The 117,034-nt window shown below is 40.6% G+C and overlaps 28 protein-coding genes across 28 annotated transcripts; 16 read left to right on the top strand and 12 right to left on the bottom strand.

The window, feature by feature from the left end:
* Positions 1-380: 380 nt before the first annotated feature.
* On the top strand, positions 381-2,770 carry BDB00DRAFT_806146 (uncharacterized protein). Its single transcript, XM_053122245.1, has 8 exons — positions 381-793; positions 896-1,056; positions 1,138-1,180; positions 1,256-1,311; positions 1,519-1,719; positions 1,918-2,067; positions 2,176-2,549; positions 2,718-2,770. The coding sequence occupies exons 1-7, from the start codon at positions 739-741 to the stop codon at positions 2,335-2,337; spliced, it is 828 nt and encodes a 275-aa protein (XP_052983215.1). The 5' UTR covers positions 381-738; the 3' UTR covers positions 2,338-2,549; positions 2,718-2,770.
* Positions 2,771-4,334: 1,564 nt separating this feature from the next.
* On the top strand, positions 4,335-6,720 carry BDB00DRAFT_868795 (uncharacterized protein; the record flags this gene model as incomplete). Its single annotated transcript, XM_053126509.1, has 3 exons — positions 4,335-4,670; positions 4,771-5,575; positions 5,651-6,720. 3 exons carry the CDS (start codon positions 4,335-4,337, stop codon positions 6,718-6,720), a joined length of 2,211 nt encoding a protein of 736 aa, XP_052983214.1.
* A 269-nt stretch (positions 6,721-6,989) lies between these two features.
* Positions 6,990-9,244, bottom strand: BDB00DRAFT_806133 (uncharacterized protein). The gene is made up of 6 exons (XM_053122244.1): positions 8,865-9,244; positions 8,684-8,755; positions 8,481-8,538; positions 7,863-7,936; positions 7,693-7,786; positions 6,990-7,617 (listed from the first exon to the last, which is right to left on the bottom strand). Exons 1-6 carry the CDS (start codon positions 9,056-9,058, stop codon positions 7,303-7,305), a joined length of 807 nt encoding a protein of 268 aa, XP_052983213.1. The 5' UTR covers positions 9,059-9,244; the 3' UTR covers positions 6,990-7,302.
* On the bottom strand, positions 9,233-17,235 carry BDB00DRAFT_806130 (uncharacterized protein). The gene is made up of 21 exons (XM_053122243.1): positions 16,944-17,235; positions 16,521-16,658; positions 16,297-16,410; positions 15,654-16,185; positions 15,315-15,522; positions 15,067-15,225; positions 14,915-14,985; positions 14,450-14,839; positions 14,287-14,364; positions 13,669-14,170; positions 13,282-13,597; positions 12,887-13,215; positions 12,677-12,809; positions 12,479-12,582; positions 12,241-12,386; positions 11,538-12,154; positions 10,934-11,441; positions 10,362-10,827; positions 9,905-10,266; positions 9,520-9,822; positions 9,233-9,424 (listed from the first exon to the last, which is right to left on the bottom strand). Exons 1-21 carry the CDS (start codon positions 17,147-17,149, stop codon positions 9,290-9,292), a joined length of 5,817 nt encoding a protein of 1,938 aa, XP_052983212.1. The 5' UTR covers positions 17,150-17,235; the 3' UTR covers positions 9,233-9,289.
* Positions 17,236-18,479: 1,244 nt separating this feature from the next.
* BDB00DRAFT_952064 (Sec63 Brl domain-containing protein) lies at positions 18,480-21,899 on the top strand. Its single transcript, XM_053129598.1, has 10 exons — positions 18,480-18,750; positions 18,890-18,998; positions 19,140-19,254; positions 19,380-19,510; positions 19,628-19,799; positions 19,860-19,962; positions 20,078-20,335; positions 20,421-20,777; positions 20,856-21,079; positions 21,200-21,899. The coding sequence occupies exons 1-10, from the start codon at positions 18,630-18,632 to the stop codon at positions 21,602-21,604; spliced, it is 1,995 nt and encodes a 664-aa protein (XP_052983211.1). The 5' UTR covers positions 18,480-18,629; the 3' UTR covers positions 21,605-21,899.
* A 1,017-nt stretch (positions 21,900-22,916) lies between these two features.
* Positions 22,917-25,253, top strand: BDB00DRAFT_806121 (kinase-like domain-containing protein). The gene is made up of 3 exons (XM_053122242.1): positions 22,917-23,331; positions 23,412-23,918; positions 24,041-25,253. Exons 1-3 carry the CDS (start codon positions 23,104-23,106, stop codon positions 24,863-24,865), a joined length of 1,560 nt encoding a protein of 519 aa, XP_052983210.1. The 5' UTR covers positions 22,917-23,103; the 3' UTR covers positions 24,866-25,253.
* BDB00DRAFT_806117 (uncharacterized protein) lies at positions 25,254-30,174 on the bottom strand. Its single transcript, XM_053122241.1, has 15 exons — positions 29,865-30,174; positions 29,415-29,779; positions 28,723-29,350; positions 28,545-28,635; positions 27,978-28,448; positions 27,721-27,878; positions 27,504-27,634; positions 27,046-27,392; positions 26,788-26,890; positions 26,571-26,665; positions 26,340-26,465; positions 26,147-26,257; positions 25,847-26,040; positions 25,415-25,743; positions 25,254-25,325 (listed from the first exon to the last, which is right to left on the bottom strand). Exons 1-15 carry the CDS (start codon positions 30,024-30,026, stop codon positions 25,277-25,279), a joined length of 3,360 nt encoding a protein of 1,119 aa, XP_052983209.1. The 5' UTR covers positions 30,027-30,174; the 3' UTR covers positions 25,254-25,276.
* An 840-nt stretch (positions 30,175-31,014) lies between these two features.
* BDB00DRAFT_46162 (Spc98 family-domain-containing protein) lies at positions 31,015-34,854 on the top strand. The gene is made up of 14 exons (XM_053117465.1): positions 31,015-31,075; positions 31,166-31,565; positions 31,642-31,775; positions 31,854-31,969; positions 32,061-32,194; positions 32,303-32,410; positions 32,519-32,747; positions 32,841-33,036; positions 33,133-33,630; positions 33,735-33,890; positions 33,993-34,202; positions 34,266-34,391; positions 34,478-34,676; positions 34,750-34,854. Exons 2-14 carry the CDS (start codon positions 31,190-31,192, stop codon positions 34,788-34,790), a joined length of 2,523 nt encoding a protein of 840 aa, XP_052983208.1. The 5' UTR covers positions 31,015-31,075; positions 31,166-31,189; the 3' UTR covers positions 34,791-34,854.
* On the bottom strand, positions 34,670-35,654 carry BDB00DRAFT_46141 (acyl-CoA N-acyltransferase). The gene is made up of 2 exons (XM_053117464.1): positions 35,000-35,654; positions 34,670-34,879 (listed from the first exon to the last, which is right to left on the bottom strand). The coding sequence occupies exons 1-2, from the start codon at positions 35,459-35,461 to the stop codon at positions 34,874-34,876; spliced, it is 468 nt and encodes a 155-aa protein (XP_052983207.1). The 5' UTR covers positions 35,462-35,654; the 3' UTR covers positions 34,670-34,873.
* A 736-nt stretch (positions 35,655-36,390) lies between these two features.
* On the bottom strand, positions 36,391-38,092 carry BDB00DRAFT_868787 (major facilitator superfamily domain-containing protein; the record flags this gene model as incomplete). The annotated part of the gene is made up of 3 exons (XM_053126508.1): positions 36,391-37,552; positions 37,641-37,912; positions 37,991-38,092. 3 exons carry the CDS (start codon positions 38,090-38,092, stop codon positions 36,391-36,393), a joined length of 1,536 nt encoding a protein of 511 aa, XP_052983206.1.
* Positions 38,093-40,318: 2,226 nt separating this feature from the next.
* Positions 40,319-42,649, bottom strand: BDB00DRAFT_806109 (major facilitator superfamily domain-containing protein). The gene is made up of 3 exons (XM_053122240.1): positions 42,296-42,649; positions 41,935-42,206; positions 40,319-41,816 (listed from the first exon to the last, which is right to left on the bottom strand). Exons 1-3 carry the CDS (start codon positions 42,398-42,400, stop codon positions 40,646-40,648), a joined length of 1,548 nt encoding a protein of 515 aa, XP_052983205.1. The 5' UTR covers positions 42,401-42,649; the 3' UTR covers positions 40,319-40,645.
* Positions 42,650-43,948: 1,299 nt separating this feature from the next.
* On the top strand, positions 43,949-46,962 carry BDB00DRAFT_757493 (uncharacterized protein; the record flags this gene model as incomplete). The annotated part of the gene is made up of 5 exons (XM_053118992.1): positions 43,949-44,096; positions 44,234-44,497; positions 44,744-44,862; positions 44,929-46,041; positions 46,108-46,962. The coding sequence occupies 5 exons, from the start codon at positions 43,949-43,951 to the stop codon at positions 46,960-46,962; spliced, it is 2,499 nt and encodes an 832-aa protein (XP_052983204.1).
* A 1,505-nt stretch (positions 46,963-48,467) lies between these two features.
* Positions 48,468-52,613, top strand: BDB00DRAFT_970630 (uncharacterized protein). The gene is made up of 6 exons (XM_053129845.1): positions 48,468-49,013; positions 49,118-49,889; positions 49,964-50,913; positions 51,011-51,074; positions 51,162-51,261; positions 51,353-52,613. Exons 1-6 carry the CDS (start codon positions 48,803-48,805, stop codon positions 52,397-52,399), a joined length of 3,144 nt encoding a protein of 1,047 aa, XP_052983203.1. The 5' UTR covers positions 48,468-48,802; the 3' UTR covers positions 52,400-52,613.
* Positions 52,614-53,109: 496 nt separating this feature from the next.
* On the top strand, positions 53,110-54,534 carry BDB00DRAFT_970624 (3-oxo-5-alpha-steroid 4-dehydrogenase-domain-containing protein). Its single transcript, XM_053129844.1, has 4 exons — positions 53,110-53,393; positions 53,484-53,848; positions 53,927-54,101; positions 54,187-54,534. Exons 1-4 carry the CDS (start codon positions 53,150-53,152, stop codon positions 54,312-54,314), a joined length of 912 nt encoding a protein of 303 aa, XP_052983202.1. The 5' UTR covers positions 53,110-53,149; the 3' UTR covers positions 54,315-54,534.
* Positions 54,535-54,536: 2 nt separating this feature from the next.
* BDB00DRAFT_970623 (C2 domain-containing protein) lies at positions 54,537-56,646 on the bottom strand. Its single transcript, XM_053129843.1, has 7 exons — positions 56,506-56,646; positions 56,386-56,406; positions 56,200-56,304; positions 55,986-56,118; positions 55,801-55,871; positions 55,198-55,696; positions 54,537-55,115 (listed from the first exon to the last, which is right to left on the bottom strand). Exons 1-7 carry the CDS (start codon positions 56,560-56,562, stop codon positions 54,835-54,837), a joined length of 1,167 nt encoding a protein of 388 aa, XP_052983201.1. The 5' UTR covers positions 56,563-56,646; the 3' UTR covers positions 54,537-54,834.
* A 7,182-nt stretch (positions 56,647-63,828) lies between these two features.
* Positions 63,829-64,390, top strand: BDB00DRAFT_806090 (uncharacterized protein; the record flags this gene model as incomplete). The annotated part of the gene is made up of 3 exons (XM_053122239.1): positions 63,829-64,085; positions 64,164-64,244; positions 64,315-64,390. A coding segment is annotated over one exon (256 nt), but the record flags the coding sequence as incomplete, so codon positions are not given.
* On the bottom strand, positions 64,386-66,730 carry BDB00DRAFT_806084 (uncharacterized protein). The gene is made up of 3 exons (XM_053122238.1): positions 65,635-66,730; positions 64,988-65,595; positions 64,386-64,597 (listed from the first exon to the last, which is right to left on the bottom strand). The coding sequence occupies exons 1-3, from the start codon at positions 66,713-66,715 to the stop codon at positions 64,586-64,588; spliced, it is 1,701 nt and encodes a 566-aa protein (XP_052983199.1). The 5' UTR covers positions 66,716-66,730; the 3' UTR covers positions 64,386-64,585.
* A 983-nt stretch (positions 66,731-67,713) lies between these two features.
* On the top strand, positions 67,714-69,510 carry BDB00DRAFT_806072 (3-hydroxyisobutyrate dehydrogenase). The gene is made up of 3 exons (XM_053122237.1): positions 67,714-68,153; positions 68,293-68,626; positions 68,721-69,510. Exons 1-3 carry the CDS (start codon positions 68,151-68,153, stop codon positions 69,299-69,301), a joined length of 918 nt encoding a protein of 305 aa, XP_052983198.1. The 5' UTR covers positions 67,714-68,150; the 3' UTR covers positions 69,302-69,510.
* On the bottom strand, positions 69,511-71,169 carry BDB00DRAFT_806070 (mitochondrial carrier domain-containing protein). Its single transcript, XM_053122236.1, has 3 exons — positions 70,793-71,169; positions 70,378-70,651; positions 69,511-70,264 (listed from the first exon to the last, which is right to left on the bottom strand). The coding sequence occupies exons 1-3, from the start codon at positions 70,913-70,915 to the stop codon at positions 69,732-69,734; spliced, it is 930 nt and encodes a 309-aa protein (XP_052983197.1). The 5' UTR covers positions 70,916-71,169; the 3' UTR covers positions 69,511-69,731.
* Positions 71,170-71,783: 614 nt separating this feature from the next.
* BDB00DRAFT_952033 (uncharacterized protein) lies at positions 71,784-73,398 on the bottom strand (the record flags this gene model as incomplete). The annotated part of the gene is made up of 5 exons (XM_053129597.1): positions 71,784-72,210; positions 72,310-72,348; positions 72,610-72,711; positions 72,862-73,075; positions 73,162-73,398. The coding sequence occupies 5 exons, from the start codon at positions 73,396-73,398 to the stop codon at positions 71,900-71,902; spliced, it is 903 nt and encodes a 300-aa protein (XP_052983196.1). The 3' UTR covers positions 71,784-71,899.
* Positions 73,399-74,157: 759 nt separating this feature from the next.
* Positions 74,158-74,832, top strand: BDB00DRAFT_868776 (uncharacterized protein; the record flags this gene model as incomplete). The annotated part of the gene is made up of 2 exons (XM_053126507.1): positions 74,158-74,368; positions 74,537-74,832. The coding sequence occupies 2 exons, from the start codon at positions 74,158-74,160 to the stop codon at positions 74,830-74,832; spliced, it is 507 nt and encodes a 168-aa protein (XP_052983195.1).
* Positions 74,833-75,003: 171 nt separating this feature from the next.
* On the top strand, positions 75,004-77,624 carry BDB00DRAFT_45721 (kinase-like domain-containing protein). The gene is made up of 8 exons (XM_053117454.1): positions 75,004-75,642; positions 75,891-76,064; positions 76,150-76,275; positions 76,338-76,447; positions 76,520-76,586; positions 76,662-76,750; positions 76,822-77,275; positions 77,350-77,624. Exons 1-8 carry the CDS (start codon positions 75,174-75,176, stop codon positions 77,373-77,375), a joined length of 1,515 nt encoding a protein of 504 aa, XP_052983194.1. The 5' UTR covers positions 75,004-75,173; the 3' UTR covers positions 77,376-77,624.
* Positions 77,625-79,894: 2,270 nt separating this feature from the next.
* Positions 79,895-82,289, top strand: BDB00DRAFT_757219 (ATPase V1 complex subunit H; the record flags this gene model as incomplete). The annotated part of the gene is made up of 10 exons (XM_053118968.1): positions 79,895-80,095; positions 80,192-80,290; positions 80,358-80,460; positions 80,557-80,632; positions 80,969-81,139; positions 81,246-81,356; positions 81,447-81,534; positions 81,607-81,770; positions 81,858-81,983; positions 82,070-82,289. The coding sequence occupies 10 exons, from the start codon at positions 79,895-79,897 to the stop codon at positions 82,287-82,289; spliced, it is 1,359 nt and encodes a 452-aa protein (XP_052983193.1).
* A 2,996-nt stretch (positions 82,290-85,285) lies between these two features.
* Positions 85,286-87,268, top strand: BDB00DRAFT_806050 (Sds3-like-domain-containing protein). Its single transcript, XM_053122235.1, has 8 exons — positions 85,286-85,871; positions 85,942-86,044; positions 86,244-86,299; positions 86,396-86,547; positions 86,640-86,736; positions 86,817-86,918; positions 87,033-87,097; positions 87,180-87,268. Exons 1-8 carry the CDS (start codon positions 85,367-85,369, stop codon positions 87,240-87,242), a joined length of 1,143 nt encoding a protein of 380 aa, XP_052983192.1. The 5' UTR covers positions 85,286-85,366; the 3' UTR covers positions 87,243-87,268.
* Positions 87,269-88,069: 801 nt separating this feature from the next.
* Positions 88,070-88,806, top strand: BDB00DRAFT_881788 (HAD-like domain-containing protein; the record flags this gene model as incomplete). The annotated part of the gene is made up of 4 exons (XM_053128103.1): positions 88,070-88,096; positions 88,230-88,272; positions 88,337-88,495; positions 88,598-88,806. The coding sequence occupies 4 exons, from the start codon at positions 88,070-88,072 to the stop codon at positions 88,804-88,806; spliced, it is 438 nt and encodes a 145-aa protein (XP_052983191.1).
* Positions 88,807-88,815: 9 nt separating this feature from the next.
* BDB00DRAFT_887878 (uncharacterized protein) lies at positions 88,816-91,007 on the bottom strand (the record flags this gene model as incomplete). Its single annotated transcript, XM_053128444.1, has 9 exons — positions 88,816-89,467; positions 89,545-89,631; positions 89,727-89,873; positions 89,946-90,020; positions 90,092-90,254; positions 90,362-90,495; positions 90,574-90,645; positions 90,724-90,755; positions 90,866-91,007. The coding sequence occupies 9 exons, from the start codon at positions 91,005-91,007 to the stop codon at positions 89,288-89,290; spliced, it is 1,032 nt and encodes a 343-aa protein (XP_052983190.1). The 3' UTR covers positions 88,816-89,287.
* Positions 91,008-97,060: 6,053 nt separating this feature from the next.
* On the bottom strand, positions 97,061-98,401 carry BDB00DRAFT_785041 (uncharacterized protein; the record flags this gene model as incomplete). The annotated part of the gene is made up of 6 exons (XM_053120514.1): positions 97,061-97,075; positions 97,243-97,281; positions 97,349-97,511; positions 97,590-97,801; positions 97,944-98,014; positions 98,374-98,401. The coding sequence occupies 6 exons, from the start codon at positions 98,399-98,401 to the stop codon at positions 97,061-97,063; spliced, it is 528 nt and encodes a 175-aa protein (XP_052983189.1).
* A 2,308-nt stretch (positions 98,402-100,709) lies between these two features.
* BDB00DRAFT_806019 (uncharacterized protein) lies at positions 100,710-102,103 on the top strand. Its single transcript, XM_053122234.1, has 2 exons — positions 100,710-100,943; positions 101,977-102,103. The coding sequence occupies exons 1-2, from the start codon at positions 100,799-100,801 to the stop codon at positions 102,009-102,011; spliced, it is 180 nt and encodes a 59-aa protein (XP_052983188.1). The 5' UTR covers positions 100,710-100,798; the 3' UTR covers positions 102,012-102,103.
* The last annotated feature ends 14,931 nt before the right edge of the window (positions 102,104-117,034 follow it).

The following is a 117,034-nucleotide window of genomic DNA, read 5'->3' as shown; positions in this document are numbered from 1 at the left end:
GACCGACATTTGCACGCCGCGGGGATCTAACCCACTCATAGGGTTCAGCTGCTAAAAACAAGTGGGATCGACAAGGTTTCGCCTCTTACCGGGTGTATGTGTGTCCTGCCCATGACGTTGATAATCTGATATGCATGCTCTCTCTCTCTTTCTCTCTCTTCTATGTCCTGTGTATGCATTAAACACAGATGCAAGTGGACACCGCAAAAAATAATTTACCTATAGTAACCCCCTTTCCAGAGCATTAAAAAGAAAAAGCAAAAAGGCGGGTAAAAACCTTGACAACAGCCCTCTATATTTTGTTGTTATGGCATCACCATGGTTACTTTTACATTTCACAGAGACTGCTCAAAACAACCTATTCGTTGACTAAGTTCGATTTGATATCATAACTCCAAGATATAAATCAGTCTATTATGAGCTTTTCCAATTGAGTCAGGTGGGTTTTTAGTGAGGATTTTACTGTGTTTTTTTTTTGCCAAGCAAAATAGGTTCCACCTTTTCTCAGTTTGTGTTTCGGCATATCCTTTAATGGCTCTCACTTTCTCTCTCGTCAGGGCCTATTCCAAGAGATATGATTGGCTCGTTTGCAAGCAATGCATATTGAGAGGCTCTGTATTGCGGGGGAAAGAGAGAGAGATACAGACGTTCTTCCTCTCTATCAAAAACCTTTTCTTTTTCCCTTTTCCAACCTTCAACTCCTTTCATTCGCGAAATTACACTCTTTGAACAAAAAGAATGAAAAGTATTTTCTCAAAGAAACTCACGCCTACGACAATTACAACCAATGTCGGCAAGTGTTTTTTTGTTCTCGACTTTCGAGGAGGAGGAGGAGGAGGAGGAGAAGCAAAAGAAAGAGAGAATAACTTATATGCACAACAATTGTAAACAATAGAAAAAGCTACAAGTCCTTCATCGCAAGAGCTTGATTGGTCATTGGTGTTCCAGGTTTGCGATGTCGTAAACAATACCGAGCTCGGGGCCAAAGAAGCACGGAAACTCTTACAGAAAAAGATGCTTGCCAACGAACCACAGACACAAGTGCTTGCACTCGAGGTAAGAGATGATTATTATTGAGCGTGTTTGTTCTTGTTTCTTTTGTTGCTTACTTGGATACTTACATGCATATTTATCCAGATGTTGGATGCACTATCAGAAAACTGCCATCAAAAATTCGCACGTAAGTGTGGGGGTCTAGCAGAGCAACAATGACAAGCACCTAAAACACACACACACATGATCTATCATTATTTAGCACAACTTGCTGCCAAGTCGTTTGCTGAAGATTTGGACACTTTAGCAGTTTCCAAGGTAACAGAGAACAGCAACACAGATGTTGGACAATTATGTTTCGAAGGAGAGGAGGGACGTTGCAGGATGTAAATGGAGGGATTTAGGAGGATTCGAGGAGTTGTCGGAGGAGAGGAGTGGAGTGGAGTTATTCTGTATTCTATTACGTGATGTCGATCAGGGCCACTAAAAAACGAAAAAAAAAAACCGCATAATCTTTTTCTTTAGTCGTCCGATGATCGGGTTCATGGCAAGCTCGTGCACTGCTTGCAAAGCTGGGTCAGCCGGTTTGGCTCAGACGGGTCGTTAGTAGGCGTGCAGCGTGTATACGATAAGATGATGAACGGCCAACCTGGAGGAGGAGGAGCGCGATTAGGCCGTGGCACAGGATCTCGGCTCTATAGGCCCGTGGGGAATGCACAACCAAGGGTAAGTTGATGCTGTATCTCTCTTGATGTCTGTGTGTATTACGCGTCGTATACTATGTGAGACATATAAAACGGGCTGGGTGTGTCTGTATTATTATTATACGACAAGCCTTTTCCGGAAAGAATAAGCCCGCAAGAAACTTCATAACACAACATAAATAAATGATGAATAACAAATATACAAATTTCGACTCTTTAGCAACTACAACAGCCGCCCGAATTGTTACATCAACCCGTGGATGCGATGAACGATGTGCTACTGGCCAAGAATAATGCGCAACTGTTTTCACAAACACTATCGTTCACGGACCCGACTCAGGAAGATATCAGCAAGAATGAGCTTATACAGGTAATGAATCGCTACATGCATGCATTACATCACTTTTTTTTTTTAAAAAGGAGAGACAGAGCGTGTGTGGCTAATATTAGAGTTATCGTTGCTACGACTGTGCTGTAGGAATTCTACGGCAAATGCAAAATGTTCCAAAGAATCATATCAGGCCATCTGCAAACGTGCAGTGACTCGGATGTCATATGTGAGCAGCCAGAGCACAAGAGGGGGGTGGGGGTGGTGGAAGCGGGTTGTGATACAGAGTCGGGGAGTGTATATATACTATGACGAGAGGGTGCCGCAAATAATATATCACAATGTGTAACACTGAACCTTAACTGCAAGCCTCGCTATTGGAGGCAAACAGCGAACTTGTCAGTAGTTTCAAGGCCTACGATGATATGCTGGAGCGACGTGCCGTGAACGAGGCAACTACGAATTCCGAGACATTGCACAACCGTAGCACTCGGCGGCAGCAGCAGCAGCAGCAGCAGCACCAGGTGCGTCTTACTTGAAGCACTTTAAACATTGAGAAAAATGAAAGAATTAGAGTTAGCGAGAAGTGTGTGTGTGTGTGTGTGTGTGAATGGGGTCCCTGTTAGTGTGCGCGTTGCTAAAGTAAGGTGCGGAGAGAAATGAAAATGACCCGAACTTTACCATGTATCCAGGAGGATGAAAACGCAGGAGCAACGACTGCTACTACGAGTACGGCAGCAGCAGCAACAGCAACAGCCAGCAGTAGTGGGAGTGGCCATCATCAAACCAACAACTTCTTTGATAGGCAGGTGGAACAACAACAACAACAACAACAACAACAACAACCAGTGGCAGCAGCAAGCCCAGCACCTGTCAGTACAACAACAAGATCCGAGGACCCGTTCGATCCGTTTTCTGACACGAACCAAGTGCCTGAAGGACACTCATCGTCGGATGCAGGGTATGAATACAAAAAGCATGAAAAGAAAAAGAAGGTTTACCTAAAACGAACGAGAGTTGTTTACATTGTACCCGTACTAACAGAGGGCTTTTGCTTTATCGGTGCAGCAGCCACAACAAGAACAACAACAACAACAACAACAGCGTTAACCTGCCCCCGCCGCTCACTCCTCAGAAAATGCATCAGTAGAAGCGTCAGTAGAAGCGTCAGTAGAAGCGTCAGTTTGAAGACGTCAATGAAGCTTAAAGTGAAGAAGAAGAAAGAAGCATTTTGCGTATGATATAGTACTACTACTACTACCACCAACTATTACCACTGTCCAATTACATATACTGCACTACCGTAATTACCCATCTCTATATCGTCAAAACCACTCGCTCCTTTTATGCTAAGCTGAATGCTGAATGATGGAATTGGGTGGATGGTGATGTGGATGGGGTTGGGATGGTTCTATCCGAGTGTAACCTGGGAAGCGCATATGTCCCCAAATACACACGACGACGACGACGACGACGCTTGTCAACAGCCCAAAAATAAGTTCCACCGAACTGCTACGCTGCCCTCGTCGTTTTCTTTTTTAAAATTTATATTTTATTTATTTCCACTCTCTTTTTTTCTCTCTTTTGCGCTCTTTCCCCCCCCCCCTTTTTTTTTTGTGTTTTCGTCATTACCACCCACCGACACCACCACCACCACCCGTCTCATCCTCACCTTCCTCTTCTCATTTTTTAGCATTTTGGCTGCTTTGGCTGCCCCCTTTTCTCTTTCGCAACCACGTCTTTTCTACCTTTTCCACCTGGTGCCCCCCGTTTGTTGCTGTCGCCACACGCCCACACCCGTCCCATCCATCCTCACACCTGTACTGTACATACGACCCAAACCAGAGCCCAAGAAAGAAGCAAAAGTCCCGTTTTCCAAGAGCCTGTTCGCTCCTCCTCTTCTTCTTCTTCTTCTCTTATACCCGCTTGGCTGGATCATCATCATCATCCTCTCTTGTATTCCCTCTGTCTACACTCGCCCTCAACGAACACCAACCACAGCAAGTCGTCGCTCCACTCTTCTTCTTCTTCTTCTTTTCTACCTACACCACACTCCACTCTCCCCCCCCTTATTTTTTTAGTTGTGCGTCTGCGAGTGCGTGTGTGCGTTTGTGTGTGCGTGTGTGTGTAGCGTCTGTGTGCAAGTGCGTGTCGGGGTTCTTTACTGTTTGCCCTATTTATTTTTTATTGCTGGCCGGCCCTGAGACAACAATCCGCCAGTTCTCAAGTGTAACCCGCACAACGTGAATAACAAAACCAGCAGCAGCAGCAGCAGCAGCAGAAATAATCACAATCATAATATGCACAAGATGCATGAAGTGGCCCGCGGTAAAAGGAGAGACCATAGCCAACAACAGCAGCAACCACCAAATCGACAACAACAACATCAACAAAAGGAACAGCAGCAGCAGCAGAAGCGCACGGGCCTCGTCGATGAAGAACAACAACGACGGATTGCTGCGAGGGCTGCCAAGGCCATGGAGAAACAAGTCCGTCGACGACGCGATCGAAGGTCTCAATTCGTATGGGGCGATCGCAAAAAGGTATCCTCCTCAACAACACCGCTACCACCACTACCTCCATCCATCCATACTTCTTCTTCATCGTCAAATTCATCATCTACTTCTTCTTCTTCCATCCCACTCGTTCGCTACCTTATAGACAATCTGCGAACCATCATGAAAGGATTTGTGATATAAACTTTGTTGTCTTTCTTCCTCGTCTATGCATCTTTGACAAACTTAGGCAATCATCAAGCGATATCCTGACGGAACACAAGAAATCCTTGTGCCACAAAACCTGACACCTGAGCAAGAGCAATATGAGTTCCCTCCACGCTCTCGTTTGCTAAAGAAGCTGGCCAGTGCGAATGCTGAGCGACGACGCATGTCGTCCATGACGATGACGACCTTACCTCTTGACGACAACGACGAAAACCAGCAACCACCCATCTCATCCTCGTCATCACCGCCACCACCACCTTACGACGCTTTACCCAATCCTCTATTGCCGCCACCCACCATCCAACCTTCTGTTCCGCTCTCTCCACCCAAACCCGACCAGAACGCCATGGCCGAATGGTTCTCCAGCCGCAAGCCTGAACATTCACATCACCAGCAGCAACAGAAAGAGCGCCAGGTCATTGAATGGATCAGGGATATAGAAAACAGTAAGACGCCAAAGAAAAAGCCAGTTATTACGTCGTCGTCGTCACCATCCTCAAACAACAACAACGCCTCCTCATTTACCTCCTCATCCTCCGCAGCTGTTGTCCCTGCTGTCGTTGCCACCTCCTCCGCAGCTCTTTCTTCCTCCTCTCCCCGCGCCGCCGCTCGCAAAAAGATCAAGAAGAATACGAGTGTTACTACTACTACTACAACCACCACGCCACTTATTACTACTCGTCCTACTACTACTACTACTACTACCACCACCACCTCCTCTACTGCCAGTAGCAAAATGATCTCCGCTTCAACAACCATTCCCAAAAGGCCGCATTCGCCGTTCTTCCTCTACGAAGCAACCCCCATCCAGTTCCGCAGCAAAGCAGGTAATCATGTCGTTATATGGAGTTTTAAGTTTATAAGGGTGTTAATTTGTTATGGCTAATATGCGCGTTAAAAAGGAAAACGATGGGCCCATGCATCGGGATACGCACAGTCACCCTCCTCGACATCATCACCCCTTGCCCCTCCACCTGAAGAAGATTCGGCCCGACGACATTATGTTCCACGAACCTTGCTGCGACGCGCTGGCTCGCGCCTCAGAGACCATCATCATCACCAACAAAACGACGACAACGACAGCGACTTGTTATTATCACAACACAACAACAGTAACAGCCATCACGACGAACTCAACGATGATAATGATCTTCATGCAGCTGCAACACACATCCAGGCCACATGGCGGGGCTACAACTGTCGCCATCACCAATCCAACATTTCCGGCATGGTCAAACTCGTCGGCATGTTTCACCAGGCTCTGGAAAAGCAGCAGCGTCTGGCCCAGGAGCGTCTGGTGCAGCTCGAGACGCTCCTGAAACAAGAACGACAGCAGCGCGAGCGATCGGAGCAGGAACATCGGTCGTCCTGGGCACGCCTTGAAGAAATCCAGGCTCGGTTTGAAAAACACAACGACATGCGTCACATCCTTGAACGGGTCTCTGCATTGGAACATTCGGTCAGCAAAGAAAGTTTGGCTCGTGCACAGTTGGAAAACTCAGTCTCTGCGGCCATGAAATACATGGACACGTTTGAAAAGAAATCAGCAGCGCGCAGTCATGGTGGCGGCGGCAGTAGCACTAAAGCTACTACTACTACTACTACCACTACTACGAGTATTAGCAGCAGTACAAGCTGTTCTACGAACGGGGCAATCAGCAGTCGTGCCAGTAACCGGAAAAACATCAAGACGCAACCTGTCGTGCAGCAGTCAAAGAAAAGTGACAGGAAACCTGCCATGCAGCAGCAACAACAAAGGGACAGTGCAAGGGCAGATCTTGTTGTCCGTCAATCCCTCAAACGACGTCCAAAATCTGGTTCGGTAGCTTCTTCTGTTGCCAGCACTGCAACTGCAGCATCGTCCCGACGACGGGTAGTTGCTGCTGCTGCTGCTGCTGATACAAGCAAAACTTTGACTGCCGGATCCAGGCAACAACAACAACAGCAGAAGCAAAAACAATTACCAAAATAAACCCCCCTCCCCCCCCCATTTACCGACAAGAGTATATTGTTTCCTTCCATGTAGGAGAGTTGGTCTCCCAATAACCCCGATATCCGATATATAGTGCACACTTCCCGCAAATACTCACTTTTCTGTACATACTGGATCCTTCCTCCCAAAAACAGCAGCACCAACAACTCACATATACACCATCCCCTAGTAAATAGCACCCGCTCACCCCCACAAACATTTACACAGTACCAAGAGCAAATACATACATATATTGCATATACACACTCATGTATATTGTTTTTCTTATTCTGATCCATCTGTTATGTTTATTTTTCTCCTCTTGCCTGTGTTTACGTTGTTTCACAAAGAAGAACAGGATTTGCAGGTACGTGATAATAACATACCCCCTTAAAAAAGTACGAATACTAGACGAGGACGGAAAAAAAGAAAGGACAAGAAAACCTGCATCCCACCAAATCTGCTCTCTTCTTTAGTCGCGGCCATCAGCACTAAACGAACACAGATTTGTTATTATTTGTCAATATACAATCAGATATGTATAGAATGCTACTGTTGTTTCCAAATTCCTGTTATGTTTGTTTACCTGGCTTGGCTGCGAGCGGGAGAGCGAGAAGGGCTGCGCGAATACGAACGGCTGCGCTCGGCTCTCTTTTCAGGGGTACGTTCTCTGGAGCGCTCGGGCTCAGGTGATCGCACGTCTGCATCTTCATCATCAGAACGGCGACGGCTGCTGCGACGGCCTCCTCCAGAGGATCTACGCGGCGAGCGCGAGCGCGAACGCGAGCGGGATGGGGTCAAGGAGCGCGAACGGGAGCGACGCGAGGATCGGCGACGCGGGGAACGGCTGCGTGAGTCAGAACGGCTACGTCGGCGAGACGAACGACGGCCAGTATCCTACATTGGTTGGTTTTGTAAGCTTTTGCCATCTTCTGCTCTATAATGCTCTTTTGCGTATATGAGATTTCTTACCTCGTAAAGACTGACTCGTGCACCATTCAGTTCACTATCGTTCAGCGATTTGAGAGCATACTTCATATCCGAACTGTGAGCAAACTCAACAACACTGTAATTTAAAAGATGACATTTAGCCTTTCCACATATTTACATATAGCACACGCTCAAGTTGGCTGGAAACTTACCCTTCACCAGGACGGCTTCGAATCACATCGGCAAAAGTCACCTCACCGGCCTTGCGCATCATATCCTTGAGATCCTATTTAGGTAGAGACAGCCACAAAAGAGAGCCACCAACAGACAGAGAGAGAGAGAGAAAAAGTTTGGAAATCAATATCGGAGAGGAGTCTGATGCCAGGTCATACGTAGAGAGAAAGCCCGTAAGGTAGTAGCAGTAGTAGTAGTAGTAGTGGTAGTAGAGCCATATGGTTTTGCCAAAGTATGGAGAGAAAAGAGATAGAATAGCCGGTCCTCCCAGAGTCCATGGGTTATAGTCTCATCATCAGGGCTTGCTTGGTTTTCTTCTTTATACCACCAACACCACCCTCCTTTTTCTTTTTTCTTTTTTTTTTTTGCTTCCAGAGTGCCTCTTTTTTTTTCAAAAGAAGTTGTTTCTGTGATGGCCGCACAGATGGTTTTCCCAATTTACGCAGCAGTACACCACCATAGAAAGAAAGAGAGAGATAGGAGGAATAGCCACAAGAATAAAGGACCGGCCAAAAGGATTCTCACGAAAGGGGGATACACACACAGGCAGGGCTCATAAATTGGAGGAGACGAGAGGACGCGGAAAAGTTTCGTACCTGCCAGCTGGTTCCGGAGGGAATGTTCTCGACAATAAGGCGGTAAGACGAGCGCTTGCTAGTAGTTGATTTACCCCCACGATAATTGACGGCACACAGGCGTGTACACGTAATAGAAAGCATATATAGCAATATCAGTATTTCTGCTAGGAGTCATATCCACTGATAAAAACTGTTCTTTTTTTTTTTTCATTTCTTCTTACCGGTCATTATGACCACGGCCACCACCACCGTCTCTACCACGGCGAGTGCCACGGGCAAGTTCCACAATAATTCTATCAAAACCAACATGTTTTCTTTGTGTTAGTAATCCAATCCAATCCAAACCAAGCAAGCACACCAGTCTGTATAGAGCACGGCAAAGCCGTCTTGAATTGTTTTTACCTTTCACCCAAAAACTCTTTGCCATGGAAATCATACACCACATCTTCGGCATCTCTGGAATCCCTGAATTCAACGAAACCGTAACCGGTCTTGATGTTGATTTCACGAATGTCACCATAGCTTTTGAAAAGGCGTTCCAAGTCGCGTTCTCTTGCATCGCGTGCAAGACGACCAATATAAACTCTAGTTGACATTATTACTGTGTGTATTTTTTTTTTGACTGTAGAAAAAAAGAGGATGGGTATGATGCTCCAAAGAAAAAGAGGAAAACGGCGGCGCTACGCAACCACTGTAATCTCTTATTTTGTTTGGTGCGAAATCGAAGCTCAGCCACTCTGATGGAGAATGCATGTAAGGGGCCGCTGATATATTAAAAATAGTGTGGTTTATTCTCTCTTTTTATAAAAAGATGTAGTATATTATTTCTACGCATAGTAGGATGGAGATATTAACATGTCGCTAAGAATGGACAGTTGGTCTTCTGTGAATTTACTCATATCTTCATGCCATGTATCAGAGTGGGTTCGTCGGAAATCTGAAAATGTTTTGCGAATAGTAGACTGCAAAAATAAAAGGGAAATTAGATGCTACACCATTGTAGTTGTCATACACACTACAAAAAAACATCTCATTGTGTAAATAGAGAAACATTTACCTGTATCTCAGCAGGATCTGACATGCAGTTAGCAAGCTGACATAGTACGTCAGGCATCCATTTGGGCACTTCGTATGGGAAGGCGCTGACAAGACAAGACAATCCAAGCACACCTGCATGTTTCTTCAACAAAGCATCCGCAAAGCCAGGCATCTCGATGATCTTGCCCGTGTCACGGTCTCGACGGCGTTTAGGTAATCTAATTTCGAGCAAAGTGGAGTACTGTTCTTGAACTTTGGTGATGGCTTCACGTTGGGAGCATCGTACCAGACCACCAAGCGTCACTGCAGCCATTTGACGAACCTACAGATTTGGAAGAGTGAGACTCTCTGATTTTTCTTTTTCGACATGATATCTATAGAACAAGTTGCGTTTTCGCTCTTACCTCAATTTGTGAATCGAGCATCATGTCACTGACAGAGTTCATAACTTGCAGCACATGATCGCTTTCCATCAAGAACAAGTTCTTGAAAAAGAAAATCTGTAAGAGAGGCAGGGCGCGCGTTCGGATACGCCAGCTTTCTGATCGCGTCAAAATACCGACGAATTCATGGACCATTTGCACCACAATTGAGGGAGGGTACGAATATTGCGCCACCATGCCTAATACTCGCGTCGCCATATGTTGCAGGTCTTGATCATCGTGGAATTCTTGCATAGCAAACAAGCGTGACCACAATGCAATAATATAAGGCAAAGTGCCTGCTACGCGGAATCGTCCCAACGATTGCAGTAACCAACAAAGCGCTTAAAAAAACACACAGACGGTTTTCGGTTTAGCATTTTCTTTTAACGAGTCACTATAATAATCAGGAGTTAAAAAGAAGATGAAGACCACTTACTAGTTTTGCTAGCATTTGTGTACGTCTTGGTATCTTCAACTTCGGTCGCACCCTTTGCTTCAGTTTGCCATTGATCCAACTTGCTGAGCAGTTGCTCAACATGCGGCGCCACCTTGTCATTCATTTGCGTGGGGATATTACCAATACCGCCACGTTCGGCCTCTGCATTGCTGCTGAGCACCGTCCGAACATCAGGTAGTGACGGGATCCACTGACGCTGTAGAATACCGCTAATGTTTCCACCCAACACTTCACGTACTTGTTTGTACGGATGGTCAATATGGCTCATGTACTCGGCCAAAAGACGATCTACCAGGGGGTTCGCTCGCCAGTGAAGTGCAGAAATCAATACATTTGCCAAGATCAGTTTTCTTGCTTCGGCAAAGGCTGCGTCAGAGGTTGGATCCACGCGGGCCTCTAGGATCAAGTTGATCAATGGTCGAACTCTTCTTGGATCTCGGTTGCTCTGTAGATATCGACAGCCCCCACATTCAATATATGTATATATTTAGAGACTCTTACTTATCACTCGCACCGCCTCATATATATCAAAAGGACAAGATAGTACTTACACTGACGGATCTAACAAATGATTCCCAATATATCAGCGTATCCGGTGTGATGTTCGAAAAGGTGGTCTCAAGTAACGGTATCATCCAAGACCACATGGCATCCGTCTTGGCTACAGACCAATTGACGGATCCACGAATGATACCAGCAGCCATCTCAGCAGCTGCACGCTGATGAGCCTTTTGATCAGAGGCCTGGCACAGTGATACAAGATTATCCTTCATGACATCAATGGGCTCATCTTCATAGAGTCGAAAAACGCTCATGTACAAGAAAACATTGGCCTGGTTGAACATATCTTCTTGCACTCGCGTCACTTCTTGAGCCATATACTTTTGCAACTTGTCCCAAAATTCTTTAGATGTGAATGACTTGTGGAATTCTTTGTACGCGTCCGAATCACTTTGATGGATTTCAGGAATGGCCGTAGCAGTACCAGATGGAAGGACATAGGCTTCGTATTTTTTGGGCCAAGTATACCATCCCATCCGTTCAGAGTCGAGCAGTGGCCTATGTAAATAAATCACCATTTGTTGGACGTGTGTAGAAACATGAATATCATTGTAAGTATCAAAGTAGTGCCTTTGCTGGGATTAGTTTCGTTACCATTGTTGGAGGTTCGCATCAGTTAAAGGTTGATCATAAACACGCAGATACTCTTCTTCTGAGAGATTCGGGTTGTTGTTGGCAACGAGATACTCTTGCTTCAGAGGATGCTTGACTGTGCGGGTAATGATTGTATCTTGATCGCCTTGGGCAAAACTTCGGTGCTCCACGTGGTGCATCATGTTCGTTGTAAGGCCGACGCCGATACGACGCATGGTAGGAAGTTCAGAAAGCATGCATTGAGTTGCAAATGCAGCGACACCAGCATCTTGTGGCATGTCAGCTCGAATACACAGCTCAATAAAGTTAGCGGCCATCGTCAAGTAGCGCCAATGGACCTTGGGATCGTTCACAAACTCTAGCAAAGATTGCATCAATTGCTGATAGGCTTCCAAGTGGGTTTTTTGTCGCTTCTGAACTTTTTCTTGCAAGTGATTGATGCGCGTTTGTACTTCATTATCCTTGCTGTCGCGACTGCCGACGACGATAGGAGAAGCAGGGTACACTGCTTGGGCCTTGATGTCGAAATCTTCAGGCGCAATCACACGGAAAGTACGTGTATTGTATTGCGAGACATAGTCCACAAACACCTTTCGGATCATATCTTGAATTGATGGCTTTATAAAAGAAAACCGCGTAGTATTAATCGCTGATCTCTATCTTAAACCTCGTCAATCCGCCAGCGCAAATCTGTTATACAAACCTTATCTTCATGCTCTGTTCCAACCAAGGATAAAATAAAGGTTGGAATATAACGCCAGTCGCGGAGGCACGGCATGAGAATAGATCGATGTCGCAAAAGATACAATGAGCCCTTGACTCGGTTGGCATGCTGTTCCTTGTCATCACCTATTCTCGGGAAAACACAGCGTAATATTACGAGTGAGATATTTATAATGACCTTAGAATGTAAAAGCCAATGATAACGCTGTTCTTCTTACCATTTTCAGATTTCGATTTCAGGATCTCGAGAATAGTTGGGATGATCAATGACTTGGAGCCGATAAAGTTCTTTGCTGTGGCGCTGAGCGTATGTTGACTCAGTCTTATATATATTGAAGGGAGAAAGATAGTTAACAAAAGCGTGATAAACTTTCTAATGAGTCATCTCTTCTGTCTTCCTTTTTCCCTGGACTTACTTTCTAATTTCTGCATATGAGCTGAGAGACAAGCCCAAAAGTTTTTGAAATATTGCTTCGTGGATAGCGCCACGCGTTCTAGCTTGGGCATTGTATCTTAGTCGCTGGAAATGGTGTATTTCAGCTCTACGGACTAGGTACAGCGATAAAACAAGATGGGATTATCAATATTCACTTCTTCTGCTGACTCAGTTTTCCTTGATCATTTACCTAAGAGGCCACGAGGATATTGCTTAGGTGCCTTGGGAACCTTAATCACAGCCTTGGCGTAGAGATATTGGCCCTTTTCTGCACTAGCAAACTTTTTGCCAACACCGGCATCATCCATGTAAGCGCGTGCAATATCAATGACAAGCTTCAGGCTTTCTAAATCATCTTCGCGTTTGACAAGGAAGAACTCTAAAGAATCTCGGATCAATTCACCAATGTCTTTGCGAATCTTTTGTGCTTTGATATAGTTTGGATCTGAAGGGTCGTTAAAGGCATATCCAGCGTAAATGCGACGTATTGGAGGAACAGAGTCTGACCCTTCTTCGTCACTGTATCAAAAAGATGAAAAAAGGTAAATATGATTGGCTTTGAAAGAAGTGTATGAGGTCACTTACTCAGCACCATCGGATTCTGTCGTTGATTTGGCCTTGTTTTCCTCGTCCAGGCACATGCATGTACTGCCACGCAGAGCGTAGTAGATGACAGCCAAGTGCCGGCAGAAATCGTTGGCTTCTTCATAGGCGTTCCCTGACTGACTCTGGTCAGCAGTCTCTATTTTTTGTCGAACATGATCCATAGCAGGTTCCAAAAATGTCTCTAATAGCTCAATAGCAAAAGCCTTTTCTTGTTCCGACGGTACATGCCAGTCGATCTTGAGGTTTTTAGGATCAGCGGGTTTGCCCCAGAGCATATGAGAATTACCCATGATTTCTAATATCAAAACATAGGTTTATCAAGAACATGATTTATACATTGCTAGGATATAATGTGAATTTCTTTACCTTCGTTATGCCAATCCTCAGGGTTCAAGCTTCGCCTGTCACGAGCATAGGTTTTCAACAAGGTACCCAAGCAATTCTTCAACAGTGCCGCAGCCCAAATGAATCCACGTCGGCTTTTACATTTAGTGATCATTTCATGCAAGATGTTCATGATATCGGCCTTGTAGTGCACAAGGTCGGGGCCCAGTTTGATGACAACGTGAAACAAGATACACTGATACCAATGGAGTGTCGAATCGGATTGAATGGGCGTTGACGTTTCAGTATTAATCATGGTCGATGCGGCGCCATGTTCAAGTTCACTGGAGATATTGTTGATGCAAAGCGGGATTAGGCGTTTGGCGGCCTTTGCTGGGTTCGCACATGCTATCGAGCCGCATAACAAGCCAGCTGCATGAATTGCGTTGGGTAACACTTGTTGGCTGATGAAATCAATCACCATCCGCAATGCCATGTCGTACAGATCATCTGATAGCTGTTCAAATAGAGTATCGCACGAATACTGTGTGTTTTTTCAACCCACCGAAAAAGTAAATGGCAGTAAGTGAGATTGTAGTTTCCTGATTATAATAGCACACTCTCACATCACTTTGAAATATAGACATATTGGTTGTTTACCTCGAGCATGGATGTCAACCCTGTTTCGGTGCTTCCGTTTTGCTTCTTTTGCTGGTGGATTTGTGGAAGGTTCTCAAACTTTAAAACAAACGATCGTATTTAATATTACATAGCAAAAGAACGGGCTTATTCATGAGATTTGTATTAACCTGAACCAACTTACGATCGTAAACACACGTCGAAGAAATTTGGCAACCCATTCTTCCAATTCGCCAGTGGTAGCTTTGCATAAACTATCCTCTTCCTCACGAGGAAGCTCGTTTTCTTCGTTCACATTATCCATGTCCATGCCATCATATCGGGAATCGGTATAGCCACCCAAATAAGTTCCAGAACCGCTCATTGTGAGATCGCGGATCGGGACAGTCGATAAAGCACTTGTAATAAACATAAGCGACGTGATGGCTTTGAGCGGATCATTCATATCGACACCAGGTGTTGCAAGATGCAGCAAAGGCATAAGATGTTTTCCACCGGCTGGATAATGGTCTCGAGAGAAGAGAGGTAATGCAACATCTGCCAGAATACCAAGCGCACTTGTCGTTCGATGTGTCTGAATACAATTACTTTAAATCAATAGCAAGCCAGCGAATTCGAATTAAGAAAAAGTATTGACCTATTGACTTACCTCAGTCAAGGTTTCCAAGGATGGATAGATACGCTCCAGCAAACCAGGGAAGATCAGACCTGGTTCAAGCCCTAGATAGTTGGATAATAATTCAGTAACATTGCTTCCTCCGTTACCCGACATTAAACTTTATGTAGAAGATTGACGCTTACACGCCAATGCCTTGAGCGTTGCTTCAGTAGCACCAATGACAAAATGATCCTTGCCAAACATGCTGAGATAAGTCAATGGTCGAAGTGTCAGCACAAATTGCTTCCGAAGTTCAGGTGTCAGTCTACGTTCCTGGGGTGTAGGACAATCCTCTTCCGCCTCTATGTACAATACGGTGGCACATCGAAAAAGGTTAAATGACTATTGAAACTCTCTTTATCCGCCAAACTTAAATAAATTTCACACGAACCAGTTCTCCAGCGTTTCAAAAACTCAACAGCCAAATGCTGAATAAAAGTGGTCAAACAGTACGTCCAGGTTCCATGGTTCGATGGATGATAATATAGCTCGGTGGCCTGGATCATCTCGGACAATAACGTCATTACGTAGCTTTCGCCATTTGATCCTTCAGGCATCATAGTGTACACCATAAACGTTGCCAATGACCTGAATCGTTCCTATTATATATGCGGTATAGCAAATCCCTCAACTTGTCAGTTCGGTATCCTTCCACCCTGGATCATCCCCCAAACCAATGTTTCTCAGTGCAAAAATCCCAGAACAACTTTAAAATAACGACTTTACTCACTGGTTTTCTGCGCAGCACTAACGCATTTCCTGCTCTCAGATCCACCTTTTGTCCAGCGCTACCATAACCGGTGCTACCGCTAGGACGACTATTGCCATTCTCACGACTTCCTACAGGCAAGCTCATCATTCGCATTCCAACAGTAAATATGTACTTCACTTGTTGCTTGTTGAACATGCCGATTTCGTTCGTATAGGAATCCATAATATTTTGCTCTGCCACGCGTGCTATCAAATCGACAAACTGTGCGTCGCATGTAGGGGAGTTGGTGATCATGGACCAGATCGAGAAGAAGGTTGGCACGTATTCCTTGGGATGCATAGCTGTATCATCGAGTATGGCGTGTGTTTGCGAGTTTCTCGGAACGTGGGTCGGGAGCATAAGCACCAAATACCCTATAACTCTGAGTGCGTTACCTATGTTTGAAGTTGTAAACTGTGGTAAAAGCTCTTCCAGGATCTCTTGTGTTGCTGATGCTGGGAAGAATCGTTGCGCGCACTCGAGAAGTCGAATAAGTGAACTGACGTGCTTTCTGAATGAATTGTAAAAAGAATATCATGCACTTGTATGTTAATACTCCTCCCTTTTTGATGCTAAGCACATTGAAAATCATCCTCCTTTTCTATCGTATCATTATCATTACGTGTCAGCAAGTAATATTTTTTGTCGATCCTCGGGAAACAGATACCACTCAATAGCATCGTAAAGAGGGCGCCAAGGTAAGACAAGATCTTCTGGACCCAAATGCTTTGCTTTCCTATATATAGGTTGACATTATCAATAAACAGACTAGAATCTAAGTGCGAGGTTCCACAATGGATGGTAGTTCAAAATGGAAAGTAAAAAGAAGCCAAAATAGGATTATACCTAATCAGTCGGCAACAGGTTGATGCCCACGTATCCATCAATGCAGTGTCCATGCCAGGCATTAACGTCATCGAGTACAGCAATTCTGCAAGTTTTGCCCGAGTTTCACGAGGTATAGCATGTTTCATATTGATATAACTAAATACAATACACATTCACACACACATACACGCAAAACAACCAAATCGCAAGCAGCACACAGCGTTCACGTAACAAAGGAAAAAATGTAGATAGAGAGAGTGATATATATATATATAGCAATCGAGATAATATAAATACAATAAGTACATGATACGAAAAATAGGTTTTATGTAGAGATAACCTTCGTTTCGCTTTGCGAGAACAAGGATATTAACCAATGCCGCCACCACTCCCCATTACCACATTACCAACAACAATAACTAAATTAATTATAGTTCTAACCTGTATAGTCTTTTCACCCAAGATGCTGCACCGGGCGCAAAGTCCCGAGCTTGGATACAAATGGCCAAGTTGGTGCAAATCTCGTTGAGCCATGTTTCTGCTTCGCCGTCTAATAGGTGTGCATAAGGTAGTGCCTGATAATAACCCATCGTGTGCTGATCGTCATTGAGGACCGAATCTGGAATAGACCCTTTGTCTACCTCCATGCTTGTTAAAATCTGATTTCAGGGGTAAAAGAAAAGAGAAGGAGTAAGGAAGAGAAAGAAATAATAATGTACGCGCACGCAAACACACAGACACGCAAGTTAAGTTCTAATCAGCTTGGGCGCAGCTTTAAAAATAGCCGCACCGGTTCTCTTAAGAATAACAAACCCTGAGGGGGGGTTACGCGTTGCGACCAAATGCGTCAATAAGTTGTGTTGCGTAAGCATAGTACAAAGCTCGTGATATCATTGTCTCATCCTAACTCAATGGTAGTATTGATGGCGATGATGACGTCTGAAATCGTGCCGCAGCAACAACGATAACCATTGCTGTCAAACAATTTATCTCCTTATCATTAAGCAAAGACACATTAGACATTAATGCAAAGCCATGAAAGCCCTCTGCCTCCATCTTTACTGAATCCATATAGTCGCCGCCTTTTGTTTCATAAAAACATGTTTTTAGTAAACATCCGTTGATACTAGAGGATCATTAGTATGCACAAATCCGGCCTCAAAGCGCCACCATCCATTTTTCCATCTCGGATACGAACAGTATCTACTCCCGGACGTTCATGGTCCGTTCGACTATGAGGATGAAGTCAGAGTCATATCATACATAGTAGATTTAACCCAAGATAACATTGCGAATAAGAATCTTTGGATACATACAAAAATGGTTCATGTCAGCAAAAGGTATGCCTATAAAAGATATCATAATACACATCACGCATAAACCCTGTAAGCATGTATGCGCAAAAGATATAACCAGCTAGCAGGTATCACTTGTAGATTTGTCACTGGTGCTCCCTCACAGGCAAACTTTGGTATTGCTGCCCTTGAGGTGTAAGTATAACTAATGATGGAGTAATTTCCATTTCTTTTTAAATAAACCCATGTGATCTGGCTTGGTTCTAGTGAGCCGAATAATATCTAATCAACTCATGTGGATGTTGTGTAGTCCGGTAGTGTCTCACTTACAAAGATCGCTTTAAACGATGCAGGTACAGTCAGTAAGTAGCGGCTACTTGGTAGCTATGACTACTACATTTAGTCTGCTGTTTCTGTGACATCATTTTGCTCTAGGACCTGAAGCAGTGCAGCAGAGAGCAACAATTTTATTTATCAATTGAGTATATCACGCCATGCTGATCTATCATGGACTAGTTCCTCTCTCCATTCATAGTATAAGCCATTTTTGGAAAGGCTGTTTGTATCAGTAATGCAACCAATGCTGCTGCTTTCAAATGTCCACAATTGAGCACTTTCAGCTGCCGAAGCACACGCTACTCTTTTCTAATGTTCGAATCCATCAAAGCCAATCAAATTATGACATGAAAATTCCGCTTGGGAGGGAGCAGAAAAGGGGAGGTGTTCTAAAAAGCGAGCTCTTGATTAACCCTTTCTCTTTGTTTGCTTCGACTACTACCCAACCACCCCTCCGTCTCAAGCGAAGAAAAGCTACAAAGCTCCCTATTACACAATGGCCGAATACGCCTACGATGAGGAGGGTTATAACTTTTTATACTTTGTAATCTCTGTCCTGTCTATATGTCTGGTTCCAGTCACCTTACAGTCAATCTATTCGGGATGGAAATCAGCAAGTACGTGTCTACCACCCACCGTCTCCACTCACAGACGCAAACATCCTCTCCATTTTCTAGCTTCTTGTGAAAGAAACACTTGTTATACGCGTGAACGAATCAACTTTTAACGTCATTATTTGTTTTCTAATCAATACAGAAGAGGACAAGGAAGAGAATTTCTGCCAGTGTGACACATGTCAAATAGAACGAAAGAAACTTCGTAAAGCACAGTCAAATCGCGTCGTTAGCCAGCTTTTCAAGCCAAAGTAAGCTACTTATAACCCTTATTAAGGGTGAGGGAGACACAAAGTTGTCAAAGTACTGAAGGGAGAAGCGTACTGGTTGGTGATGACGATGGTTTAAAAGTACATTTACAAAGTACTAACTGTGTGCGGCAAATTATATAGGTTCTTGTTCTTGATTGCAGGCTGGGTCGCTGTTGCATTGTTGGCATACCAGGTTTCATTTGCAGAAGCACCAAAGCAACACTGGGATCCTTATGAGATTTTAGGCATCAGCGAAGTAAGTCTTTTTTTTTAAGATTTAAAGAGGTCAATGGAGGGAACTCAAGTGAACCGCTGGTTATACTACCCAACCACTCCTCCCCCAACAAAGCACAATCCCACTGATAATTGTTGCTATTAAAGGGCGCCACGGTTCCAGAAATCAAGAAAGTATACAAAAAGCTGTCATTGGTATACCATCCCGACAAGGCACAGCCAGGCACAGAAAGAGAATCCGAAGAGCGCTTTATTCAAATCAGCAAGGCTTATCAAGTGTAAAGACCACCTCAAATTTGTATTGCTATGCAGCGAACGGTCTGCTAGGAAGGAGAGTAGTAAATACTAATGTGGTGTACGTATATGCGCAACAATATGTGTTATATCAATTATAGTTTGACGGATGACGATGTGCGCGAAAACTACGAAAAGTATGGTCATCCAGACGGGAAGCAATCCTACTCGGTTGGCGTTGCCTTGCCAAAGAAATTGGTTGAAGGTGGTAACAGCAAGTTTGTCTTGGCCATCTATGCTTGTATCTTCGGTCTTGGTTTGCCTTATTACATTGTACGTTGCTGTTTTCAATTACTTTGCCCGAACAACCTAACTCATTTACTCTAATTTAAGGCTCGATGGTGGTATAATTCTCGACGTCACACCAAGGATCGTATTTTGAACGGTTCCATGAGAGTCTTTGTTAAAGAACTGAAAGAGAATGCCGACTTCAAGGGTAAGGGAAAGAAAGGACGGGCTGAGAGAGTGTCTCCATAGCGCGTTTGGTGCTTTGAGGATACAGGTTGAATGGTTTATGCATGAGGAGCGAAACTAATACTTGTATTTGGCAGCTTTAATCCGCATTCTCTCAGGCGCACATGAATTCTTAGAAAACGCAGCCCCTCGGCCCGGTGATGAAAAGGTGATCAAAGCCGTCAACAGCGCCATTGCTGAGGAGTTGGAGAATCGATTCGGTGAAAAGTACGATAATGGAAACGAGAGTGTTCCTGCATACCGTCGCAAGGCTAGCAGCCTCTTGTACGCTTACTTTCTGCGTCAAGATCTCAATAGCAAGGGCTCGGGTGCTGAGGCCAAGGCTCTTTTGCAAGGTAAAAGAAAACAGGTTCTACAATCGCGCGTTTTTGCATGCAAAAATGCTAAAATGCCAATATATTACGCGCATTCTATGAACAGACCAACGTTTTATTGTCGAAAAGTCTGTCCACCTTCTCCAAGGCTTGTTGCAAATTGCTATTGTTAAGCAATGGTTAGGCGTCGCCTCTAATGTTATGGATCTGCAACAGCATTTACTTCAAGCTACATATCCTGGTGAACAATCTGTGAAACAGCTTCCTCATATTAACACACAAATCCTGCGCCGTTACTACCGCAACAAAAAGAAGCATATCCACTCCGTGCAACAAACTTTGGCATTGTCTGAATCCGAGCGCAAGGAGCTGTTGAAGCCTCTTGATGATCAGCAATATCTTGACGTGACTGAAGTGGCTACTCGTATTCCACAGCTCAAGGTTAACAAGGCCGTCTTTAAGGGTGAGTTTGGATAACCATCCTCTATCTTTGAGACTATATGTAATTTGCTAATGAAATATATCTTTCAAATTTGTACAGTTGTCGGTGACAAGATTATTACTCCCGGTGCCATTGTTACGTTCGTTCTTAAACTGCAGAACACCAATGAAGCAGCTGTAGAAGATTCCAAGAAACCAGCAGCAGCCGCAGCAAGCGACGACAGCGATGATGAAGAACTGTTAGATGACGTTACTGGCAAGGCCAAGGAAGAGGACAAGCCAAACGGAACTCTTCCGTGTGCACACACGCCTTATTACCCTGGAGTAAGTAATCTTCTAATGAACAGATGATGGGCGAGGAAACGTGCTCGAGGAGTATAAAAATGGATCTACACGTGTTATGGGATTACTTATAACAAACCCACTGGTATACGAAATTTATAGGAGAAGAAACCATATTGGTGGGTATTCTTGGGTGATCCCAAGGTCAACCGTATCCTTGTACCTCCAAAGAAGGTGACTGATGTTACCGAGGAACAGACCGTCCAAATATCCTTCCCAGGCCCACCCAAGCCAGGAACGTACACTTTCTCGCTGTTTGTCAAATCGGATACTTATGTTGGCACCGACATTCAACAAGATATTAAGTTGACTATTCGGGACAAGGCAGATCTTCCACCAGAAGATGATGTTGATGACAGCATATCCGAACCTGAAGAAGATTCGATTGCTGGCCAAATGAAAATGATGCGCGAACAAGGCATTTCGGGGGCGTTGCAAGGTGGCCAAAAGGATCCACAGGCTAAAGCTGATGAAGATAGTGATTCTGACAGTAGTGATGATGAGTGATAAAAAAAAGCACCCACCACCCACACACATAAACATATACAGTACATTCACATTGAAAAAAAAACACTCATAATATAGTAATGAAAATTAAAGAGAGTTTTCACCAGCATCACTATGAAGCATGAAAGAACAAGGATATCGAATGACGGACAAAGAGCTGTTATACTTTAGGTATATACCAACTCGAAGCATGGGGATATGCGCCACCTATTATGTGGTAGCAATAAAAAAAAACAAACTCAATCGGGCTCTGTCAAACCCGTCAAGCCCTTTCAAGTTGTATTTACGGCAATATGTCAGGCTATGAAAAGCTTGTTTTGGGAAACGCGGGTCAGTCTAGAACGAAGAAGACATTTGAAATAGGTACCTCGAAGAAAGATCCATTCAGGCCACCACATCTATCTGTCAGGGTAGAAGCTTCTTATTACGCGTAATTTACCTATTAAGCTATGTTCTTTGATGTTGCACTATTTCAGCAGTGCTGGAACTAATGAGCATTCATGCAGCAGTCTAATCACTAAATTTGTCAACGAAAAGCATGATAGTAATAAACCTGTACACGGCGCTTGTTACTGTATCTAGGTCAATGTCGGCTCTTTACAGCTGTTTTACTCTATTCTCCCGGTTATGATTGGCACAAAAAAAGGAGAACTCACATCGATCGCCCCATACAGCAATAACTTGTTCGACGGAAAAAATAAATCCTTAATACCTCCCATTGATGTGATGGTCCAACTACTTGACCGTGGTATTGTCTCTTGGGAAAATCATGCCAATTAACAAACACCTTGAAAGGCGATCAGATATGATATGCAGCATCTATGCAAAGCACCAAGCGTCTAGACCGTTTTTTGTCGTCGATGGTGATCCTGATGATGATAGGTGCAGGGACCGACAATAGCAGCAACATTTATCTCTATATTACGATTACCGTTTGTCTCACATCTATATTAAAAACATACTTGTTACTAAGAGAAACGTCCAACTCGTATCTCATGAGGAAGCAGAATGAAGGAAAGTCGAACAGTCTGGTTTAGTGCTTCTATCACCGGGAGGTCTATTCCCTCATGCACGGACCAGCAGTCCGATTGGTACATACAGTGTGTAGTCTGATAAGCGAAATCGGTTGCAGAAGTCATGTATCCTCCTCCATCACCATGGTCACAAAGCAAGCTATCGGATCTCTGCGATACGCGAATAAAAAAAAAGACCTAGCGCTCACACTGGATATATAAGTTGCCTCAAGTGACCACCGCTGACGGATATAGATGGCGTAGTTTCTCCGGCTCATTCTTTCAAATGCGAGAACCCCTCCTCTCCCGCGAATGTCACGCCGGTTGCGCTGATACCTACTTTCAACTACCGAAACCCAAAAAGCCAAAATCCTTAATAATGTGGAGGTCCAATCCATACACGCGGTCACCATTTTTCTTTCTTTCACTTTCCTCATTTTACTTGTTTCTATTTCTCTGAACCTTCGTTTTTTATTCTCCTGTTCGATGTTGCTGCGTTATCTAATACCATCGGATCAGAAATTCTACACAAACTATGCCGTGCCCTTGATTTCGTCGTGCCCAGAACGCTTCGCCCTCGACGGATTTCGAGCGCGACTATCCAAGGATACTCGTGCCGCTGTGCGACAACTAAGCGACTTTGAGACCGCCTTTAGCCAGTTTCAAGAGGACACGGACGCACAGTATGAAATGCACCCAAGGTTTGGGCGATATGCAAGTAATATGCATGCATTGTGGGCTTCCGTGATTAACTTTTTCTTCACATTATGTCTTATGCTCTTGGGTTATGTTAGGTATGGGATGTAGCGGACCAGTGGTATCAGAAGTGGCAGGTAATCTTCTCCATCGATCACATGTGGAATTGGGCGCACATTACCGAGCATGACGGTGACAACGATGAAGAAAACGACGACGGTGAGGATGAAGGCGACGTTGAGGCGGCAGGTCGACGACCGTTCCAGCCCGCGACGATTGAGCCATGGCTCGATCACATTTCCCAGCGGTATAACATTCATCCGAACCACCGACAGCTTCTCGAACGCATCTACGGACAGCTTGTCCAGCTCAACCAGACCAACCGACCGCTGGCACTTGTCGGAGCAAGCAGCCTGAACACTATGCCATTCTTTCCGCCATCGTGGTTTGCAGACAAGGAGCCCCAGAGACACGGTGGTGCAAATGAAGGTCTGGCCTCGTCCTTTGTCGCACGGTTTGTACCACCTTACCGCCTGACTCATGTGCCGGAGCGCTGGGATCGCGTATTTTTAAAGGGCTTGACAGTGATGGATCTTACGCGTCAGGTGAGGATTCGTGGTCATCGGTTCCAGACACAGCCTAAAAAAGAAGTCAAATTCTTGCTTGAACTTACACACACCAACAACCTTGTTCTTTTTTATATTTTATGCACATGCAATGTATACAGTTTACTGTGGAACCGAGCTATATCTTTTCCACGATTCCGATCCATGGGCTGACACTCCACTTTGACCCGAGCACTGGCTGTAGCCATCTTGTGCTGGTCATGAAAAAGGCCTCGCACGGAAGCCTCGAAGAGAGTCTGGAGCACGACATCCCCACCAATTATGACAAACCACGTGCATTGGCTCTCAGTGTGACCAAGCGTATCAAGGATCTTCATTGGGAATTTGTTCACGGCAACATCCATCCTCGCAACATCCTGCTCAATCTTGCAGACACCCTGGGCGACCTATCAGACATAACCTTCATGCAGCGCAACAGCCACAGCGAGCACTATCGCCATCGAGGAGGCGGACGATGGCCATATATTGCGCCCGAACTGGCTAACCACAACATGTCGTCCGCAGCAGACATCTACGCACTGGGCATCATCCTATGGCAACTCGTGTCACGCATCACTTTTCCAGACAACGCTCTTATAGATCCGCATGTGTACCGCATCGAACCTATTCCTGGCATCATGAAGGAGTGGGAAGATCTTATTGCCGACTGTTTGCAGTCTGACCCGGGCAAACGTCCAAATGCTTACACCGTGTATCGCCGCTTGGAGAAGATTCCAGAACATATTAATCTCGACCCGGCGGTACTCGACTATATCCACCATCGACGAAACGAAGCCAAGGCGTACCTGGAAGGTCATCGACTGTCGGAAATGGCAAGTACAACAGCTGAGGTGGGTGACCGTGTTTGGACTGCATCTGTAACGCGTTGGGTCAATCACAGTCTCGACAAGTACCCCAATCTGGTCCAACGTTTCGAAGTCGTATGATCAGCCACGCGTTTGGCCTATCTTCGTTATCTCTCTCTCTCTCTCTCTCTCTCTCTCTCTGGGTTTGCTTGCGTGTTTCCCGGCTTTTTCTAGTATTACATACATCCATTCGAATCGAGACCCACCCCTTTCCTTTTTCTTAATCGATCCTTTTGTACACAGACAAATTACAAACAAAATTACTTTGTAAAACTTACAACTTAACCCCCCAAAAAACATCAAATACATCTTCCCTTACAATGAATACTTGCTTTTCCTATGCAAAATGTAGTAACAGGAAGAAGAAGCAGCACCATCATTTGCTCTTATGAGTGAATGCTTTTCGGTGACCACGTATAGCGGCTACTGTATGCTCCCGTCAACACAAAACAAAGCTTATCATCTTACAAGGCTATTTTTGTTTATTTGTATTTACGATAAGTCAAATCCTGCTTCAGCATTGATTGCATATGACAGTTTCCTACGATACCAAAACATTGACGCAATTGTTATCATTAAATTAGCATATACGGCAATAACCAATTTCCGCTTATCATTTATAAGACTTACTCTCGTAAGATACTGTAACTGCTAAATTGTGGTAGTTTTAACAGGTTGATGCATGTAGAGCTTGTAGGTAATCGACCATCATCAGCACCAGCAAGCCGAACACAAATTTGAGGCCGTAACTCCTTGAAACCTAATAATGGCGGTCGGGAACACGACGTGACAAACTTGACAAACTTCATCCTTTCTTCATTGTTAAAACTGTACAACGCTTTCCACAAATTCTTGACAGTGTCATCTTGCTCTGTGTATCCAGAATACACTGTATGTGCTCGAAGATCTTCGAGATCAATTGGCACGGATGCGCCACCCAAAAGGACCTGTAACTCGGTCTAAATATCATTTGGGCAACGTATGTTAGTATATCTGCTTAGTTACAGTGTTCTTTATCAAGAAGATTTATCCCAAATAGAACAAGACATGCTATTTCGTTACCTGGTTGAACATACGCAGCCATTTGACATCCACAATGGTTGAGAGTCCCCTGAAAAAAGCTCTCGATTGCTTGGCTATCTGAATATTGAGGCGATAGTTTGCGACACGGTACACATAGGGAATACGATTGGCATTGGTTACTGGTATATTGCTGCCGTTTGGAATTAGATCCACTGTACGTGCTTCGCCATATTCTAAAAAAAATTAAAGTAACCATTTTGCTTTTTTCAGCGATCACTCTTTTTCTTGCTGCACCGGGATGGCAAGATAATATAACTTAATAAAATATTATACACTGACCACTATCTGTTATTGAGAAATCGAGGGACAAATCCTCCACGTTTCCTTGGAAGTTTTTCACGGCGATAAGACCATTATAGAGTTCGGGATCGAGTGATGGTAAATCATCCACTGTACAAAAGAGAGTGTTATTCATGTCAGTGTTTCACGGTAAATCAATGACATAAATCACGTCCTTTCTCCAAAAACTTACAATAATTCATGCCACCCAAGCATTTCTTTAAAAAAAACTCGGCAAATGCAACATCCAACAGAATACCCTCGTACACAGCCTTCCCAATGATCAAACCCAAAAACTCAAAATACGCAAGCTGACTCGCTATAACAAATATAGAACGCAAAAAAAAAAAAGACGGGCGTGAGTATATAAGTGAGGAAAATAATAAGGTTGTCACACAGCATATCAATATGCAACATTACTTACATTCTATTGCATATCCACTGGGATTTGGATACAATAACTGATCAGGCGTTGCGCGGAAAAGACCATAGTTGGTATCAAAGGCTTCACGACTCAGACTATCATTAATCACATAATCATATATGAAATAGAAGGGGAGTATTTAGATTTTGCCGGCGGGACATAAACGCGACGCACCTCTCAAAAGAAACAGAGTCTCCGATTCTTGACCATCACCTACCTTGTAAGAAATTCTTTGAATACACCGCCACCATCGATACCAGCTTCTTGAAGTCCAAATTCGTCGACAAAGCTGATGGATATCCTTTTCTTGAGGTCAGTTCCTAATCACACATACATTTAACTTAAACTCTAACTTCTTTCCCTTAGATTGTCAACATAGCACCAACTGATGATGGTATCACAAAAAAAAGAAGATTGTTATACAGGCATGGCGTATTCGCATGCATTGCCGTTTCGCTATTTCTTTTAAACATACCTAAAGCATACAAATGCGTAAAGCCGTCTTCAAACACATGATCACGTCGTATGGTGACCTCCGCAGCAGGTCGTATGTAGAAATCAAGGCTATTGCGTTGTCTATCGTTTTGTACAAACATGCGGAAAATCGCGACACGTTGCTCGAACGGAATCACAAATGGTATATTATTGAGCACGCCTAGTCGTGGACTTATTAATGCAAGTCGTGTCTTTGAAGGCTGCCGTGATTGTTGCTCTGGATCGTTTTCAAGTGAGAATTCTTCAGCGACTGCATCAGATGAAAAGCCTTCGGAATCAAGTTTTTTTATAAGCCAGTGATCAATAGGGCAGAATGATCGTCTGGAACTATGATGACAGAAACCAGTAACCAATAAAATAGATAATAAATCAGCATAAACTGTGGTTGATCGAGAAAAACGATTAAAATAATACTGCTAATAACTGAGAAGCACTTACTCTCTCCTGTGTATTTGTTGCAGCACATGCGTCACTGTACTTCTTAATTGAGATATCCGGATTCCTGTGTTGCCAAGCATGTTTTCCATCTCCAAGCTTCCTGCCCTCCAAAAGAGAGTAAATGACAGATTCTACATACATAATCGATTGATGAACAATCAACATCTAATATTAAGTGATCCTTGCTTTGTACTGTCTCATCATTGACGATATATACCTTAAGATGTCTGCTAAACCGTATAATTTGTTGGAGCGTAAGCTGATTGCCTGGAGAGGTCTTGTCGAAAAATTCATCATCACCAATGGTCAGCAACAGCTTGGTATACATTTCGCAAAGTAGATACAGTATGGCCCAAATCTCAGTCCCCGTGGTATCTAATTATATATTATTGTCGAGAAAAGAAATACTTCAACGTCGATGATCCCTATGCACACAGGATCCTTCACCAATATGCATACAAAATATATACTTACCGGTCATAGAGCGAAGTGCTTCCGGCAAACGATCCATTATCCGATCATCGTCATCAAAAATAGCAGCATAAGGATGGTTTGACCATGCTCGCCAAAAGAATTGTGCTAAATGCACCGCTACAGTTTGATTCGTGTCGGACCACCATCGATGATACAACAGTGTATTCAATATAGAGTCTTTTTTAGATGGCCACTGAGTCATCAGGGTATTGAAAAGACACGCCATTTCACCGGATACTTCTTGCACATCAATAGGCGATGTAGCAGCAGAAGCAGACGGCGATGATGATGATGCTACTGCTGCCATGTTAATGAAATGGCGCACCAGAATGTCTATATGTTGTGTATCGTACAATAATTCAAGCCGTTCCTTGATTCGTGGATCTGCCTGCACCCGCGCTTCCGTCATGACCGTATCCCGACTTTCAGTAAATCCACGCTCAACGTCAGAATCGTCAGAGAAATCAGAATCTGTGATAACATATCACAAAGTGTATATATGTGTTAGTACTAGCCCAGCATAATTAGCATCACCACTACGTTAAATCTTTTCATAGTAATCTTTACCTTCTTCAATGAGTTCTTCAGGTTTTGGCTCAGCAAAATAGGAAGGCGGGATATTGGATAAGAGCGCTTGAATGGATTGAGCATAGAGTTCCTTGATTTCGTAAAAGATAGCTTTAGCATGAGACCATGCAGCCACATCAATAGTTAAAACTACAAGACAGTACCACGTAGCACTTACTAGGGCTCTTTCAAGGTACACATCTGAATCGATTTTTGCTAATTGTGTGATATTAATCAGCAATCCTGCTGCCCTGTCCTCCTCAGCCCATGCATTGCGATCGTTAAGCCGGATGATAGATTTCAGTACCATTTCAAATGGTAAAGCATGCATATACCGGGACGCAACTGTCGGCGATAGTTTGTCCACAAAGAATGGGATCGATAAAATGTTTTGAGCGATGAGATCCACAACGAGATCCCTATTTAAGCGAATATTCTGGTCGTTCTCTTCCGTTTCCGCTTTTGTTGAGGAACTTGTTCCGCCACCGAATAGTCCAGACATCATCACCGGTTTTATTGGTGCTGGTCGCCATTGAAGGATGATGGATGGTGCGAAATTGTAAGGAGGTTGGCATCGAATAACGTTGGTCACAATATCTAAAACGTTGCTGACTAATGTTCCTTGTTGATGTTGTTCCGGGTACTCCTCACTGTCCTCGGCGATGATGACCAGTTGTATGGCCCTTAGTAGATCGCCGTGGATGAGAACATTCGTCATTATCCGCAAATATGCGTCTCGATTAGCTGTCGCATAAGTATCGGGGTTTACAGCGACGGCTAGAAATTGAAGGATCGATGGGATGTCGCTGTATATACGATTATGAGAGAAAGAACGATAGGTTTTTTATCCCTTTGTGTATCTATACATACCTCGATGATGTCGTTGTGTACAAAATTGGCAGCAAAATTCTGTTGATAAAAAGAATAACGCGCCAAGACCAGATATCAGCTTCTTTCGGTTGTTGGGTATTTGAAAAAAGAGACGTAATGGGAGTAGCAGTAGTAGACGCGTCTTTCGTTGTTGATGGTGTTACTGGTAAGAGTATACGGCAAAAGTGACTTGCTGTTGCTGCATCGCACGTTGACTTGTTGTATCTGAGTAGAAAAGTTTGTATGCAATGGGCGATCGATGCACTGTCGTTACTGTTACTGCTGAGCTGCTGTAAAAGATTATGCAAATCGCCCAGACGCTGTTGACGTACAATGGCCGCTTCTCGTCGTCCACGAAAGAATGACTAGCAAAGTATTGAGAAAGGGAGGGGCGATTGTCAAAACGACTTTGCTCAATTGATTACTAAGCTCCCTTCACTCTTACGTTACCTGTATCTTTATAGCACTGCGCAGCCTTAACCGCTCTTGCTCTCTAGCACGCCGGTCCGCTTGAGCCTTTGCAATGAGCGTCTTTTTATCGTCCTGAACTCGTTTTCCTCCGAGATTAATGTTGCGCTTTTGCTTAAAATTGCCTTCAAAACTAAAATTCATGTGTGTACGTGCGTTTATATAAAGGAGAAAAGAGATTACGACAGTTTGAAAAAAGAAAGCTTGCTGAAAAAGGTTGAGGTGAGGGATAAGACCAAGATTAGTCTCAGATTGAATTCCAACTGGAACGAGAGATAGAACGAAATAGAATTGTCTGGCAAGCTTAGGAAACGCGCCACCATTCAGTACTCCATTTAGTATGTATATTTCACGCATTCACCTCTCCAAATAAGAAGTGATGCGAACATATTAGGAAAGCTGATTTAAAAAGATGATGAAATGGATGAGCTTTTCCTTTTGTCTGTCAATATCCATGCTGTGCAACATCATTGCTTACTACTAAGTGACGAAAAATAAGACATTGTTTCTTCTCGTGTTATATACACGATAATAAGGGACGAATAGAATGAATTATTCTTTTTCTTGTACACGTAACGCTTATACAACATAATCTTCTGCAAAGTAGTAGATGAATTATCTCGGCTTAGTTTTTTACTAGGAAAAATGCATCACAATCACCATTTCCGCTGATCCCGTCATACAACTTCCTAATGAGGAAGAACAAAAGAACAGAACCGCGCCTTGATTCTTCTTTTTCGTGCGCCTCCTTCCTCTTAATTCCGAGTCATGGCGCCGTACGATGATCTATTACGCGATCTGACAAAACAACTGCTCGGTTCAAACGTATGCAACAATATCGCTGCTATAATGTTGAAGCAATTTTCTTTAATTAAGAGGAAACTTATCAACCGGCTTGTTCATTGTTAGTCTGACGAGAGTTTGATTCGATCGCTTCACTCAGTAGTGACACGTTTTCGAGGCACCAGCACTGACGAGTTTGAAATGGATCGACGTTGGGAGAGGTATTTCTCTCTTTTAAATAACCTTTATAAGCCTGTTTCGTAGCTTATACCCTAACAGCAACAAAAAATAGTCTCTGTGAAAAGATCAGTATTATCAAAGGACAAGGCGATCTAGCAGACGATCTACGCGATTTGAAGGCAGATTTACTTAATCCCAATCGTTTCATCGATGACGCTAGACTGGCTCCTGTAATATATAAAACTACATACACGAGTGTACATACCGAGTGATTAATTTGTCTAACACTTTAATTTTGTTAATTTGTACGCATGTGTCAGGGGCAGCGCATAGTCAAATATGACATGCTTGCATTAATGCTAGCGCTGTCGACGGGAACAAGACCTGATTATCTACCTCATAAGCGGAGGAATTATGAAGGGCTTGGAAAAGATTTATGGAGCAGTATCATGGCTGAAGAACCACTTGACGGCGATCATTGGAAGCAATGGTCTAACGACGACGATGAAGATGAAATGATGAGTGTGGATACTGAAGATTTCGTATTGGATCAAGAGCATTATACCCGGTATCGGAACACAAGAGAAGCATCAGCATCAGCATCTGCAGAGCTGCAGAGCTCTGTTAAATCAGCAATTCAAGATAGAATAGAGCTTGAAGATATCCAGCCTTTTGATCTTCAAGCTCTACATAAGCGACAGTACTGGGAAGAAGGTACCGGTTAGTCTGAGATATTGTGACGAAATATGCTAGATGGGCATGTTACTAACACCTTGTTTGCTGTGTGGAACAATAGAAGATCATCAATACATTTCGGAAGCTGATGCGATACGCGAGGTTCTCTTTATGCTGCAGGGATATTCGAGCGTATTGTTCAAACAAAGTAATCAGATTACACTTTCCCAATCCATCAACAACAAGCAATACGAGGTAAAAAATTAATAAGATTTGCCATAAAGTTTCTCTTCCTGTCCACGCAGTCTTGTAACTACCTTTATATATGTGTAGGTCAATCCTCAATCGTTAAAGCTAAAACATCTCAGTCATAATGCTTTTGTTGGAATATTAAGCGAGCTATGCAATTATGGCAATATGATATATAATCTACGCGAATGGTGTAACAAGTAAATAGAGGCATACGTTTCTCACTCTCACATATTATTGGTTTGCTTAGTTTATTCACACTGAAATCCCGTTCTCGTTTTATATTAATAGAATCATACACGAAACGAGCGGCATTAAATTTGGTCAAACTTGCACAGCTTTTGCAATTTGTGTTACCAAACTCTTGCAGGATTTTGAACTGTCAATCTCTGATATTGAGGTGAACTATTGTAAAGGTGAAAATGGTAATAAGATGAAGCATATTACATAATGATAACCAAAGTCATACATTCTTTTCTTAATAACTAAAATAACCATTACTGGAAACTTAACTCGTCGCTCGTTCATTCTAGAGGAAGACCAGCCAGTAATATCTTTACTACAATTGAAAGAAACTCTGGCTACTCCAATACAAGCAATCAGAGATATTTATGAATTGGTTATCGATAGTCCTATAAATGGTAATTATACAGAGTCTCGATATTTTTTGCTTCTACGTTTATCTCGCTCTGAGTTATATTAATAATCGTAACTACTGAGTAAAAATGGCTAACGCCTTTGTCATGTAGATTTGGATCGTGCCTCTTCCACAATAACCCCACGACGTATTACAACACAACTTGTGAATGGTTTATACAGTGGCATTGTTAATGCTCAATTAACCGGCAACAACCATGTATACGACACGTTGCTTTTTATATTTCGCGAAACGATCAAACCTTTCGGTCGTATGCTGGATGATTGGATATCCCGTGCATCACTTCAAGGCGATAGCTGTCAGGAATTTTTCATCAGTCGGTATGTGTCTTCAATTTTTGGCTTTTGGGGAAGCTTTTAGGTTGGTTTCTTTAATGTAACGGCAAGCAATATCGTTTTTCCCTCTTACATTAGGAATAGAAATGAGTCAATCATCAACGACCAAACTGCTGACTTCTGGTCTAATGGCTATCACGCACACAGCAACAACCGTGACGGAGAATCATATAACCGCCGTCTATATGTTTGTCCATTATTTGATCAAGCTTTCCTGAGACGGACCATGTTTGTTGGAAAAGCAGTGATAATTTTATCGAAATTTGGCGTCAAGGTTAGTAACCAGGCAAAAATGTTTGGAAAGCAAAAAGAAAATATCATCAACAGCAATCAAGAACAATATCGGCTTACGGGATGACTTGTACGGTAGACAAACAACAACGAGAGTTTTCAAGAATGTTTACGAAGCGTCATTGCAGAGCCAAAACCTGTCGTTGCAGTCAACAACATCAGTAACAACAAAACTACTGCCATATCTTCAAGCACTGTCAAAAAACCAGAGAGCAATCTGTCGCGGATGAAAAATCCGTTTTTGCGGGCAGGACTTCCTTTACTGTTTGCTTCTGAACAACAACACGTTCCTGAGCGTGAAACTCACCATCAGCATAGTTCTGGAGACGATGGTCACGACGACGACAACAACAACAACAAAGATGGAATTGATGAAGTTCCGTTTTTATTCGATCAATCTTTAACACGATGCCTCGATAAATACTTAACATACCCTTACCAACAAGCGACTGGTCACCTCAACGGTGCTCTACGAAGTCACGGTTTGCTGAATGAGTGTCTTGTAGCTATAGCATCAATATATTTGATGTTAGATACCAACTTAATGCATGTTTTCTGCGAATCATTGTTTTCAGAAGCAAGTATATGTTACAGCTATCATGCCAGTGTCAATGACTGTGTAATGGGATCCTCTATGCTATAAGCAATACTAACGATATATGCTTCTCACATAAAAAACAGATGGACATCAACAACCCTTTAACGCAAGACGCCATAGACAAGCTTTTCATGGATGCCAAACTTACTGTCGAATGGAATTTACCCGGAAGTTCTACTAGTTATCTGAAATTCGAACAGCAGCTGGATTTTTTGAGCCAGATTCGATTTGAGTATCATGTAAGTACTCCCCTTATTCACCATTTTGTTTTTATTGCATGGGCATTGTTGATAGCACAAGCAAGTGATATCTGACTTTGGTTATCCTCAAATATATAACAGATACCATGGCCGATTAACAACTTCATCAAAGAATCAACACTGACACAATATAGCACCATCGTCACTTTTTTACTGCAATTAAAACGGGCAAAGTATTTGCTGGATCGCAAAATGATCTTCCAACACGACAGACGGAACATGCGATTATACCCAATGCGAATGAAGCTGATATGGTTTGTCAACGCTTTTTGGAGCTATGTGATGACTACGGTAGGATATTATTTTTCCGGATAAGAATACAAATACTGTTTGCTTACAACTGTTTAAATTTAGATACTGCATACGGAAACAATACGGTTCCGAAAGGCTGTGGATGACGCTGTTGATGCAGATGAAATCGCTCAACTTCACAACGACTATGTATCTAAAATTGTAGATCGATGTCTATTAGGAGATAAGGCAAGTACATACATTTTTCTTAGAAGCCCTCTTTGTACGTGTACAGACAAAAAAATACTGATCTTTTTCTGGTAAAAAATAAACAGACCCAATCTGTTCACAAGGCTGTCCTGAAAATTGTGAACGTAGTACCTGAATTGGCCCACCTCTTTGCTAATAACGATGATAATGATTCGCAAAATTTCGGATCGATGGTTGATGAGATGCAAAAGACTTTTGATCGTTCCAACGAGTTTATTGCGACGACCTTAAAAATTGTGGGGAGGAAAGGTGGATTTCCATGGTGTAAGTATTATTATATATTACAAACGCATCAATTTGTTATTAATGTCATTCAATCCTCATCCATATTTTCTAGTTGAAGCGTTGGCTGCATCGCTCTCTTATTCTGAGTCATAGATTTTGAATTGGAACGTCCGAAGCCCATGATTAACACCTCGAACCCATAACATCGTCATTTTCACATTACAATGATGTTGCTATTATTGCTACATGTTTCAAACACCATTATGGTGTGATTAATTCCTTTAATCGACACTCACGCTCTCTTCTCTTTCTCTCTCTCTCAATCTTTTCTTACGTGTATATACATCGTTATTTCTCCATACCTTATGTTCCAATTCATATCTGTAAACATTAGTTTCCCTTTGTACAAAACCCAATTTTCGGTACAGATTATTTGCAGCGTCTCGAACCGGTCTGCTTGTCAAATCAATTGTTCTTGCATGGAATTCATGGGTGGCGCGTTGGATTGCTTCTTTAAGTAATAGGGTTGCTATTCCTTGGCGACGCCAACGTGTACTAACGACAACGTCTTCAATATGAACGCGGATTCCCGAAGCACACGGCGTCATGGCCACAGTGAGGGCACCAGCAATGGATGACGGAGTAGGAGCGGCATCATCATTAAGAATGGCGACGAGCACTCTATTTTGTGGCGAGTCTAACGCACCGCGTACAGTCTCTTCGGTTGCAGCTGAAGACAACTCTTGGAACAGTACTACAAGTTGCTTGAATTGCTTGGTATCAAAATTGTGGTTTGTCGCACATTCGATGCGAAATGCTGCCATGGTCGTGTGAAAAAATGAAGGAAAGCCGTAAAGTAGCAACGACTCCGAAGCATGAGAAACATGAAGTCGCAAATTTTCTATCTCACACTCAAACCTTTCTCCTTGTTATGTTTCATCAAACTGTTTCTTCGAGATACTATCAACAACGCAAAAGTAGACAAAACCGCTAGCTCAGTGCGAGTATTACGTGCTTGCCGTGTTAGAAGGACTGTCCACAAGATATTACGCGACCAGAAGAGTTCGTAGATATAGCTGTCGAATCGCTTAAATCTGTTGATATAGAACCATCAGTTAAAAAATGTAAATTACAAGGACTTACGGATCGAACTAGGTATTTCTTCTCCTGGTTCAAGAACGAGTAGCGCGATCGAGATTAACGTATCTTTGACCCTGTTCCCCTGAAATCGGATCGAGTTCGAGAGAAGCAACATTACACATGGCTGAATCTGGTAGTACACATGCGAATGCATCATTGTAGTTTAGAATATTATAAATTAAGTTGTGTGTTGTTGTATATACATAGTATAGTAGTAAACTAAGCCTCGTCTTCGGGGAAGTTAAAAAAAAGGAGAGTGGTAAGCACCATCGAGAGAGCTAAGTAGTATAACTTTGTGAAGATGGGCTGAAAAATAGAAAGATAGGAAGCACAAAGTGCTTTTACGTTAGGTATAGGGACTGCATAAACTAATGAATAAAGTATTATAACGGCTAAATACAATGTTGAAAAAAAAAGGAGGTACCCAAAAAATGCAAAAAAAAAGAGAACAGGCAATAAGGGGGATGGGTAGAAAATCGTGCCGAATGCATGCATTCGATAAGCCGGCAGCATGAGAAATGACAACCGTGCATTATGTATAAGTAGTAATATGGCGTGAGAGAGTAGTAAGGGGGTTGCGAACATAGATGAGGGAGTGAGTAGTGCCAGCCTATTATGCTTTGTGTTTTCCATTGAAACAGTGCCAGAGCATTTTGCCTTGAACACTAAGAAGAGCATTGCCGAGGAGACCAGTACCAAGGGCAACAGAACCGAGACATACAAATGCGCCTTTCCAATCATGACCATATTCACGGAACATCAAGCTGAAGATAAGGCCACCAAAGTTACCACCAGCTCCTACTATGCCTATGACTTTGCCACTGTTTGGAGGGTCAATGAATGGGACAATACCAAAGGAAGTGCCGCAGACAACCTGCACGAAAAAGGAGAAAAAGACCAAGGTCATGATAGCAGTAGGTAGGTTGTCCAGACCACGGCCAAACCCGATCAGAAAGATGCCTTCCAATATCATACAAATGCAGTGGGCAAGGATGCGGCCAGAGACATGAAACTGCTCAGACATGAAGTCGGAAAAGATGCCGCCGGATAGACGCGAAACGATATTGAGCAAGCCGAAGATAGAGCCAATGTAGGATGCTGTTGAATTATCCATATTGTGTTCTTCACGGAAGACTTGACCGATAACATTATCGACGGCAAGCTCGGTACCAAAGGAACAAGCATAATGGGCAATCATGATCAGCACGGGTGGCTTGCAGAGTGTGCGAAAGAAACCAATACACGCCTCTTTGACGGTTTCATCCCTCTTCACATCTTCAATGGATTCGCCGTCTTCTTCTGCAAGCATGGTCCTTTCGTTACTAGCAGCAGCCGTCGTAGTGATTGTAGCCACATCCGCAGGATATATAGTATTGTGATTATGGTGCCCTTTTCCAAGGTCGATTTCTTCTTCGTCCGTGCTACTCCTGGCATCAATGCCTGATGCCCATTTAGAGTCACGTTGTTGATCGGCTCGACGCAGTTCTAACCAATCGCCATTAGGTGTGTCCGTTGAGCAGAAATAATCAAGGGCGGCAACAATGAGGCAAATGATTGTAGGAACAATAAAGGTGACGCGCCAAGCAACGGCGTTACTAGCGAAAGAGTGGATGCATTCGTAGATAGTAGGCATCAGAAGATACGTGATACCGCCACCCATGTTACCCCAACCCGCTGATATGGCATTGGCAGTTCCAACAACAGATGGAGCAAACATTTGGGTGGTCCAAAATTGACAAGGAACAAATGTGGCACCGAGAATACCGATGACTGCACTGTTTGTTTTATTGATGGTCGTGAAGACGATTAGTATGTTTATTATACATGCCTCGAATCGGCAAAAATGATGAACGCTTTGCTTACCGAAGAGCAATCAAACCGGCACCATTGGTGATCAGACCTGTCAAACCACAAGGGATGGCACCACATACCAAAATACCAGCCATTACTCTACGAGGACCATAACGTTCACAAAGCGGACCGACAACAAGACGAGCGACGATCGTGATTGAAACGACAGCCATGTTTGAGTTAAAGATATCCATGGAGGTAAGACCCAAATCTACAGACATGTCGTAAACAATCGGAGGGATTGCATACCAGGCTATGAATGCGACCATGAAGCTCAACCAGGCCTATAAATTATTAGAATTGTTGTGTCAGATATGAATGTCAGTTTGTTGATGCATGATATATACGGTGTCAAAACTCACAAAATGCAAAGCTCTCATATGCGGGAACTGCAAAGTATGAAGCCGAAAGTTGGTAGCCTTGCCATGCTGGTCAAGCAAAAGTCGTCTGGCAAATAATGGCATTTTTAATATAGATCAGTATTGTTGTATGTAACGGTGTTTGGGAGTGACGATATGTAAAAAAAGTAGATTTTTCAGATGGTGTATTACAGATGTAGTAACTCTAATAAATAAATTTTGGGTTTCGAAAAAATTCTGGGAAGGCGTTTTTTCTTTCCAGCGAATGACAGTTTCTTTTTATAGGATATATAAAACAAAAAACGGAGGTTTTAACTCGAATATGTAGGGTAGTGTGATGATATCAACTTTAAAGTAGTGCGATACAATAAAAAAAAGCCTATATCATCCTCTGAGAGCATATATAAAAGCATGATGAAGTATGAAAATCACATTGTTAGCCCTCCTTCTCCTGAGAATTGTAGGTAGTGACGGGGAACTTCAGCAAGATGTTTCCTTTCAAGGGGACCGACCATCGACTGCACCGCAGGGTCTGCATCAACGCAGCACGATGAGCCAAACAGCACCAATAGCCCTAAAAACACAAAAAAGATCAACACGGGCTCTTGTTCCATGATAAGTGATCGACAAACACCAATCTCAAGATTATACCGGTGATCATATTCGCCTGCTCTACGTGTGGTCATCGTTACGTTCTTTAAGGAATTACAAAGGACGGACAAAGATGACGGTGACCATGATTTGTCCTTCTTGATACTACCAGTTCTTTTTTTCTACCATATATAATCCCGGTTCTCCCTTGTATCTATGTTTTTGCGATCGCAGGGGCGCCCCGGAGGCAGGAAGACCGATTCCCGCGGACGTACTTACAGCTATGCATATGTCAGAGTAGAATCTTGTCTCTGATGATACCCAGTGATGGATTGGGAGTGTAGTTAGCTTTTCTAACAGCTCCACCCGACCTATATGTGTGGTAGTTCAGCTTATATTCTGATTTTACCATAAGCATTTTGGAGATATATTTTTATTTCCAGTTTATGATAGTAACTCTTTATCCCAACTTTATTCGATGTAATTATGGACTAACTGGCTTAGTCGTACAGTAGCAGTAGTTTTATTCCAACAATAGCAGTACTGTATATACTGCTAGACTGAAGCACTATTAGCATATCTGTTTTTACAGCTTTCATTTATTCCAGCCATATGATATGTATTTCTGTTCCCGCGTTACTCCCGTCGTCATTTCATATAGAATTTTTATTTCATCTTGGTATAATTTTTGTAAAGGGATATGTACGAATACGTACTACATGCACACAACGGCAGCAGTAGTAGTACCCTACGCCAACTTATCTATAGTTAAGTTTTTCTCCTTAAGTCTGATCTTCATACCAATTATAAATCAGAACAAGGGCCCTCAATGCTTAATCCTTGAAAATTGTATAAATGGGCGCAGCAGTAGTATTGCGCCAGTGATGTATTCAATTGTTAAAATAATAACGCATATTCATCTCTGATATTTTATGATATAGCTTAGTGAGCAACAACGTTTAATGTACCTAGCGCTAGCACCGTCTGTTACTATCAACATACAAGAGTGGTGCCGCTCCTTCTGTAGCACAGTCGGCGAATGTTCTAGTTTCTAGGCAACTATAATGGCTGTGGTATATAATTGCCTAATGAGGAACTCGACTATACTTATAAGCAGGTGCTTTGAAAAAGTTGTGCTGATCATAGTATCATTTTCTGTTGAATTACCTTCTGGTGAGTACTCATTCCGGTAGTATGGTATCGTATGTGCTATTTGCACACACTTCAAGGAGAATACTTCATTTTTCTATCTTCTTGCAAGTGCTCGCACGTACTATTGAAATCATATGATATGTGATAATAGTATTAGTAACACCATGATGGGCATGGGTGTATTTCAAAAGAGAAAGGCGTTTTCTTATCTCTATGCATAATTTTTTCTTTGATAAGAATGATCAAGATTATAAGTATCGGCTTTGAATCCGTTTCTTAATTTAACACAGGGAATTTTCCAGAAAAAAACTAACATCAAGAGGAAAGAGTGAACTAAAGCGTAACCGTTTCTGCATGGCACTGATTTTCATCTCCAGTGGCATTACAGTAATGCTATTGCGATGGTCATGCTGAATCCGATGATATGTGGAGATGGTCACGTTCTGCGAAAGATGCTCCACATTCCAGATTTGGACTGATATCATAAATAAGAAAGCGCACCTATATTTATGTATATTGTTGCTGATCAATACTTTATTGAGATATGTATATATACGTAACATTGTACAAAATAATAAGATTTCCGTTTAGTAAATATGAGGAAAGCCAAAGAATACAGTAATAAATAATTACACAGAGGAAAATAAAAGAAAGGCAAGAGGTATAATAAAAAAAAAGGGCAAAGCCAAAAAAGAAATGTTTGCGTGTAACAAGCGAATAAATAAACTTCAAAAGGAAAGGAGGATTTTGACGAAGTAAGGGATCAAGATACCAAAGGAAAAATGCATGTATGCAAATAAGCCCATAAAGGGGTGGAGATGTGTTCGTATGATGGAGAGCAAGAGTGGAACAGTAGTGCTGCGCCATAGTATTTTAGGAGGGAAAGAAGGAGAGAAGAGATCTCGATAGACCCCTTTAAGCAGCATGTTTGCCATTGAAGCAGTGCCAAATCATCTTGCCTTGGACGCGCAGAATGGCATTACCAATAAGACCAGTTCCAAGAGCAATGCAACCAAGACACAAAAAGGCACTTTCAAAGTTACTGGAGAATTCGCGGAACATCAAGTTGAAAATAAGGCCACCCAGGTTGCCACCGGCACCAACGATACCCATGACTTTGCCATTGTTGAGTGGATCGACAAAGGGAACAATACCAAAAGTAGAGCCACAGACGGCCTGGACGAAGAACGAGAAGAAGATCATGAGGACAATAGCTGTGGTCAAGTTGACGAGACTGAAGCTAAAGGCGATCAAAAAGATGCCTTCTAGAACCATGCAGATGCAGTGTGCAAGAATGCGACCGGATAAATAATATCGCTTGGCCAAATAATCGGAAAAGAGGCCACCTGACAAACGCGAGACGATGTTGAGCAGACCAAAAATCGAACCAATGTAAGAAGCAGTTGAATTATCCAGAGCAAACTGTTCGCGGAAGACTTGACCAATGACGTTATCAACAGCAAGTTCAGTTCCAAAGGAGCATGCGTAATGGACAATCATAATCAATACGGCTGGCTTGCAGAGCACGCACAGGAAACCAAAGAAGGCATCCTTGATCGATTCGTTCCTCTTGACGTCTTGGAGCGATTCACTATCTTCAACGCCTGTAAAAGCGCCCTTTTCTTCAACGCCTGTAAAGGCACCCTTTTCAAGGCTGACGGTGCCTTCAGACACAACAGGGTTGGCGGCGACGACGTGCTGCTGACCTTTTTCTGCCTTTGGGTCGGGATTTTCGTCCGTGCTAGAGACTTCACTGGATGACGCGTTGCTGGAGTCTTGTTCTGAACCACGCAATTTCAACCAATCGCCGTGAGGAGTGTCAGTGGCACAGAAAAAGTCGAGACCGGCCACGAGGAGACAAATGCAGCAAGGAATGATAAAGGTAGTGCGCCAGGCGATCGCATTAGTGGTATGCGAGAGAATACCGTCATATATGGCAGGCATTAAGAGATAGGTGATACCGGCACCCATGTTGCCCCAACCAGCCGACATGGCATTGGCTGTGCCAAGAACAGAAGGAGCAAACATTTGGGTTGTCCAGAACTGGCAAGGAACAAATGTGGCGCCGAGAATACCAATGACACATCTATGATACAATGGAGCATTTGTTAGTATCCGCTCAGGGTGTCAGTCTCTCTCACTCTCTATATATACGTATGTTATAAAGATCAAAAGTAAGAGCTTGTAATATAATGCTTGCTTACCGAAGGCCAATGAGACCGGCACCATTAGTGATCAGACCTGTCATACCGCAAGGAATGGAACCGCAAACCAAGATTAAAGCCATCACTCGACGAGGACCATAGCGCTCACAGAGCGGACCGACTACGAGACGAGCGACGATGGTGATAGAGACGGCTGCCATGTTGGAATCATAGATTTCCACAGAAGAGATACCCAAATCTTCAGCAATGTGATAGACAATAGGAGGAATAGCGTACCATGACATGAACGCTACCATAAAGCTCAACCAGGCCTATAAAATTTATATTGGATTAGTTTGTGAATGCCAATTTGTTGATGCATGATATATGTAGCATTACAATATACGGTGCCAAAACTTACAAGATGCAAAGCTCTCATATGCGGGAACTGCAAAGTATGGAGCCGAAAGTTGGTAGCTTTGCCATGTTGATCAAGCAGAAGACGCTTAGCGAATACTTGAATCATTTTGCAATGGTATTGGAAATATATGGGTGTAGTATGTTTAGAGTGGATTATATGGAAGTTCAATATATACAATAATAGAAAAAGATATATAGATCAAGTCCAAACAGAGAGACGATGAACTTTGTGATGTAGTATGTAGAAGGGAAAAGGTTGGCGACAAGTACAAGCCCCAAAGTATATGAGATGAAGAAGAAGGTTGTTTGTTAAAACTGATAAGCCAAAGTAAGGAAGATAAAAAACAAAAAGGACGGTTCCTTTGGTAGAGTTTATATATGTCTAAAGAATGGCGTGAAAGCTAAGCAGCAAGGGCTAATCTTGTAAATAAGGATTATTGTTTGATAAGGATTCAGTCGCGCAGGAAAAAAGCAAGGACTTTATCCGACAATCGAGCAAAGCTGCTAATTGCCATATTGCTGAACCCTCTCATCTGAGGTATACGATAAATAACTAACGGAGCGATCAGGATAAGGTTTTTTTAGGGATTGGTCTGTTGGATCCAGGTGGAACAGAACACAGCAGCTCTTTGCCTGTTTGGTTTTCTGTTGAGTGTGAACTATGGTGTGGATATCTGTTCGACCAGCTGAACTACTATCTCAGAAAGGGAGACGGAGGGAGGAAGGGAGAGATAACAGACATGTTATCAAGTGCGAGTGGTCTCTTCTAAGGAAGCCACCAGAAGACGTGGAAGACAACGACGACGACACCAGCTGGTTCCGAGGATTGACAATCATATGTCTCACAGTGCCTCTCTCTTTCCGGATGCTCTTGTGTTGTGGTGGTGGTTGTTTGTTATTTCCTCGTCGATTAAGCGCAGTTTGGAATTGATAACAGTTGTTTGTTAAGTTAACTGCCCAATCTTCAGCCAGCATCTGACTTTTTTTTTGGTCCGTGATCTGGCCCCAGCGTTATCTCCCTCAAATGCCTTCCCCCCCCCACTTCACGCCCGCCAGCGGATACACAAACGGTGGTTTACTTAATTAGGAAACCATCTCGACGTCCCTCTGACGGCGTATTAAACACGATCCTTATCTCCATTCTTTCCTCCTTTGATGCACTCGGATATGGAAAAGCAGGTCTGTTTTTAAAAAGCATAATCTGTAAAGTAAAACAAATTATACAGTGGAGTGTGGGGTCCGAATCAAAAGAGCGTGTGTTTTTGTGGGTGCGTTGCCTCTCTCTCTCCCATAGCGTGTGTGGGTTGAAGAGTACTACTAGGCTTAGTTGAGCCACCCTCTTTCTGCGAGAGCGATTATCACGTTTTTGTAAGCGGAAGCTTCAGATTCCTGTCTCTCCCGCTGTTTCGTTTTAAAATTCTCTACTTGGTCACTATCTCCCCTTTTTCTTACAACCCCCCCCCCAAAAAAAAAAGGAATTGAAGAAGAAGGGATACAACAGCCACGACGATTTACTGTGCTTAACATGCACTTATCATTTTGTATCTTTTTCTTTTTGTCTTCTTAAAGGACACAGACTTCTCTTCTCTTCTTTTTTTCCGTTTTCTCTTTATTTCTACTGTCTACTCCTCTTTTCACGCAATATACCAGAATAATGCATTTGATCAAAGAAGAAGAACAAACTGAAGGCATCATCCAACCGCTCACTACTGTCGATCCTCGCGATGCAAATACTCCGGACGCATTTGTACTGCGAGACCCATCTATGGTTCGACTTACTGGCAAACATCCATTCAACGCAGGTACGTTCTATCGCCGCTGGCTCCACTACAACAGCAACTCTAGCAGACAATTCCTCTCTTCTTCAACTTTATAAGTGCTACGATATAAACGACAAAAGCTTATTTTCTAATCAACTATACTGAACTTGTACATGTAGAGTCGCCCTTAAAGAAACTTGAACAAGCTGGCTATGTGACTCCAAATCAATTGCATTTTGTTCGTAATCATGGACCTGTGCCACAGTTAACTTGGGACGATCATCGTCTTGAGATTAAAGGCTTGGTCAATAAGCCATGCACTATCACAATGCAAGATATTGTATCTATGCCACCGACCATTTTGCCAATGACAATGGTCTGCGCAGGCAATCGACGTAAAGAACAAAACATGGTCAAACAATCTATTGGCTTCGGATGGTACCGTATCTTCTTCTTTGCTACATAGTACATATATAGCAACAATGAAAAAACGTTGCATGTTTTGCATATGGCACTAACAGCATGCCTTATCTATTTGATTGTATTTCCAGGGGAGCAGCGGGTAAGCTCTAATGGATGATCCACTTATTACACTAAATAGCCTACACATACACAGCTGCAATACACGCGCATTCGCATTAGACTTGTAAATGTAACATGTATTCTACCTATTCTTGAAAAACATTCAGGTGTCAGCACTGCATGCTGGACTGGCGTATACCTTCGTGATGTTATTAATCAATTCGGCGGTGGTCTCAAAGATGAGGCTCTGTATATCTGCTTTGAAGGCAGTGATAATACCTCCAAGGTAAGCATCCTATTCATTCTTCTGTTTGGCATACATCCCCAATATTCACTCCGATACAAATTGCAGGGTGCATACGGTACATCACTCGCTGCTAGTCGCGCAATGTCCGACCACTACGACGTGATGCTTGCGTACAAAATGAATGACGAAGTTCTACCACCCGATCACGGGTTCCCATTACGCGTACTCATTCCTGGATGTATTGGCGGCCGTAGCGTCAAATGGCTAGCGTCAATTGAAGCCAGCGCAAACGAGTCTCAGAACCCGTTCCACGACAGCGACAACAAAGTCATGCCTACTCAAGTCCAATCACCAGAGCAAGCAACCGCCGAAGGTTGGTGGAAGCGTCCCGAGTACACATTATACGATCTCAATATCAACAGCGTCATTACTACACCAAACCACGGTGACTATATTCGGCTACAAAATCTCCAAGATACCTACACTGCTCGCGGTTACGCATACACTGGCGGCAATCGCAGAATCACACGTGTTGAAGTCTCACTCGACAGTGGCAAGACATGGCTTCTAGCCAACCTTGATCAACCTTCTGCAGAGGCCGTCACTGCACCCTATGGTCAGATGGCCGGACCCGGATACTACAAGTCGTCGCGCAACTGGACCTGGACCCTTTGGCATGTTGACATGGAAGTCGCTGACCTTGTCCGTGCCGACGAAATGGTCGTCCGTGCCTGGGACGAATCCCAAAACACACAGCCCGAGAACCTCACGTGGAACTTGATGGGCATGATGAACAATTGCTGGTTCCGTGTTAAACTGGCGCTTACTCGAGAGCCCTCGCTATCTATCTGGTGCGAACATCCAACGCTCGCAGGTGCCGAACCTGGAGGCTGGATGGAACGCGAGCTGAAACAAGAAGTCGCAGCTACTACGACCACAAGCACTGCGCCACCTCCAGACAAGTCGTCCTTACAGACATTCACAATGGCCGAGGTCGAGCCTCACGACTCTGAAACTGATTGCTGGATTGTGGTTCATGATCTAGTCTACGACTGTACGCCGTTCCTCAAAGATCACCCTGGCGGTGCGTCTAGCATATTGATCACCGGCGGTACGGATTGTACAGAAGAATTCGACGCCATTCATTCAAGTAAAGCACACGATATGCTCCGCGATTATCTCGTCGGCCAACTCGCCAGCAGTGACGAAAAATCGTCGGTCGCCTCCTCATCACATCAATCTTCTTCTGCTGCCAGCCACGTCAGCGTTCCAGAGTCGCAAAAGAGTACAACGACGCAATCGACCGCACTAGAAGACTCTGCGTCATTTTTGGAACCCAAGAAATGGAAAAAGATGGTCTTGGACAGCAAAACATCTCTTTCTACCACCATCCGTATTTTTCGATTCGTGTTCGAAGCCAATCAAAATTTTGGCTTGCCCGTGGGCCAGCATGCCTATCTGAAGCTGCCTCAGGAGCAAATCAGTCGTGATGCACCTACAAAATCCGTCATGCGTGCATATACTCCTAGCCGATGTGGTCCAGGCTTTGTCGAGTTTCTGGTCAAGATATATTTCCCTGATCATCAGCAGCCAGGTGGTGCATTCACACAGCTCCTTGACAAGGTGCGCGTCGGCGAAACCATTGACATCAAGGGACCACTTGGCGAGTACGAGTATCTAGGAGACGCAAACTACAGCATCATGCACGCGCCAGCGAAACGAGCACGACATATAGGCATGATTGCTGGCGGCACCGGTATTACCCCTATGTGGCAGATCATTGAGGCTTTGCGTCATGATCATGAGCCTCCTCATGTCTCCCTTATTTATTGCGTCCGACACTTGGAAGATCTTGTGCTTTCAGAAGAACTCGAGGAGTTGCAAAAGCTCTTGGGCCCCAATGTTCTGCATATACGCTATATACTGTCTAACCCACCTAGCGATTGGAAGCATGGCTGTGGCCGATTAACAGCTCAAGAACTCGAGGACCACTTATTCCCTCACGAAGGTGCCGCTGATGCCACTGACAAGATTGCTCTACTCTGTGGATCAGATGCTATGATAAATGAGTGCTGCAAACCTTTAATTTCCCAAAAAATGGGTGACAAATTTGCATCTAACAATATATTTGTATTTTAAAGAAACACATCTGACTCCCATACAGTACCTTCATCTACACAGAAACAGAACAGAAAAAGCACTTACTTCCTTTATTATATATCTGTACTCTATATGCTGTGAAGTTAAAAAATACGATACCATCTTAATCCTCATCCTCTTGACCCCTTTCAAAAACCTCCTTTGTATTTTTGTCTATCCTCTACCAACTTTTCATTATCATTTCATCTACGTGCATTTTTCCCTCTCTTTCTTCACACCGCAATACTTCGCCTAAAAGACCATATTTTAGCTCCTCTATACATCTTCAGCATATATCCTACAGCAAAAAATAAGACACATCCATTATTATATAACTTTACTGCCTTTTTTTGCTCGAAAACACATGTTATCATATGATGAATGACAGATAAAATGCTAGACATGATGTGGACATATACAATATCTTTCCCCAAAGTATGATAAGACGACATTGCATGATCCATGCTGAAGCAGATGCCACTGGCTGATCATCACTGCAATCGACGGAAAGACCAAACCATTACTATATATGTCAACAAACAAAGCGTTATCAAGCGACAGAAGACAATGTATCAAACGTTCTTTTTCATCAGTTCATTCATGATAACGGAGAATATTTTTCGACTCGGGTAACTCCATTTTTTTTCGCGTTGATAGCAAGCTGTATCTTGTTTCCGAGTCTAATAATAACAGTACATACGACATAGTAACTAGTACAGGGAAACCCATCAAGGACACACAAGACGACAACAAGATTTTTTTTTATTTGTTTGTTAGATCGAGCTAATAAAGAACGAGCAATTGGTAACCTTTCTCTCCTATCACCTCACCAGCGCACCATGAAAGAGACAAATTAGACTATGTACTTTGTCTCTTATTGCGCATTTTCAAGAGCCCCACTCAGCTATTCTTGTCAAGCTTAGTGTTTGTTTGTTAACTTCATTAGTTAATGTGATCGCTTATTATTATGTGCACACACAAATCCCGTACCATCACCTATCATTATCTCTCGCCCCCCCTCATTTGTTCCCTCCCCCCACCCTTTACTTGAGTAAAAAAAAGTTTTTTTTTATCGAAACCCTCGAGCTGCACAAATGCCCGCTTTTTACCGTATTATCTTTCTATCTTTTTTTTTGCATTTCGATAGCTCATTTCCTACCGGTTGTTAGTTTTCAGGTCGTACGATCAATAGTATTTCTCAATCAACGCTCTCTCTTTAACTCAAACAAAATAGAAGACCGATAAGAGTTGTACTAATAAGGCAACAAACAAAATTTCAACAGCAGCGGTGTGTCTCTTCTTATCGCTCTTGCTCATCCCGTAATATGTAAACTGCAACGAGATAACCATTTCCAAAAAAGCGGTGCATTATCGCTAGTATAAAAATGTACTTGTCTGCTCCACCCCCAAGTTTCCTAAATTGAATAGCAAACAGAACCAGATATTGAAGAGAGAGATAACGAATTGCCCACATCACACATAATCTTTCTCCCTCTTTTTTTTTTAAAATACGCGGTAAACAGCTCCCCATGTTGAGTCCTCTGCCTATAATGATAAGCCTCATTAGACTTTCTGTGTGTGTATACTGTCTCATATGGATCAAATCGGCCATCTTCAATTACCATCAGCCTTCATCATCTCTTCATTAAAAACACGTGATATACATGCGACAACCGTGCCTTTTCTTTTGCCTTGGCCGCCTTATAAAGTTTGCCTTTCTTTGAAGCTTATAATGAAGATCTTCTTTGTGTTTTTTCTTCCTTCTTCTTTTTCTTTTCTTTCTCCATTCACTTTGCCTCTCTCCCAACACTAGCCTCTCTCCCAACTCTCTCTTTCTGTAATGCCTCCCAATACGGAGCTGCCTTCTAACACATTCTCGTCACCTCCTAGCTCGGAGGCTGCCAGCGATGAAGCACCGCCGACAATACCACCAAAACAAATTATTGTCGTCGGACTCGGCATGGTTTCCGTATCATTTATTGAGAAAGTTCGCGAGTATGACAATGACGCCAACATGTATCAAATCCGTGTGTTTTCTGAAGAACCTGAAGGTGCGTTTGTGTATAACATGTACTTTAGATCTCTCCTCCCTTCTTTTGCTTAGAATTATGTAAATGCTGATGTACCTTTTTTGGTCTTATCAAACAAAAACTAGTTGCTTATAATCGTGTCGGCCTCACTCAATACTTTGGACATTGCGATGTCGAGCAGCAACTGATGCAACCACGCTCTTGGTATACTGAGAACCAAGTCCAGGTCGAGCTCGGCGATCCAGTAGAAGAAATCGACACCGAGAACAAACGCGTACGCACACGCCTTACAGGCTGGGTCGACTATGATGTTTGCGTGATTGCCACAGGCTCTTCAGCTGCTTTACCTCCAGGCGTCACACTCGGCAAATACGGCGGTGTCTTTGTTTATCGTACACTTCAAGATCTGGAAGACATTATGGCCTGGTCCAAACTCGAGCATGTCAAGCACGCAGCCGTTGTTGGTGGCGGTTTGCTTGGTCTGGAAGCTGCCAAAGCTGCCAAGGATTTGGGCCTTGAAGTCAGCATCTACGAACGATCCGATCGTCTCATGTCCCGTCAACTCGATTGTGAAGCCTCGGGCGTCTTGGAAGCCGAAATCGAAAAGCTCGGTCTCAAATCTTACGTTGGCGATTGTCCTATGGAAATCCAAGGTGGTGATAACGTCGAGAACATGGTGCTTGCCAGTGGTGGTACTCGGACCGCCGAGATGGTCATTTATGCCATTGGTATTCGACCCCGCGACCAGCTGTGCGAGAATACTGCTTTAGAACGTGCTCCACGTGGTGGTTTTGTAGTCAACGATCGACTTGAAACATCTGTGCCGGATGTCTTTGCTATTGGTGAATGTGCCTCGCACAATGATATGGTGTACGGTCTCGTCGCTCCAGGTTACGAGTAAGTACTTATTTCTACCCAGCTATGTTACATATAAAGGATGTGCTTAACTGATAATCATCATAAATTGATAGTATGGCAGAAGTGGTTGCTCGCAATCTTACCACCAGGCTCAACCAGTCACGCAAGGCAGCCTTCCGTGGTGCCGACATGTCTACCAAACTCAAGCTTCTCGGTGTTCACGTTGCCAGCTTTGGCGACTGTTTCCCTGATGAGTCCAAGACCCAGCCTCTGGTCTACCGCGATCCATTCAGCGGTGTCTACAAAAAGTATATTTTCACCAAAGACGGCAAAAAATTAGTCGGTGGCATGATGGTTGGTGACACCAACGACTATGCGAAATTGCTTGCCTTGGTCCGCTCTGCCAAACGATTGCAATCACCCCCCTCCGAGCTCATTTTAGGCGTCCAGGGTGGCGACAGCGTCCAATCTGCCGATGCTTTACCCGACGACACCCAAATTTGCTCCTGCAACAACGTCACCAAGGGCGGGATCCGTAAGATCATTCGTGACAAAAAATGCGAAAATGTCAATCAAGTCAAGTGTTTTTCCAAAGCCGGCACCGGATGTGGCGGCTGTTTGCCTCAAGTCCAAGAAATTTTTGAAGGCGAGCTCAAGGCATTGGGTCAGACCATCAGTAACTCCTTGTGTAGCCATTTCAAGTACAGCCGTGCTGAGCTGTTCACTATTGGGCAGGTCAAGGAACTCAAGACATTCGATGATTTTGTTAAGCATGCTGGTGCAGCTGGAACAGCTGGCACAGATGGCTGTGAAGTCTGTAAGCCCGCCATTGCTAGTATCCTTGCCGGTCTCTGGAATGAGCATATTTTGAACCCAGGCCTGCGTCCGCTCCAGGATACCAATGATCGTTATCTTGCCAATATCCAGCGTGGCGGTCTGTACAGTATTGTGCCTCGTATTCCAGCTGGTGAAGTGACACCTGAAAAGCTCGGTGTTATTGCAAAGGTTGCACAAGATTACAACTTGTACACCAAAATCACTGGTGCTCAGCGTATCGATATCAGTAAGTTATCTTCACATACTTTTACATGTTACAACGTGATAAAGTGGAATCGGTATAATACAATAGGAGTCTAACATCAGCACCTTGAAACTGTCAGTGGGCGCACGAAAAGAAGATCTGCCGCAAATCTGGGAAGATCTTGTTGATGCTGGTTTCGAGAGGTAAACATACTTTTTACAACACTATAAACATATTGGAGAAAGACAACGTCGACCGCCATATGCTAATCATTGATGGTTGAATTATAGTGGTCATGCCTACGGCAAATCTTTGCGTGCTGTCAAGAGTTGCGTAGGAACGGCATGGTGCCGATATGGTCAACAAGACTCCGTCGGATTTGCCATTCAGGTACCGTTTACGATGATATCTATAGCGACATGATCATTATATGAGTCGCATTTTTGGATTCAAAGCTAACTTCTTCCCCTTTTCAAATCAGCTGGAGAACCGGTACAAGGGTATCCGTTCACCACACAAGCTCAAGGGTGGTGTGTCTGGCTGTATCCGTGAATGCGCCGAAGCACAGGGCAAAGATTTCGGCTGTATTGCCACAGACAAGGGCTACAATGTCTATGTGTGCGGTAACGGCGGCTCCAAACCCAAGCATGCAGAGCTTCTCGTTGCCGACGTCTCTGAAGAACTTGCAATCAAGTACCTTGACCGCTTCTTAATGTACTATATCATGACAGCCGACAAGCTGACCCGTACTGCCCGCTGGATCGAGAAGATGGAAGGCGGCATCAACTACCTACGCAAAGTCGTTCTTGAAGACCATTTGGGCATTGCCGACCAACTTGAACAGCAGATGCATAAGCTGATTGGCGCGTATCAGTGTGAATGGACGACTGTTGTCCGTGATCCCAAACGCCGCAAGCACTTTGATGCATTTGTCAACTCTGAGGAGCGCGACACAGTGATTGAAATGGTCGACGAGCGTGGTCAGTTACGTCCAGCCGACTGGCCTAAGGAATTGCCACCCATGGCAAAGCTGACTCCTTCCACACCTGAACAAAACACATGGTTGAACGTCGGCTCTACAGACCTGTTTCCTATTGACGAAGGCAAGGTCGTTCGTGTCGGGAGTGTCCAGATTGCTGTGTTCCATACGCGAGACAAGTGGTATGCGACCCAAAATATGTGCCCACACAAGCGTGCATTGGTTCTTGCTTCTGGTTTGCTCGGTAACGGTCAGTCGAACACACCTTATGTATCCTGCCCAATGCACAAGAAGAACTTTGATCTGGAAAGCGGTGACTGCTTGGTGCCAGGTGAAGAGGATAAGTACCGTCTTGAAACGTTCAAAGTCAAGCTGGAAGGCAATCAGGTCTATTTAAGCATACCACCTATGGATAGTCTTGACGAAACACTCGGATCGGGCCGAACCATTATCCAGCGTGGCATGGCCAAAGCAACGATCGTGTCAATGCAAGATGCTCCAGCTTGCGGCACTGCTGGTGGTTGTGGCGACAAATCGCTGGAATGGTAGAAAACAGCTGTCTGTAAATTCCAATTATATATCGCTACCTATCACTCTACTACAAGCAACCTTTCATCTCTCGTATACATTCTCCTTCTCCCCTATTGATACGAGTACTAGCATTCTTGCACATCTGTTCTTCCTTTTCGCATCTTTTTTGCATAGTCATATACTGTATATATAAATATATATTATTGATAAAATTGTTTGATTAAAATACAAAATACGTATCCTTCTTTTTGTTGGACTTACCAGGATCCAATTAGCCTGCCCACAGGCACGACATTCTATCTTTCATTTTTGCTACAAGGCTCTTGCATCCAAAGCGATGATCGGGTGGCGACAGTCCCTTTCCTTTGATCCTTGCTTTGATATGGTTTTGATTTCTCTAACATGCTGTTAAATTACTGAATTCAGATAAAACATATTCACTGTTTTTTAAAAATGCAGACTCGAGCATTGCGAATTATGCTGCCACTGTATGATATGCTCAACCAACCTCTGCTCCACATCAAAGAGTCCATACATATATTATTTTTAATCATAAAACTATTGGTAAACAGCTAATTATAATCGTCAACAGGACCATGGCTAAGTGATACTATGGAAAGTATTCATGAACAGCTCACTTCCACAGCTTCACGTGTAAATCGATACCCGCCAAATTTTGAGTTGCAAATTTATGTTGGACTAGCTCAACATGCTTTTGCTCTTTCTTTCTCTTTGACACATTTTATCCCCGGCAAACCCGAAAAAAAAATGAAGCTTACTGTTGCTTCGCGAAACCCAAAGTCGACCAAGTTTCCACTCACGCTCGATTTCGACGGAACGCCCGAGACTGTTAAGGTGCACGATGTTGCGATAGCCATTGAGAAGAAGTTCCCCAAATACTATCCCGACAGACAACGATTGACCAACCTCGATAAGAAGGCTCTTGATGTTGACAAGACCTTGGCCGAAGCTGGCATTGCCGACGGCGCCACTATTCAATTTAAAGATCTCGGTACGTTATCTATCTGAGAGATTGGCAAAGAAAAAGAAGTAAAAAAACACGCGTATTATGTGTTAATCCGGGGAACTGGTTAAACATCAGGTCCTCAAATTGGCTGGCGAACTGTGTTCTTGATTGAATACGGTGGTCCATTGCTCATTCATCCCATTTTCTACTATTTGTCCAAGACCTTTTACCGTGCCACTTTTGAGCATTCACCCATGCAGCAAGTAGTGTATTACATGTGCATGGCACACTTTTTGAAGCGTGAGCTCGAGACTCTGTTTGTGCACCGCTTTTCGCATGGAACTATGCCTTTCTTCAACGTTTTCAAGAACTCGGGTCATTATTGGTTGCTGTCGGGTATCAATTTGGCCTATTGGGTGTATGGTCCTTGGTTTGCTGCTGGTAAGGCTGCTAGCGCTCGCAGCGATGTCTGGCTCTATGGCTCCGTTGCCGTGTGGATGGTAAGTTGGGATATCTTTTTTGCAATGGATGCGTGTCATATGTGTTCGTCGGGCTGTGATCCTCATGCGTGTAAATAGTGGGCCGAATTATCCAACTTGGCAACACACATCACTTTGCGCAACTTGCGCCCTGCTGGCACGCGTCGTCGTGCCATTCCTTTTGGCTACGGTTTTGATTTGGTTTCATGCCCCAACTACTTTTTCGAAACCATTGGATGGACCGTTCTCTGCTTCCTTTCAACTAGCTGGAGTGGTAAGGCTTATTTTGGATGTGAAAAAGGAGAGGGATGATGACGATGAATAGGATTGTCACTCACCAAAACGCGTGGAAATCATAGCGTGGCTCTTCAACATTGTGGCCACTGGTCAGATGTATGTCTGGGCTGTTAAGAAACACAAGAACTACAAGAAAGAATTCAAGGATTACCCACGCAACAGAAAGGCCATGTTCCCCTTCATTGCTTAAATATTTGTAAAAACAACGAATACAGTAATAATTACCCATTCAAGTTTTGCTGGGAGGAGAAAAGGTGTGTTTGGTAACATAGTAACAAATGCCGAACAACAAGCAACGATCAGAAGAGGAGTAAAGGATTGGTAGTGAAGAACTGATACAGAAACCAAATTGGAGTCTGGTGTGTCGAAGTAGGCTAACACAATAGATAATATGGAGATCAAAACCAGCAGATGTTTTTACAAAATAATTTATTATGTTACAGGAAGAGGTGGAGATGCAACTTTATACACTCTACACCCGATGAAATGAGGAGCGAGATACGAGGTGATCGCATCGCTCATATTGTACGTGAGGTATTTCAAGAAAGTGCATGGCCGACCATGGTAGCAGGATTGAGGGGAACAGTGATAACAATGACAACAACAGCTATTCTATACTGCATGGGTTAATAAGAGTGCAATGCGGGGAGGATAAGATTACTGGATATGAATAGTGGGGATTGGTGTTGCCGTTGTCGATCTTGATATGTCTAATGGGCTGGGTAAGGTGGATAACCTTGTTGAGGTGGATAGCCTCCACCTGCTGCTGGAGGAGGGTAGCCGCCCGGTGGCCCAGCAGGAGGGTACGGCGCTTGATGAGCTGCGGCGAATGGTTGGCCCGAGTGTTGGTCGTGATGGGGTGTATACTCAGCAGTGTAAGGCTGCGGCGTTGGGAAACTCATGGAAGGCGTGGGCTGAGGAGGTGGGTATGCGCCCGGTTGGCTATGGGGAGGATATGGAGCGGGTGGACGAAAGCCCATAGGAGCAGGACCTAGTATAGCATCACTTGGCTTTAGTACACATATATTATCATGACACGTACGTACGAAAAGAAAAGTGTGGGTATTGCTTACCGCTTGGTGGTGCATTGAAAGCAGGCGACGGTGCTGGTCTGTAGGAAGAGGAAAGAAGTGGCGCGCCACCATAGCCCATGGGCTGAGACGGCGGATAACCGGCAGAGACGGGAGGATATCCTCCATTTCCGCCGAGGGACGATGAGTGGTGATGGCCACTGCCGGGAGGACGCGTCGTGTAAGCACTACCACCACCACCTGCAGAAGATGCCGTGCCAGTAGACGAGGAAGGTGTCAATGTTTGTGGCATGTGCGGTGTGGCATCGTGGGGAGCGTTATACATAGGGCGCGGGGGTGGGGGTCGATAGATGGGAGGGCCGGCGGTCATGCGTGCAGGGGTCGATGCGGATTCCGTCGGAACTGGAGGTGGCCTGTTCAAGTACTGCTGCTGCTGCTGCTGTTGTTGTGGTGGTGCATAGACGGGTCGTGATTTGTTGTAAGCGGCGCCAGCTGGGCGCTTGTTGTAGAGCCGCGTCGGTTGGCGCTTAGGCGGAGGCCGCTAATGGAGAGAAGCGAGTAGGAGCAGATGAAGTTGTTAGCACGTAGTTTACAATATCGCTTAGTTTAGTTGGGAATATATAAAAAGAAAGAACTAGAACCTACAGCCGAGTAAAAGGTCAGCTCAACATAGATCTCACCCGCCTTTTTACCCCGATACTTCAGCGGATACCACTCTGTGGAAAAACAAATGTGTTGTGTTTACATTAGCCCTTTCTAGCTCGTCCTTCGTTGTGTGCCAGTGACAGTAGCACAAAGATCCCCTCCCTCCCTCACCCAAAGTAACTCACTGTCTTCTTCGCCTTCCTGCAGCACGTTTTTCAGATCAATGTCTCCCTCCGAAATCAGATCTTCTCGGCTGCCGTCCTCGTCAAACACCTGCATGTACAGCGTTGTTTTGCCTTCGGGAACTGGCAGATTCACCTGGATAAACCCATTTCCTTACGCTTTAGCCCTCCTTTGTCTCGTGATCTACACTCGCACGCGCAAATCTTTCGTCTTTACCTGATCGTCCCAGATGGGATGTTGACCACCACGATAGTCCGTCTTTGTTCTCTTGGCCGTTTCGCCTAGTCGAAACGTGACAAACGGATCCTGTTTGCCTACAACCTAGTTGGTTTTTTGCTTCACATTTAGCTACAAAAGAGTGACATAATAAGCAAGAGAGAAGAGAAAGGTTCGTTATTTTACCTCGCGATTGGGCAAGTCGCGCTATCGAAAGAGAGATGAAGATGGAAGACGATGAGCGAGTTTTTCTTTTCGGTTCCTATTTTCCGTCCCTTTCTTTGACAACGTGTCATTCCTACTTACGGCCTTAATTGCGATGACGACAAGTTCGCCAATAGTCTTTTTCAGCTGTTCTTCCATAAATGTGGTGTGTTTAAGTCTTTGTGTGTCTTGTGTGTGAAAAAGTAGCAGACAGTTGTAAGAAGAAGAAAGAAAGCGAGGCTGCGAAAGGCGTAAAAAAGTGAGGCTTCTTCTTGATCCTCCTGTGGTCTCACAAGTGCGGAGTTTTCCATATGCAGGTTTAGCACCCGGCCACCGGACACAGCTGAAGAGATCAACCTCTAAAAGCATGTCGTCATGCAAAAAAACGTGTCGTATTTTTAGAAAAATCTTGTACGACCCCAATCGTAGGCGAGGAGGGGCAAAAGGACGATGACTGGTGCGAATGCTGCGGTGGGTGACATTTGACAGTTGCCTGCGTTGTGCTTTGGTTGTGTGCCGCATTTGGTCGATTGTCCGCGAAGCGCCCTGTTGCCACCTTTGAGGAGAGTTATTTAAAATTGGTGTCACAGACTCCCACAAAAATTTCGCAGCATCGACCATATTTGATGGCTCAGCCGCCACCATAGCTCTTTCCTGTCGTTGTCATCATTCACCATTGCTGCTTATTCCTCGTGGCTGTTCCGATGTGTGGATATACTCTACAAGCGCACATCATACTACCTACGCACACCACGTCACAATGCAGGAGAGTATGCAGAACTTGCATGCTGCAAAAAAAATGTGGCAAACGCTTGGCTCCAGGTTGAGAGCAATGTCCACAACAACTGGAAAGTGTAATATATAAAGAATGTTGATTACGAAGGGCTCTGCATCATTTGTGTCCGTCTGCGCTTATTATATAGTATCTTTATTGCAACTGGCTACTGTATAAATCTTCGAATGTATCGTTGTTGTACGTGGCTATGATAGATGTCAGCATGTCCGACATGTTCCTACATTTTAAGCATAGTAGTATGTATATACTGTAGCCTCAGTTTGCTCAACCTAAAAGGCAGTTCAAGTCCCACAGTATAAAACCACATACGCTGTACTTTCAAGGTAGCTACTAAGTTGACAGCAACAACGCGTCATTTAAGGTAGTTCCTTAATTTCATCCTGTTTAACCTCCAGTAAACTGTTCTACCATACCGTACTGTTTTTAGTAAAGTATGAGCGTTTATGGAGGCGATGCTCCATATGGTTAGTAAGCAAAAGCTGTTAGCTTTGCAATGGACTATGGTCCAATGGCGACCTTACCACGAGCCGAGCGTCAAAATCTTCTCAGACCAACCCACAACTTTCCTGAAAGGCAAGCATAAATGCGCGATGCCAAGCTGCTACAAACGGAAACGATCGTCTTGAATGAGCTGTCGCGAGCATTGTTCTAATAGGGAGGGGAATGATCCGTATGTGAGGATATCATGCATAAATATCTTTTTTGATTGCCCAAGAGTTGTTTTTTCATTGTTTATCATAAATGGTCATGGAGTGGTAACTGGACAGCGGTGAGTGCTTTTTAGTTAATAGAGAAAGGATTAGACACAATTTTATCAGAGAAATCGGTTATAAATGCTACAGAGTCAATGTAGAATTCATCATGGATTGTCTGCAAAAAGAAAATCTTGTTTGTAGACCTATATGCAAAGCAGGCTTTCGGGTGCTCGATTGAGATCGGTAACAGATGTTTAGACAAGTTTGTTGCTGAATTAAAGCAACCTGAAGAAACTTTTTTCTGGAATGCCTAAGAGCAATACCGTAAAAGTTGGACAGAAGCTTATACTCATGCTTAAAGTTTTGGTTACGCCTGTTACTCCAAGCTATCGGTATGATGTGTTTTGGCAGTTAAAAGGATTATTAAACAAATTGTTCGAAAAGCGCAACATGCATATCAAACTTCGAGGGTAGGGCTGAAATTGCATATTTTCTACATGACGCTCTACATCTATGATATGGAAATGAAAATCGCGCCGTGCATTTATTATATCAATTATATATATATCATAGGATGTGACATATACAGTATGGCATAAACTGGAATTTTCGACAGCACTATGCATTTGTACTATGTACGCCCAACAACTCGAATAGTTCTGTCATTCGGTACCCTCAACGCTTTAGCTTCTTCAAACTTGTTTAGGGCTGGAAACGCAGCTTTGTTGTTGCAGTTTTCTATATTGATCCTTAGCTCATATATAGCACACTTTGCCAATAGCCGCGCCATTATGGTAGAAATTTCGCTACCGCCTACATAATACAAGTTTTGAAAGCATTCAGTATGTACAGCACGGCATTAAAATCGTGTTTGAAACACCAGGCTGTAATTTTTGTTAGATGAAACCACTCATCAAATATGCTCTGGGCATGCACACGTCTGTTTTTTCATAAAGCTGAAAATCAAGTGTGTATAAAAAAAAATTACATTGCTCATGTTCTTACATGCATGAAGTTTACTGTTACTTTTACTCCCTCTCTTACCGGTCCCAGCCAAAGTTAAACTGTTCTCGCTCTTGAAAAGGCCCGTTCATTAACGTCATCATCAGTTTTTTTTGAAGATCCAAGGAAACGACTTGCATCGAATTTCTCAGGGCTCTCATAAACATCCGCATTCATATGAATCCCTCGCATGTTGCTTGCACTGATAGCTCACTATTGGTATATGAGATCCGACTTTGCAAATTACTATATATTTGCTGTCGGGATGCTAAATACATTTACTACTTGCATTGTTCTATACTAGCAAAAGTACAAACTCTATGATGCACACCGTTCTTTTCAGCCTCGTGGAGGAAGCCGAAATCCGTGGGTCGATATCACACACATTTTTTTGTGTGGATACTTAAGTGCGGAAGGCTGTCACGGTCGACAAACTTTGGCAATCGGCGATGCGTGGCAACAAATTCTGCTGCGTACCTTGATGGCATCATAGTATGAGTATAGGCCATATTGCTGAGTGGTTGCTGCTGTGTCAGTTCCTGCTACCATAAACAGCCTGGAGTTTTCATACCCAAGTGAGTATCGTTCTTGTCCCTCTACGCTCGTCCCACCCTTCTCCATTCACAAACTTTGTCCTCTCTACCCTTTTTCTTTGTTAACATGCTGTGGAACATTTATCTCCTTATAGTGGTGGGTAATTTTCGCTCAGGAGCCGGACGCCAATTAGAATGACAGTCAGTGTTCATATCTTGGAACTAAGATCAGCTTCCTACTCTACCATGTAATATTCACATTATGTAGTGTCATGAATTCTTTCAACCTTCATTATCATTGCTTTGGGCGCATCATCGTCAGCACCGTCGTCACGAGGAGGCCATAATAACGATGTATGCCAATCTCCACAATAGGAAATGATCGACAAATGCATGTGTAACTGGTATCCGTTCCGATGCAGCGCTGTTATCTATCGTTTTTGAAATCTGCATATGATTAATACTACCACAGTCTCCTGTACAGTATTCATTTGATATCCTTTATTTTGCGGCACTGATGTTTATTAGATGAGTCCTGCTCCATATGATTAAGCACAAAGTTTGTCGCTATTACAGTAGTCATTTATAGTTTTGGGATTGTCTTAGACGTGAAAAACTAGAAAAAAATGACATGTTTCGATGTTCGACGTTTGCTTTCCTACCTTCATTGCTGATATTATCATATCATATTAGTATGTACAATATGTACAGTATCTGATCGTATACTGTACCGTGATGCCGACTTTAATCCTTGAGAACTGTCGCGTAAATTATTATGTAATAAACACATGACGGTACAGTAACTGCAGTTTGATCACGGCTAAAATAGCATCACTTTATGCCCACAAATGCTTTCAAAATGAAGATAGAGTTTTATTGTCCCAGAAAAAATATACAGTAAAAATAGTAGTAGTAAAGTATTTATGAGAGTAATAATGTAATAAATAGACGTAATGTCGATACCCTCATTGATGACAAGTGCTACAGAACAGAATGGATTAGCGTGCGTTATAGCTTTTTTTTTATAATCTTTGTCTTTTTTTCTATTCTTTTTTTCCTTTTTCCTTTTTCCTTTTTTCTTTTTTCTTTTTTCTTCATTTTTTTTAGTTTCGTTTCGTTTCTCTATTTTGTAACATATTATGATATCAAGGTATGGTAAAATGGACGGCACACACGATCGATTCGCTTGATGGCACGCGTAAAACACAGACAGTACCCGGTTTTGGACGTGGTATGTAGTTTGCATCGTGTAAGGTGTCAGGTATGCCATCAATTTGGTCGTCTTGTAGTCGTGTAAGAAATGATAGCTTGTTCTGAAAATGTCTTGAGACAATCGTCGCCGCTAACGCAAGAATAGACCTTGTATAATTTTTTCTCGTATGTGATGTTTGAATAAAGCTTCTACGTCACTGGGGCTAAAGCTGCCAATCTAATGAGTAGTATGTTAGTCGTTATGCTTGATGGATGGTGCGTTGGAATGTACAATATCGTATGAAGCTCTATATTAACAACCGTACCTGACGGATGATGTATTTGTTTTGGTTGTTGCAAACTTATTTTTCAATTTGCAATCATGTACGTCAGCGCGGTGACAGGCACCTACGATCTGTGGGAACACATACAATAAAGAGAGATTAGTATCTTGTTCTTCAAAAAAGAATTAAAGGAAGATCTTTCTAACACTTACCTGACTGAATCTTTTTTATGTTCTTGCTTTGTGTATGTTTTTGACTGTATAATTTTTGGGCTATTGCGCTGGCGACTTTGGTCATATCTTGTTCATTTTGTATTTAAAAAGTTGTATCTGTCGACGTGTTTTGTACCAATCCGATCCGTGTGTGCCGTTGGGTTTTGTGCTTATGTATAAGGATGTATACGGGGTGTTTTTTTTCTATACTATTAAAAATAAACATTGTCAGCTTTTCCAATCGATCGTTGCACTTACAATCAATGAGGGGGGACGACATATGAAGCGAAAAATAGCATATAGAAAAAGAAAGAGGGTAAAGGAAATTGGGACAATGTAGGATGTAAATTCTTGTGACAGGCTGAATGATGGTCTATTTTCGTATCAATGCTTTAGTTCATATACGCTCTTCACATGGCAATGGCATTCCTTTAATCATGACAAAAATTAGTAACTTACCACAATTTGCAGTATTGACGATACATCTGCAGACGTTATTGGTCGCGTATGGCGAGCATCGCACCCGTGGACTGTTCGTTCGCATTTGGCACAATAAGCCTTGACCAGTGTGTAAGGTGGCAGCTGCTTTCTGTAAGCTTGGATCCGAAGTGGTTCGTCCATAGTACTGCTGCTGCTTATCTTGGATGTTGGTGACAACCGTGAGTCATTGGTTGTGCCGTTTGGTAAACCATCTTGGCACTTGTCGTATGTCGACGACAGCCGCAAAAATGGCCGATGAACGTACTGACTACTTGAGCACCTTAGCATCCCTTGACGATCCATATGGATTGCTGTGTGTGCTGCATGCCAAGCGTGTTGTAGTTACTGTCACTTGCTGCTGCCATTACAAGTTCACAATGACACGTCCTTGGAATTCCCTCTTGTGATCGTTGGTAGTGTTTCCAAGTTTGATTGATCCGCTTTGTTGTGTGTGTTGCTTATCCAAGGACCTAGTGTTGAAGCCAATCATTGACAGCAGACCATCTGTTGTGGATAGCCGCGTGGATGGACCGGCCCGTGAAGTGGCAGACATGTCATTGTGTGTTGGACGATGATAAGTTACTAGGGTGGTTGTGTCATACGTGGCGTTTTCCGGCAACGTTGATTTATTTGTTGATTGCTGCCGTCATAAATGCTCGCGGATGATATGCCTCGGCTGTGTGTGCTGTCGTTTCGCCGCGTTCGATGATTATCATTGGATTTCCGATCGCTTGTTGTTGACCAGCATAAGGGGGGAAACAGTTGTAGATGAACAAAGATTGGTGCCATTCGTTGCTTTGTCGCATTCAAGGTTGCTTACTCTTCGCAGCTGAAATGCGCTAGCCTCACATTGGGACCGCCAAACCCCAAAGTGCCTCCTCCGTGGCTGGGCTGGGCTGCTGTCGCATTTGAAGATTGGATGGTAAAACGTCCATGTCCATAGAGATAGAGACATATAGGAACATGATTGTGCACACCAAGTTGAACTGTCCGACCTTCAGAAAGCTTTCTTGACCAGCTTCTTTCTGATTATCATTTCGCCTGAGCTTGAGTTGGTGATATCGATTTGCCAGACTTGATATCCACGGCTAATACTTGAATCGCTGTCACACTGCTGTCAAATATACTGTGATCCTCGGATTGTAGGTCGATAGCCTCCGCATGAGAACCGATTGTTGGTAGATTTCATGCGTCTCCTCCATATTGCTATGTTCTTCTATCGCACATCTGGTCGCTGCTCTTCTGTTCAAAGACATAACCGATCATGACGGTTTGGTTGATGACATGAACGATAGGTTGCCTTGGTTCGATTGATAGAAAGCGAAGCGGATATACCAATTTCGCTCGATGGAATTGCTCTGCTTGTAAAGACCAAGGGAATGCGCGTCTTGGACATGGCCGGCAGGATGCCAAATACTTGGGATAGGTGCCATATTCTTGATGAGTTGTCCCGGCTCGATGATTTGTCTTCGTGATAATAGCATTCTTTTAAAAACTCTTTTCGCCGATTTGATATAGCAGCAGAAGCAGAAGCAGCAGCGACCCACTCGAAATGAACGTCTTTGACTTTTTTGAAAGCCGCTCGAGAAAGATAGGTTTCGATCATTTGAAGATCAAGCGCGTGCTTTCAGGAAACACCCGGTTTCGTCTCCAATACCAGGATCAAGCCAAAGACGGGATTCTCCACTCCTCCAAGCGGAAACATTCCCTTGCCAGGGGAAAACGTTCCAAGCCGCCAAAGCCCACAGTAGTAACCATCACTGGCACCACCCGCCAACGGAAGACACCCCAGCTTCAGGAATCCCCAAAGCAAAGGCACGGGAATGAACGGGGACTTACATGGCACACTGAACTACAACCGGTGGGAGATCCAGAATATGAAGAGCAATGGGGATAGCGAGGACGGTACAGCCGGCGGTGAGGAGGGGAACACCGCTCTGGTTGCAAGGGTATTGCAGGAACACCATCCACATGAGCTGGAACTGACTGAAAAGACAACCTTGAGAAGGAATGAATTAATTCCTAGTAATGGATGCTTCTTCGCCTTCTTCACACCACATCCGAGTTGAATGCGATATGAAGAAGGGAAGAGTGAATGGAAAAAGGATTATCAGTTAGTAAGTCTCTTCTTATTGAGATGTTCGTCTTTCATTGAGTATTAAAAAAAATATAGTACTTCCCGTAATCATACAAGCCCGACGCCTTGGGTTGTCTTTTCAGTCAGTTCCAGCTCATGTGGATGGTATTCCTGCAATACCCAAACAACCAGAGCGGTGTTCCCCTCCCCACCACCGACTGTGCCGTCCTCGCTATCCCCATTGCTCTTCATACCCCTTCACCCCCGGTGGCTGTAGCCAGTGCCACCAATGCCCCACCCACCCCTTACCTTTACCCGAGGAAACCATCCACTGAGGTGTCTTCCAAACCCGTCCCGCCAGACGGTCGCCACACACAGAGTGCAGCGCACACAAGGCCGCAACAGCTATGACCTATTAACAATTCCCTTTAATCAACGACATGCACACACGGAAAACTTGAGCTGATGTTATCAAGGTATCTATATTTACCTGTTGTCCTACACGGACTCGCGTCCAGAGACAGACATGAAAGTATCTGCCCACAACAAAGACAGCAGCACAAATAGCAGCCTATTTTAATAAAAAGATTTAGTATCCAACGATTACTCCTGACACCTACAGCCACACTATAAACACGTACCGGAACCGTTGCCCACGTAGATACACCATATGGCGCACCGAAAAACGCCAAAAAAAAAAAAAGCAGCAAAAGCAGCACACACAGCAAGAGCAGCAGAGCGGAAAAGTAGGAGTAAGAACAAACGGAGGAGGAGGACCAGGAGGAAGAGGAGGAGAACACCGACAAACCACGAAGCACCAAAACCAAAAGAAAACAACCACAGAACCCAAATCGCGCCCAGAAAGAACACCAACAGAACGCGCAACACCGACAACACGACACGACAAAACACCTAGTAATCGACTAAAAAATCAAAGCATTCATTAGAATTGGTAAATACAACGCGTGGATTCATGATGTATCAATGTAAATAAAACTTACCGATCGACTCGTCGAACCACGCATCGAACCACGCATCATTCTCGTCCGCTTCGGCTTGAAGCTGAAAACGGACGGCATCTACATCAACATCACCGGAGGGGGAGGGCGGAGACAGAGGGGCGGATCCAACGGCGGTTGCCGTGGCAGGTTGTGTGGTGATAGTGGCGGAAGTAATGGTCGTGGCAGGAATGTCGGGATTTGCGGCACTCAAGAGGTCAGAGACCTCTTCGTCGAGCACCGTTGCCCGTTGTAAGATTTCAAACCAAAAGGAGGCAATGCCCTCATCATTTGGCTGCACAGCAGGAGTGTCCTCTGTATCCTCGACTGCTGCGGGTTCATCATCGTCATCTGGCAGAGGCACACTTGCAGAAGCGTCTTGCGCAGATCTGTATTGTCTCATCGGGACAGGCACTGCAAAGGAATCATCCTGAGCTGGCCCCACGGGAGCGTCCACAACCGAAGCGAGAGAAGGCATTGGGTTGGAGGATTGAGCGTCATGCGACATAGAGTCACACGACTCCTCCATTTGCACATCCTCGTGAATCAGTGTATCCTCAACCGTGTTGTCAATTGGCAGGGACGCACGCACCGAAGTGGTGGTTTGCTCTTCAGGCAGGGACGCACGCACCGAAGTGGTGGTTTGCTCTTCAGGCAGGGACTCGCACGCCGAAGCGGGAGTATGCTCTTGGTGCAGGGACTCGTATGCCGAAGCGTGAGTTTGCAAAGCGTATGGGTTTTGAATGGCAGAAGAATCATCTTCATACCACGCGGAAGCGTCCATCCCCAAAGTCAGGGAAGCCATTAAGTTGGCGAGCTCATCGTCATACGACGGCTCCTCCATCTGGACATCCTCGTCAATGGGTGTGTCCTCGACCGCGTTTTCATGCAGGGACGCGCGCACCGAAGTGGCCGTTTGCTCATGCAGGGACTGACACGCCGAAGCGGCAGTATGCTCAGAAGGCAGGGACTCGCACGCCGAAGCGGGAGTATGCTCAGAAGGCAGGGACTCGCACGCCGAAGCGGGAGTATGCTCAGAAGGCAGGGACTCGCACGCCGAAGCGGGAGTATGCTCAACGTCAGAAAAATGCATCGTTTGCACAGCTGTGGAATCACCCAAAACAGCCGGCGCAGCAGGAGCGTCCTCCATCACAGGCAGCACTGAAGGCATTTCCGAAGGCATCGCGTGGACTTCGGGATCAAGAAGACGGGAGCCATGCAATTGCAGAGGGGCCACAGACTCTTCGATCACCGAAACTTGTTCAGGAACCCGGGAGCAATGCAAGTACAGAGGGGCCGCAGGCTGTTCCATCATTACATCCATGTGCGCAACGGGCACTGTAGTCGTGTCCTCGACTGCTGCAGAAGAAAGTGAGGGATCAACATGCACAGTTGCTGTGGAATCAACCACGGTAGCAGCCGGCACAGGGCGAGTACGAGTAGGAGAGTTTTGCACAGGCGGTTGAACAGGTGTCGTCCGAACCTCATAAGAAGAACGTCTGAATACAAGTCGTCGCACTGCGTAATCAACTACAGTAACTCTGCGCGAAACTGGGAAACCACACCACTCCTTCAACTGTTTCAAGTATTCACGCTCAGCCAATATGTCCATCGGGTCAGGATACAAAGTAAACGCTGGCCGAGAATCAAACATATCGGGAGGAAGACGACTAGCCGCACGTCTGTAGACCTCGTTGTCGATTTCACGATCTATGCCCTCCAAAATCCGCGAAGGATTGGGGCGATGCTTACCATACGAAGAAAAATAGTTGCGCTGGAACACATTCACAGGTGCAGGAGCAGGTTGCGATGGCGGCAAGATGGGGCGCGACGGCGGAGGCGGGAGCAGACCCAACAACGTACACAAGGAACGGATCAACGTGCGCACCGAAGTGCAACACTCAGCGCGAGAGACAAAGGCCACAAGGGCGACGGAACCAGCAAAGTTACAAAGTAGTGGGTGGGCCCGCCAGAGGAGCATAAAGCAACCAATGACGAGGGTAACACAGTACATAGCGAGCGTAATTGCGTATAATTCGAGCATTGCGATAAAAGAAATAAGAAGCTGGTGAAGAAGAAGAGATGTGCGCTGCGGCGGGCGACGTAACTCATATACTGTTGTCTCCGCAGCAAATTGAAATCCCGCCAACTTTTTCGCGTGTGTTTTCTATGCGTGCACCACGGTAGCGCTACTGCCATGGAACTGTGCTGTAAGTCTTGGATACTCACTTGGTCTATGCCTTTCTTTATCATAGCAACTGTTCAATGGATGGCATTACAAGAATAAAACTTGTTTCATCGTGTAGTAGCATGGCTTGTGAAATAAAATGTAGACTGAGCAGCGAGAGTTCTAGGAAATCATCTTTTTTTTTTCAAACTACTGAGGATATCGTTGTTATCCGTTAATTTTTCATGTTAATGCTGCTATACCTATCTAAAATTTACTAGTTGACCTAAAAAGCTCTTCTGCCAGCACATTGGAGTATAAGCAAAGAAGGAATAAATATAAAAGATGATGGTGAGGATGACCGATTCCCCCTCTTTGCTTTTACTGAAAATGTGATGTATCACGACTAAATAACCAGACGTCAGCTACCGGGAACCAATCGGTGCGAAAGTATTTTAATTTTCACAGAAATTCAACTTAAACAAGTCATCATCGTTGTCCTTCATTTTCTCCATAGGTTTTAGCGAAGGCTTTCAGACTAACAAAAGCTTGAAATAGATGAAGCATAGTATGTGTTTTTTTAATCTTTTTTTTTGAGTGAAGAAACCAATAGTAGACAAAAATGAATATTATCTGCAGCACAGTTTACGCTCTTTCTAATTTAAAACGGAAACAAGGTTATAACGATGCTTGTGCGTACATGCTATTGTTGTTGCGTACGTGCACCGAAATAGATGAATATATGTCGTGCATGAGCAAATAATCAAGTGTGAATACTCTGAGACAGAATAAGCTGGAGGAGTGTAGCAATGTGTGGGGTGAGTATAATTTGCTTTGCGGAAACTCAAAATGAGATTTTTCACTGAAAGGGTAGCGTGGGAACAACCTGCATAATCCTTTTCTTTTTCCATCTATTCTTCACCTTTGCTTCCCCTTTTTTTGTTCTTCTAACCTCAAATTAGAAACGACAACGATCATGGTTCAAGCTCGCGTTCAACTGTGCTTTCTCGGAAAAAATGCTCTTCGAGTTCCGAGAACGAAGATGGCGTCGTCTCGTCTGTATTCAACAGGTAGTTCATGCTGGGACAGTGATGTTGGTATTGTTGATATGAAGAAAAAGGAGAGTGAGTGACCCGAGTCTTTTCGTTATTGACGTTGATTTTTCTTGTGTAATAGCAAACGTAAGGATGCCCGAGTATGGAGTGTTACATCTTATAAGTGAATTAACCTGTACTTTGCGAATGAACGGACAAACGAACAAAAATAGGCTGGCAACAGAAAACAAGCAATCGGTATTATTGGCTTGGGTCAAATGGTAAAGTTGGAAAGGGGGGCGAGTGAACGAGAGAGGTGGCGTTCCCCCAAGTAAACAATCACGCATACATACACAAACGCCTAGGAATAGATATCTTTCCTAATAATATTGAATCTTAATGCTGTTATATCATATGTAGGGACACGGTATGGCAAAGAACCTTGCAGCCAAGACCCAGGGTGATCTTTTAGTGTTCGATGTGAACAAAGCCGCCGTTGAAAAGTTCGTTGACGAATATCCAAAAGCCAAAGCAGCCGACAGTCCCGCCGAGCTGGCTGACAAGGCGGCTACCGTGATCACCATGCTTCCAGAGGCTGGTCACGTGCAATCCGTCTACTCTTCGTTGATCGATGCGATCGATCAAGATAGCTTGTTGATCGACTCCAGCACCATTGACGCCGAGTCTGCACGCACGCTTGCCAAACAAGTCGTGGACAGAAAGGCTACACCATTTGATGCTCCTGTGAGTGGAGGTACGTATACTCTCACCACAATGTTGTGATATAACCAGCCAGTCATGGCAGCAGAGTGAGACTCTTATATGAATGGCAACAATGCTATGTTTAGGTGTCGTGGGTGCTGAAAATGGCACACTGACGTTCATGGTGGGCGCACCTTCGGAGGCAAGTTTTGAAAAAATCAGACCGACACTTGCGTTGATGGGCCGCAACGCAGTACACTGTGGCGGCAATGGCACGGGACAAGTTGCCAAGTTATGCAACAACATGCTGTTGGCCGTTTCCATGATTGGCGTCTCGGAAGCCCTGTTGCTAGCCGGTCGTCTCGGCATGGACCCGGCCTTGATGGCATCGATTATGAACAGCTCGACAGGCCGTTGCTGGAGCTCGGACACAAACAACCCCCATCCAGGTGTGATCCCAACGGCACCGGCGAACCGAGAATATGCTGGTGGATTCGCAAATAAGCTGATGGCTAAAGATTTAAGACTGGCCATGAAGGCCGCATTTGATTCAGGCACGACTCCGATCTTGGGGACCACAGCGGCTCAAGTATACAGCGACCTGTCAACAATGAACGATTACGGCAAACTTGACTTTTCGAGCGTCTACAAGGTGAGTCAGCTTTCAGCAGATACACGTGCTTGCAGCAACACGCGCAAGCAACAGCATATGACCGACAAGAACTAACAACCCTTTCCTAATGTTAGTGGATGCACACGAATGCTAACTTTGTCGATAACGAAGGCGACAAGAAGAAGGTTGAAAGTGCTTGAGGGATGAGTACTACTGCCACTACTTGAAACACACATTACACATTTCTCACTCCAATTTGCTGCTGTTGGGTTTGGTTCAGAATAAGAGTCTATAATAGCATTATGTATTTTTGTATATCCTTTTCATCATGTTATAAAAAACTGCTTGTATAAAAGTAAGAAAAAAGTATGTACAAAAGCTAGAGAAAAGAGGGTAAAATCCAAGAAAACAACTATGGTACAGAGATATTAGAAAAAGTGGATGGGTGGTTGGTTGGTTGGTTGTAGTGGTGATGTTTTGAGAAAAAGTGGAGAGAGACGGTTTGGTGATGACGGGATAGGATATGGAAACGGTTTCTTTTTTTTTAGAGACGAATGAGACTCTTGTCTTGCGAGACTTTCTTAGCCGACTCGTGGGTATCCAAAAACCATTTGAAGTATTCGTAGACGCTCCAGCTGATGGCGGCACTGGGCATGTTGGTCAGCACACGGGGCTTGTAGCCTCTGAAGAAACCCCGCATACCATAACGCTGTTTGATGATGCTCATGGCATCCCAGAAACCGGTGGCATTGCGAATGCGAGGGTCAAGACTGTGACCACGGGTCTGCAAAAGCGTTTTAGCGACGTCGAGAGGAGTGGTGATGGAGGAAGCAATCGCGCCTGCGAGACCGCCGGCAATAACGTGGGTTTTGGGGTCGTACTGGCCGTCCGGGTTTAGATATTTGCGGAAGAATTCATAGCTTGCGAACTGGATGGATTGGAAGGGGACGGACATGGCGAGGGTTGTTGGCAGCGAGATGTAGAATGCACCGAGGCCTTCCTTGGCATAGACCTGTCGTGCGCACTCTCGGACAGATCTGTATGTGGAATCGCGGAGTTGCATCCGTTGCTTCACCACTGGAATAATTGGAACGGAGCGAGAGAGAGAGTGGGTACAGGCTTAGTACAAACTGTATGTGCTTGGGAAAATCATCCGCTGTGCTCCTCTTCATTCCCGTGTTGCCTCTTACCATCAAAGGGATTCATAAGACCGTCGTGTGCCAAGGTCGCACATGCACCGGCAGCAGCAAATCCAAGTGCGTGGTGGCCGTCGCCAACAAATGCTTCTTTGCAGTATTCGTAGGTTGCAAAATGTAAGGCATGGGCGGGGCCGGCGCCCAATACGACCGAGTTGACACCGCGCCAAAGATTCCTCGACGCAGTTTTAAGTGATGGATGCTGAGCGACTGTCGTCGGATTGACAGGAACAGGTGGTCGTCCACTCTGAATGACTTGCATTCGCGTCTAACAAGAATGGTAATTCATGCCACCGAGGTCAGTCAACAGTCAACAGTCAACAGACAGTCGGTCGGTCGGTCGTCCCACCCATCCCCTTTCTGCTCCAATCTACACACACACACATGCATATCAAATTAGGATTCTTACCTTGATAGAGTCGACAGGATACATGGCACAATGCTCAGCGACACCGGCTAAGGCACCAGCAAGGGCATTCTGGCCCATCGAAGTGTTGTTTCCAAGAGATTCGTAGTCGTATTCTTCAGCCATTGTACAGAGTTTAAGTGAGTGGGGGTGTGTGTGTGTATGTATTGGTAGTGGTAGTGGTAGTAGCAAGAGTATAGAGATACTGATTGGTCGCTCTTTGTTTTTTTCTTCTTCGTCTGTAGAATTGGAGAGGTAGAGAGAGAAAGAGAAAGAGAAAGAGAGAGAGAGCGCACACGCGACAAGTGTAGGTAATGTAAAAGAAGTTGGACTGGTAAAGAGAGAGGGGTTCCTTTGCTGCTGCAAGAAGTGGAGAGAAAGAGAAAAGGCGACGGCACGGAAATCTGTATTAGATTTATAAAATTTTTCCTACAGACCACGATCAATCAGATTACCGCGGAGCCAATCACAATCCATCTGATAAGCGAGGGGTGGGGCTGCTGTTTGCTCCCCTTCAACCCCCCCCCCACCCATCCTCTATGGCAACTTGCGGCAAATACTGTCCGAGGTCCCCCGGAAAGGGCCACGCATTCGTACAACCCACACGCTCACACTCTCGCCTTTACAATTGCTTAGGCTGTGTAATCCCCAATATATCCACTTGACAACCTTTTATTTCTGCGTGACATGTGCAATCTGATAAGACTGCTTTTGTTTGTGTTTTCTTTTTTGGCCACCAACACACATACATTGTTTACCATTACATAACAGCGTCATCATCTTTACTATCATTTACGTGCAAGCATGTATAATAATGCACTGTGTAAGTAGACACACGAGCAGACATGTGCATGGAAGAAGAAGATCGTAGGCAATAAACAACCCAAAGTGGGCTAGAATGATGCTGTTATTGAGGTCTTATGAGGGCGCATAAAAAAAGAGCGCGATGATGAGATCTCTCCATCTCTCTTTTTCATCTTACTTTCTCTCTCTCTCTCTGTCTCTCTGGCTTCTTTTACTTTTCGTCCCTTCAAACTTCAACTTTCTTTTTTTATATAACTTTTCCAGCAAATCCCAAACACCCCTTCTTTGTCACACAGCATCATCTGCTTATCCTTGATTTCTGTCACTTTCTTTCTTCCCGTCTGGATGCGCCTGATGATGTTCTACATCAATTTCATTCTTCAGCAGGAACGAAAGCGGCCGCGAATGGAGCTGATTCAGGTCTTCCGCAGCCGTGGAGCATGACATCGTGTGACGATGACGACTGATCTGACCACGGCTGTGCGTGTCACCATCATCATCTTCCATACGGCTATCGTCGTCGTCGTCGTCGTCGTCATTGTCCTCGCCATCTTCTTCATTCAAGCCATTACGGCCGTATTTGAGTTGCTTGATAATCAGATAGGAAGCCAGATACCCTTAGTCAAAAAAGGAAATTGTGCGAATCTGAGTTTCTAATTTTAATTTGCTTTACCGATTTGATCCATTATGAAAATAACACAAACAAAAGGACTTACAATCAATCGTGTACAATATCGGAGAGCTTCCGCCGAGAACTCTAACGGTCAGCAATATTCCCGTGACTATATTCGAAAGACAAACACCAAAACTTTTTTTTTGTGATTTGTGTACCAATGGGTTGAAGGGATAGAGACACAGCAAGTGGGGAATACCGGAACAATAGATTAATTCACATGAGCCACACTCACACACACACTACATCACTACGACCTTCTTTCTTTTCCAATATCGAACAGTGTAGAGTGCCTACCAGTAGATTAAGCCTTCTTTAATCAAGGTCTTTTGGATACTCGAACCAAGGACTTGATAATGACGGTAAATAACAAGTATAAAGCACCATGAAAGAAACGTATTGGATGTAAAATCTAGCGCCGCTTTGGCAATGACAATGTAGATTGCTATATTTTTTTTTTTCGGTTATCAAGGAGAATAATTTTCAAGGTCAGTGTATCAGTAGCCAATAACATCCCATGATCTGGCTGTTTAGTAATTAAACAACCCGGGCTTATCTAATAAGTTTCGAGCCCTTAAAACAATCTCATACTCACGGTAACTAGTTGTACAGACGTTTCCTCGATATTTCATTATGGATTGCGCAACTGTGACATTGCAGATAATAAACACAACAAGGCCAATAAGTGGTATGCATCCAATCATCAGGATAATCTTAGATCGGTTGTTCCCCAGATACGCTTTCCAAAGAAGCACGGATTGTAATGCAATGTCGCCCAGATTCACACCAACGATCGAAAAAATCAATATCTGTGTTGTTTTAGTGATGAGTACAGAGTTGATTGTGACATACTACGCAAAAAAAACAGATGTGTATAATGCATGTGTGTACTTACAAAGTGGCAGTCGACATACACAAGCGATGTCAATAATGTGCAAAAGGTCAGGATGACACCTAGCACGGCTTGTGCAAATACAATGCCATGGATCGGCTTGCGAATCTTGTAAAACATCCATCCAGATCGTAGTGATTGCCATATAAAGCAGGAAAAACCCACGCTCACAAACATAATGGAGAATGCGGCTGCCCTTGGATCAACAGTGAGATCTGGGTCACTGTTACTAATGTCCATATTGCTTGGTGGTGAAGGATTACGTAAATCTGGGCTATTAAATTAAATGAAAAAAAGGGTATATGTAAAGAAGAAGTAAAATAGTTTTGTAAAGGAAGAGTTAGAGAAGAAATGACAACTCAAGGATGTTCTCTTTTTATATTATCGAAAGAAGCAACATGCAATTGCTCCTCTCTTTGAGGTTCTCGCTGATCAATTTACGTGTTCATAAAGTTGGCAATAGCTGCTGTATGCTAGGTTGGTAAGGTGTACGTCGTTGCCGCTGTTGTTGTTGTTGTTGTTGTTGTTGTTGTTGGTTTCCAGGAGACGCGTGTAATGATCAATGTGCGGCGTAAATTGTGAGGATCGCTTCTATCCAAGAAGTGAGCTTTGACAAAGAAGGTAGAAAAGGAATGAATTGGAGAGGAAGAAGAAACCCTTTTGTTATATGATTAACGTGCAAATATAAACATAATGGCCTTTCTATTTTCTTTGTTGTCGATGTTTAATGGTACTATCATTGTCACCCATGGCATATTCTTCTTCTTCTTCATTGAGGACCTTTGGTGGCAAAAAAGTGCTTCTTGTCTCCCCGTAGCATAATTCAACCGCCATTGGTCGAAACATGTCAATGGAAAATAAAATATTCAGGGTATTCAGCGATCCCACAGATTTGATTGGCTGTTAAAATTTGTGTGTGTGTGTGTGCGTGGAGTGGGGGAGGCCAGCGTGACAAGCGCATTTGCCTTTATTACTTGCCAAGTATAATCACCCCTATATATGCCTCCCAAGCAGTTAACACCTCACCAAGTTTCGAGTGGACTGTCATATGTACACAAGGAAGCACCTTTCCTGTCCCGATTGAAACGGAATCGGGAAGAGGAAGAGCAAAAGATGCGAAAATTTGAAAATTATGACGATGGACAAGATGACGACGACTATAATGAACTTGACGGCGCGCAAGTGGTGACGCTAGACAAGCATGGGAAAGGTATTGCTGTTTGTGCGCGTGTAGAGTTATTGTAACATGTAGTACAATAACAATAATACGCGTTTTTATTAAATTTAAATATCGTCATTAAGACGTAATCGACTCTTTCTTCAAAAATATGATGCACCATACTCATTTCTCTACACCCAATATATAAAAAAAACACAGAGATCCATCAATCCGCACAGAATGACGATGATGACGACGAAAAGAAGGGCGAGGAAGAGGACGACGACGGCAAAGACGACGATCGGCCTGCCGTAGATGAAAGCGGACGAATCTTATTTCGTGCTAAAAAGAAGAAGCGCAAAGCCCCTGCTGATGGTGATAAGGGTGATGATGCAGGTGCCAGTACAGAAAAAGGCACAGAGAAGAAAGAGTCAAGCGACAAGAAATCAAAGAAAAAGAAGGCCAAGAAAGCCGCCGCCACTGTAAAACTTTCTTTTGACGATAACGACGAATAAGGATCCATCTAGTCGGGGTATGCGCTATCAAATCCTTGGGCTGGCCTGGTCGATCCCTGATTTCTTATTTGCCCAAAGGTCGGCCCCGACCAGAGAATAATACTACTGCAACAGAAATCAGTTGCAGCCATCATAATATATTTCCCATGTACTACACACTGTTACTTTGTTCCTTTGTGAAACAATGGATCCAAGGACAGAGCCCTTTACACTACCCTTTTGGCATAACCAAATAACCAAGCGACTAAAACAGTAATATAGTTACCAAGTACACACCGTTCTATCTTTCTCTTTTCTTTCCATTGTTATTTCTGTATTTTTTTTTTTACTGAATCAGAAACATGACCACTCCTTCTTCACTCCCCTTAACACCAGCTCCTAGCTATCAGCAGCGGAGTCATCGTCATCGTCATCGTCACTTGTCTCCGTCAAAAGTCCCTCTCAGCAATCGCTCACTGCTCAATACATCTTGCTCTGCCCAAATGCTCCTTTCATCGCCAACTCCCCAATTGCGTAAAGCCGCTTCGACCGATACCCTCAAAACCACGCATTCAACTCCTCTACCAACAACAAAGACAGGAACAGCAGGAACACTAGCAGCAGTAGCGAACCCTGTACGTTCCTGTTCCAGCCTGACCTCGACAACGAGTGGTCGTTCGAGTAGCAGTAGCAGCAGCAGCAGTAGCAATATCATTACTGCCCAAGTATCTCCTGCCAGTTTCACAAAGATCAAGCTTCTCGGTAAAGGCGATGTAGGCAAGGTTTATCTCGTCAAACATATCGAGAATGGCAAACTTTTTGCGCTTAAAGGTAATGAATTCATACATATCTAATTCTGGTCGCTATGGTTTACCGTGGCTATGTGGTTGTTATGGAGATGCGTTAGCAACTTATATCTCTGGTTTTGCCTCAGCTTACACCAGGGCTGTATGATTCCCGGCGGAAAGGATCGAGATCTTTTCTTATGAGCCAGTTATTCTATCCTTTTCTACTTTTGTACGATCATTGTCGGAGGTGCACAATAGCTTATATATATATATATGATGTTCTTTTTTTAGTACTATCCAAAAAGGAGATGGTCAAGCGAAATAAGATCAAACGTGCATATGCAGAACAAGCCATTCTTGCCACTGCCAACCATCCATTTATTGTTCCGTTGTACCATTCTTTTCAGAGCAATCACTACCTGTATTTCTGTATGGAGTTCTGTGTCGGCGGCGAGTTCTTTCGAGGTAAAGCATATAGTCTGTTGATGTGCTGGTTGCTGCCAAGCTTGAAACAAAAACTATACTAATTTCTCCAATGTTGTGTGGATAGCATTACAACGACGACCTGGAAGGGTGCTGGTGGAGAATGATGCAAAGTTCTACGCCGCTGAAGTCGTGGCGGCGTTGGAATACCTTCATTTAATGGGAATTGTTTTCCGTGATCTGAAACCAGAAAGTAAGTCATCAAATGCATAACATGTAAGAAAAAGTAAAATTTATGCATGTTATATTATTTAGACATTCTATTACACGAATCAGGACATTTAATGTTATCTGATTTCGATCTGTCTGTACAGTCACCGGCAGCAGGGCGACCTTCCATCATTCAATCATCCCTTCCGTTCTGGGTAATTATATTAAGTTACACTATATACGTTTTATATGATATGTAATATTCATGCGTTATATTTTCTGGTTAGCAACGACCAATGTTGGATACAAAATCTTGTGCAAATTTGCGAACCAATTCATTCGTTGGTACAGAAGGTACGATAATAAAAAGGAGGAGGGGATAATTAGGGGTGAAGAAGAGTATACTGATTATCTTATTGATCCAATTAGAGTATCTGGCCCCAGAAGTGATTGAGGGGAACGGCCATTCGAGCAGTGTGGATTGGTGGGCATTGGGCATCTTTTTGTATGAAATGCTGGTAAGTTAGCAACGAACAGTAATTGCTCCACACATGGCCATTATATTCTAACTTATTCTATTCTTATACAGTTTGGCTTCACACCATTCAAGGGATGCACGCGAAACGATACATTCGATTTGATCTTACACAAAGTTCTCGAATTCCCAGATTTCAGTAGCAATCCATACTATACCGGACCTGGCGTATCCAGCCAATGCAAAACAATCATACGTAAATTATTACACAAGGATGAGACCAAGCGGCTAGGTGCTCGTGCAGGTGCAAGCGAAGTCAAATCCCACGCATTCTTCAAATCGATCAATTTTGCCTTACTACGCAACATGAAACCACCCATCATTCCTGCCAAATCAAATGCTATTGATGCCGTTCACTTTAAACATATGAAGGAAAGCGTCAGTTTCGATCTTGCACGGCAACAGCAGTTACAACAGGAGCAGCAACAACCACCATCACCACCGGCAACAGATGATGATGATGAAAAAACCCTTGATTATCAGGATCCTTTTGCGGAATTTAGCTCAGGTACATTTAAATAGAACCTTGGTCACTTTTTATTGCTAGACGAGATACTTATCTCTTTATTTAATATTTCTTAGTTACTCTGCGGAGAGATTTCCCGTAATCGACAAAAAGAACCACTGCATAGATGACATGTATTCATTTGTCACTTGATACCTCCTATTATAGTACAACATACTACCGTTAATTCCTTTACCTTCTCACATGTACCCACTTGTTTTTCTTGTTCTTGGCTGGCACCTTGTAATTAAAACAATCCATAGTAAACCGGACTTCACATGGAAACACAGTAAAGCTTGCGCTTACTATATATATAAACTTTTTTAAAGGATGTTTAAATCGAGTAATATAACACATGTGTTAAGCTTTCAAGCTGTCAAAAGGGCCAAAAAAGCGACTTTGAAACTCTCAGCGTTTTCTACAAGATACCAGAAAAACTTGATAAAAGAAGTCCACCGTGGCAATAGTTAGGGTGGTCGTTGTTTCTCAATGCTCGCGATATATAGTGATAACAAAGGGTCGCATTTAACACAAAAAGAGACAGACGTTTACTCTTTTTATCCAGCTATACGCGGATATAGCTGAGCATCAGGACTGGTGTTATCATACGCCTTGAATGGCTGAAAAGAGGGAGAAGAGCGTGGGGAGAATAGGGGTGCTGTATGAGGACGTTGCATGGCTTGTGGCAGTGCGGGCACGTCTCGCTGGACCGAAACTGGCCAATATTGCACAGTTGGCTGTTTTCTCGGCGCGTTGCTTTAAATTTTTGCATGCCTTTTGTTGGTGCTTCTTTGATCCGATCCGCCACGAAGCAAAGAAATATAATGTGGATTTGATTCCAGGTAGGCGCCATGCCGAACCAATTTACTGTGATATACTATATAAGGCAGTTTACGTGTGCGATCTTCCTTGCACTGTCTATCGGCATCGTCGATGGCTTTTCTTTGAAATATCTCGCGTCGTTTTAGGAGTTTTGTTGCAAATATTGCAGGGCGCTTAAATTAGCATACCAAGTGTGTGTTTGTGGTTTAAGTAAGGAGGTGCTGTTGTATGTTTGTTCGCTGTCTTGCTCTTGCGTTGCTGCTGTTGCTGCTGCTAATGATGATGATGACGGTGGCAATTGTGCTGGTGACGGTGGAGGTGATGAAGGAGGTGGTGGAGCGGTGCAATTAATCCATCTGTGTATTGCTGACTCGCATCAAAGATGTAAGTGTGAGTCGTCAATACAGTTGTAGCAGCGACAATATGGCCTGGATCGACACCACCAACACCCAATGGAGTATTGCTCTGTAGAGATTCGAGGATAGTCTTTTGGGATAGTTGACTTGAAAAAATATATTCGTAGATGCCATGTGCATCGCATAGGACATGTCAAGTTGACCACACCTCAATCTTTTCATCAAAGGTATTTTTCTTGGCCAGTCCTTGCAGATACAACGCATTTACGACGTACAATTGCAACCTTGCGTTTGAAAAATTGCCTGTAGACTTGCGCAAGCCCTGATTCGACATGGAGGATTGAGACTCTTGCAGCCTGAAGCTCTTGATACAGCTCAGGGACCCCTGCTTCCTTCATCATGTTCCGTCGACGGAACGATCTTCCAATGTCGGCTTGCTTCTCTCCAAGAGTTTCACTTTTATCGCTGAGTAAGGCAGGTAGTCGACTTGTCCTCCTGCGGAATCTCTGTACTTAATTGGTCTTGAGTCTACATGGCATACTTAAGTATAATAAAAGGAAAACGTCTTACTATTATTACTACCACAAGTAGTATTCCTTTATTCTTCTGATGACATTCGTTTGCTTTGTGCTAATTTTACTAACTTTACAGACCGCTTTATTGGCAGAAGAAGTATCAGAACACCGAGCAGATTATATGAAAAAGGATGTATCCGTAACGATTAATCATTGTAATAAGAAACTAAAGAGCATAGCTCTTATATTGCTTAGTAGCTTTCTATCCAAACCGGGAAGACGACCAACAGAACAAATACGTCGTTCATTCCCCGAGCCTTTTTATCGCAATTATTATACATTCGAGCATTTCCCTCAAAAAACTGAAGATACGTTATACCGGTTACAAGTGACATAAAAGTTATGGGCAGCTACGTACAGTACTTTATCCTTAGTTCTGCATTTTCTATAGAGCCAGTAAACCCAGCGGATGTGGACCCAGCGGGTGATAATAATAGCGAAGCGCAATAGGTATGCTATTAGCTAATTTTATGCGTGCATATTGTCGGAATGGTGTCCCTTTGTCTCGTTGTTACACACGATCACACTGGATATAGGACAACCTCTTTGTAATGATCGCCAAGTAGAAAAGCTAGCGAATTTAGAATCATCACGTATTAGGATACAAATGCAGTAGCCCCGGAAACCCTATGGCAACTACAGCTTATTAGTGTGGTAATATATCTTATAACAACGATGTATGTGCTGTCCGGACAAAACTGCATTTTCACGCTCACCTGGGGCGTTTCAGGATCCCTCTTTCTCACTGCATGCGGTACATATTAAGCCGATGGCGCGTTTCCTGATACACCAGACCCTCTCCTTGTTTTTTCTTCCCTTCTCGATTTCTATCGTTTCTTCTCAAAAGCTTTTTAAAACGAACAGCAACAATGCTCTCTGCAGAAGCACCCCTCGTCGACACAACTGTACCTGATTCCAACAATAACAATGTCATTACCACTGACACGGCAACTCCCGCAACCGATACCGCGACAAGCAGCCTCATCGAGGATGTCACACTGACAATCATTGCCCATCCATACCTTGACGAATTGGCTGACAAGATTCGTAACGAACCCATTCCTTGGCAGGTAAAAAGAGAGTGAATGACTTTTAAATTAGCAATGCAGTACGTGTACTTGACCCAGAGGGTGATTGTTGACATGGTAACTATTACTTCAAAACAGGGATATGAACGTGCTGGCTTAATAACAGCAGACGAAGTGGCAATGATTGAGCATGTCGATAATAAGTCACCAGAGGAAGTCACACACGTCATGTCCGAGGTATGTTTTATACGTAAAAGGTCTTGTATCAAAAGTAAGACTTACATGAGTATATTGTAATCATAAGCACGGACTCTATTACGCAGGCATGTACCTGGATCTGATGCATAAATTGGCTCGCGTGGATGCAGTTCAAAAAGTCTTGGTCATGATCCAAGACATGATTGATGGTATACAGTATTTTCCTACTTTGTTAGTAATACCTACTATATGCTTATACGAGCGCTTTATTTACTTTTACAACTATCAATGTATTTAAATAATAGAACACGATGAAAGGATTAAGTTGTTTCATCAAGCGTCAGAAGGCCGCCCTGGCTATCCTTTTGCGCCGTTTCACAAGTAAGGAGAAAGAAACTTTAAAAACCAAAGGGGACTGAGGATATAGAGAAAGAAACCATGCCAGGGGTGGAGCAGCCTTACAAAGTGACTTTTCTAGCATTGTCTCCCATCGAAGCTGAATAGACAATGTGCACTTGGTCTGACGTGGTTTTGTTTGATTCAATCCACAACATAGGGCCTTGCGAATCAATGATGAATTCGTTGGTATCCAATCCAGCAAAATTTTGGCGCTTCTTGTCTGGTAAAAAAGAAACATATCACTCATATACATACATTTCAGCTATGTACTAAAACTTCTTCTGTATCCACCTTTGGACTACATATCATGTTACATAGCTCGACCAAGAACCGAGACATCGACATTGATGACTTTTTCCGGTGGATGACGTTCCAGCTGCAAAGTCGTAATCCCAGTCTTATCGAGCTGAATATCCAAATTCTTGATGCCTTGTTCCATATACCCGCCTACCGAAAATCTTTCTGGAATACACTCCACGCCATGGATTCGTAAGTTTTTAAAAGTGGCATTAGAAATAAGAGATGTATAGAAACTCGATTGAGGAGGCTGGCGAAGAATGAAACTTATCTCTTACTCTTTTCTTCATGTAAATAGGTTTATCAATGTATTGAAGAAAGGCAATTCAAATCCACAAGTGACGTATGAAGCTGTTTTTGCTTTATGGCTATTGACATTTGACGAAGAAATTGCCGCAAACTTGAACAGGTAAGAAACTAGCCTAATAAATCAAAGGGCAGTGAATTTTCTGTTGCTGTAATAACATCAGGTGACTTGACCATGTATGACGCTGTATAGAAAATACGATGTGATCCCTATGCTGGTCGAAATAGCAAAGTCGGCTGTCAAGGAAAAGATCATTCGTGTGGTCGTGGCCACGTTCAAGGTACAATCTTGAAGGGAAAAAGGAAATCTAATATGAGCTTATTAATTGATGCGAGTGGGGTTGATAACACAGAACCTTGTGGAGAAAGCACCCAAGGCCAACTTGTCTGCCATGCTGGTAGCCAAACTGTTGCCGTTTACTGAGCACTTGCACACAAGAAAATGGTCGGATCAAGAAGTTGTCAATGACATTGACTTGATCCAGACCGAGTTGCAAAACAACTTTCAAAGTCTCACGTAAAGTATTACTGACCGGGATGGGTGTGTGTGTCTTATGAGGTGAAGTGGAAGGCTAATGTGTGTGGGTGGGGAGGATGCTTTTAGGACGTTTGAAGTGTATGCCTCGGAACTGGAAACTGGGAAGCTGGAATGGTCGCCACCGCATCAATCCGAAAATTTCTGGCAAAAAAATGCCGTTCGGTTAAACGAAAATGATCACCAATTACTAAAGTAAAAAAACGAATTCACTTTCACACACACACACGCTGCCCCGAACCTCTTTTTGACAGCAACACCATTAACGCTCATCTTTGTAGAATGCTCGCTCGTCTGTTGAGCTCGAACAAGACCGAGATCCTTGCCATCGCCTGCCATGACGTGGGCCAGTATGCCAAATACGCAGGCGCCGATGGTAAAAAGTACCTCCATGATCTGGGCGCAAAGCAGCGTGTGATGGAACTGATGACGCATGAAGATCAAGAAGTGCGCTACTATGCATTATCTGCCACGCAGAAATACTTTGCCATGTCATCTTGAGCGAAAAATAGACCTTTCTCCCTTATTCCACCATCCCCTTTACCCAGACAAGTATAAGAAATTTCCGTTAACAACACATACGCGTCTACTTTTCTCATCATTTTCATAGCTTACAACAATATGTGTTGGGTTTGCTACATTATGATACGCACGCTAAAAAAACTCACACCCTGAGAAATTATTTGAGGTATAACTATGACTTATCACCAAGGTGTACAACGTCTTCTTTCTGTTAGTCTGATGAAGATTAAAAGGGTTTGAGGATATTAGTGGATAAGCTATTTGTACTGTGCTATTTGATAAAAATGAACTGCTCTGTATACCACATTTTGCCCGAGGAAAGAATCTAAAGAAGCGATGAAAAAAATATATAATATATTCAACGCATGGACGTTTGCGGTGACGCTGCCCATATGTAAAAAGAGGGATGGATGTTAGCCAGTGTCTATTCTTCTTGCTCGACAGCGTTAGAAATGACGATAAAGAAGAGTGTCGTGGTTATATACCTGCGGACCGCCGCGGCGCGTACATAACCGCAAAGGACCTACGCTAGATCTTGAAAGTTGGGACCAGTCTACAAGGAAACACCTTCAATTTAGATGTCCCTTCTTTATTTAAGAACACAGCACATTCTTGACTAATAGAGGAGATGAAGATTGCAGCGTACCAGCTCTTGGCTATCGAGTCAGGAAGATCCAAAGGAAAAAAGAGAAAAAATGCTGTAAGTGCATATGATGCAATGAAAAAGAGGCTCTCTTATGTGATTGATCACTACCACAGTTTCTTCCTCAAAGCATCGTGTGGAGGCTACAATCGTCATCACCCATTCAAACTACAAACAAAGCTAGCACGACCTGATGAGCTTCTGCTCATTGTTACAGTATATCTTTGCAGCCAAACTGTCAAATGTTCCACATTTTCAAGTCTGGATCAGCTGTTATGGGAGCAGTGTGCATAAGAAAACATAAATTTCATCCCCACCATCGCGTCTCCTTGCTTCTCATCTACTTTTGAAGCGCCACAAGCATTCCTTTCGAATTTAAAGCACAAAGCAAGAAACCAGGACACCATGGCTATCTCGTAGAGTCCCTTATCGCCATAGTTTAAATAAAACATGTGTACGATGAGGAGCAAATCAGTCCAGCAGTCGACGTATGTTACACTTGGCTTTGCTTGTGGATGAACACAGTATAAAGTAGACATCAAATCAATAACATGGGTCATTTAGCAGAAGAGCTGTGCCGCCGTATATTGCTATAAACTACAATCTTGAATCAATATGTCATAGTATGTGTATTAATAGCAGGGGACAATCCATTGCCACACACAAAAGAGATGTAGCTACTACATATTTTTGTAAGGCCCCAGGTTAACTTTGCAGTTCCTTGTCATCATCTGAAGGATGTACAGGTATTGTTACGCGATTATAATATGTTTTTCTCCTCAGAAATCACAAACCAATAATCCTCCCTATCTCGATATGCATCATCCTTCCGTGCGGACCTTGCGGGAGTTTGGAAAATATAGACATCAGAGCATCAAGCACACATAAACCAAAGCTTAGGATAAACTCACAAAATAGCAACATGAGCAAGATCAATTTTCAAGCCGTTGATTAAATAGCGTGTAGATTTTTGTAGCTCGGACCGACACAGATTTGCTACGACGTTATTCGCTTCCTTGACATCATGACGCCCAGCCTTATATATGTGGCTGTTGATGTTTTTTAAAGTTACCGCTTACCAGCTGGTATACATAGATCTGTGATCTACTTTGTATATCTGGCTGATTTGTAGCACCATAATCAAGTTGGATTGTACTTGGGTTCATACTTCAATGATGGATTCGTGCGTAGTCTTCCTTTTTGAAGCTGCAGTTTTTCTAGATATTCTACAATTATCAGCATACACAGTGAGTACTACACAGTGCAAGGGAAAATAACGTTAAATAATCTCATGACTACAGACGTGCGACCGTGATACTTCATCATCGTAAAAAGCTAATATGTCCCTTTCTCGTTGGCTATTATCAACTTTTATGTACAAAAAAAAGTGAAGACTAGTTATAATAAGCACGAAGGTAAGCAAAGTGTATCAGCCAGGCTTTTCCATCGCCTTAAGCCCGTCTAACAAGTATTTATCTAACGACGTTTAGCGTTCCTGATGCAGTATATGACCACATGTACAGATCTTAATCTTGAGGGTAATGGTCTTCAGTGAGGTGTTGAGCAAGACAATTCCAATTCTTCGAGCCAATAAAAAGAGAGAAGAGCAAAAAAGCAAGTTAAAACGGTGCAATGGCCACTATATAATCCGAGAAGAATGAGACTACTCTGCATAAACTGCTACTCTGCAATCAGGTTGCATTTATTCTTGGTGGCTTATGAGGAAAGGGCGGGCTTGAAGCTCTAGGCTCGCCATTAACTAGCCTCCCGCTCCGCTTCGGTTTGTGAAAACGTTTGTTGTAGAGCTATGCCCATTGCCTCCATGCTAGAAGCGGACAAGCCTTTCATGTTTGCTACGACTACGACAGGACGACCAGCAACAGCGGCCGATCTTGCTTCTACTGCCGCACCACCCACTTCCAAGCCAGCCACCGCCAATGGCGACTCTTCGTCACCTACCGTTGCCCCTGCTTTACAGCGAACCTCATTGCAACAAAAGCAGCCATTTGCCCATTCGCCTGCAACAACACAGCCTCCTCCTCTCCCTCCTTCCAGTACAGAGCAACAGCATCGTCCTCCACCGTCTGCAACACAGGCTACAGCGGCGACAACAACAGCAACAGCAGCAACAAACACAGTAGCATCGTCGTCTTCGTCACCGTCACCGTCACCTTCTCCATACTACCATCCACACCAGCACCAGCACCAACACTCAACAACTCACCAGCACCAACACCAGCATCACCACCATAACCACAGCCATAGTCATAACCATACCACAACACATTCTCACCACCACCATCACCACCACCACCATACAGCAGCAGCGACAACAACAGCAGCAGCAGCAGCAGCAGCACCAGTACACCACCACCACCCTGCCATTGCTGCTCCTCAGGATGACGATCACTACATGTACCATCAACACCACCAACAGCAACAACAATTGTATGAGCGTCATGACCACCATGACTACCACCGGTCAAACAATGGTTTAGCTGGAGGTGTATATTCTCCAAGACGGCCACCTCCACCACCACTGCCTCACCTACACCACCATGCTACTTCACAACCGTACCATGTCCACCATCACATTCAACAGCAGCAACCACCTCTACCACCGCATTCCTTGCCTCCGCGACCTCAAGCGTTACAGCAACAACCGTCTTCGTCTTCTTCGTCGTCGTCGTCGTCACTGCAGCAGCAGCCAATTAATACTACGACTGTCATTGATGAACAACACCGCTATTCTACTACTAATGCCGCTGGTTCCAATGCTGCTGCTGCTGCTGCTGCAAACACGACTACTCATACTATAACGACGGCAACGACAGCAACCGCGAATAATAATAATAATAATGGTAATAATAACGGTCTATATCTCAGCGAAGCAGACGAGTCTGAGGCGTGGTATGAAGGTAAGCAAAAAGAATGCTTTTCTCTGTTTCTGAAAAAGTATGAAAACTCACTTTTTCTTCTTCTTTATAGGACATACTGAAGGTGCGACGGACAGCAGGAAACAGAAGAAGCGAAAAGAATACAGCACACGCCTAGACAAGATTAATCTGGATTTCATGGACAATAAGGATCGGTAAGTTTATTTGATATTTTGAATGTGCACTACTGTATGAATGGTTAGAGGGCTAGGTGTGGGTGGAGGTGTTGGGGAAGAAAGATGGTGTGGGAAGAAGCAGAGGAGGTGTGTAAAGGATGATGATGTGCAGCAGCATAGAGTCGGTTGCGCAGATTTTTTTTCTCATGCTTTTTTTTTTTCATTCTTCCGGGTATAGAATTTATGCGGACAAATCAAATGCGATTCAAAAAGAAATCAAGCAAGTCCATAATCGTAAGCTTGTTTACCCCACGGGATTTGCTTGATAATGTGGGGATACCATAGTAGCTAAAAGAGTGTTGACGTAACAACAACCACAATTAATCCTAGATACGCATACATCGTACGTCGAAGGTGTTGCTGAGTTAGAAAGGGTACGGACAACGACGATCAAGGAAGGCCGCTTGTTTCAACAATACCAAGAGCAAGTAACCGACACTCAATTCAAGCAAGAAATAAGCCATGCTGAGGAAGAGTACATGGTAACGTATCTTTTCTATTGTCTATGTTGAAAAGGGCGGGAAGGAGGGGGTTAGAGAGGACAGCATGCTGACACAAGCGGGTATATGTTTAGGCTGAAAAGCAAGAAATGCGCGAAAAGCTGTTTGCGACCCTCGAAGAAAAACGGCGCAAGCTTAAAGAAGAAAAGGACAACTGTGAACTTGCATACGGTAAGCCCGACATAGCTACTATCGAATAGATCTGGGGCGGTTTGCTGCTGTTGACTTTTGGTAATAACCCTCTGTTGTAGACATGGCGATGGAGTCGCAAGCAAGAATGCTCAAGCGAACATTGCGGAAACGCGGTTTAGAACAAGTTGATAGCAAATCCATTAAGCGGAAGCAGCTGTCTGATATCCTTTTTACAACTACAAAACCAACCCGCACTAGTCGGGCTACTCTGCATAACAGTTCATTGTTAGCGTCATCATCCTTAACTTGTAGATATTCCTCCTATCCGTATATACGCCCGGCGCTCGTGTTCAGACTCAAGGACCATGATTTACAATCCGATTTTCAAGCTATGCAAATCGTAAGTGTGTGCTGGTTGTTGTTGCTGTGTGCGACAGGATGTGGATCAGTGGTAATCTCATGCTTGGATGAAAACCATACAGGAAGCATTAGCGACGACGCCTACGACGAGCAAAAAAGCAGCCAATGCAAACAAAAAGAAGTAGTAGTGGATATACCTTTGTTCTGTCTTTTTTCTATTCTTTTCCATTCTTCCTTTTGTTATTCATTTTGTCTTTTGTAAATATAATTCTTTCTCGTCTTCTACCAAAATAGTCCTTCTTTCTCTCTCTCTTCCTCTTCTCTTTCGCATTACAACGTTCCTCGCTTCTCTGCTATTCTCACGTAGCAAAGATTAAAAATACGCACCACACACAAACAAAAGAAACGAAATCCCCAGGATATATCTAACCCCTCTCGTAAATTATTCCTCTTTTCTTGTTTTATCTGTCTATCTCTCTCTCTCTCTCTCTCTCTCTCTTTTCCTCTCTTGACAAAATACTATTAAAAAAGGTCGTTACTCCAATTACCATAGTGCTTGCACAGTGTGTGTCACGCAGAACGTTCGCGATCAGACGTGCTTCGATCAAATCATGCGGGGATTTCTTGTTAATGCACGAGGAAAAGAGAGTGACTCGGGAAATTTACTTCACGCACCCCTTTTTCTACTTTTTGTGTGTCCCTCAACAAATGGCAGCAGCTCCAAAAAAAGCGATAAAACTAGTATCGTTTGACGCGTATCAAACATTATTCAAGCCTAGAGGCAGTACAACAGCTCAATACGTAACATCATCTTTTCTTCTTCTTTCAACTCTTGAATTGCTTTATAGTCATTCAATTTAATCCGTTATCGTATGCGTATCATACTCATATGCAGGTGCTGGAAGCGTCCAACGTAGGCATCCCCGTATGTCGTGAGAATTTGACAAAGGCATTCGGCCCTGTCTTCAAAAAGCAAATGGAAAAGCATCCATTTTACGGTTTTAAACAAGGAATGAACCCTAGACGTTGGTGGGAAGAGGTAAAATGAGCAGGCCATTGTCATATTGTGAGGAGAGGCAGGGAACTGTAATATTCTCATCAAGCACCAGCGATCATGTTACACGGCATATATATAATAAGCTGATGTCATCGCATATCCCGATGCTTTCTAGTTGGTGTATGATACATTCGTGTTTTCAGGCGTGCCAAGGACAGGTACTTTGTAATAAGCTACCCTGAGAGAGATAGACACTTATCCATGAAAAATGTGTTTTTCTAGTTCTGGATCCCAAGTTTGATAAGTTGTTCGACTCCCTATACATGCGGTTTACTTCGGATCAAGGATACACTGCATTTCCTGATACAATCGACTGCTTAAGAATGCTTAAAAGACACAAGATATACACCGGTGTGATTAGCAATTCTGATGAACGATTGAGTAAGTAGCGAGCTATGCCAAACTCATCTTCACACGAGTTAAAGTGACTAGTATAACTGGGTTTTTATCGTACATGTCATCGCTGCTGCATTTGTTTTATAGCCGATGTCCTGAAAAGTCTCAAGTTGACGGACCATTTGGATTTCGTGTTGCCGAGTTATCGTGCAGGTTTCGAAAAGCCGTCCAAGGAAATCTATGATCAAGCACTTAGACTGGTCAAGCCAGCCGTAGCGCCCGACGAAGCATTACATGTTGGCGATGACATCAATACTGATTATCGAGGTATTATACCAGTATCTTCCCCCGCATAGTTTATGATTTTCTAACACTCATACATTAGGCGCGCGTAGTGCAGGATGGAACGCTCTGTTATTGGAACGAGGTACGCAGTGTAAAAGAGATAGAGATCTTATGGCGCGATCATAATCGCTTCTTCTTTTTTTTTGATATATGTACTTCATGAATAGGAAAGCTGTCCTACGAGGAGCCCTCATTTGCAGCACAAATTGGATCCACACGACCTGACTCTATAGTGACATTGCATGACTTGTATCCTCGTATCGAAAGTGGTTTTTATAATGTACAAAAATGAAAAAAGCACTAGACAGAAAGAAAAGCACGAGTGCGTGGTGATATGGGATTTATAGAACAGGCAGAGAGGATGTGCATGTAGTGTGCAAAAAAGAAAGGGAGGAATGAAGGACTTATCGGATGAATCTAAGTAGGAACAGAAGATTGTTACGTTAATCTAAAGTTTCGCTATCTGCTCAGTTTAACAGGAAATAAAAAGACTCACGTGGCATCAATTTGTTTAACTTGAGGTAACGCTAAATTCACCTTGTTACGATACGTCGCTCGGCTATCGGTTTGCATGGGGTTTCCTTCAAGGTAAACGGTGTTTAGTTCTTTTAGACCGCCAAGCTCTTTCGTCAACTCGGCAAAGCATGGTGCCTCGAGTAGATTATTATTTGCCTAGCAGGATCGTTGATCATTAGTATAAACAATCCACTCACAGACACTCCTAATATTATCTTCCAGTGTTATCTTACCCAGAACTCCTCCAAGTTTGCAAGATGGGACATGTTTTCGATATGTTTGATGCGGTTGTTTGCGATATCAATTGTCGTGAGTTTAAGCTATGAATAAATGATGCTCAAGATATTAGCTTCTTCTCTATCCCTGTTTTGAAGACACATCCTCTACAGAAGAAAAAGGATAGGGTGTGCCTTACGTTCTTTTCTAGACCCTCAATCTTTTCGATAGCATTGTGTGAAAGGTAAATCTCTTCCAGGTTGTGAAGTTCCTCCAGACCTTCAAGCTTAGTAAGTCGGTTGCTTTGGATACTTAAAATCCGCAGATTGGCAAGAGGACTCAAATTCTATGTCAATTTGCCGATTGTCAGAGAGCTCTTTAGCTAATGATCCCGCCAATGAAAACGTGTATATTTTACCTCCAATCGAGTAATCTTGTTCTTTCCCAACCACAACTGTCGTAGTTGTACAAGCTTGTCAAGATTCTCAATAACCTATACAGATTTTTATAATTTGTTTAGCAAAATGCGAAGCTATTATTTGCATCACTACTAGTGCTACTTACTCGGATCTTGTTGGCACCCAATTCCAGATTAGTCACTTGAACAAGGGTATCTAGATTCTCGATTTTTGAGATACGGTTGCTGACGAAATAGATATCCTCGAGATTGGTAAGCGTATCAAGGTTTTTGATATGCTTGATCTTGTTGAAAGAAAGATCCAGAAATCTGCCAAAAAAAAGAGTTTGATGTTGATTAGTCAACAATCTATAAAACCTCTCCACCACCACAAAATCCTTGCACTGCCTGTAATCAAAATGGATTGGGATATTCACTTTAGTTCCGTGAGTTGTGAAAGACCACGAATGTGTGAAATCTTGTTATCGTAAAGATCCAGTTCTTTCAAAGTTGTGCGCAAAGGTTCGAATCCTTCAATATCTATAATCAAGTTTTGACGTAGACAAATACGCTAGATATCAAGATACGTAGTTTGTTGGATGTTTTTAGTATAAGCGGATTATTTATATCTTTCTTTAGCATTACCAACCTCCAAATTCATAAACCGTTCAAGACCTAGTCTTGGAATAACTGAAATACGATTATGGATAGCATCGATTTCCTAAAGAAATATATATATAGCAGGACTTAGCAAAACCTCGTTTTAGTATTGTTTTTCGGTGAACTATGAGTAACGAACCTCGGTATCGTCAGGGTAATCGTCCAAGAGGCCTTTTGAAAAGCATGAAAATTTTGTTCGTCGTTGTAGTTGTCGTCAGTATTCAACAGATCATCTGTAATTGAGGCTTTATACTCTACCGAATTCTATAGATTAACTCTACCTTCTTCGACATTGTCGTCTTGAACAGCTTCGACCTCGTCCTCTTCAACGTCTGAGGCATTTTGGTCACCAGCAACATTTTTGGAGTCGCCAACATCACTGGTTTGATGCTGTGCTAATTCATCAGAGTTTGTGGCCTGCATTTTCTACGTAAAAAAAAGCAAGCTGTGCCCGTCTTTCTCATTTTTTGTCGCGTGTTATAACAATTGATGCAAAATTGTTTCTCCGAAAAAGCTTCTCAGCTAAGCTTCTTTGCATTATGTGCAAGGAACCTTATTGCGAGCCATTGATGTCCTTCGCACCAATGCTAATGGCCTGGTAATAATTGCATACGCACACACAACTATGGTTGACACTGGGTCGACAAAAAGGCCGATGTGTACTACTTTGCCGAATTGGCTCATAGTGGTTTCTAGCAAGGGTTTTTAATTTAGCAGGCGAGAGAAGCAGGAGTTGCTCTAAATTAACTCGTACACATCATTCTCGGCTTGGAGAGTGATAGTACCCTTGACAGTACGAGATCTAACAGTGAGACCTGTCGTACATACTGTCGTACAGGACTCCAAGTCGTCGAACGAAACGATAGCGCCATTGAAGCTTTTAGGCGGTGGAGTGTGTCTAACAGCAGTGGGGTATTGCTTTTTCATATCGCCATAAATTTTTGAGGGTGCGAGCCCATATCACAGAAGTCGAAGAAAGCGCTGTTCGGTCCATTGGAGCGAATCCACTGGCGATTAGCACGTTGCGTCGATACGGGTGCTTTTGCAGTGGTGTCTTCCAAAGCGGTGATGGGTTTGCCACAAATCATTCGTTTCATAGGAGTGGAAATTCTGCCACTGTTGCACAGGCGACAGTTGTTGGTGCTGTGTCGCCGAATTGCTAGGCGACGCAATGGTGTTGGTTGTCATACAAAGTTAATTTGTTTTCTTTTTTTGGCTTGGACTGTAAGTAACAGTAACTTGAAATCAATTGATTGTTATTACAAAACACTGATTTTTAACTTCTATTAGTATATAAGTATGGGCTTTTTTAATTGGCATGAAACCAAAATTGTAGTAGTATTTGTAAGCTAACAAAGTATAGGGTGTTTATTTTGACAAGAAAAAAATGTGAATAAACGTGCCAACGAAACTTTCTTAAATGATAAGAGCAACCCGATATACAAAAGTTATTCGATAAAAAACAAATGTTAATGAATCAAAGGAATAAGATATAAGATATACAAAATGAAAAATATGCATTACAGAGTTAACGCAATACAATGTAGAGAAAGGAATATTTGTATGGATATAATCGATTACTTTTGGGAAGAGGATGATGAGTTGGATGCAGTGGCTTTTTTTTTGGAAGAGGATGAAGAGTTGGATGCGGTGGGTTTTCTTTTTTTTGGAGTAGGTATTGGAGTAAAACAGGGGGGAATGGAAAGAATTTTTGCAGGTTTCTTAAATCCATACTTGAGAACTCCATCATTTGCTTTTTTAGTATCGATGCTTTTAAGAGTGTTTTCCATTTGCATCTTGGTTCCATGAATCGTTTCAAATATCGGTTTGATTAACTTGATAAAATTGCAAGGTTTTTCCAGATACTGCAGTTCTTCTGGGAATCTCGATAAACGATATACGTATCCTTTTGGATTGTCTACCACCAGTTGATTCATATAGAGGCCTGAATATAAGGAAAACATATTTTTAGACAATGTTTTAAAAACCAATACATCATGACCATTAAAAACAGCATACCAGATATGTTGAATCCGCATATCATAAGATCATGTTGAATGCCGGGATATATTCGCATCACTCGTAATAACATGTCCTTCATAGTTTTAGGGCACTTCAACTCGAGTTCATTAATCGCCTTGTTACTGTCTATTCTTAAATCCAAGCCAATTTCGGTAGTCTCATATTCATTCATTGTTTGCGGTGTATAGAATAAAAGATCAGTTCGTGTCCCAAGAAATCGCCTAGGGGACCGGCCATGGTTATGATGATTTTAATGCGATCTAGTAATACTAGATGACTTATTAGCTAAGATATATCAGGATAGCCAAATTAATTTTTATTGAAATAATTCATGCACGAATGTCTTGGCATGCATACATTTAAATTTTTAGAAAAAATAAAAATTGAATTTTTTTTTTAAATATAAAAATAATACCACAGAATATAAAGCAAAATATATTTGTTATATTTTTTATTTTTATTACTTCAACAATAGACATGAACCAACTCAACCTTCTCGCATTCTTAGCCATTATAGCTGAATTTGTTCCTATTTTAGGAATTACATTGACGCTCTCAATTGAAAGAGCAAAACACCTTGCTGAAAACCATCAGCATATTGAGTATGAACCTCTTATCACACAACTGAGGTCAGAACTCGAAAAAGACCTTACACAGGCTAAAGTAGATAAAAAAAACTAAAGATAATGCACGCAATAAAATCATTAGAAGAATTCGAGCATATGTGAGATTCATCAAATCCTCAAATCCTCAATTTTCCGATGCAATGTTAGAGGGTAACACCTCTGGTGCAGATTCCTCGCAGGGCGGCAAAGAATTCCGATTCCAAAACACTAAAGGGCTGTTCACATATATTTGTAAGGACTTCTATTTAACAAAAGAACAAATCATGGAATGGTTTATAAAACATGAACGTATTGGTTATCGAATTGAAAAGGCAATTGCATGTGATGAAATTGCACCAGAAACCAATGAGAAACATGTACACATATAGATACAAATGGCTGAGCAGTTCGACACAAAAACAGCACGTAAAATTCTTTACTATTGATGGTGTTACTCCAAATATTAAACCAGGTGGTAATCCACAAAAGTCTATTAGCTATTGTATGAAAGGAAAAGATTATATTTGTTATAATATGGATCCAAATTATGAAATTAAAACCAGAAAAATGCACCAACAGTTACTTAGATATCAATTAATTACTAAGCAGCTTAATATGCGGAAGGCTACCGAAATATATCCAGAATTGCTATGGAAATATGATACTGTAAAATCAAATTTAAATTCTTACTTTCATGATGCAGATATGGAAAATAACCCTGGAAATAAATTACATATGTGGTCTATGTTTGGTATTGAAACAATGTTTGGTGGTAAAAATAAGATACCACAATACTGGATTGTAGGTCCATCAAATGTAGGTAAGACATATAACATTGATGTATTAGAACAAGGTGGCCATCGAGCATATCTAATGAATAAAGAAAATGATTGGCCAGATTATAAGGATGATGATTATGAGTTTATGTATAATGAAGAAACAGGTTCTGATTTCAAGTTAACATTTTTAAACCAAATGTTTTAAGGAACACGGTTAAAACTTAATGGCAAATTCACAAAGTCAATAACTAAAAAGAAAAATATACTAATAATACTGAATAGTAACTATATGGCGCACATGTTATACAAAAATAAATCAGTATATGAGTTAGAGCCAGCGCTCAATCGTTTATATATTATCTATGTTGATAAGAGCCGTAAAGGTCATATAATATGGGATCCATACACAATGAAGGTGAAGGATTATGAAAATAAATTCATATATTATGAAAACATGGATATGTATGAGGACTTATACAAAGATGAATTCGAAAACGAATACCAAGATCAGCATACATTTATCCGTTATGCACATAATAGTGGTCAGGATGATATTAGAAAATATATACTGATGGATAAAACAGTAGAGGAACTACAAGAATTAGCTGATACAGAAGAATATATGAAGGAACAAGAAGAAAAACACAATAGAAATAATACACAGAACAATAAACAACATAAACCGCCTCAACAAAATAATAGAGGATGGTCAACTGTAAAGGTACCACCATCAGCAGATTGTAGGCATTGGGAAGATGTGTTTAATGATATAAAATGTGATGATGTTGTAAATGATACTACTGATTAGGAAAACCCACCAGAAGATATAGAGAAACATATATACATAGATGTAAGTACATCTGAATCAGAGAAAAGCAGTGACTGCAGCATACCAAATAATATACCAAAACGTAAAAAGAAAAAAAGACACAATAAAAATAAACGGAGAAACAAGCAAATAGTAGAAGAAATACAGCCAAAAGAATATTTTAAAAAGCATAAGGATATAAAACAGGCTATAATAGATGATATAGATATAACAAAAGAAACTGACGTCAAAAATAAATCAACAGATACTAATATAAGTACAAGTATAACTAATGAATGCATAAAACATAAATATAATTGGGCAAGTAAACGAAAGGTTGATACAGTCAGTTTCAATATGAGATTTTTTAATAAGCAAATAAGTAAGAAATTAATTTAGAGCTGAATACCATGTGTGGCCATATATTCATGTAGCATTTCCCAGGAATTAAACTTATCAACTGTTAACCAACTATTATCCTTTACACTATATCCAACCCACTTAACCTCAGATATGTACTTATTATTAGTATACATATGTCCTACAATCTTCTCAATTTCATATGAATTACTATATTCTATATTTCTCTGTTCTCTTTGATTTTTTCTCTTGCGTTTAGATGTATTATTTTCAGTTTCGTCCTCACTATCTATAGCCATATCTATTGATTGATTAATGTTAAGCTGTAGAAATTTCTGCTGCATGTCAACCATTTCGTTATATTCAGTATTTACTTTTTGCTCATTTGAAAATACCAAGTCAAGTTTGTTTTTCTTACTTGGGAATTCAAAATCTTTTCCATACCATAATTTATGACGTGGTTGTACCTCTATATTATACTTACAGTATTTACAAATCGCCATATATTAGTAAGAATACAAGCAACATGAAACTGAATATTATAATATCTTATATCAGATATTTGCAATGCTGCACGATTATTATTAAATCGTTCAAATTTAGAGCCTAACATAGAAAACTGTGCTTCTATTGCTGAACGAAATGATCCAAACTTGTTATTAAAGTATGTCTCATTGATTGTTAACTTTTGTCCTGGTTCTTTTCTTATGGGATGTAAAAAATTACGATCATAAAAACTATATCCAGCATCTGTCGCATTATCTTTAAACTTTTGTATAAATAAATTATATCCACCATCCATTCCTAAACAATCAGCCTCACTTATTTTTTTATATAGTTTCATATTAATAAACATAGTACCATCATTTCCAATAGCACATTTTTCAGATACTGAAACATGTGTAATTATTTCATTCATATCCTATATAACTTGTGTACGTACAGCTGGCCCTTTTAATTTATATGAATATAATTGTGAATGTGACTCATTTGGTTTATAAAACTTTATTTTACTATCATGTCCATCAATAAATAGTGTAACATTCTTAAAACCATCTGGATTGTTTATTATTGCTGATAGAATGCGAATACGTGGTGATGAGAACATACTATCTAGATCTTGTTTTACCTTTTTATTCAATTCATTATAGTTAGTAATCCAGAACCGCTTATATAAATCATAAAATGTTGCATACGGCATAACAGTATGTATATCCTTTCCTGATACACCTGATACCATATGATATAATAATGCAAGTCCTTTTTCAATCTCGCGGTATGGCCCTGGATATTCAATATTTCCATATAAAACTGTAAGAAAATAAAATACAGGTATAAATCCAAATCTATTAAGTAATACATCCTTTATATCATTTATTGTATTATTCTTCATATCTTTAATAGCTGTTCTCTCTATGATTAAATCTATGTTGCATTTCAGGCTAAGATTTATCAAGAAAAGTCCATTTATTATCAAATAAATTTTTAATTTCAATATCGAGTTGTTTAGTGTGTTGTGTTGTGTTCATTTTTATTTGTTGTTATGTGCTTTAAACAATCGCTCTTTTTTTTCTTGTAGGAGGCTACCAATAAAAATAAAAAATTCTTTTTATTGTAAATCAATAATTAATTCGGCCACTGATGGTTATACTGATCATAGCAATTTTATTATCTATATTACAGCTAGTAGATTATAATTGGTTAGACAACTAATAGTAGGACGCCCTAGGTGCTTCAATTCGATCTGTTTAGTTGTTTTTTTTTGAATTCTATTGATGGTTGATTTTTTTCGTAATGCTGATGCATAGCTGGTTTTTTTACCACTGTACCAAGTAAATCAGATTATATAATTATCTTGTTAACAATGATGGTATAATAATTAAAAGAAGATTCAATATGTACCTAGTAATCGTTATTCTTGAATTATTGTCGAAGCATAAATAGATTATCTGCCACACACGATGGAGCATGTCTGACTCGGATTTTACATCTCTTTTTAAAAAACTATAATGATATAGTTCCAATGCATTTATAATTGAGGTTTTCAACCAATAAACTTCTGGATCTTGTTTTGGGTTGAATACTTGTTCGTTCACTTTGTTCCAAAGGTCATCCAATGTGGTCTATTTAAATTATTCATATCATTTAACATTTTTTTAGTGTATGTTTTGTTTTGTTTTGTTATATTACCAAATTATCAAACTGTTGCAAATATTTTTCCATCTTGGATGACAAGGGTGGCAATTTTGGTGGGTTGAGATTAATGATTTCTTCTCTTTCTTCTTCAGTGAAATAAGTGGACCAAATTGGATCCAAAGGGTCCATTATCATGGAGTGTGTACCTCTAAAAATGCTATAAAATAAATAAATGTTGTATATCAACAACAAAAGAAAATCGCTAATGACAAATGAAAATAAAATATGTACGTACTGTTCCAACTTGTTCTCATTTGCACATTGTTGCATCACTTTTTCAACTCTTCTACCAGTACATGATAACGTCCACATTTTTTTATCGATTAAACCTTCATAAACTGAATCAACGTTATCGGCTTCGATTACTGATAACAAATGACGTCCTGAATTGTTGCTGCTGCTTGTACTTGATGTTGTAGATAGTTTTTGTGATTCAGAAGTTGGTGTCTATGTTATGAACGTATAATTGTATATACACAAAAAAATAGTGTTGAAAAAAAAAGTTTGTAAAAATAACCAAATGGTTTAAAATGGAATGCATCAAAAACACAAAAAGCAACAATAATAACAAAGATCTATATGGACGTACCTGTGAATCAAAAACCTCAACGGATGTAGGACTATTGATGACAGCAGAATGGTTGATGCAGTTGAGTATAGCTTAGTACCAATCGGGGTTACCCAAAACCTTAAAATGGTGAAAGAAATAATGCTCAGTAAGCAACATGAAGAAATATACTCATAACAATAATAATCGAGTGATGTTGAGAGAAAGAAAAAAGAGTTATACTAACGGGTTTTTTATCTAAACTTGCGGCAACCGACTTGTACTTCCTGCTCTAATACTGCTTAATATCAAAGTCTTTTGGGTAAATATGCTTAGGTACTTCAGTTGTTACAAAATGTTCGAGTGTTGGGTATTCCACAGAGTCAAAATATTGTAAAAGCGCTATGATAACCAGAAAAGTAGTTAGTTCGTAGTCACCAAACAGCTATTTTTTAAGTCAAAGATTCTTTACAATCTGTATTGGTGTCGTTGGTTTCCATGGTGAAGAGTAAGGGTTAGTTTCTTAGAAACAGGCTTTTTGGGGCAGGTCTATTTGCACACCCCCTCGTGATGTGCGTGACTTAACATTGTCTATTATATTATAGATAGATTGGCAATAGTGTGATGTCTGCTCATTTGGATCTCAAGTCAATAGAGGGGTGGTGCAAATAGCCGTTCCCCCATAGACACAAACAAGTGATCATTGTGCATGCCTTGCCTTCATCAAATGTCCGTTTGGTCTCTACACAATGAGAGGGTTTTTTTTGTTCTTTTATTTTTTTTAAGCTAAGACCGCTACTGTCATTATTATCATAGAAATGTCCAAGTGATCATTGTGCACGCCTTGCCTTAATTTATTGTCTGTTTGGCCACTACGTAGTATGCCTCACCTTCAATAATTGTACGTTTGGTCTCTACACAGTGTGAGCGTTTTCTATTTTTCATTTTTATTTTTTTTAAGCTAGGATCGCTACTGTCGTTATTATCATGGAAATGTCCAAGTGATCATTGTGCACGCCTTGCCTTCATCAATTGTCCGTTTGGTCTCTACACAGTGTGAGCGTTTTTCATTTTCTTCTCTAGTTTCATGGACCGATGGTAGATGCAACATACATAGGTAAAATCAAATATATAAAACAAGGGAGAGGAGAAACTTTACAAAAAAAATGGGGGTGGGGAGACTATATACAATAAGGGTGGTGATGTTTTATATAAAAAAAAGAAAGTAATGAAAAGAGAGCTTTTTTGTGAGGAGGTATTTGTTATTGAATCTAGGTAATGACAAGAATCGAATGGATCTTGCAAGATTTGAGAACTTTTCAAGGTAATTGGTTGTATAATTGCCTCAGAAACCATACCTAATGGTACTTAATGAAACTGAAAAATCATCTAATTCTAATTTTTAGGATATCAATCAATATACCCAACTTCACCAAGTGTAAACAACAGTACTGCAGCGACCGTGATCAAGCAAACCAAATTACACTTCTTTATTGGTATCCAGTTTATCTATTTATTATGGATATATAGCTACTCTCCTATTATCTCCTTCTTTACGTTGCTTGTCATTAGTTTTTGAGAACCCATAATTCTTGTAACCTCCAAGTAGGGGTCGCAATTGGACAGGTCGGGTCGGGTCAAGGGTCTGACCCGTTGACCCGTGGGTCAAGAAAACACTGACCCAACCTGACCCGTTCAACCCGACGGGTCAAAACTCGGGTTGACGGGTCAAGACTGATTTCAATGTAGTGATGAAGGAAGTGTCAATCAGCCTGAACTTGAGCGCTGGAAGTGCAAAACTCCATATATATATAGCTCTCTAAGATGATGGCACACAAATTCCTAGCAGTGCTAGCAACTAGGGGTCGCAATTGGACGGGTCGGGTCGGGTCAAGGGTCTGACCCGTTGACCCACGGGTCAAGAAAACACTGACCCGACCCGACCCGTTCAACCCGACGGGTCAAAACTCGGGTTGACGGGTCACTACTGATTTTGATTTGGTGACAAAGGAGGTGTCAATCAACCTGAGCTTGAGCACTGGAAGTGCAAAACTACATGTATACACAGCTCTCTAAGATGATGGCACGCAAATTCCTAGCAGTGCTAGCAATATCTACGTTTTGTGTGATTATTCTTAAAGGTAAAGGGTTTGTGCCATAACAAAAGAAATCGTTTGCGCTCACATGCATTAAAGAAAGCATAATGGTTAAAGTGTGGTTAAAAATCGACTTCCTTTAAATGCCCCTAATCCTTTTCCCTTTTCTTTTCATTTCTTCCTTCTTCTTCATTTCTCTTTTCTTAATTTCTTCTACGTCTTTTGTCAAATCTCGTCTCTCACTGCCACTCTCTATTGTCTATTCTCATTGTACTATTGCTACTTCTTTACTTTGCTACTTCTTTACTTTGCTACTTCTTTACTCCTATTACATATATTGCTTATAGCTTACTTATCTTACACTTTTGAATATAAAATATGATCCCACAATGAAAAAGAATATAAGTACGTTTTATGTTACAGTTCTATAGCAGACATATTGACAACTACATCTCTAATATAATGATCCTTTCCAACAAGAAGATTGACTACTTGATTACAAGTACCTCATAGATATCATATGTATACACGGGTCACAACGAGTCAACGGGTCGGGTCAAGGGTTAGACGGGTTGACCCGCGGGTCAGAAAAGCATCAACCCGACCCGTTGACCCGTCCTCAACCCGCGGGTCGGTTTTGACCCGCGGGTCAGATTGCGACCTCTACTAGCAACATCTACGTTTTGAGTGATTATTCTTAAAGGTAAAGGGTTCTGTGCCATCACAAAAGAAATCGCTTGGGCTCACATGCTTTAAAGAAAGCATAATATTTAAAGTGTGGTTGAAAATCGACTTCCCTATATGCCCCTTATCCTTTTCTCTTTTCATTTTTCTTTTCACTTCTTTCTTCTTCCTTCGATTTTCTTTTCTCAATTCCTTTTCTGTCTTTTGTTAAATCGCGTCTCTTACTGCCACCCTCTATTGTATATTCTTATTGCACTATTGCTACTTAGGGATCCATATCAGAACCGTAGAACCGGAACCGAACCAAACCGAAACCGAGAAAATATGGTTCGGTTCCTACCAAGAACCGAACCGGAACCGAACCGGTTTTGTATGCGTAGAACCGAAGAACCGAGAGGCAGAAGATTGCATTTGGCGATTTTGGTAATTAGTATAAAGTAGGATATAATGGAAGTTACGAACAATGTTACTCCTTATTAAAGACCAAGAAGTAGTGTATTTGCAAGCCATACTTTATTCAAAAACTTAACAAAACCTGCAAAAGCAGAAGGGAGGGAAAAATAGTAAAGAAGAGAAGAACAAAAAAGAAACACTTCTTTTGACGGCAGCTTGCTTTCTCTGCCCATAACGCGCATCATTACTTGTTCCTCTACTGTGCTACCCACAATGCATTTTCTCCATGACGTACTACTTTACTAGATTTATCTTGGCTTCTCGATCAGTTTTATCAAGTTTGTGCATTCTGTCTGAGATTGCGCATCCTGGGGCCCATAACAGAATTATCTTACCCATTGACACTTTGCCTTTTATGAGACACTATACACGCGTAGAGACACAGTAGCTGTGTGTACTGCCGGTTATGGTTTGGTTCCTCCAATGTTACAATAACGTATTATACTAGTAATACTACGTCGCTCTAGTACTATAAGCTCCACTTTTTTTTGTAAAAATGTGCTTTATTCTTTTAACCATGCAATGACCCACATTGTATATTAAATGTTTACATTCTGTTTCTCTTATTCATTTTGAAATCGCTGTTCAATGTATAATAATAAACTATTCTTTTTTACTGCAGTATTCAAGCATACCGCGATATTTGAACACACATACATCAGCTTTCATTCAAAGATACTGGATTTTGCCTTTTTTATATACATGACGGGTTCGGTTCTTCAGTTCGATTCTTCGTTTCTACGGTTCTCATCGGTTCTAGTCGGTTCGGTTCTTGTTTTGGATGGTTCGGTTCGGTTCCCTTTAAGAACCGAACCGAACCAAACCATGCGGATCCCGATTGCTACTTCTTTACTCCTATCATATATATTGCTTATAGCTTACTTATCCCATACTATTGAATATAAAGTATAATCCCACAATAAAAAGAATTAAGTACGTTTTATGCTATAGTTCTATAGCAGACATATTGACAACTAATAATGTTTCCCAACAAGAAGATTGACTACTTAAATATAAGTACTTCATACATATTATGTGTATACACGGGTCACGACGGGTCAACGGGTCGGGTCAAGGGTTGGACGGGTCGACCTGCGGGTCAGAAAAGCATCAACCCAACCCATTGACCTGTCCTCAACCCGTGGGTCGGTTTTGACCCGTGGGTCAGATTGCGACCCCTAGCAATTATACAACTAATTACCTTGAAAAGTTCTCAAATCTTGCAAGATCCATTCGATTCTTGTCATTACCTAGGGGTCTAACTAGTAAGCCTTTATAACTATTTTGTTTTATAATATTATATATTTTTTATATATTTCTTATAGTCGAAGTAATCCTTTTTAGCTGAAATAATATTTTTTATTAATTTTACTTTTTTTTAAAAATTGAATTTTTATTTATTATATTGAGTAGTGCTCAAAATATATATATAATAAGGAGTTATCTTCGGGGATTGGCTTGGGTCACAAAACTGAGTCACCAGCCAAATTGTGACCTTACACACAATAATCGCATTGTAGAAAAAATTTGAGTACCCGCTAGGTCACCGCTATGAATCATTTATGACACATCTTGCATATGCCTTTGACATGACACACATCCTTAGACTCAACGAGCGTAGCAGTAACAATGCAATAACACGTACATTGACTCATTCTCAATTAGATGAGCATCAGTGTTTTCTTTGCTATCACAAATGATATAAATAAAAGACCATTTACTATTCTCAAAAATGTAGCCTTTATTTAGTTGCAATACATTTCCAACTTTTCAAGCTCTACACTTTTTTCTAATACATCTTTGTCAATTATGTCTCTCAACACCACTGCCAGCTCCTCTACGTATCAGGCCTCGCAAATGGCTATGCGTGAATCTATGAATGAAACGCACCGTGAAGCACTCGAAGCACGCCCAGCCAACACGAAGAAAACCTATGTCAACAAGCAAACGGAATACCGTCAATGGTGCGATAGAATGATGCCACATTTGCCTGCAGAAACTCGTTATATTGTTTATGGCGACAAGCTCCATTTGTTTCTCAAAGAAGAGGTATGTACAATAATTATCAAATGTGCGACTTCAAAATCATAGTTTTGCTGTACTGCTTCTTAGCTTATACAATCTCAATTAACAGGTCATGAACCGTGATGCTCGTCGCAAGGGCAAAGGATCGACCCAGCTCAAGAAAATCAAAGCTTCCACTTTCATGAGCTACGTTGCCGCCATCGTCGATTTATATCAGCAACAAGTTCGTTCGTTTGCCAATAGTCATCCTCATCCACGTAGCGCTGTCAAGGAACTTATCGACCTCGTCCAAATCCGCGAAGAAAGCCAACGACGTGAAAATTACGACGAATGTGCACTTGGAACATTGATCGATGGATATACGACCACCGATCAGATTGCCGACGTTGTCGATTACTACATGGCCAAGAACGAAGGGTCTCACTTGCGCAATGCTCTCGCATTTTTGCTTTCTCACTATTGTTTGTTGCGAAGCGAGTCGGCACGGAAGGCTACCTTACCCGATATGCACAGTGTCGAATTGGAGCATGAAGGCCCGTCCGAATGCCATTCCCTCATGATGATTATCAAGCAAGGAAAGACAAACAAGCACGGTCGTCTGGAACTTGTCGCCTGCATCCGGAACACTCGCGTCGAGATATGCCCCTTCATGGCTCTTTCTTTTATTTTTTCTGGCGTTGGCATGTCGAAAACGAACCATTCCCCATCTTCACTCATAACCAAGATTGGTATGATATCCGCTTGCTCAAGAGCACCTCTCCTTCCGCCACCAACACCACCGAAATCTCATATCAGCAGCAACTTCGAGCGATCGACGAGGCGTTTGCCAAATGTAACATTGTCTCCTCTAAGAAGACACATGCCGCCCGTGGATCCTCATGCAAGATGGCAGATTTGGATGGTGCCGACGAGGCGCAGATAAGAAGATTAGGCAGATGGAACAACACTACGATGAATGGTGCTTACTTGACAAGTCTTCCTCGTGAAGTCATGCGCGTCTTGGCCGGCTTTCCTGCTCAACAGGGTCACTTCTTTCTGCCTCGTGCTGCCGTTAACCCTCCTCAAGAATTATGCAAAAAGATTTTTCCTCGTGTCGAATACTGGCTGGAAACAATTCGACCTGATCAAGTGGCTGCTGCCGGGTTTCTGCGTCTCTTAGGTGTTCTGCGCGTTACGTTTCTTCAAGACGCTGTGCTTATGCAAGAAAAGTATCCGCATCATCCAATTTTTCTCAATCATATATTCAGAGAGCCGCTATACATCCAGTTCAAAGAGTAAGTATTGATTTTAAAAAAATGCACAAGATGATCATCAATATGGTACTTATTGTTGTTACTATTTTGACTATTAGAGATCTTCAACGATCCATCCAAGAAGATGCCACCCCTCAAGATCTGCTCTTGCAACGTGCCGTACCTCACCTTGAGCAACGCATGAGCACGATGAACAATGAAATGGTTTCGCGGTTAGATGCAATGCAAATGCAGATGGAAAATATGACGAAGAACCTTTCTGACCTCGTATCCGGCCGTGCGACGGTAAACCTAAGCATCAATTGGCCATCATCATCATCAGCAGCAGCAGCACCAATGCCAACACAGCAGCACCATCCAGAGCAGCAGCCAACAACAGCAACAGTTACATCCATCCCGAGTTCAGCACCTTCTGAATCATTGGGTCTTGATGCAACGAGTGAGCCACCGTTTTACATGATGAGCCGGGGAATCAAGACTGTCACTGACCTTTGGGCAGAGTGGTCGGTTGGGCTTGCTGGAGGCTATGCAGTGAAAACACTGGAACAACGTTGGGGTGCAAAATGGAGAAACGGCGATCGCAAGTTCTTCAGTCGCAGAATCAAGATCATTAAGGAGGTCGAGCGATTTGCCTCTGCCAAAGGGATTTTGGAAACGACAGCAGCAGCAATGGGCGAAGAAAGGCGCAATGCTCTTGGACTTAGCTTAAACGAGCTTAACAAACAGGCGACAACGATTTTCCAAAATATTTAGGTATTTACATAGCTCTTTTCTCCCTTTGCTACTTGTTCAGCAGACCCACTTAAACTATTTACTTGAAATAAATGAAACATATTTTGTTTGAAGAAGATAAGAAGTGTCGCTTATTGTAAAATATCTTTCCGTCATATGTTTTAGATTTACTGTTGTAATGGCGAAATCGCAAGTATAATATAGATGAATTTGAAAATGGAACACATGACAATGACAGGTAGTAGCATAGCAACGGTGTCAGAAACAAAAGGACAGAGAGTAATATTATTATTTTGTGACCCACATGGCAATAACACCAGTTATTTCTCATATAGATGGCAGAAAACAAGTGTTATTTCTTGTGGGTCCCAAATTTTGCAGGTGACCTGCTGTGACATGTCGGGACATTGAGGTTGTATAATTATTATTATCAAAATTTGACATTAAGGTTATTAGATTTCCCGGATTGCTCTACTAGAGTTAAAAGATCGAACAAAACAATGAATACTACTAATTTTCAAGAACAATTACAATTAGAAGTTTATAAGTTGGTAGAAAACAAATGGATGTTTTTAAATACAGAATGGCCATATATACAAAATAAATTTAATCACAGAACAGAAATTAAAAAAACTAAAAATAATAAAATTGATATTATAAAAGATATTCTTTTAAAACAGTTGGGTTACATTCCTGTATTTTACTTTTTAAATGTTTTATATGGAAATAGAGAATATCCTGGTCCTTATAAAGAAATTGAAAAGGGTTTAATTTTATTATACCATATTGTATTAGGTAAATCTGGAAATGATATGCATGAATTTATACCATATTCTACTTTTTATGATATATATAAACGTTTTTGGATTACTAATTATAATAATATTAATAAAGTTGTAAAAAAAGATTTAGATGAACTATTTTCAAATATCAAAATTCGTATTTTAGCAGCAAAAGTTAATAATCCACAAGGATTTAAAAATGTTACATTATTTCTTGATGGACATGATTCAAAAATTAAATATTATAATCCATCTGAATTATCCAAAACATTATATTCATATAAATTAAAAGGAAAAGGAATTAGAACATAAATTATGTCAGATATGAATAATATGATCATATATGTATCAGATAGTGAAAAATGTGCTATAGGAAATGATGGTACAATGTTTTTGAATATGAAGCTCTATAAAAATAAGATATCAGAAGCAGATTGTATTGGTTTTGATGGAGGATATGATTTATTTGTTGAAAAATTTATTGATCATGCTGATAATTATAATAGTAGTAATACATTTAATAATAGAAATTTTATGTATCCTATACGAAAAGAGCAAAATATAAACAGAAGTGTAACAGAATTAGATTATAATAAAAAATTTGGGTCATTTAGATCAGGAATAGAAAATCATTTTTCAGTTTTAGCATCTAAATTTGATCGTTTTAATAATAATAGAGCAGCAATTCAAATATCTGATATAAAATATTATAATTTACAATTAAGAGTATGTTGTATATTAAAAAATATATGGAAAATGGTAAATGATTATCAGATAGCGGGTACACCTATAGTAGTAAAACTAAAATAATTTATAAATTTTTATCAAAATAATAAGATTTTAATTCATTCTGAGTTTGAAATTATGCATACTATTAGATTTTATTTATAAAAAAATTGAATAATTTTATAATATAAAATTATTACCTAAATAAAAGATAGATTTTAAAATTAAATTAATTTTAAACTCCATTACTTTAATTTTTGAAAAATAAAAAAATTGAATTTTTTATTTAGAAAAAATATAACACCAAATAATTTTAATAAAGTTATTTTACAAAAAAACAAAAATGGTTATTCTCAATAGGGAGATTCTTATATGCAAAGTGTCTATGATTAATTCAATTGAGAACATTATGCAGCAAGTTATGGAAGAATATTTTGATAGAGAAATGTTGGTTGAAAAAATTGAAAGTAAAAAAAAAATAATGGGTGATATTATCAAAAATAAAGTAGATGACACTAAATCTAATTACTTTTGGTATATTAATAGTAGTGATAGTCTATGTACTTATGTTCACAAAAGGGGTAAAAAAGAAGGTTATATGTATCAAACGAAAATTAGAACTAATCTTAATGGTGAAAAACCAGATTATCTATGCTGTGTTCATAGCAAAAAGCATATTCCCCAAAAAAGAAAAAGAAATAAAAAAATAAACATTGAAGATGTGATTATAGAAAAAAGTGATTATAAAAGAAAAAAAGACGTAAAAAAAATTAGAAAAATAAAAATAAAACCAAAAAAAGTTTACATCTGTAGTGGTGGTACAATTAATTTAGGTAAAATAATAGGTGATATGTTAAACTAAGTAAAATTAATTAATAAAAAGAATAATGGCTTATGATATGTACAGGTAATGCTGACATGCCCTGGTTTCGCATTTTATTATTGAAAAAAAGTTTATTACTTTTAAAACTTATTTTAAACTATGGAGGATGTTTATTAGTTGAAGTTTTTCATCTAAACTAAGGTCAACAAAATATTTAAGACTCATAAAAATTCCTCATGTTTACAAAATTATTATATTTTTAAAATTGAATATAAAAAAAATTGAATTTTAATTAAATATAAAAATATATTACAATGGATAACCAACAAATAGATGAAAAGATTAATAATGAAGTTAATAAAATTATTGTTAATAAGTGGGAATTTTTGGAATATAACTGGCCAATTGTTAATTATAATTACAAGCATCGTACAGAATTAAAACATATTAAAGGTATTGATGATATTAAAAAGATTTTAGTAGATAAACTTGGTCATATAGCTGTTTTTTTCTTTTTGGTTGTTTTATATACTAGCTGTGAATATCCTGGCCCTTATTTTGAAGTTGAAAAAGGTTTATTTTTATTATATCATTTAGTTTCTAGTGTTTCTGGTATTGAAATTAATAAGTTTATCCCGCAAACATCATTTCACAAATACTATAAAAAGTTTTGGATGAATGAAGATAACTATAAAAGGTTAAATAAAATTGTTAATGATTCTATGGAGAATATGTTTTCTTCTTTAACTTTAAGAATTTTATCTTCTTATAAATATAATCCACCACTTTTTAAACACATAACTTTTATAATAGATGGTTATGATTCAAGAATTAACTATGTGAATACTGATATAAAACATGAAAGATTATGGTCATATAAATTTAAAAAAAATGGAGTTCATACACAAATTGTTAGCGATATTAACGATATGATTTTATATGCTTCCAAAAGCGATTATTGTTCTGATAGTTCTGACAGAAGTATGTTTTTGAACATGAAATTATATAAAAAAAATATCTAAACAAGATGTATTGGCAACAGATGGTGGTTATACTTTATTTGTTAATTAGCTTATAGAACTTAGTACAGAAAAAGGATATGATTTATCTTTAAATAATTTTGTTTATCCTATACGCAAAGAAAAGAATGTAGATTTAATAGCAGAAGAAAGGCATTATAATGATGTTTTTGGTAGCTTCCGTTCCAAAATAGAAGACCAATTTGCTGCAATAGGTAATAAATTTTATAGATTTAATAATAATAAATCTATTGTTAAGATGGATAACATAAAGTTTTATAATCTTCAATTTCGTGTTGCTTGTTTATTAAAAAATATAAAAATATTTAGTGAAAAGTTTAATATTAATACACAAGCATATCATAAATTATGGGAATCAGATAATTTTGAATTTCCACACGAAGCTAAATTAATAGATATAGTTATTAGCAATTCATCTGAGGCAAAAAATAAATTAGATGAAATGGTTAAATTACAGGAACAGTTTTTAAATAATTTAAGTATAGATAATACTGATATGATTATTGATAATGAATACAGCGATGAAAATGATAATGATAAAGATGTTTCCAGCGAAGAAGATGTACCTAAATTCAATGAGAAAAAAAGAAAAAGAAAAGGTAAAGGCAAAGGAACATTAATAGATATAAATAAAATTAGAAATAATTCAACTTCTAATATTTCTTATAAATTAGAATCCATAATAAATCATAAATTTGAAAATGACTCCTATATATTCCTAATTAAATGGAAAGGTTATAATGAATCCCAAAATAGCTGGATATCAATGAAAGATTTTAATGAAACCAATATGTTAAATAACTATATGAAAGTTAATAAATTAACTTGGATAACTCGATACTCTACCCTTTCTAATAAAATAGCATAGTTATTTTATTTTATGTAAGATATATTATTTGAGTGTGTATAGTAGATAACGTCGGTTCCTATTATTGTAATAATCCTTTAAGTACATTTGCTAGGTTAAAACTTCTACTGTTGCATATATATATTTTTCTAGATTTTCTTTTTTTTATTCTTTTGTTATTAGTTTTATGTATAAAATCACCATCATTAACAATTATGCATGGTAAATTGGGATTTTCTATTTTTTTTGTAGATTTTTTATTTTTTTTCTTTGGAACATAAAGTTTACTATGTATATTACAAAGGTAATCAGGTTTAGGTTTATCTCCATTAAGATTAGTATTAATTTTTCTGTGACACATATGGCCATTTTTCTTACCTCTTTTATGTATGTAAGTGCATATATTTTCGCTTGTATTAACATACCAAAAATAATTATCTTTAACTTTATTAATTTCTTCATTAATTTTTTTATTCATAATCATCTTCTTACTTTCAATATCTTTAATTAACATTTCATCTTCAAAATAATTATGCATAACCTGCTCCATTAAATCTTTAATAGAACAAATCATACTATTCTTATTAATAAGAAGTTTAGTATTTAATATAACCATTTGAATTTTTTATGCCAAGTAATATTGGAGGTATTTATTTTTATATTAAAAAAAAATTCAGTATTTTTTTAAATAAAATTTAACAGTATGCACGAATTCAAACTCCGAGAATAAAAAAAACTGTCAGTTAAGAAAAAATTTAAAGAAAATTTATTAACATCATGTTAATGTTTATTCCTCTATGTTCTATTTTACTTATTGATTTACTATTATTAATATAATCTTATTTTCATTCTTAAATTTAGTACAATTATAAAGTTCTAAGATTATTACTTTCAATGTAATCTTTTAGCATAGACTTTTCATTAAAGTTATTTATTGTTAACCAAGTATTTTCATTCTCAGAATAGTCTTTCCATTTAACTAAAAAGTAATATATCTCGTTTTCTAATTTATGGTCAACAATAGCTTCAATTTCATAAGATTTATATGCCTTTTCTTTTCCTTTTCCTTTTACTTTTCTTTTCCTTGATAATTCTTTACTTTTTTATAATCATCACTTGAATTACTATTGTCACTATTAATTTCATCTACTGAATATTCATTATCTATCATTGGTGTATCAGATATATCCATATTTAAAAAATTATTTTGTAATTCAAGCATATTATTTAATTTAGTTTTAATTTGCTTTTCATTACTAACAACAATGTCTATTAATTTCTTTTCAATAGGAAATTCAAAATTCTCAGTCTCCCATACCTTATGATGTGGTAAAGTTGGAATATTAAATAATTCACTAAAGTGTTGTATATTCTTTAATAAACAAGCCACTTTAAATTGAAGATTATAATACTTTATATTATCCATCTTTACAACTGACTTATTATTATTAAATCTGTAAAATTTATTACCTATCCCAGAAAATTGGTTTTCAACTTTACTTCTAAAACTTCCAAATGTTTTATTAAAATAATCTTCTGTAATAGTTAAACTTTCACCAGGTTCCTTTCTAATAGGATAAATAAAGTTATCATCAGTAAATGCATAACCTTTTGATTCTGATAATTCAACTAGTTGTTTTACAAATAAAGTATAACCACCATCAAGTGCAACAGTATCTTTATTATTCATTTTTTTATACAATTTCATTTTCATGAACATACTACCATCAGAACTATCTGAACAATAATCACTTTTAGAAATATATATAATCATATCATTCATATCACTTATAAATTGAGTTCGTATACCATTTTTCTTAAATTTATATGAATATAATCTGCTATATTTTATTTCTGTATCAATATAATTTATTTTAGAATCATGACCATCAATAATTAAAGTAACATGTTTAAATAATTCTGGATTATATTTATGAGCAGATAAAATTCTTAATCTTATATTTGAAAACATATTATCCAATCCTTCATTTACTATTTTGATTATTCTGTTATAATTTTCTTCATCTATCCAAAATTTTTTATAAAAATTAAAAAATGTACTTTGTAGAATAAACTTATCAATTTCTTCACTCCCAGAAATACCAGATACCAAATGGTATAATAAAAATAATCCCTTTTCTATTTGAAAATAAGGTCCAGGATACTCTTTATTCGTATATAATACAATCAAAAAGTAAAAGACTGCAATATAACCTAATTTTTCTACTAACTTTTTTTAATAATATCAATATAATGTATATGCTTTATTATGGTTCTATGTTTGAACTTATTATTAATAATAGGCCAATTATAGTTCAAAAATGACCACTGGTTTATAATAATAGAATAAACTTCATCAGATATTGATTTATTTATATCTATGGTTAATATTTTTATAGTAAATAAAAATTCAATTATTTTTTACATCATATGTAAATAATTTACATATCTGAAGAATCGTTATATTCGGTAAATTCCTTACTACCTATATAAATATCAAATATTTATAATTCTGGGTATAACCCCATAGAAGTTCAACCACATCATATGTTATAATATAATGATGGTTTTGAATTTCCAACTAAAGAAACAAAATTAAATTATATTTTTAAGAATAAACAGTTAATTAATACTGAATATAATGAAATGTTAGATATACAAGAAAAATTTATAAATATCAATGGAGACTGGTTGTTATATTAAAAATTATAAAAAAAGTATTAACTTAAAATAATTTTGTCAATTTAAAAATAAAATAAAAATTGAATTGTTATATTATAAAAAATAGATTATTTATTATCTCCTACAAAATGGTTATTCTTAACTCATCCTTATTATTGAATAAAAATGATTTAAAAATTAATTTAAAAAATAATATTGTAGAATTCTTAAATATAGAATTAGAATTTCATTTAGATATTAATATAATAACCTTTATAAATAGAAAAATAGAAAAAAAAATATATGATTTATTTGAATCAGATAGTTTTATAACTGAAATTTTAGATAAAAATTTATGTATATATAAACATAAAAGAGGTAAAAATAATGGAAGGTTTTGTTGTAAAAATATTCCTAAAAAATGGTGATAATAAAAAATATATTTGTACGAATCATAATAAAAATCATATTCCAGAGAAGAAAAATAAGAAAAAACAAGAAAAAACAAAAAATAAAAATAAAATAATTATTTTTTTAAATATTAAAAATGATAAAGAATATATAAATAATAATAATGGACCCTCAAATAGCTGTAATATTTTGCATTGTATAAAAAAGAAACAAAAACAATTTAAGAAGAAAAAGAATAGTAGAATAAAAAAAATTTATATATGTAACAGAGGAAATATTAATTTAGGAAAGATAATTACTAACCTCACTACATTGAATTATTAAATAAAACAAAAAACAATAAAAAACAAAAAAATAATGTTATTATTTTTTATATACTTAGAGTATGCTATTTTTTATTCTTGTCAGGAAGGCAATACAAATCCTTTATATTATGCCTTCCTTATATTATAATAATTATTATATTTAAAAAAAAACAAAAAACCATTCATCTACCTCTCCGATATTTAGCGGATTTTATCCGCTTCTAGACTTTTCTTGGAAAAGTCATTGTTCGAAGAAACCTTTAGCTTTTAAGTCTAAATACAAGAGGCAGATTATAATCCGCCATTAAATAAAAATATAATGTAATAATTTTATTAATATAAAAACATAAAAATAATTATTATATGATTTATTTTTTAATGTTTTAATTTTTATATATTTTTAAAAGACTAAAAAGGATTGGTTCCCTACCGGAAACCTTTAGCCTGAAAGGCAATCCTTTTTGTTCTTTTTATAATAAATAATAAATATGACGCGGATTTTTATCCGCGCTAATATAATTTATATTAAAATTAAAAAATAATAATAGAAAATTAATATAAAATCTTACTGTGGGAGTTCTTACGAACTTCCTCGTTGATTTTATTATTATTTTCATATATAATATATTTAAGACGCGGATAAAATCCGCTATAAGACTCAGACATAAAGGTCTTCAGACAATGTACAAAATCAAAGATTTTGATAATTCATCCGCCTATAGCGGATATATAATCGAGGGGTTATATGAGGTATATTTTTTTTAATTATTTTGGGATGATGAAATTATTATAATTTTATCATCTGTACTGAGTATTATATTTATCAACCAGACGCCAATATAGAAGATATAAATATGACATATGAAGAAGATGAAGTTATAAATAGAGAAGAAACAATAACCAAAAAAAGAAAGAAAAATAAAGACAAAGAAAAAGCAAATGAAGAAAATATATATGAAGTAGAAAAAATAATAGATCATATGATAGATGAGAGAGGAAAGTTTGTATTTTATGTTAAATGGTTAGGTTATGATGATGAAGATAATACATGGATTAAAGAAAGTAATTTTCATACAAAAACTATTATAACTGATTATAAAAATTTGAATAATTTATAAATATAAAAAAAAGAAATCAAAAAAGGTAATAATGGATCCTAATAACTTTGCTTTTAATATGGATTATGATTTTGATTTTCATAAACTTAATACTTATGATGAAATTTTAAAATATGTTAGTAGAAATTTATTAGCAAGATATATTGAAAATAAAAATAATAAGATTGAAAATTTTAAATGATATTATATATATAGAAGAAATTGGTATGAGAAATCATTGTGATTTTTATTATATTAATGTTAATATTTCTCTACCAACTTATTATATAAAATCAACTGATAATTTAATAAAATTTAATAATGAAAATCAAATATTTAAAATTCCTGATATAATTGTTTTTTCAAAATTATTCAAACTATTTTATATATAAATAAGGACTATAAAGATTATGCATATTATGTCTTATTTAAAAATAACCGAATATATTGTACTGATAAAGCTCCATTTATTTATAGAGATGAAATAGTCAATAATTTATATTAATTAATAATTATTTATTACTGGGTAATAATTTTTTTATCAAAATAATGTCATTTTAGTCAACTGCTATAGTGACTATTTCCTTATTAAATAATATTAATAATATATTTATATAATTAATAAAAATTATAGATTAAAAAAAATTATAATGGTTCAAATTAGCCGCCCTAGATTCAATAACAAATACCTCCTCACAAAAAAGCTCTCTTTTCATTACTTTTTTTTTATATATAAAACATCACCACCCCTATTGTATATAGTCTCCCCACCCCCATTTTTTTTGTAAAGTTTCTCCTCTCCCTTGTTTTATATATTTGATTTTACCTATGTATGTTGCATCTACCATCGGTCCATGAAACTAGAGAAGAAAATGAAAAACGCTCACACTGTGTAGAGACCAAACGGACAATTGATGAAGGCAAGGCGTGCACAATGATCACTTGGACATTTCCATGATAATAACGACAGTAGCAGTCCTAGCTTAAAAAAAATAAAAATAAAAAATAGAAAACGCTCACACTATGTAGAGACCAAACGGACAATTATTGAAGGTGAGATATACTACGTAGTGGCCAAACAGACAATAAATGAAGGCAAGGCGTGCACAATAATGGGAATTAAACATTAATACGAGAAACCTTATACCTATTATGGTTTAATATTATACAAAAATTTAAAAATAATTTTTATAAATGTACATATTTCTTATATTTCCATATTTTTTATCACTTATATAGTATATTATTATTTTTACAAAAATAGTTATTGTAGGAACATATATAGTAGTTACTATAGTAATAAATGAAATTATAGTTCTATAGGTTTGGGATGAAAATGACACTTAGTGATATATTAATTTTGTACAAACATAGTAACAAGAAATTTTATTATGTGACAGTGAATTTTGAGTGAAAAAGAAAACATGATTATTTATTTACATAAAATTCGCTAAAGCAAATTTCATTATGAATTCATGTTTTATTTTTTTAGAAAATGCTTCTGTTTTAAAATCTACTTATTTCAAAAAATTAATTTATCACTATGTTACTAATCATCGGAGTTTTAAATTTTAAAAGAACTGTTTCACATTACTTTTTTATTATATTTTTAAATCAATATCTATTAATAAAATAAATATAATAAAGTAAATATAATAAAATAAATAAACAGTAAAATTAAATCTACAAGTAGATTGTCAAAAAATAAATAAATTTATTTTTGACATTTTACTATTTGGTTATAAAATAATAATAAATATTAATGAGGAAGTTCGCAAGAACTCCTGGAATTAAATATTTATATTAATTTTATTAAATGATATAATGAAGGACATAATTAGTAAAATGAAAAATTATGTAATAGGAAATATATACTATTAACTGATAATAACTTTTTCTACCCTATTAGAAAAGATCCCAATGAAGAATTTGTATTAAATAATGAAATAAAGCAAATGGAAAAATTAAAATTATTTCTGAATTACAAAAAGATTTTTCAGATTTATCATTAGAAAGGGATAAAATGATTATAGATGAAGATAATGATGAAGAAAGTAATGATGAGAATATAATTAAAAATAATGTAGAGGTAGATTTTCCTAAATATCAAACTATAAATAGAAAAAAAAGAAAAAAAGGTAAAAGTGAAGTGAAAGAGATTTCAATAAACAACAAATATTAAAAGATTTTCAAATTAAAAACATTAAGTATTAAAATAAAGATTAAATAGAGGTTTCATTTAAATATGTTTAATATATAAAATGTAGCAGGTTTCTCAGAAATGTGATAGGTTTCATAGAAATGCTATTAAATCTCCGTATAAGAATTAATCCTTGATCACTTGGACATTTCTATAATAATAATGACAGTAGCGGTCTTAGCTTAAAAAAAATAAAAGAACAAAAAAAACCCTCTCATTATGTAGAGACCAAACGGACATTTGATGAAGGTAAGGCATGCACAATGATCACTTGTTTGTGTCCATGGGGGAACGGCTATTTGCACCACCCCTCTATTGACTTGAGATCCAAATGAGCAGACATCACACTATTGCCAATCTATCTATAATATAATAGACAATGTTAAGTCACGCACATCACGAGGGGGTGTGCAAATAGACCTGCCCCAAAAAGCCTGTTTCTAAGAAACTAACCCTTACTCTTCACCATGGAAACCAACGACACCAATACAGATTGTAAAGAATCTTTGACTTAAAAAATAGCTGTTTGGTGACCACGAACTAACTACTTTTCTGGTTATCATAGCGCTTTTACAATATTTTGACTCTGTGGAATACCCAACACTCGAACATTTTGTAACAACTGAAGTACCCAAGCATATTTACCCAAAAGACTTTGATATTAAGCAGTATTAGAGCAGGAAGTACAAGTCGGTTGCCGCAAGTTTAGAAAAAAAACCCGTTAGTATAACTCTTTTTTCTTTCTCTCAACATCACTCGATTATTATTGTTATGAGTATATTTCTTCATGTTGCTTACTGAGCATTATTTCTTTCACCATTTTAAGGTTTTGGGTAACCCCGATTGGTACTAAGCTATACTCAACTGCATCAACCATTCTGCTGTCATCAATAGTCCTACATCTGTTGAGGTTTTTGATTCACAGGTACGTCTATATAGATCTTTGTTATTATTGTTGCTTTTGTGTTTTTGATGCATTCCATTTTAAACCATTTGGT

This window comes from Zychaea mexicana (genome assembly GCF_025766255.1).
Source record: "Zychaea mexicana strain RSA 1403 chromosome Unknown BDB00scaffold_11, whole genome shotgun sequence".
NCBI lineage: Eukaryota > Fungi > Mucoromycota > Mucoromycetes > Mucorales > Lichtheimiaceae > Zychaea > Zychaea mexicana.
Note: the sequence above shows the minus strand (reverse complement) of the source record. Positions and strands in the feature narration are given on the sequence as shown.

Bases quoted from the DNA above. Each gene is read 5' to 3' on its own strand.
- BDB00DRAFT_806146 (XM_053122245.1), top strand. From the start codon at position 739: ATGAAAAGTATTTTCTCAAAGAAACTCACGCCTACGACAATTACAACC. The intron at 1,057-1,137 runs GTAAGAGATGAT...ATATTTATCCAG, and splicing joins CACAAGTGCTTGCACTCGAG to ATGTTGGATGCACTATCAGA. The intron at 2,068-2,175 runs GTAATGAATCGC...ACTGTGCTGTAG, and splicing joins GCAAGAATGAGCTTATACAG to GAATTCTACGGCAAATGCAA.
- BDB00DRAFT_806133 (XM_053122244.1), bottom strand. From the start codon at position 9,058: ATGTCAACTAGAGTTTATATTGGTCGTCTTGCACGCGATGCAAGAGAA. The intron at 8,539-8,683 runs GTAAGAAGAAAT...ATCAACTACTAG, and splicing joins GGCCGTGGTCATAATGACCG to CAAGCGCTCGTCTTACCGCC. The intron at 7,787-7,862 runs GTAAGTTTCCAG...TTTAAATTACAG, and splicing joins CGAAGCCGTCCTGGTGAAGG to TGTTGTTGAGTTTGCTCACA.
- BDB00DRAFT_806130 (XM_053122243.1), bottom strand. From the start codon at position 17,149: ATGGAGGTAGACAAAGGGTCTATTCCAGATTCGGTCCTCAATGACGAT. The intron at 13,598-13,668 runs GTAAAGAAATTC...TTTTGATATTAG, and splicing joins TGAGGATTGGCATAACGAAG to AAATCATGGGTAATTCTCAT. The intron at 9,823-9,904 runs GTAAGAGCGAAA...CCAAATCTGTAG, and splicing joins TGCTCGATTCACAAATTGAG to GTTCGTCAAATGGCTGCAGT.
- BDB00DRAFT_952064 (XM_053129598.1), top strand. From the start codon at position 18,630: ATGGCCGAATACGCCTACGATGAGGAGGGTTATAACTTTTTATACTTT. The intron at 18,751-18,889 runs GTACGTGTCTAC...TAATCAATACAG, and splicing joins TTCGGGATGGAAATCAGCAA to AAGAGGACAAGGAAGAGAAT. The intron at 19,255-19,379 runs GTAAGTCTTTTT...TTGCTATTAAAG, and splicing joins AGATTTTAGGCATCAGCGAA to GGCGCCACGGTTCCAGAAAT.
- BDB00DRAFT_806121 (XM_053122242.1), top strand. From the start codon at position 23,104: ATGTTGCTGCGTTATCTAATACCATCGGATCAGAAATTCTACACAAAC. The intron at 23,332-23,411 runs GCAAGTAATATG...GGGTTATGTTAG, and splicing joins ACCCAAGGTTTGGGCGATAT to GTATGGGATGTAGCGGACCA. The intron at 23,919-24,040 runs GTGAGGATTCGT...CAATGTATACAG, and splicing joins TGATGGATCTTACGCGTCAG to TTTACTGTGGAACCGAGCTA.
- BDB00DRAFT_806117 (XM_053122241.1), bottom strand. From the start codon at position 30,026: ATGAATTTTAGTTTTGAAGGCAATTTTAAGCAAAAGCGCAACATTAAT. The intron at 27,393-27,503 runs GTAAGTGCTTCT...CTGTCATCATAG, and splicing joins CAACAAATACACAGGAGAGA to TTCCAGACGATCATTCTGCC. The intron at 25,744-25,846 runs GTAACGAAATAG...AATGATATTTAG, and splicing joins GGCTGCGTATGTTCAACCAG to ACCGAGTTACAGGTCCTTTT.
- BDB00DRAFT_46162 (XM_053117465.1), top strand. From the start codon at position 31,190: ATGCTTGCATTAATGCTAGCGCTGTCGACGGGAACAAGACCTGATTAT. The intron at 31,566-31,641 runs GTTAGTCTGAGA...GTGGAACAATAG, and splicing joins GTACTGGGAAGAAGGTACCG to AAGATCATCAATACATTTCG. The intron at 34,677-34,749 runs GTAAGTATTATT...CATATTTTCTAG, and splicing joins GAAAGGTGGATTTCCATGGT to TTGAAGCGTTGGCTGCATCG.
- BDB00DRAFT_46141 (XM_053117464.1), bottom strand. From the start codon at position 35,461: ATGGCAGCATTTCGCATCGAATGTGCGACAAACCACAATTTTGATACC.
- BDB00DRAFT_806109 (XM_053122240.1), bottom strand. From the start codon at position 42,400: ATGATTCAAGTATTCGCTAAGCGTCTTCTGCTTGATCAACATGGCAAA. The intron at 42,207-42,295 runs GTAAGTTTTGGC...TAAATTTTATAG, and splicing joins ATATGAGAGCTTTGCATCTT to GCCTGGTTGAGCTTTATGGT. The intron at 41,817-41,934 runs GTAAGCAAGCAT...ATTGTATCATAG, and splicing joins GCCGGTCTCATTGGCCTTCG to ATGTGTCATTGGTATTCTCG.
- BDB00DRAFT_970630 (XM_053129845.1), top strand. From the start codon at position 48,803: ATGCCTCCCAATACGGAGCTGCCTTCTAACACATTCTCGTCACCTCCT. The intron at 49,014-49,117 runs GTGCGTTTGTGT...AACAAAAACTAG, and splicing joins GTTTTCTGAAGAACCTGAAG to TTGCTTATAATCGTGTCGGC. The intron at 51,262-51,352 runs GTACCGTTTACG...TTTTCAAATCAG, and splicing joins CCGTCGGATTTGCCATTCAG to CTGGAGAACCGGTACAAGGG.
- BDB00DRAFT_970624 (XM_053129844.1), top strand. From the start codon at position 53,150: ATGAAGCTTACTGTTGCTTCGCGAAACCCAAAGTCGACCAAGTTTCCA. The intron at 53,394-53,483 runs GTACGTTATCTA...GTTAAACATCAG, and splicing joins TATTCAATTTAAAGATCTCG to GTCCTCAAATTGGCTGGCGA. The intron at 53,849-53,926 runs GTAAGTTGGGAT...GCGTGTAAATAG, and splicing joins GCTCCGTTGCCGTGTGGATG to TGGGCCGAATTATCCAACTT.
- BDB00DRAFT_970623 (XM_053129843.1), bottom strand. From the start codon at position 56,562: ATGGAAGAACAGCTGAAAAAGACTATTGGCGAACTTGTCGTCATCGCA. The intron at 56,305-56,385 runs GTAAAATAACGA...AAAACCAACTAG, and splicing joins GCGACTTGCCCAATCGCGAG to GTTGTAGGCAAACAGGATCC. The intron at 55,872-55,985 runs GTGAGTTACTTT...GTTTTTCCACAG, and splicing joins GCAGGAAGGCGAAGAAGACA to AGTGGTATCCGCTGAAGTAT.
- BDB00DRAFT_806084 (XM_053122238.1), bottom strand. From the start codon at position 66,715: ATGCTCGAATTATACGCAATTACGCTCGCTATGTACTGTGTTACCCTC. The intron at 65,596-65,634 runs CTTCTGAGCATA...GTCAGTCCCTGC, and splicing joins TTCGGCGTGCGAGTCCCTGC to ATGAGCAAACGGCCACTTCG.
- BDB00DRAFT_806072 (XM_053122237.1), top strand. The intron at 68,627-68,720 runs GTACGTATACTC...TGCTATGTTTAG, and splicing joins TGATGCTCCTGTGAGTGGAG to GTGTCGTGGGTGCTGAAAAT.
- BDB00DRAFT_806070 (XM_053122236.1), bottom strand. From the start codon at position 70,915: ATGGCTGAAGAATACGACTACGAATCTCTTGGAAACAACACTTCGATG. The intron at 70,652-70,792 runs GTAAGAATCCTA...CATTCTTGTTAG, and splicing joins ATCCTGTCGACTCTATCAAG to ACGCGAATGCAAGTCATTCA. The intron at 70,265-70,377 runs GTAAGAGGCAAC...CAATTATTCCAG, and splicing joins TCTTATGAATCCCTTTGATG to TGGTGAAGCAACGGATGCAA.
- BDB00DRAFT_45721 (XM_053117454.1), top strand. From the start codon at position 75,174: ATGACCACTCCTTCTTCACTCCCCTTAACACCAGCTCCTAGCTATCAG. The intron at 76,448-76,519 runs GTAATTATATTA...TTTTCTGGTTAG, and splicing joins AATCATCCCTTCCGTTCTGG to CAACGACCAATGTTGGATAC. The intron at 76,587-76,661 runs GTACGATAATAA...TGATCCAATTAG, and splicing joins TTCATTCGTTGGTACAGAAG to AGTATCTGGCCCCAGAAGTG.
- BDB00DRAFT_806050 (XM_053122235.1), top strand. From the start codon at position 85,367: ATGTACCATCAACACCACCAACAGCAACAACAATTGTATGAGCGTCAT. The intron at 86,045-86,243 runs GTAAGTTTATTT...TTCCGGGTATAG, and splicing joins TTCATGGACAATAAGGATCG to AATTTATGCGGACAAATCAA. The intron at 86,919-87,032 runs ATATCCTTTTTA...ATCCGTATATAC, and splicing joins TAAGCGGAAGCAGCTGTCTG to GCCCGGCGCTCGTGTTCAGA.
- BDB00DRAFT_806019 (XM_053122234.1), top strand. From the start codon at position 100,799: ATGCCCCTTATCCTTTTCTCTTTTCATTTTTCTTTTCACTTCTTTCTT. The intron at 100,944-101,976 runs TACTTAGGGATC...GATCCCGATTGC, and splicing joins TATTCTTATTGCACTATTGC to TACTTCTTTACTCCTATCAT.